The sequence below is a fragment of the Ipomoea nil genome, unplaced genomic scaffold, assembly GCF_001879475.1.
Source record: "Ipomoea nil cultivar Tokyo-kokei standard unplaced genomic scaffold, Asagao_1.1 scaffold1149, whole genome shotgun sequence".
Taxonomy (NCBI): Eukaryota; Viridiplantae; Streptophyta; class Magnoliopsida; order Solanales; family Convolvulaceae; genus Ipomoea; species Ipomoea nil.
This window is the reverse complement of record NW_017617577.1, coordinates 1,243,426-1,367,417: the sequence shown is the minus strand read 5'-3', so window position 1 is coordinate 1,367,417 and position 123,992 is coordinate 1,243,426. Positions and strand designations below refer to the sequence as shown.

The window sequence follows — 123,992 nt, the reverse complement described above, 5'->3', positions numbered from 1 at the left end:
TTTGCTCTTTTCAAAATCTGCCTTAAAAATATAAGTCCTTGGGGGAATCGATCTCGGGTGTATCGTTTAGAGTAAGGACCTCTACCATTTCGCCGTTAAGCTCATCCAGTCATTCCTTGCAACGCCATTGCTTTATGCTTCTTTCACGGATGAATACTCGTAGGACCAAAATTAATTTCTCAAATTAATTTTGTTCTTCCTATGGTAGATTCCTTCTGATTTCAATATTCTGATTTATGATGCTTGTACTAAAGACCTAAAGACCAAGGGGATCTAAAGATACATTTGGCTCATCAAAACTTACAAAAATATTCCTATCAATTTTCCCCCTTTTTGATGACACCAAAACCTATACTCAGTCATTTGGCTTGTCTTTTAAAAACAATTATTTTTCAAAAGATTTTTATTAACTTAGACATAGCCAAGATGAGTTTAACAAATGATTTTGACTCTAGGAAAGGTATTTTTAGCCACTATATTCCTATTTCGCATTTTTGGAATTTTAATGATAATGAATTTTTGCATTTTTCCAATTTATGCGATTTGATACATTCTAAGCTAAAAATATATCCTTTCAAGACAAATAAAAAATTAAGAAAACAACTTAATAGCATCATAAACAGATAATTCAAATCATTTCAAATTGTTCCAAAATATTCATGGGTTCATGTACCGTGGACCACAAAAAAAATTGTACCAATCATACAAATCATCTAATCACTTTGTTTCTCTTTTCCTTGAGCACATTGTTAATATGGTTCTGAACATCAACGAAATTTGTCACTAATGGCAAAGTTGTTGCATACCTGTCCAACTGAATAGTAGTTGAAAGCTTTAGTGATGTTGCTCCCGGGCAGTATACCTTCCTCATACCATATGATGCATGCTTCTAGACTTTTTCCATCTTGTAGCTCGGCATCATTGACTTTGATGTAGTCCCTTAGAACCATAATCATCAAGGCTCTAGCATAGCTTTGAATTCTTCTGAAATTTTCACTTGAAACCCACATGTTTTGATCACTAGGACCACTTTTCTTCATTCCTTTTGGTAGATCATTCAAAGTCACCAACTTTGGCATTTCAACTCTACCATCTCTCGGTGTGGATTCCAAATAAAGAGCTGCACGGTTGTACCAATTTATTTGCTCAATGTTTCCCCCTGCACACACAATATCACGAAAAGAACGGTTAGTGGTATTTGCACTGCTTGATCCTCCTGGACTGCCAGCTTCACCACCACCGAACCAATACTCCAATCCTCCTTTTCTTGGTGCATTTCTTCCAGCAGATCTGCCTCCTCCACCTCTACTACTGCTTGTGCCAACATTTCTGCTAGCCATGGCAGTCATCATCATCTCAATCATGCTCTCCAAATGACTGAATCTCTCTTCCCCCTTTTTGGCGTAATCAAGAAGTATGTGAACCGATTCACGAAGAGATGAAATGGATTCGGAAATATTCTCATATGATCCCCGAAGGCAGCCCACTTTGGTGTTAACTGAGATGAGATCCGTGTGGACATCACTAATCTGCTTTTCATGTTGATGAACAACATTAAGAATACCTTGGCTTTGGTTCACGGCAATTGCTTCATTTGCCTTTCCAGAATTCTTGAGGATTTGTGAAAGTTGAATATAGAACTCATTGAGTTGCCCTTTGACATTGTTATTCAAACTTCCAACTTGTCTTTCAAGTGCTTGGTGGGTATCAATCAAATGTTGTTGACTTCTCCGATTTTCATCAAAAGATGCTTCGAATTTTCCACCTTGAATATTGACAACTTGATCCACATGAGTGTAGATCCCTTGAAACATGTTCTCCATTCGGTCAACAAGGCTTAAGACAACTTTCTCCAGATTTTCTAACTTCTCATTTGTAGGTGTGCCATCAAGTTCTTGCTCTTCTCGGGATGAGGGAAAACACCTTGCTCCTTCTTGAGCAAAATCGGCTTCAAGCATGTGAGATTGAGCTTGATTTTCCACTATATTTCCTTCCCTTTCCGGAGTTTAGTAACACGTGAGTGTCACCATGGGCACTTTCTGCATTAATAGATTGAATTTCCTCCGTATGTTGACTAGCTTGCATGGCATTTTGGTCTTGACTTATTTCAGTGAGATTTAACACACTCACATCATATAAGCCAATATCCATCAAGTGTACACCATACGTGACATTTTCTTCAACATCCCTTGTCACAAATTCGGCCATATCAACTAAGAAATCTTCTTCAGTAGGCAAATCACCTTGAACAGTGCAGTCAACAGTACCTTCGGCCAATTTGGCTTTCAATTTGTTCAAAAATGCTCCATTTACCGTAGACAACAAGGTTGCATGGCAAACATCAAAATTGCCAATCCAATTTAGTGAAAACAATTCTTCTTCATGCATACTTGGTCCCTTATTCATCAACTCATCATAAGGACCAAGTCTCCATTTTCTCCAACTTAGGACTCTACGGTATTCATTCACTAATACACAGTCTAATCCTTCAACTTGATGAATCTCCTCATTCAACATTGTTTCCAATTCGGCAATTTGGGAAAAAGGATTTAAGAGACTTTGGCTTGCATTTGGGTTAAGACATGTGGTAGGATTTTGGCTTGTGGTAGGGTTAAGGCTTGAGGTAGGGTTATGGCTTGTGTTTGGATTTTGGCTTGATGTAGGGTTTTCATGGGATTGAGAGGGTAGACCAAGAATTTCTGCAACTGGTCTTTTTCTAGCTGGGATACCTCTCGGCTTCCTCTTTCTTTTGGAATTTAAATCACTCATCACTTCATGATCTTTAAACAAGATTCTATTACTCCCAAAAGGCTTCTTTGACCTCATAGTCAACCATTTTCCTTTGATAATCTCACCAATGAGCAAACCGAACCCTAATATACGGTTGAACTTCCCATTCCTTATTTTTGCACCTTTCACAAAGTGTGCAATTCGGCTCAAGACAAGCTTACTCCAATCACCCCTAACAACATTCATGATAGCATGTACATAACCAATTCTTACGGGTGAAATATCTTCCATGCTATTTAATTTGCACAATACACATTTGTAGAGAATTTTAACAAGCATTTCATACTCCAACTTCAACTCAGATTTTTGACCGGAAAGATTTGGTTCGAGAGAGGCATTCTCATTCTGAATTTCTGTCCAAATTTCCGTATGATCATATAGGTGAACATCTAAGTCCAACAGTGGTTGTTCTGGACTAGATATGGGCAGTCCAAAGGTTGTGTGTAACTCGTGTTCATCAATGGTGATGTGAGTTCCATTCACGGTGGACTCAATGGTCCATCCAACAACCTTGGCATTCATATAAAACTCTGCTACATCTTCATCATAAAATCCAGAATATGAGTAAGAACATAACCTCATTAGATTGCTTTGTTGAAGTGCATTGATGATTCTTTGTGCAAGAGGAGTGTTCTCGGCTTCTTTGAGGAATCCTTGAGGGTCAAAACTTCCTCCGGCCTTGATTCCCACTGCTAGCTTTGCAAGGTTGAGTTGTGTGGTGTGTTCTTCATTCGGTTGTGAGCTTGTATCTCCAATGGTGGCCATAATGCGATTGATATTTTTAGGAGATTTGAGGGATTGAGAATTTTTGGAAGAAGAGGTTTGTGTTTCGGCTATGGAAGATGAAAAGCTTTTGAAAATTTGAGTGTAATGGTGGCTTCTCCAACCGATTGGGTAGAAAGGAGGTGTCTTTACACAAATATCCTCACAATTAAATGTTGACTTTTAATAAGTGAGGGGTATTTTCGATATTCCAATAGCTTCCAACTTTGACCTAACTGATAGTTAGTTTAGGTTATATATTCTCCATCCAATTTGTCTGCTGATGTGGCGCCAAAAATTTAGATACTCGGACTGATTTTACCTGAAATAAAATTCAAAGAGCACTAAATCTGTTCGAAAATAATATATATGTATCTACACGTTTTTATGTAGATGGAAGAAAGAGAAATTCATTCTTTCTAGACTATTTATTATGCACAACTACCATAAAAAGGTGTTCTCATTTAAGACATTCTATCATCACACCATCTTATCACTCTTAAATGGTAAGATTTGGCATATCTAGATGATTTCTACTAGTACATATGTATGTAGATATACGGTTAGAAAGACATATAAGCATTATGTGCTTTAACACAATTTAATAGATATAGGTGGACATTAAAAAGATGTGACATTTTTGCATGTGTGACACATAGGCACGAAAATTTGAATCAGATAAAGTATCAAAATTTCAGATGAAAATTGAGCTTATAATTTAAATAGAGTTTAGAGGCTTAGCTCAATTCAATCATGCCCATCTCGTGTCTTAATTTCGAAAATCTTGATTCACACAGAGGCTTTGTGAGAATATCAGCTAATTGATTCTCGGTCGGGATATATTCGATTGATAATTCCTTCTTTTCAACATGATCCCGAATAAAATGATGTCGCACATCAATGTGTTTTGTTCTTGAATGCAACACGGGATTATGTGTTATGGCAATAGCACTTGTATTCTCACACAATATATTGACATTTTCACAATTCACGCCATAATCTTTCAGCTGTTGTTTCATCCAAAGAATTTGCGCACAACAACTTCCAGCAGCTATATATTCAGCTTCGGCTGTACTTGTAGCTATGGAGTTTTGCTTTTTGCTGAACCATGAAACCAACCTTCCCCCTAAGAACTGGCACGTTCCTGAGGTACTTTTGCGATCGATTTTACATCCTGCAAAATCTGCATCTGAGAAACCAGTTAGTGTAAAGTTACCTTCTTTTGGATACCATAATCCAACATTGACTGTTCCTTTTAAGTATCGGATGATTTTCTTGGTAGCAAGAAGATGACTCTCTTTTGGCTTTGATTGGAACCTGGCACATACTCCCATTGAGTAAGATATATCTGGTCGACTTGCAGTGAGGTATAGTAATGATCCAATCATTCCTCGATATTTTGTTTCGTCAACATCCTTGCCTTCATCATCTTTATCTAATCGTAAAGATGTGCTCATCGGGATCTTGATTGAGGACTTTCCATCTTGACCGAATTTCCTTATCAGATCTTTTGTGTACTTGGCCTGATTGATGAATATTCCTTCTCTGAGTTGCTTTACTTGTAGTCCAAGAAAGTAATTCAATTCTCCCATAATGCTCATCTCAAACTTATTCTGCATGAGCTTAGAAAATTTCTCACAAAGAATTTTATTAGTACTTCCAAAGATAATATCATCAACATAAATTTGTACTAATAAAATGTGATCATTTTCTTGAATTCTAAATAAGGTTTTATCAACAAGGCCTTTTGTGAAACCACAGTTAATTAGGAACGTTGATAGGGTGTCATACCAAGCTCTCGGTGCTTGTTTTAACCCATATAACGCCTTCTTTAATCTATAGACCTTATTAATATCACCTTTTACCTCGAAACCGGGAGGTTGCTCAACGTAGACTTCCTCTTCAAGTAATCCATTTAAAAATGCACTTTTCACGTCCATTTGATAGACAGTGAAATTCTTGTATGCGGCATAAGCTAGAAATATTCTGATGGCTTCTAGTCTTGCAACGGGTGCAAATGTTTCATCGAAATCTATGCCTTCTTCTTGTGAATATCCTTTTGCCACTAAACGTGCTTTGTTTCGAATGACGATTCCATCCTCATTAGCTTTATTCCGAAAGACCCATTTTGTTCCAATTACATTGTAATTTTCAGGTCTTGGAACTAATTCCCATACGTCATTTCTCTTAAACTGTTCAAGCTCTTCTTGCATTGCATTGATCCAATCTGGATCACTTAGTGCTTCTTCAATGTTTGTGGGCTCCACCTGAGAAAGAAAACAAGAGAATAAAGAATTTATACTTGAGGACCTTGTTTTTACTCCTTCTCGTGGATCTCCAATCACTAGCTCTGGAGGGTGATTTTTGAGCCATCTCAAGTCAGGTTGTAGATTGCATGGGCTTTCCACGTTTCCCTGTTCAGTAGGTAAATTGGAGGTAGACACATTTTGCTCATCAGATTGATCTCCAATTTGTGTATTGACTTGAGAGTTTTGATTTTCAACGTGTGCATCTTCATTGGCTTCCACGTGTTCTTCACTATTGCAATCAATGTCCAATTGCTCCATACCCTGTACAATTTGATCTTTAAAAGATATGTCAGCATCATTAAATGATTTTTCAACTTGACAAATCTCCTGATCATTTTTGTTGCTTTGGGTTTCCTTTATATGAGCTTCATCAAATGTGACATGAATTGATTCTTCTACCACCATTGATTTCTTGTTCAATACTCTGAATGCTTTACTGGTAGATGAATATCCCAAAAATATTCCTTCATCTGCACGCTCATCAAAAGTCTTTAGATATGTTTTTCCATTATTAAGAATAAAACATTTGATACCAAAAGTATGGAAATAGTTGAGTTTAGGTTTTCTCCCTTTCCATAATTCGTACGAAGTCTTATTGTAAGACTTATGTATCAAGCTCCGATTTTGTGTATAGCAAGCGGTGTTGATTGCTTCAGCCCAATATCTTTTAGGTAGCTCGGCTAACGTAATCATCACTCGTGCGGCTTCTTTTAGCGTTCTATTTCTTCTTTCGGCTACACCGTTTTGTTGAGGTGTACGTGCGGCAGATAGTTGATGTAGAATTCCTTGGGAATTGCAGTAGCTTTCAATCACTTGATTCACGAACTCAGTTCCACGATCCGTTCGGATTTTTGCAATTTTCAAGTCTTTCTCATTTTGTAGTAGCTTCAGTAGCTCTGGCAACTTTTGCTCCACTTCATTTTTCTTTTTGAGAAATATTGTCCATGTGTACCTGGAAAAGTCATCAACAACAACTAGTGTATATTTCTTACCACTTAGACTTGCTGGGTCTACTGGACCAAATAGATCCATGTGTAGTAGACTTAGCGGTCTTGTTGTAGATTCTTGAGCTTTGGATTTGAAAGATGTCTTGACTTGCTTTCCTCTTTGGCAGGCATCACATATTTGATCTTTCTTGTAGACAATGACGGGCAGACCTTCAACTAATTTGTTTCTTGCTAGCTTGTTGATGGTTTTGAAGTTTAGATGATTTAACTTCTTGTGCCATTCCCAACTTGTTGCGTGTGAGTTGTTTGCTAGTAGACACACTGATTCTTTTGTGTTCCAATCCACAACGTACATGTTTTTCTTTCTTATTCCTTCGAGAACAACTTCTCCTGTGGAATTATTTTTCACTTGGCACTTCTCTTTGAAGAACTTTACTAGATATCCTTTGTCACAAAATTGACTTGTACTTAACAAGTTGAATTTTAGACCTTCAACAAATGATACATCTTCGATTTTCAAACCATTTCGAAGCATTGTACCGATTCCTTTTGTTATGCCGTATCGTTCATTTCCACCGAATACGACTTTTGGTCCTTCGATATTTTTAAGATTCACAAGACTTGATTTATTTCCAGTCATGTGTCTAGAACATCCACTATCGAAGTACCAAACTTCCTGCAAATGAATTAAACATTTTTAGGTACGCAACTTGACTTGGGTCCTTGGGTGTTAGTCATTTTTGGTACCCAAATCCACCTTGTACTCACTGATCTAAGTTTAGGTGATTGGTAACCATTAAACACATTATAATCATATTTAATTTTTGAAAACATTTTTTGTGTCGGTTTTTGAAAATTGACTCGATTTCTTGACACGTGGGATATAGATTGTGTGGGCCTGTGATAAGCATTAAATCTGGACTTAGTCCATGGTTTAATATTTCCAAACCAATCTTGTTTAGAGGGATAGAATCTCCCTGCCCCAATCCTCGGATTTCCCATTTTCCTATGAGGACTTTGTGCACTAAACTCATTGGTGTATTTCCATTCAGGAACAAACTTTTGTCTTTTGATGTACTGTTTGGACGAAATATTGTTTCTTTGAGGCTTTAGTCCAAAAGTGCTAATTTTGACATCAGTTTGGTAACCAATTCCTTGTCTCACTGTGCTTTCTTGACCTTTTACAAATTTTACTACTTGAACTTTATTACTTAAAGTAGTAGTAGAATTGGTCAATTTCTCGGAGGCTTGAGAACACGATGGATCATAACCAAGTCCGGTTTTATCACTTGAGGGTTTTTGCATATTTACCATTTTGTCCATAATTTTGGATGAATGCGTAAATGTTGCTATAACCTCTCTGAGGTTGTGTTCTCTCACTTCCCTTGATTTACACTCTTCTTGAAGACAAATAATTTTATCTTTCAAGTCTTTCACTTTAAGTAGAGCATTTTGCAATTTTTCATTTAATTGATCCTTTTCAAGAATCAGATGATTATTGCGCTCTTTGAGTTGAGAGTGAGTGTCCATTACGGTTTGACATTCTTCCATTAAGTGAAAGAAGGACTCTCTAGAAAATGAAGAATTGACAGAGTCATAAGATTTAGATGTTACCTCATTTTCTTCATGTCCATTAGCCATAAGACACATGTCCTCGTGTGGTGCATTGTTGGAGATGCTCATGCAAAAACATTGCATTGTCATCCTTTGAGGTGTCACTTTCATCACTTGAAGATTCTTCTGACTCACTTATTTCAAGTGGGTCACTGATGAGTGCTTTTCTTCTTTCTTTTAATCTTTTATCTTTGGGCTTGAATTCTTCCTGTTGAGGGTTAGTAACATTTGTATACTGACTTTTACTTACCTTGGGATATGGACAACTTGCTGCAAAGTGTCCCGGTTTTCTACAGTTGTAACACAAATTTGAATCTTCCTCAATAATTTCTTTCTTCGAATTCTTCGTTGTATTCCATGATTTCCCTTGTGGATTTTTCTTGTAATTGCTTCTCTTCATGAATTTCCTGAATTTCTTGACAAAAAGAGGAAATTGATCATTAGGCAATAATTCAACATTTTGTACTGACCTTGAGGTTGATGGTTGCTCGGCTATAAGCGCGTTGTTCTTTTCTTCATTATCTTCCTCTATTATTGATTTCATCTCAAATTCATAAGCTTTTAGATAACTAAATAGCTTATCGGTTGATAGGGTTTTTAGATCCCTATGATCTCTCATGGCTGTGACCTTCATGTCCCATGTAGATGGTAGACCACGTAGAATTTTGAGTGAGATTTCTTTTTGATTAATATCTTTTCCAAGATCATTAATCTCTCCTAAGATTTTAGCAAATCTCGTTTCCATATCAGTAATATTCTCGCCGTTTAGCATTTTGAAATCCTCGAATTTCTTTAATGCTATAGTGAGTTTATTATCCTTTTCTTGTTCGTCTCCTTCACCAATTTGAATGAGCGTTTCCCAAACTTCCTTTGCGGATTGACACTTTCGAACTTTTGGAAATATCGTGTCATCGATAGATTTAAACAAAATATCCTTGGCAATATTGTCCAAGTTATTTCTTGTTCTATCTTCACGAGACCATTCCACTTTCGGTTTTGGAATGTATTGCGGAGTCTCACTTGTTTGTTCGGATGAAGTGTTGACTTGCAAAATCTCGATAGGACCATTCGTAACCACTTCCCACATTTCATCATGTAATGCGGATAAATGTACCTGCATGCGAATTTTCCAATCGTCAAATTTTTCTAGAGAAAATAATAAATTTTGGGCAAAAGCATTATCTCTTTTCATCATCTTGATTTTTTTTGAGATCTTGTCTAGCAGTCAAAATTGACTCAAATAGACAACCGCTCTGATACCAATTGTTGGTCCCGATAAGGTGGTGAAAGTCTAGAGGGGGGGGGGGGGGGGTGAATAGACTTTCAAGCTTTTTCAAATTAAATAACTCTTTGGTAACTTCAACTCTAAGTAACAAGTAAATAGAGCAAGTTTGTACTGCACAGCGGAATAATAGTAAAGAGTTATGCCCAACTAGTAAATTAAGTGTGCATGTATGAGATAAGTTAGGTACAAATGATATGTAAAGTGACAGAGATATCTTGAATATATAAAGGAGATGGTTCACTCAATATATAATAACAATATTCAAGATTGTAAATAAATATCGTATCACGTCGAACGTGTGACGAATGTTACATGCAACACGTCAAACTTGCTTAGAATAAATCACTATTTAAGCTCGAGAAGTTTGAGTCACATGCATACGTGAGAACACACTAAACCCGGATGATGAAGATTAATCGTGAATAGTAAACGGGTTAGTCGGATGAGATAGATAGATATAGCAAATAATGTAAGTGCGGTATGTAAATGAGAGAGGCAATTTATAGTGGTTCGGAAGTGGCGTAATCTTCCTAGTCCACTTTTCTCCTTTCGCGTCTAGGAGAAATTCACTATTTTCCACACACAGTTACAATAGCGAACAAGTGCTACACAGGCACTTCTTCCGGATGTCTTGCACACAGCTACACCCAACTCCGAGTGTCTCGCATACAGCTACACTCAACTCCGAGTATTTCGCACACAGCTATACTCAACGCCAACTAAGTGTCTTGCACACAGCTACACTTAGCAACTACGAGTGTTTTGCACACAGCTACACTCACTAGAGTATTTTGCACACAGCTATACTCTTTCTACAGTTTACAAATACAAGGATTTGTATTTCTCTCTCCAACTAGATTTTGAGACTATTCAGACTAAGTCTCTTTGAATATTTGAGCACTAGCACTTTTGAATTTTGCACTTGTATTCTATCTCGTTTTTCTCTGTTCTTCTCATGCTCTCTGCTCTTCCTTTGTCTTCAAGTCTTCATGACTTTTTATAGTCAATCAAATATATCCGTTGGAGTGGGATAATTTGATATTTGAATTTTGAATCTTCATAGCCTGATATCGTTGACAGTAGTAGATCTTCAATTTTGATTTGATTTGTCAACATGTCTGACAAAGTAATTATTTTTAGCACAACTTTGATTTTCTAGTTGTTTCTAAAAATATTACTTTAATTGTCAATTTGAATATCCAACGAATCTTTGAAATAAATTCATCTGATAGAATTTATTTCTAGGATAAGTTTTTATATTCAAGCCTTCATAAAAAATTTTCCGTTCTGATCAAAATGTCTTTCAGGCAATTTTGGAGTCTTGTGGCATGTGGGTGGACTTGGAGTAAATTCCTTCGAATTTATCCAATTTCTGATCATCTTGCTCTTTTGCCACATTGTGCTCCTTTGACTTGAACATCGTGCTCCTTGACTTTGAACATTGTGCTTCTTTCGATGCATTGTGCTCTTCTGACAACATTGTGCTTTTTAGACAGCATTGTGCTCCTTTCAGATTTGGTCACATTGTGCTCCTTTCAGATTTGGTCACATTGTGCTCTTTTAGCACACATTGTGCTCTTCTGAGCACATATCGAGCTCCTTCAAAAATCTGCCTTAAAAATATAGGTCCTTGGGGGGAATCGATCTCGAGTGTGATCGTTTAGCATAAGGACCTCTACCATTTCGCCGTTAGGCTCATCCAGTTATTCCTTGCAACGCCATTGCTTTATGCTTCTTTCACGGATGAATGCTCGTAGGACCAAAATTAATTTCTCAAATTAATTTTGTTCTTCCTATGGTAGATTCCTTCTGATTTCAATATTCTGATTTATGATGCTTGTACTAAAGACCTAAAGACCAAGGGGATCTAAAGATACATTTGGCTCATCAAAACTTACAAAAATATTCCTATCAAAGGAATTAAATTACAAATTGAAATAGGATTAATTATTTAATTAATCCCTTAATCGAGTTTGGATCTCGGGGTGTCACATTCTCCCCCCCCCCCCCCCCCCCCCCCCCCCCCCTTCAAAGAAGCTTCGTCCCCGAAGCTTGGGTACGATGAATTAGAACAAAAGATAAAATGAACAACAATGTGACAAGGAGTGTCAAGAACAATTCTTTTGGTCAGAACCCCAAAAGATTTCACAAGATATCAAGGCAAGAAAGAAATCAAAACAAAGATCAGCAAGAATTAAACAAATGGATATATTGAGCATAACGAACTCTTGTCCCAACACCAACACCAACATCTAGCTAACAACTAAGAACTAGACAACCAACTCAAACACCAACTACTAAACTAACTGGCCAACAAGACGACAAGCAAGAACAAGTATACAAAGCAAGCATCAAACGACTAACAAACGGTAGGACCAGGCACTTGACGAGAACAACTCTGGATAACGCTCCCTCATGGTCGATTCCAACTCCCACGTAGCTTCTTCAACCCCATGATGTGACCACCAAACCTTCACCATCTTCACCGACTTCCTTCGCGTATCCCGGGTCTTAAAGTCCAAGATTTTGAGCGGCCTTTCTTCATAAGACATATCATCATCCAAAGGGATCACTTCCGGTGGAAGAACATGTGCCGGGTCGTGGACGTACTGCTTAAGCTGAGATACGTGGAAGACATTATGGACTCGCTCTAACTCCACGGGTAGAGCCAAACGATAAGCTAGGTTCCCAACCCACTCAAAAATCTCATAAGGTCCTATGAAACGGGGGCTTAGCTTGCCCTTCCTTCCAAACCTCATCACTCCCCGGGTGGGCGATACTCTTAGCCAGACTTTATCCCCCACAACGAACTCTACTTGTCTTCTTGCTCGGTCGACGTAGGACTTTTGACGATCTTGTGCCTCTTTCATCCTACTCTAGATCTGTTTAACTTTTTCTGCGGTGTCAAACAAGAACTGCGGTCCCAAGACTACCGGATTGACTTTATCCTCCCAACACAACGGACTGCGACACCTTTGGCCGTAAAGAGCTTCATAAGGATCCATGCGAATACTCGAGTGATAACTGTTGTTGTAGGAGAACTCTATTAAGTCCAGGTGATCCTCCCATGATCTTTGAAAATCCAGCATACATGTCCTCAACATATCTTCGATAGTCTGTATAGTCCTCTCTGTTTGCCTGTCAGTAGCCGGATGGAAGGCGGTACTGAGATTTAGCTTGGTCCCTAAAGCTGCTTGCAAGGACTGCTAAAACTGTGACAAAAACCTTGGATCCCGATCAGAGACTATATCCTTTGACACCCCATGATACTTCACTACCTGGCTACCGTAGGCTTGGGCCAGCTGCGTCATTGTCTATGTTTCCTTCATTGAGATGAGGCGCGCGGTCTTGGTCAAGCGGTCAACTATTACCCAGATTTTATCCTTACCAGAACGGGTTTTCAGCAAGCCTCCCACGAAGTCCATAGATATGGAGTCCCATTTTCCTTGTGGAATCTCCAACGGCTGTGATAAGCCTTTGACCCTGCAACATTCCGCTTTCACCTTCTGACAAGTCAAACATCTGCTCACAAACTCCGCCACCTCCATTTTCATATTAGGCCACCAGAAAAGCTTCTTCACGTCCTTATACAATTTGTCGCCTCCAGGATGTACAGAATAGGGTGTAGTATGGCCTTCTTCCAAAATCTAACGCTTCAACCGATCACATGATGTAGGTACACATAGACGGCCCTCGTACCTCAACTCTCCGTCCGTGGACAACTCAAACGGTCCCCCTTTTCCTTTTCCTAGATCCTCTCTTGCCTTCAACAAGCTAGCATCCTTCCATTGTTCCGCTTTGATTTCCTCCAAAAGTGTAGGTATGACTCTTAGGTTGAAAAGACGGGTCTCCGACTCAACTTCACCTTACTCCACCACTTCTAGGTTCATCCTTTGAAATTCCTTGCAAAGCTCGTCAGCGACTACCCAAATGGAACTAACGGCATGCTTGGTCTTCCTGCTCAGAGCGTCCGCCACAACATTCGCCTTTACTTCGTGATATTGGATATCCAACTCATAGTCTTTAAGGAGTTCCAACCACCGTCTCTGACGCATATTGAGATCCTTCTGGGTAAAGATATACTTGAGACTCTTATGGTCCGTAAAGATCTTGCAACGCACGCCATACAGATAATGTCTCCAAATCTTTAGGGCGAACACTACGGCTGCCAGTTCCAAATCATGTGTGGGGTAATTCTCTTCATGTACTTTAAGCTGTCGCGATGCATATAAGCTATCACTCTCCCATTTTGCATCAACACACAACTTAGTCCTTTCTTAGATGCATCACTGTATACCTCAAACCCCTCTGTTCCAGATGGTAAGATTAGTACCGGTGCGATTGTGAGCCTCTCTTTCAACTCCCGGAACGCTAAATCGCAAGCTTGATTCCATTGAAAGGGCACATCCTTCTTCAACAGCTTTGTCAACGGTTGAGCCACCTTAGCAAAGTCCAACACAAACCTTCGATAGTAACCTGTTAAACCCAAGAAGCTTCTTACTTCTACCACGGTTGTCGGCACGGTCCATTCCTTCACCGCCCGAATCTTATCTGGATCCACAGATATCCCCCTGCTGTCTATCACATGGCCCAAGAATGCTATGCTATCTTTCCAAAACTCACACTTCGAAAGCTTGGCGTACAACTGCTTTTCTCTCAAAATCTGTAACACTGTCCGAAGATGACCCACATGCTCTTCTTTATCCCGAGAATACACCAGGATGTCGTCGATAAACACGATCACAAAGTCATCGAGGTGAGGCTTGAATACACGATTCATTAGATCCATGAACACCGCTGGCGCGTTGCTCAAACCGAACGGCATCACTGTGAACTCATAGTGGTCGTAGCGCGTTCAGAACACCGTCTTAGGTATATCCTGATCCGCCACTTTCAGCTGGTGATAACCTGATCTCAAATCAATCTTGGAGGACAACACGACACCTCGGAGTTGATCAAACAAATCGTCTATCCGCGGCAGGGGATAATTGTTTTTTATTGTGACTTGATTCAGCTCGCGGTAATCGATACACAATCTCATGCTTCCATCTTTCTTCTTCACAAACAACACGGGTGTTCCCCACGGTGATGTACTCGGCCGGATGTAGCCTTTGTCCAGTAGCTCTTGCAACTGAGTCTTCAGCTCCTGTATCTCCTTGGGCGCTAGACGATAGGGAGCTTTGGATATGGGCGCTGTACCCGGTATAAGGTCCACTGAGAATTCAACTTCTCTTGGAGGAGGCATTCCAGGTATCTCTTCGGGGAAGACATCAAGGAATTCACATACAACAGGTATGGTCTGAGCTACATCTCTTTTGGCCTCCAGGTTTTCAACGGAGCACAAGAAGATCTCGTGGACCTTCTCCACGTACTTTTTCATCTTCAACATGGACACTAACTTGATCCTTGGTTCTCCTGTTGTTCCTCGATACGACACCCTCTTTCCACCTGGTCCTCTCAAAACCACCTCTGTTCATCACACAAGATCTGGGCTCTGAACCGACCTAGCCAGTCCATACCCAGGACCACATCAACCCCGTCCAAACCAAACTGTATCAGATCACTAGAGAACTCTTCCCTGCCGATGTTTATCTTGACGTCTTTGAAGAGACGATCATAAGCCTTAACTTCTCCCGATGCCACCTTGACGTTTAGCTTCACTCCAACACCTTCGGTTAGGCCCAACTTCTCCACGAGTTCCGGGGATATGAACGAGTTGGACGCCCCGGAATCAAACAAGACTACTGCTGGAGCGGCATGCACCAAAAACGTCCCGATCACTACATCACTATCTCCTGCCCGAGCCTTGCTTAGGATGAGGGTCTTCTCTTGGGTTAACTCTTCTGACAAACTCTGTGACCTCAACTCCTCACTTCTTCTTAGATCACGGAACGATGGCGAGATAGCTGTGCTGGGGCTCACTCGAGTGGACTTACCACTGCGAACCCATTGCTCGACTACAGTAGGAGTGTTACGAACTCCTGATGTCCTAGGTCTCTTGGCGACATCACACACTTCTTTGAATGGAACGATGCGCCGACGAGGAGACATCACAACATCTACAACAACAACACGGTGACAAAAAAGACAATAAGCAAGCAAATAACTGAAAGCAACACTCAGCTCACCGCGCAACCTAGAGTCCTACGCCTAACACTTAGATTCTTAAGGCCACTTTAAGGTCTCAAACCACACTTAGCCACTTAGAAAGTCTAGACTTTACCCTCCTAGGCTCAAACCTAGGCTCTGATACCAACTGTAACACCCCCTAAAACCATGCTATTTAAAGCCTCAAAACATGCAGATATCTAAACTAAAACATCAAACACAACGGAAGACTGAAAGAGGAAATATATATGAACAAAAGAAACGGGGTGCTAGGCCACGCTCACCTAAGGGTGAACGCACAGGCTAAATTTGCATTTTTTAAAGTCTAAAACCATAAAAACAAAGTACTAGTCTAGATTGGTGCACAAGCCACAAAACATAAGAGGGAAGCTAAACTAGCTGGGACTAAACCGCGCACTCGTCTAAGCATCACCTGAAAGAAGCATATAAAACATTGGACGATGCCCGGTCAGCGAATAATGCTGGTAACCCACCAATACTTGTGAAGTATCATACATAGATAAGATATAAGTTTGTAAAGCCATTTTCGAAACGGAATACATATATATAAGTTAAAAACCAAGAGTAATAGTCAACACAAGACTCAACACTCTCAACAAGAACACGGGAACACATCCCAAGACTACAAAGAACAACAACGACTCACAAGAAGTCTCAAGGTATAATCTATCATCACACAATAGATTAATACCCGACATGCATAACTCAAAGGATAAAGACACAACAAACGGCAACACATGCCAAGGCAACACATGCCTTTGTGACTACACACGTCACAAGAATAGAACTCACAACAACGGCTACACAAGCCCTCGTGACATCACCCATCACGGGTTGATATGCCTTCCTTATGCCCGGTTCCAACCTTATGGCTACCCCCAACCTTATATCTTCTTCCAACCATTACCTCCAGGACCCCTGTACTTCTTAGTCCAACCTTTTCCCTCCTGGGACCGTCGTCCCCCACCAACAAACCACCAATAAGACCACCAATTTCATAGTACACGAGGGTACCGATCACACACACGGCAACACATGCCACCCAAGAAATACGTGAAGCTATCACTCAGGCCACAAACTCCATAATCACGTCATGGCCACCACGAGGACCATTGCAATACCTTGGTGACTAGTGTCCCATACCACTAATCGTGCAATCCAGGTAAAGCCACACACACGTCACACCACAACAGGAATCAATCAACGGATCTCAACGAAGATATGAAACCATACTCAATCAAGGAATGGATCACAGTCCACAACAACGATGAATAACACAAGTTATCATCCACCAATAAGAAGGTACAAACAACACACACGCTAGCATTCAAACACCGAACTAGCATGCTTATCAAACGGGTAAACCAAACGTAGTTCCGAAGAACACACCAGACTCATCACGGTTCAACGAAACACAATGCTGAACACTTAGCACGATTCAAGACACCAAAACCTACATAGATTCCTACCATATAGTTCTAGACATACGAAACATCAGGAAGACACTCAAATAGTTCCACAAAAGAACATCGGGGAGTCAAAAGACCAAATACCAAGTCAAAAGAATCACGGGGAACAAATCCCCAAACAACACCACTGTGTACCCCGCGGGTGGACCCATGGGTAGGCCGCTACCCGTGGTCCTGCCCGCGGGTACATACACCCACAAGCACCACGTTCCCGCGGGTGGGGCGGCGGGTAGGGCTCTGCCTGGCGTTCCGCCTGCGGGTACACTCCTGTGCCCAAAATAATCCCTTCAGGGATTTTCAACTCCAAGCTCAAATTCAAGTCCAAAACATACCAAAACTCACCAAATACAACAAAATGACTTGAATCAAAGGAATAGCCAATTCAAGCAATGGCATACAAGAACCCTAAACACAAGCTGTAGATATGCATTTTCACAAGACAATGCATAAACACTCACATTTCATAGCAAAACACATGTAGAATCCAAGAAATATTCATATAGGTAAGCAAAATAGATTTTGTAGAGCATGGGTTACCTCTTGTAGACAAAAAACCTTCACTTAACACCTCACCAAGCTCCTATCAAAGCTCACCTTCCAAACCCACTTCAAGAACATACCAAAAGATCATAAAGATTCTATCTTTAAGAAAAGACACCTAAGAAGACACTAAAAACACAAGATGAACATGGATCTTACCCTTCTAGATGCCCAAATGTATGAAAGGTAGAATCTTGGAGACAACTCTTGAAGATTTGACAAAGCTTTAACTTGGCTTGGAAAAAAAGCTATCTACCTTTTTAGAGAGAAGGTAGAGCTAGAATTTGGAAAGTGTAAGGAGAGAAATGAGGGTGTTCTTACTAGGTTAGCTACAATACTAACACAAGGTGAAAAGTCAAGAATACCCTTACTAACATGAAGAGGTGTAAGGGAACAAGGGAACTCCTTACAAAGCTCAAGGTACAACTTTGACTTTGGGGTTGACTAGTCAATTACTAGTCCCCAACTATAGAATTTCAGGAATTTAAGGAATTAAATTACAAATTGAAATAGGATTAATTACTTAATTAATCCCTTAATCAAGTTTTGATCATGGCGTATAAGTCCTCGTAAGTGGTTCCTTGAGGCCCACTCATATAACGTTGTGGTGTTCCCGATGGGGTAGCTGCAACTGGTGCTCCCTCATGATTCATCCCAATTCCTTGATCGGCTACACAGTCGAGGCAACTTGGGGTGCCAACTTCGTGAGGGAGCTGGGGCCTTTTTGCGTATTCTTTTGGTCTTGGCTGCGTGCCATGGAGAAGGCGGGTCTCATACCTGCGGGGACGGCCACCACTGCTAGCTTTGAGCGATCTCTCTCTATGTTTATCTTTCCTAAAATGCATTGGCTGACCACTTTCTAACTTTCTTGCACAGGCAACCACAATTCGGCCACCGACACTTCTTCTGCCAAGTTGGACCACATGGATAGTCGTGCTGGTAGGACCACATGGATAGTCGTGTTGCCAAGTTGCGTCGCCGAGCTGCAAACCGTGCCGCTGGCAGCTCTCGAGCTCCAGTCTCACTTCCTCCAGCTGCTCCGACCATTACTCCTTTTCTCCCATCCTCCTCCTGGTCGACCTCTCCAACTCTCCTGAGGCTTCTCCAACTCGCGCCACATCCCTCTCAGCGGCGAGCGCCAGCTCCAAGCGGCCTCAAGAGTTGCCCGAAGTACCTTCGCCCAAGAAGATCCGTCTGGGTCTTGACGTTGACCCCAAATCGTAGATATGGAAGGGGGCTTTCTCTGTCAAAGACTGGGCGAAAAAGGTGATCTTTCCAAAGGACACCGAGTCCGCGGTCAAGCTCAACGAGGAGTCGCTTCTGGAAGGCTCCATCCTCCACTATTACAGAGTAAGTTGACTTAGCGTACTTCCTTCTTTCACCCTTTCCTTTTTCTAACACCTTGTTTCTCTTTCCAAAACATCTCCTTCCAGATGGAGCTGAGGAACGGATCTAGACCCTGAAGGCTAGCGCTGTGACCCTCCATTCCAAGCTGATGCAAGAGCGTGAGGGCAAGGCCCAAGATCAAGAGGCTTTTTCTAAGGAAAGGGCAGCCCAGTTAGCCGAGATCTCCAAGCTGACCCGTCTTCTTGAGAAGGAGAAGGAGAAGGTCAAGGCCGCCGTGGCCGACTACAAGGGGTCGATGGCCTTCAAGGCGGATGCACTTGCTGAGGCGGACCCCCAGCGGCGACGAATACTTGGTCGACCTGGGTGAGCGCGACAACCTTCTTGGTTATCATGACGCCAAGCACAAGTTTTACGATGCTCTGTTGGCCCGCGATCCTGCCTTTGCCTCCGAGGATTGGGGTTTAGAGCCACGTGTAGCTTCTCCTCCAGGGTCTGCGGCTGCTGCCGCTGCCGCCCCTCAAGTCGCTCAAGTCCAAGCTGTTGCGGAGGTTGCCGACATGGTCTTGCCAGCGGATGAGCTTACTGGCCAAGAGGAGCAGTCGGCGAGCGAGGAGTTTCCTCAGCGAGAAGTTCCTTCACCTGCCCCTCCCGCTAGACCAACGGCAGGTGAGCAAAGTGAAGGCTGTGAGGAGGCTGCGGTGGGGTTGCCTTTAGCATAGTGGCTTGTATCTACTTCTCCTTTTTCCTTGTAATGGGGCCTATCCCCTTTTGAATTTTCTATATATATAAAAAATGCGTTTTGATTATCATCCCAACTTGCCTTTACTTTACATCCATGCCTTTACTATTTTGCTCAAAACTTCTAAGGGTTTGGACCCTGACTTCACTTCTTTACTTGCCGAGCCCCTTAGCCGAGGCGACCCCTAGCTGTGTGTAACAACCCAAAATTTCATTTTATAAATCCAGTATTAAGAAATCCCAAAATAGCTTTTTCATTCCATTAAAAATTTTTGCGATCAATCGGTGTTTGAATAAAATAGTTTTGTCGCATTTTTTAAATTAATTCGACACCGAAAAATGGATTTCTATTCAAAAATTTATAAGTTATCGGGTACTTCGCGTACCAAGATTTAAATTGAGAATTTTATCTGAGTGAGACCGGGAGTATTCAAAAGGGATTTTAAACAAGTGTTCATCCAAATAACTTTTGGGAAAATTCACTTTCAACCCCAAAGTAATTAAAGATAGTATTTCAAGCCTATGGGTTCTTGTTGCATGGTGGACCACAAGATATCCAAAAATCCCTTCTTGATTCATCTTTTAGCTTGTGGAATTACCCCTTTGCCCTTAACCAATCATTGTGAATCATCCTAGGGTTTTGAACCCTTATAAATAGAATGCCGTTGGCCTCATTTTCTCCTGATCTCTTCCTTGGCTGCCAACACCATAGTAGTAAGCTTCTTCTCCATTCATTTCCCCCTTCTCTAAGTTTCTCTGCATATCATCTCTTCTTAAGGTTTAAGATTTATGCCTTGTGTGGTTGTTTGAGATGTTTAGGTGGTGAAAGAAGTAGAGATCCTTGAGTGAAGTGGGGCTGAAATCCAAGCAAGAATATTAGACTACAAGAGGTATAACCCCATGGATTCCTTCTTGAAATTTGGCTCTGTGAAGCCTTATTATTGAGTAGAAATGAGTAGAAACTATGAGATTTTGTTGTGTTTATGCTTAGTAGTGATTTAGTATTTGTTTGTGAGTTGTTGAGATTGTTTTGGACTTGTTTGGATGAGTTTTTGCAGGAGAAACATCATCTGGTGCACAACACAGTGTGCACCAGATAAGAGGAACAGCCCTAGCCGCGGCCCATCAGGAGGGCCGCCGGCTAGAGCCGTGGTGGCACGGGACTAGGGCACGGCCCTAGAGGAGGGCCGTTGCCTAGTCCCGGTGCTTTAACGGGGCTCATGGGGCGGACCATGAGGAGTCCCACCCCAGGTCCCTGAGTTTGTTCTATGAAGGATTTTATGCAGTGGCTGGGCCCTTGTGGCTCAGCTACGTGTCGTTTCGGACCGAGTATTACGGGCCCTTTTAGCTCGGCTCTTCAGGATCGTCTTGACGCACGTTTTGGCTTTGATTTCGCTGAATTTGGATTAAAAACGAATATGTTAATGAAGGAAATTGTGAAGAATTGTTACACAGTGGATAATTGCTAGTTTACTGCGTATGAAGAATTATTTGATTATTGTGATCTGATGATATTTTATTGAGTAAAGAAGCATGATCATTTGAGAATATGATTTATTATGAAAGCATGACTAAATTGTGATATTTGATCAATGAGAAACGAAGCATATTTTGTTGAGTGAATTATATAGAAATTGCTATGTTGCAAACCGAGCATTATGATATATTCTTGAATACTTCATGTTAGTTTATACATGATATAGAAGCATGTTATAGAGCATTTTGACATTTCATATGTGTCATATTTCAAAAATGCATAAGGGGCCAACGTGAGCCCGAGAATACTTTCAAAAACCATAAGCATGTGGTATATCATTCTTTGATGCATTGAGAAATATTAGAATTGTTGCATGCATGAGTTTGATGCATGAGAGATATATGTATGTATCATCTATATCGGTGAGTTTTGGAGGATACCGTTTGGACTATGTCCACTCGGGAGATATTTATGGACATTGCGGTCCCAGTATAAGTAACGTGGCGTATTCCCACGTTACGAGGTTGGAAACTTCTCGCCAGGCTTGGAATCCTGGTTAGGGGGTGTGCACAATAATAGTTTGATACCTGATTCAACAGAGTTTGAACCACGAGATTGGTTCCGCAGACGGTAGGAGATATTGGGTCGGAATTATGCCGTTCCCGATGGGGTAATTCACACTTCTGTGAGTCAACAGAGAAAGAAAGAGAGTTTACAGAGACTCAAGAAAGAGAGTCAATTAAGACTCTAGAGAAAGAAAGAGAGTCAAGAGAGACTCGAGAAAGTAACAAAGAGACCTCCACAGAAAGTACTCTAATTTTATAAAAGAGTGTATGAGTATATTATTGCATTAGATTGCATATGAGTATGAGTATATTATTGCACTAGATTGCATATGAGTATGAGTACATTGTTGCACTAGATTGCATATGAGTATGAGTATATTATTGCACTAGATTGTATATGAGTATGAGTATATTGTTGCACTAGATTGCATAAGAGTATGATTATATTGTTGCACGAGATTGCATATGAGTATGAGTATACTGTTGCACTAGATTGCATAGAGTATGATTATATAATTGCACGAGATTGCATATGAGTATGAATATATTATTGCATTAGATTGCATAAGAAGTATGATCATAATGTTATACGTGATTGCATGTGAATAGAGCATCGTAAGAGATTGTATAACGAGAAGTTTGACTTAAGATATTCCTTTGAGCATGACTATTGTGTTGTATTAGAAGCTCTACTTATCAAGTTATGTGATAAGAATGTGAAAGTATGTAAACACCTATTATATGGTCTTTTAACATGATTCAATCTGTAAGCATGAATTGCTTGTTAAGTTATTTGAGAAGTTTATAAGCTGTTGAATCTATGTGAACAGTCTTGTACATACATGAGCATGCCAACTGATATTATAGGGTGCAAGCATCTAGAAAGAATGTGATAAATCTTAAGATGATTTGAGATTAGCTTATTGATATAAAGAAATCAAATGCTTTCAAAGTATATGCTAGAATGCTTTACAGGGTTGAGTGTGGTCATACTTAGCTTCGTGCTAACGGGTGTTTTTCCTATTTGTCTATGTGTTGCTTGCAAAACCCCTTTCAGGTGGGCCCAGCAGTGTGAAGAAGTCTAGCTAGATTAGTCTCGTAGATAGAGATATCCAAACTCTAGTACCATTGATGTTATGTATGGATTTTAGACCTTTGACTTTATGTTTCGAGGATTGATGTAGACATTTTGGGGTGACGTTTTTCCCCCTTACGTTTCCGGTATTTACATTTAGTTCCCGGACTTAATCTTATTTCTAGTTTTACCCCTTTTAGCCTGTGCAATCACCAAAGAGTGGTGGTTGTGGCGGTGACACTCCCACTATATATCTTTTAGTTTTTTCGCTGCTTAGTATTGTTAATGACTTATTAGAGTTATAATTAAGAGTTAGAAAAATGAGATGTTACACTGTGGCTCTTCTTTTCCTTCGACTCCCTCCAGTCGAGGAGACCGTCGGCTGTGACTTTTTTCTTTGAGAAACGTCTAAGGGTCAAAACCCCTGTTTCTTTTCTCTTTTTCCTCTAAGAAACGTTGGTCAGAACCCCTGTTTCTTTTATCTTTTTCCTCTAAGAAACGTCTATGGGTCGGAACCCTTGTTTCTTTTCTCTTCTTTCTCTAAGAAACGTCTAAAGGTCGGAACCCTTGTTTCTTTTCTCTTCTTTTCTCTAAGAAACATCTCGAGGTCGAAACCTAGTTTCTTACTTCACTCGCCGATTCCCTCAGTCGAGGCGACTGTCGGCTGTGACTTTTTTCTCTAAGAAACGTCTAAGGGTCGGAACGCTTATTTCTTTTCTCTTCTTTTTTCTAAGAAACATCTCGGGGTCGAAACCCTAGTTTCTTACTTCACTAGCCGAGGCGACTGTCGGCTGTGAATTTTTTCTCTAAGAAACGTCTAAGGGTCGGAACCCTTGTTTCTTTTCTCTTCTTTTCTCTAAGAAACATCTCGCAGTCAAAACCCTAGTTTCTTACTTTACTCGCTGAGTCCCTCAGTCGACTGTCGGCTGTGACTTTTTTCTCTAAGAAACGTCTAAGGGTCGGAACCCTTGTTTCATTTCTCTTCTTTTCTCTTAGAAACATCCCGGGGTCGAAACTAGGGGTGACCGCGGTTCCGATTCCGCAAATGGTCAAACCGGAACCAGCGGTTCAGGTTGGAATCGCCGGTTCTAACCAGATTTTTTTTTTTTTTTTAAAAAAGCTATAAATTTTTATTTTTTTCGGTTTGGAACCGGAACCGCCGGTTCCGGTTCCGGTTCCATTTCATCTCGAACCTTAACTGGAACCGTATTGGTTCTGGTTAGGAACGGGAACCGGAACCGCATGGACGGTTGGGTTCGGTTCCAGTTCTACAGTGCACGGTTCGGTTCGAACCGAACAGTGGTCATGCCTAGTCGAAACCCTATTTTCTTACTTCACTCGCCGAGTCCCTCAATCGAGGCGATTGTCGGCTGTGACGTTTTTCTCTAAGAAACGTCTAAGGGTCGGAACCCCGGTTTCTCACTGCACTCACCGAGTCCTTCAGTTGAGGCGATTGTCGGCTATGACTTTTTTTCTCTAAGAAACGTCTAAGGGTCGGAACCCTTGTTTCTTACTTCACTCGCCGAGTCCCTCAGTCGAGGTGACTATTTGGGCCGGGGTATCAGAATAAACACACGATACTTTTTATTAAAATTCTCAAAAAGGTACATTAGACACGAACCTATTTACTGATAGTATTTCTTCAGGTGAGTCACGTTCCACGTCTGATCGATGAGCTCCCCTTCCATTGTCTCCAACTTGTAAGTGCCCGCTTGGACAATTACCACGACATGGTATGGGCCTTCCCATTTGACTGCAAATTTGCCCCCCTCAATCAGTTGGCTAGCTTGTCGATCCCTTAAAACCAAGTCCCCTACTTGGAACTCTCTGACCCGGGTTCGTCTGTCGCGATATCGTTTGACGGATTGTTGGTACTCGACCATCCTTGCGTGGGCCGCTTCTCTTCGCTCCTCCAAAAAGTTTTTCTCAATCCGAAGACTTTCTTCGTTTCCTTCATCCGAGTAGTGGAGAACTCGATGAGTGGGCTCGACGAATTCTAAGGGGACCTTTGCCTCAAAGACATAGGCCAACGAGAAGGAGATCTCCCCTGTAGCCCGCCTTTGAGTGGTCCGGTAGGCTCATAGCACTCAGTCTAATTTGTCTGCCCAGTTTCCTCCGACATCTTCGAGTTTCTTTCGAATGCCATCCACGATGGTGCGATTTACGTTCTCTACTTGTCCATTAGCTTGGGGGTAGGCGACCGACACCTTGGTATGCCGAATCCTATGTCACTGGCAGAACTCGGCGAATGGCTGACAATCAAATTGCCGACTGTTGTCGCTGACCACATGCTCTGGCAGCCCGTAGCGGCAGATCACCTTCTTCCACAAGAATCACCGACACTGGTATTCAGTGATCGTAACCAATTGCTCAGCCTCGACCCACTTAGTAAAATAGTCGATGGCCACCACACAGAATTTGAATCGCCCTGGTGCTTGTGGTAAAGGACCCAGAAGATCAATCCCCCACTTAGCGAAGGGAATGACACTCGTTACTGGGGTGTAAAACGTGGCAGGCTGAGTGTCCTTCCGAGCAAAGGCCTGGCACACGGCACACTTTAATTGCTATCTAGTACACGCAATCTCTCATCATGTTTGGCCAGTAGTATCCTTGGACGACTAGCTTCCAAACGAGCGTATGCGCGCCTTGGTGGGCTGCGCATATTCCCCGTGCGCTTCTTCCATTATCCGTTCCGCCTCCGGTCACAATAGGCATCTCAGGAGGGGGCCTCCAAATGACCTCTAATACATCTGACCATCAATAATGTCAAAGGAGGGCGTTTTTCTTCGAACTCGAGTAGCAACGGCGGGATCCTCGGGTAGTTCACCCTTTTCTTTGTAGTTCTGGATATCCTCGATCTAAACCATATCTGCGTGATCTTGGCGATTCCAGGCCATAGTCGTCACCTGCTGGACCTCTTTGGTCGATTCCATGATACTCGGCTGAGATATTTCTTCCTTTTGCCATATTCTCACGAGATGGTCGGGTATCCCCCCTAGGCTATCTTTGACATGATGTCAGCCTTAGTGTTCTCCGCTCTTGGGATGTGCTCGATCTCGTGGGCGCCAAACCCTTGTAGGAGCTCTTCAGTGTTTTCTTTATACTGTAACAGCCGAACACTTTTTGCTTCGCAAGTTCCAGAGACTTGTCCTACCACGAGGCAGGAGTCGGTCTTAACACGTAGTCGGTCGGCTCCTAGAGCCTTGGCAAGTCGGATGCCTCCTAACACGGCTTCGTACTTGACCTTGTTGTTAGATGCTTTGAATTGGTATTCCAAGGCGTAGTACAACTGAGAGCCTTCTGGTGTGATTAGCATGACTCCACCTTCACAATGTTGGTTACTTGCTGCTCCGTCCGCATGCAGTTCCCACTGCACCATTCGCCAGTGTCGTCCACCGAGGTGGGTACCTTCTCAGCTTCCCCGGCAGTACACTCAACTATGAAGTCGGTTAATGCTTGTCCCTTGATGGACAGGCGAGGATGGTACTCGATCCCATACTGCGTCAACTCCACAGCCCATTTCACCAATCTGCCCGAAGACATGGGATGTGCTTGAAAGTAAGGCGTCAGCTTCCGTACAGTAATTATTAGGGCGTATACCACTTTTTCTAGGGGGTATACCGAATCTCCGTAGACTTTAGAGATCAACTGACATAATAGGCCGGATGCTGGACCCGCCCTTATTGTCCTTATTGTTTCAATTTTTAAAATATAGGGACTAAATTGAACAAAATTAAAGTAAAAGGACTAAATTGAACAAAACACTATACTATAAGGACCTCATAGGTACTTTGATCTAATTACTAATTAGTATGCTAGTTAGACCGTTAGCTAGTTAAATAGTAAATACATAATACATAATAATAATTTAATAGGCATAAAATTTGTTTCACTGTTTCTAATGTAATAATCCAATGTGACATTAGTCCTTTAGATTATATGTGCATATTATATATTTTAAACAATGTATTGGCTAACAGCTGCCGTTACATATTAACGGAACCCGTATTTTTTGTGTGTTAATTACAAAATGAAACTATAGTACAGTGTATCTAAAATGAAAATGTTTCGCATCATATTGTTTTTATATTAGCAAATGAAACTGTAATTGAATTGAAATGAAACTGTAGTTGTATTGAAATGAAACTGCAATGTATATAAAATGAAACTGAATAACAGTTCCACATATTTGAGTGTATATTGTCCAATGAAACTGTAGTTATAACGAAATGATATTATAGGTGTGTTGTAATGAAACTATAGTGTATATAAAATGAAACTGAATAACAGTTTCACATATTTGAGTGTATATTGTCCAATGAAAATGTAGTTATATCGAAATGATAATGTAGTTGTGTTGTAATGAAACTATAGTGTATATAAAATGAAACTCAATAACAGTTTCACATATTTGAGTGTATAATTCCGAATGAAACTGTAGTTATATCGAAATGAAACTGTAGTTGTGTTGAAATGAAACTGCAGTGAATATAAAATGAAACTGAATATGTTATTACAAACAGAGCTAATTTATGCGGAACAACACGAGATGGGTGTTTCTTTTCATTAAAAGAAATGTCACCATTTTAGACCATAGTCCACGGTATAATTTGCCATAGGCCAACAGGTCGGATCGGGCAAACTCAGACCAAAGGCATAAAACTAAAGTTCTGCCATCTCCATTGTATAAAACAGGGTAGTCCTAGTCTACCCATTGTAGCAAATGGATCGGGCTGAGCTAAACTGATCGAGTTTGGAGTAGATTTCGTGCTAGCCCGTCAGTTTGACACTTCTAAATAGGAGTAATGAGACTTGGTTTGATGATGTTTATTAACATGATTGAGTTCTGATTGGGAAGTGATTACCTGATCTAGACCCAAGAGGTTAATTAACCATACTCCACAGGTTTGATGTTTGATGAAATGCATGCATCTTAGACACTCACGAGTACGAGAATATCCTTAGCTTGTGTGTCCTAAGACTGTGGAATAATCTTGAGAAAGACTTCCTCCCGTTTAATGACATATGTTGTCAATTCAATTGACTTTCATTCTTGTTCTCGGTTTGGTCACGTTACCTTAGCCTAGCTAAATTCCTATTCTCCTCCGCCTGTCATTCGTCTTAATTTCTATTTGTTGATTGTTGCCTTCATTAGTTTAATTCTATCTTGCATGAAATGATCTTCTTTAGGGTGAGATTTCCATAAATTTTTGTACTTCTTATTTGAGAGAAACATAAGCTTATATCTGTCACCAATCCTCAAGAGAATTAAATCATATCCAATGAAGTTCACATAAATTCTCTTCATTATATGTGCACATAATATTTATTAATATGTATTTTAAAAAATTGTATAATATGATTCCCCTAAATTATAATTTTTTTCCTAGATTTATAATTAAGTTAATTAAATTTAGAAATCAAAAAAATTAGTATTTTGATTTTGTATAATTAATATATTGCATAAGTATATGCATGTAGTTATAAGTAGATTTCTAAATTTTTTTAATACACATTTAGCTAATTTTATAAGTTAATTTCCTTAATTATGATATAGGCATTTAGAAATTTAAATTAAGAATTTAACTTTAAATTTTTTAATTAAGAGTATGAGTTTACATAGATTTTAAAATGAAATTTTCTTAATGAGTAACTAGTATAACAATCAATGTGTATAATTATAGCATTAATCACAATTCTATATAAAAAAAAAAAAAAAAAAAGTACACATTTTCATAGCTTACAAAATATTATAAATATAATATATGTCCACATAAATAGATAGGAAGAGACATTGATAATACTTTTGTTATTATATATATAACAACAAAAATATTTGGAAGTATCATCAAAAACGAAAGACCTCCGCTATAATTAACTCATTGAGAAAATTAATAATTTTAAAAAATTAAAAAGACTAAAATACCATGACCTAAATTAGGATTTTACGATAGAATCATCAGAATGATCAACAGTATCCAAAATATGATAGTTTAAGGTGTTAAATGACAAAAACACAATAGTCGAACTAAATTTGAAATTTCCCCTAAATTAAAAACAATGGACATCAACGGAAATTAACTCTTTCATTTAATTCAAACTCGACACAAACTATGAAATTAGCTCAAATATAAGTGATGTAAGTGTAAATAGAATAAATAACTCTGCAAATGGATTGATAGGGTGATGGATAACTAGTAGGCCAATGCCAATAGCACATAATTCACATATTTTGCATTACACCAAAACAGTACGTAAAATATACTTCACACAAAAACACTGTAACTCTATTCATATTCACTTTCCGGGAACGAAGTTTGTGGCATAGGCCCAGGCGTTGTTGTTAACAGGGTCGGCAAGGTGGTCGGCGAGGTTCTCCAATGGGCCCTTTCCGGTAACAATGGCCTGAACGAAGAATCCGAACATGGAGAACATGGCAAGTCTGCCATTCTTGAGCTCCTTCACCTTGAGCTCGGCGAAAGCCTCTGGGTCGTCAGCGAGACCCAATGGGTCGAAGCTGCCACCGGGGTAGAGTGGGTCGGTGATCTCTCCGAGGGGTCCGCCGGCAATACGGTAACCCTCAACGGCTCCCATCAACACAACTTGGCATGCCCAGATGGCCAAGATGCTCTGTGCGTGGATCAAGCTTGGGTTGCCCAAGTAGTCAAGACCTCCCTCGCTGAAGATCTGAGCTCCGGCCTTGAACCACACTGCCTCGCCGAACTTCACGCCGTTGCGGGACAACAGCTCCGGGAAAACGCATCCAAGGGCTCCCAGCATCGCCCATCTGGAGTGGATCACCTCCAGCTCGCGGTTCTTGGCGAAGGTCTCTGGGTCAGCAGAGAGGCCAGCAGTGTCCCATCCGTAGTCGCCGGGGAACTCTCCGGTCAGGTAGCTTGGGGGCTCGCCGGAGAATGGACCCAAGTACTTAACACGGTCTGGGCCGTACCATGGGCTGCCGGATGAAACAGGTTTAGCAGCGCCCTTCCTCATGGTAAACTTGGCGTTTCCGGTGATTTCTGGTGTGGAAGGCGAGAGCTTCACTGCCTTTCCGGCGAAAGAAGGGGAAGAGAGAGCCATTGTAGCAGCTGCCATTGTACTTCTTTAGAAGTGAAATGCAAAGACTAGCTACTGAATTGAATAGCTCCGATCCTTTGTGGCTTGATGAGTTTCATGGTTCTTTCCACTACAGCCTATATATACGACATGGATGCCCAAATTGCTTAGCTTTTGGATCATAAACTTTAATTTTATTGGTTGATCAATCTTTGACAGATTGATAATGCAAGTCCATTGGCCATCTCTAGCACCACAAATATCCTTAGATTAAAAATGTCGATCTAGCAAAAAGAAGATACCAGTTGCTGCAGCCAATTGGGTGTTGCCATGTGTTCAATTGGATTTGTGCAATATCTTCCCAATAATCTGCACATAATACAAGAAAAATACCTATGAATTTATCTAAATTTACATATTTTATTTGCCAACTACCCTGTATTGATGGCATCTCAGGTTTGAATGGCGGTTGTGAGGGCAATATAGAGGAATGATACTTTTACCTTGTAAAGAATTATAAGTATTTAAAAAAAATAGATATTTTATTTTTTAGTTATGAAATATATTAGAAAATAAAATACGAAAGAATTTTATTTATTTATTTATGGGAAAATGACATTTTTCCCCCTAAGTTATATACTTATAGTACTTTTTCCTCCTCAATTATTTTAAAAGTGGTAGTGTTTCCCCCTAATATATTAAATTGACATTTCTACCTTTAAAGTAAATATTTTATTTATTTTACTTCTCCAACAAATTATTGCGTATATGTAGCGATGACCACGGTTCGGTTCGAACTGAACCGGACGCTATAACAATCAAATTAAAAATTTCCAGTTATGATTCAGATCTAGAACCCAATATTTGGATTTCAGTTTATTAAATTTATAAATAAAAAAAATTGGATCCTGAACCATGAACCTGTGGTTCCGGATCCGGTTCGCGATTTTGAACCGTCTTTATTTTAAAATATTCTAAATTCAACAATAAATGTATTTTATTTTTTCAATTCGAAACATGAACCGACCATTCCGGTCCGTGATTTTAATATACTCTAAATATCGCATTTTGATTCTAAATTGTAATTGGAATATTTTGGTTTGGTTGCTATAATATCTGTTTGGTTTGAACCAAAATATAGTAATAATTTGTTGGAGAAGAAAAATAAATGAAATATTTATTTTAAGGGTAAATATGTCCAATTAACATTTCAGGGGGGAAAAAGAGCCACTTAAATAATTCAGGGAAAAAAAGTGCTATAATTATATAACTCAGGGGGAAAAATTGTCATTTTCCCCTTTATTTATAATTTTTGTTAATAAATTCAATTATTTCGGTAAGAAATATAATATATATAGAACAACTTCTAAATTTAGCTATGTTTTGCTCGTCATTATTTACTGACCTTGCAAATTGCAGTGTTCTTTGATAGTAGATTATATTTAGAGCATTCCATTGGCTATTTCTCAATTCTCATGGATTGTTTTTAAGGGGGGTTGGCGTTAATGTTAATTAAGGAAATGTTTGGTTCACCCAAAAGAAATATACTTATGAATTTATCTACATTTAATTCACAAATTTTATTTGATTTAGTAATTAATCGAGAGATTTTTTTTTTTTTTTTTGAGATAATAATCGAGACATGTTATAAAACAATATTATTATGTAATGAATGTTAGTATTATGTACTCTGAACGCTATAACCCTAACAACAAGTTATAGGTTGAATATAATGTAAGCCAATTTGTAATAATCATATGTAATGAAACAATAAGAAATAAAATAGAAGAACTTCTAAATTTAGCTTTGTCATGCTTAGAATGATGTACCAATTTTGCATGTTCTTTGACAGTGGATTAAATTTAGAGCATCCCCATTAAATTTAGGGAGAGGTTAATGTTTTAAAAGAAAATACAAATTAGTTTGTTTCCCTTCCTTTCATATCATTACTCTAGCAGTCTAGCTTAGAGCATATTAGCATTAGATAAAGGATTAGTAACACTTACCAAGGCATCAACTTTGGAGTTCTTCATCTACTTTTTATATAATTTATCTTTAATTTCATTTTATTGCTCGTACCCTATGTTTATGCATTCTATTTATGTTTTCATTTTATGTATGCTAAATATATGTAGGTAGTTTCGTTTAATCTATCTAGATGCTTTATTTGTAGTTCTTGCATACAGGGGGAGGGGGCCAGGGGGTGGATCTAGTTAGGGGTCTTGATGTTTGTGAAGAAATTGTGCTTATGTCTTGTTGATGTATGGTGTGCAACACTCATTGGATAGCCCTTTGGAGAAAATTCAATCACGTACAATAAGAGTTGGATTGAATTTCCAAGCCAATCCTTGCACAAATTCTATTTCCCACCATGAGAATAAGGGATAGGGGAATTTTAATTGCTTTCTCATTCCCCCAATCCTATGGGTTCTTTTGCATCTAAAAGATTATACTCCCTAACCTGAGCTCTTACTTTTATTAATTGCTTTTTAATCTCATTTTATTATATTGCTCTTTGTTTATTTCCCCATTGATTATTACATGATCCTATCACCATTATATTCATTGTCCTTAGCTTCTCTACTTGCTTCCTAACTTGGTGACTAGTACTTAGATGTCGCATTTAACGTACCACAACATTTAATCCCTTGATAACGACTTTTTACTCGTTCATTATTTTATACATCAATAACTAGTCCGCAATAGATAACCACAATTTCATAAAGTCCAAATATAAAAATCTAACAACACAATTTCAATAGAACTTGTAGAATCAAAACCAACCAATAATACATTATAACAATGTCTAAAATAACTCCAAGTCACCAAAACCAATTAAGGCTTCAACATAATGTGTGCCTTCCTCTTTAGAATCACCCTACACAATAAAAGAATAAGTTGAAAATGAATAACTAGTCCATTACAAGTTAAAGTGCTCATATATAACTATTAACTAATAAGTGTAATATAAAATAAGAATCTTATCTTTTGTTTTTTCTTCATCACATATATATTTGTTACAAGGCCAATCCCCACAGCAAATAAGAGGTTCAATTTATTGTGCATGTAATCTAGCATGATATTCATCAATCACCCATCCCCTACCACTAAATTTGGTTCGGATGCCATGCTTGAAATAGGGATAGCTAATATATTAGTTGTAATCTTTGATAAAATTTTACATTTTTGTACAATTACCCTTCCACCTCTCTAAAGCACAAAAAGTTGAAGAATAAAGAAGAAAAGGATCACCCTGAAGATAAGTTTCCAATTTTGATTTAGTAGTAATAGGATAATAGATAATATTAGAGATAATAATGGACTCAAGTGTGAGAGTCCTAGTAGCCTTCTACTTCTAGCTTATATTATCGGTATCAGTTATTATTCCTGATTATTGAATACAAAATTACGTTACACTCATCTGGTATCAATCGCTTTGTTACGATTCTGATGGCTTCCGTTCGCCCCACACTATCCGATGAGTCTTCCGAACGTACGGTTTCTACCGGACCCTCTGCCTCTCCGGTGGTGGCGCCTCCCACTCTCTCGTCGGCGCACCACTTCGTCTCCATCAAACTATCCTCTAAAAATTACTTGTTTTGGCGTACTCAGATGGTGCCCTTTTTCTGCAGACAAGGGCTGCTCCGGTTTGTTGATGGCTCGCATGAGTGTCCAGCGGTGGTGACCTCCACCTCCGACGGAGTTATCTCGGTGGATAACTCGGCTGTTCTTGTTTGGGAGCAGCAGGATCAAGCCATTTTGTCGATGCTTGTTGCGTCATTGTCGGAGGAAGTGATGTACCTGATAGTGGGGTACTCTACTTCGCGTCAAGTCTGGCAGGCCATCGAAGGTTAGGCCTTCTCAGTCAGTTGCAGGGGTTACGCCAAGGAGATAGCACACTTGCGGATTTCCTAGGTCGTGCGAAGGTGACTGTGGAAGAGTTTGCCATGGCCGGCCCCCCGGTTTCACTCGATGAGCAGAATTTGTATGTTTTCCGAGGCTTGCGGCCGGAATTCCGGGCTATGGCATCTTCTCTCGTCACCTCGAGTAATTCGGTCACCATTTCTCAATTATCTGATTTTTTGTTGGCTCAACAATTCATCTACAGTGATGATTTCTCCTCGGCTATGGAGTCCCAACCGGCGACTATGGTGTTGCAGCGAGGTGGTGGCCGCCGATCCGGTTCTGGTGGTTCTGGACATGGTGGTCGTTGAGGTATCCGTGGTGGCGGTCGTGGTGGTCGTGGACCCCGGTGTCAGATCTATCGTAGCCACGGCCACACTATCGCGTTTTGCTTCCGGCAATACTCCGAGCAGCCGCCAGCTCCTTCGGAAGTTGGACTGACGGGGACGGAGCCCTACCATGGTTCGGATACGCTACGTGTCGATAGCAGTGAAGGTTTGTCTATTACTTGTATCAGTCATGCCTGTGTTTCGTCTCCTGTTTCTAATTCTCTTAAATTGTCTAATGTGCTTATTGTTCATGGTTTATCCAATCATTTAATTTCTGTTCAGAAGTTTTCTCGTGACAATCGTGATTACTTTGATTTTTTTCCATCTTATTTTGTGATTAAGGACATCGCTACCAACACCATTTTGCTTAGGGGGCCGAGTTCTGGGGGGTTGTACTCGTTGCGGCTTCCTATGTCGTCACCCACGACGTTTCTTTCTGCTCGGGCTCCATCTAGTGTGTGGCACAGTTGTTTGGGGCATCCCCATTTTCGTATGTTGAATAAAGTATTGCAGCATTGTCCTGTTAGTAAATTTGATGTTAGTTCGTCTACTATATGTTCATCGTGTCAGTTAGGGAAATCATCCCGTTTTCCCTTACCCCGTATTAATTCTTCTAGTCAGGCTGTATTGGACTTGATTTATACGGACATTTGGGGTCCTGCCCCAGTATTATCTGTTTCGAGTTATCGTTATTTCGTTTTGGTTGTTTCCTTTACGGCTTAAATCTGATCTGTATGCTGTTTTCAATACTTTTCACATGATGGTTGAGCGACTGTTTTCCCGCAAAATTAAGGGCGTTCAGTCTGACTTGGGGGGCGAGTATAGCAAATTGTCGTCTGTTTTCTCGTCCCTCGGTATAGTTCATCGCCAGTCATGTGCGTATACACACGAGCAGAATGGCCGTGTTGAGCGTCGTCATCGAATGTGGTTGAAACTGGTCTTGCCCTGTTGGCTCAGGGGTCAGTTCCTTTGAAATATTAGGACTTTTCCATTGAGTCGGCCGTGCTTTTGATTAATCGTCTGCCCTCGTCTGTTTTACAAATGCATAGTCCGTACTATACACTTTTTCAATCTGAGCCTTCTATGTCTTATCTTAAAGTGTTTGGGTGTTTATGTTACCCTTATCTTCGGCCATACAATAAGCACAAATTTGCTTTTCGGTCGTCTCCTTGTGTTTTCTTGGGATACCCGTCTTCGTTTCGTGGGTATCGGTGCATGGACCTTGATACGGGTAAAATGTTTACATGCCGACATGTCGGGTTTGATGAGGATATGTTTCCCTTTGCTAAATGCTTTGTGCAGGACCGTTCCTAGGATTGCTGTGTTGGTGACCCGTGGGGTGTTAGTCCGATTGTTGTGCCGTCACCTGTTGGGTTGCCTCAACCGCGTACGGGTGCTATACTACCGGCTGGTCACGGTGTTGTTACGAGTAGGCCCAAGCGCCGAGCCAGGGCGGTGCCGCCGCCCCACTCTCATTCTATGCATTTGCGGCACATGGAGCATACTGAGCCTCTTCAGGCTTTGGTGGCTAGCTTGGGTGATCCTTCATGTTATTCCCAGGCCGTCTTACATCCGGAGTGACGTGTTGTGATGGATGAGGAGTTCAATGCGCTCCTCCATAATCACACTTGGTGACTGGTTCCGGCTACGTCCGACATGAATGTCGTGGGGTTCAAATGGTTGTACCGGACCAAGCGTAAGGCTGACGGTTCAGTTGAGCGGTATAAGGCGCAGTTGGTTGCCAAATTAAAGGCTTTAATCAGGTTGCCGGGGAGGATTTCTTTGACACCTTCAGCCCAGTGGTCAAGCCTACTACCGTGGTTGGACTCTTCAGCAACTGGACGTGCATAACGCCTTCCTTAATGGGCGCTTGGCTGAATCTGTGTTTATGAAGCAGCCTCCAGGCTATGTTGATCCGGCTTTCCCGGAACATGTGTGTCATTTGTAGCGATCTCTTTATGGTCTGAAGCAGGCTCCGCGGGCTTGGTTTAGGCATCTGCATGATTATCTGCTCTCAGTCGGGTTTAAGTCGTCCAAGACCGACGTTTCTTTATTTTATTATAATTTTGCAGGGGCACAGGTTTTCTTGCTTGTATACGTCAACGACATCCTTTTGATGGGTATTGATTCGGCTTTGGCTGATTCGCTATTGAGGCAGCTTGCTACAGCCTTTAAGATTCGTGATCTGGGTTCCCCGAGCTTCTTTCTCGGGATATAGCTGGTTCCTATTGATGGTGGTTTTGTGTTGTCTCAGCACCGTTATATGTCTGATATTTTGACTCGGGCTAGTATGGTGGACTGTAAGCCACTTGCTACTCCTCTGTCGGTTGCCCGGTCGTTTGAGATTTCTACTGAGCCTTTTGCAAGTCCCACACAGTATCGGAGTCTGGCGGGTGCGTTGCATTACTTGACCGTCACTCGACCGGATTTGTCATATGCTGTCAATCAGCTCTATCAGCATATGCAGTCTCCCACAGTTTCTGACTGGGTTATGTTGAAGCGTGTTCTTCGCTATGCCAAGGGTACATTGGATTTTGGTTTGCGTCTTCGGCCTTCGTCTCACTCTACTTTGCATGCGTACTCAGACTCGGATTGGGCCGGGGATCCGGCAGACCGAAAGTCTACCAGCGGGTTTGTTGTTTATCTTGGTTGCAACTTAGTTTCTTGGGTATGTCGCAAGCAGCGCATGGTGACTCGGTTGTTGACTGGGGCTGAGTATAAGGGCTTAGCTGATGTGGCTGCAGAGGTTATGTAGATTGTGTCCTTGTTGACTGAGATTGGCTTACCGGTTTCTTCACCGCCGACCCTTTGGTGTGATAATCTCGGGGCTACGTACATGTGCGTCAATCCTGTTTTCCACGCCCGTACGAAGCATGTGGAGGTCGATTACCATTTCGTCCGTGACAAGGTCTGTTCTGGTGTCTTCAAGGTTCATTATGTTTCTACTCAGGAGCAAGTTGCTGACATTTTTACTAAACCGCTCGCTGCTAAATGATTCGGGGTTTTTCGTGACAAGCTTAATGTTATTTCTTTGACACCTTAAGCTTGAGGGGGTGTAATAGGATAATTGATAATATTAGAGATAATAATGAACTCAAGTGTGAGAGTCCTAGTAGCCTTCTACTTCTAGCTTATATTATCTGTTTCAGTTATTATTCATGATTATCGAATACAGAATTATGTTACATTCATCAGTAGGAGGAATTGATTGGATTTGATGAACCATATTCAACAATTTTTGCACCCCTTTATACTTTTGTGCAACATCACCCATATATAGTTGTATCATCAACATCCACTTCACCACTAGCTAGGTCCACTAGTAGAGGAAGAGTCTTCATTATACAAGTTTACGTACATAATCAAGATATAATTCTTTTAAAGCTTTTTTTTTTTTGCCTTTATTCACATTCCATTAAATTAACCTCCTTTTGTGTTTTATACAATAAGAAAAAACTTATCTTAAAGCATTTACTTTCATCTTTGGATCCAAAACACATACAATAGCCATTAAAAAATTAAATTGCAGTTCGCCTAATATTTATCAAAATTTTCGTTCATGGGTATTGACATCTCACTCAGGAACATGTCAAAAAAACTAAATCCTATCAATAATTTTTTTACCCCTGAACTCCAACAAGATATAAGTTAGAAGTAGGGTTACTATCTGAGATGTCATGAGTGGCATCATAAAAAACCTTCCAAGAGACAACAAACCTAGCTTCTCAATCTTTTCTCAATCCTCAAATGATAATGTGTTCTTATAATGTTGATATTTTTCATTGTAATCTGAAAAGGCATGATTTACTTTAATTGCAGTAACCAACATCAAGAACATGGACTTAAATACAAATGAATTTTATTGATTTTTTACAATTTTTTCGTTAATAAATTCAATTTTTCTTGGAAGAAATACAATATATTGAAGAAATTCTAAATATAATTTAGCTTTGTACTGACCTTACAATTTTTCTTGACATTATCTACTGACCTTGCAAATTGCAATGTTCTTTCACAGTAGATTACATTTAGAGTATTTCATTGGCTATTTTTCATGGTTTTTTTTAGGTGGAGGGGGTGCTAATTAATATTAACTTAGGGGGTGTTTGGATCACGGAATATTAGAAGGAAAATATCTATGAATTTATCTAAATTTTTTTACATATTTTATTTGATTTAGTTAATTGGGAGATTTTATAAAACAATAATATGTAATGTTAGTATTAATCCGAACGCTATAACTCTAACGTCAAGTTATAGGTTGAATGTAAGTCAATTTGTAAGAATTAAATGTAATGAAACAATAAGCAAGAGCTTATTAGGGAGGTCAATAGTAATTCTCCCCAACATATATGTAATGAATGGGATTGTGGTAAAGTTTGTTGGATGAGCGTATTAGCATTTTGTTGATCCAATTTTCAGATTAATCTTGAATGTTTTATTTGTTTGTTTTCAAGTACTCTACTTGAATTATTGGTATTGTAACCCATTTTTTATATCCGTCTCACATGACAGCTACTCCTTTTGAAATTATACTATTGAGTACAAATTACTTTTAAAACTTCTAGTATGCTAAATACAAGCAGCCGTTATATCGTGGACCGCGGTGCATAATCGATTATGTACCGCGCATCAAAACGGCGCCGTTTTTTTAAGTAAAGAAACGGCGCGCTGTTAGTGTTAACGGAGTGACACTACAGTGTATCTAAAGCGACACTGTATCACGTATTATTTTTACATTATCAAATGAAACTGCAGTTATATCAAAATGATATTGTAGTTGTGGTGAAATGAAACTCCAGTATATATAAAATGAAATTGAATAATACTTCACATATTTGAGTGTATATTGTACAATGAAGCTGTAATTATATCGAAATGATCATGTAGTTGTGTTTTAATGAAACTATAGTGTATATAAAATAAAATTAAATAACATTTTCACATATTTGAGTGTATAAATATTGAATGAAACTGTAGTTTTATCGAAATGAAATTGTAATTGTGTTGAACTGAAACTGCAGTGTATACAAAATGAAACTGAAGAACATAGTTATTTTTTGCCGAACGGCGCGAAACAGATTCCATTTCTTTTCAATAAATAAAACGACGTCGTTTTGATGCGCGGTGCATAATCGATTATGCACCGCGGTGCACGATATAATTTGCCAAATACAAGAGAGTAAATCAATTATTTTGTGATTTTCGATCTATTATATTATTTATATGAAAGATCACTTGATTTCAATATTTCATCATTGTGGGGACATTTAGACTATGTTTGGCAAACTTAACTGAAAAGGTAGCTGAAAGTTGAAAAGTAGTGGAAAGTTGAAAAGTTATAAGCTAAACGCTGAAAACTGAAGAGCAGTTAAGCTAGCTGATCTATACTATATATGAAAACAAAATCATCAACTTAACTTTCCGCCAAAATCCTCAAATTTTAATATATTGTTTTCTACTTTCCTATTCGTACTATAATACATTAAAATTTCATTCTAATATTGTAAAATAGTGTAATACAATTCCTAATAGAATATATTCTTTCCTACTTTTCTATTCGTACTATAATTCTACATTAAAATTTCTATTCTAATATTGTAAAATAGTTTAATACTTTTTTTTTTTGAAAATGTAAAATAGTTTAATACAATTCCTAATACAATATATTCTTTCCTATTTTTCTATTCGTACTATAATTCTATATTAAAATTCCTATTTGTAATACATTAGGACAATATTAAAATACTACTAAATAATCCGTGTGTGATAAATAAATTTGGCAGTACAAGCAACATATATTATAATTATTGTTAATTTTATTGTTTTTTTTTAAATCAATTAATTTTATCGTTACTGTAACATATATATAATATTGGAACATATGTCAGTCAGAAAGAGATGATTGAGTAGTAAAATAGTCAAACATAATATTAGCAATACAACAATATTAAAATTCATATTTCCATTCAACAATATTATATTATTCCTTTTCCCGTTAAAAATTATATTCTCTATTATTAGTTTTATAATTATCCGTTAATTCTCTGTTAAATTTACTAAATTTCAAACTCCCATTGAAACTCAACTGCATGGCTAAATTATTAAGATTTAAATAAAAAAATCTTTAAAAACATGCATGCTTAATTCCCAGTTAAAATCAAACTCAATCTCCCAACTCCATGTTGTACTCAATCACCTATAAATATAGCCCAAAACCCAGCACTCCATCACCAAGACTGAAACAGAAGATTGAGGAAGAACAATTTTTACCTTGGCTTTTCAATTTGGAGTATTCCATTCTATTAACTTTAGTTTCTATAGGTGAAATAAGGATTACAAGTTCTTTTTTTGGTAATTATGCAGTTTATGTTTTTTTAATGTTGCAGTATAAAATGCTATATTCATGTTTTAGTTTTCTTTTATATTTATTTATTAATTTTTTTCTATTATAGTTGTTTCTCTTGAATTTTAACAATTTCATTCTTTTTATTTTTAAATCTTATTTTAATTTGTAACTAATTTCAAGTTTTTCAAGCACCTATTCTTCCAAGTAGGTGATTGCATTAGAATCAAACTATTTGGATGGTTGAATTATTCTTTTGCAGGGAATTCAAATATCATAGGACATATATAGCTAATTTGGTGGTTAGAGTCCATGATGATGTTTTTCTACACAGCTCTTTAGTTTTTCATTATTTTTTGGATGTATATTATAGGTTTGAGTTCTATAATATTGTAAAGTATTGAGAATATGTACTTTTGATAATTCTTATGTTTTGTTAATAGACTATTATAGGTTTGAGTTGTATTGTAAAGTATTGAGAATATGTACTCTAAACTTTAAAAAGTATATTACTAATTATTTCTATACTTTGAACATACCTTGACAAACTATATATCCTCATTGTTTATTTGCAGCCTATGGTAAGTTTAAATATCTGCAAGTAATTAACAAGCTCAAATTTTATTAAACTTTCAATTTCATATTGATACTGCTAATTATACGTAAGCAATATGAAATAACTCGAGACCAATTAAAGCAAATAAATGTCTTTATTGATCACGGTAGAGGCCCTAAGTACAATCTACTTGGTTGCTCTGAGTGCCGACCGACTGCGGTCGGGATTCTCTAACAACCTATCGATCGTCCAAAAGTCCCCTACACCGTGGCTACTGTGGGTATTTATAGCCGCTATGCCGGAGACAAGAATCCGGTCGTTCGGCATGCTCTCCACGTAGCCTCCACGTGTCATCCTCCCGGGTGCCCTATCTGTCGTCGTAGAGAACCGCCACGTGTCCTTTATCAGCTCTCTCGCCGAAGGGCTACCGCTCGGTGGTTGACAATGCCGCTCGGGCAACTCCCGGTCGGACCCCGACCGGGTTCTTTATAAGGAGCCCGACCTGCTACCTGCAAAGACAAAGAGAAAAAGACGAAGGTACCTCGGTCGTGGTGAAGCCATGTCGGTCGGGATATTCCCTACCAAGAGCCCCCCAGCCCGGGCCTTTTTGACCGTCCGGGAAAAAACGGGACGGGATGAAGAAGCCCAACCGTCGGCCATCAAACCGACCCGCCAGCTGTCATTCCTCTCCTCGCCACGTGTCGGCCGCTGCCGGCCTCTGCGACTGCAACAGTCGCCTCGGAATCAGCGCGGGTCGCGTCAAGCAAGTGGGCTCGTTTCCCGCCTAAATGCTCTCCTATAAATAGGTCCTTGAGGCCCTCATTTGAACTTTCCTCACTCTTTTGCTTCAGTCGGAACCCTCAGAGAGCCCCGAGTAGAGCACCTTAGCAAGGCAATCGAGCTAAAAAACTTCAAGCTTTCATTCGCAAAGTTCCTCCATTCGGTAAGCTCTCAACCCCTCTTTTTACTTTACGTTTTCATTCATAAGTAGAACTGATAGGCCAACTAACTGTCCCGGACGTCTCAAGTCCCTTACTAACCCCGACCGACCTTTAGGTAGATCGAAATGACGGATTCTGACAGCCAAAACGCCTCGATTGCGGACTACGATGAAGAGGTCGAGTACCTCAGCGACGAGGAGGTGGACATCATGTCCTACTCTCCCGAGGTCATCCACCGACCGGCGCCAGCCCCCGAGCGGGCTTCCGAACAAAACAACGCGTCAAGCTCCTCCGGGTCATCGAGCTCCAGCTCAAGCGGATCGGGGAGTTCCGACGAAGAGGAAGAAGAAGGAGCCTCATCAGGCAGACAAGGCTCCCCGACCGAAGGCGTTAGGGAAACGCCTACCCGGGTGGTTGGGGACCACCCGGAAACTGCTCCTCGACGAGGCGACCGGGAAAATACCCCCGAGCCGGCCGAAGAAGATACAGCTGGGCCGACCGCACCAGCAGTCGTAGAGTTCGAATTCTTGAACAGCGAGAATGTCGAACAACAAATGAGCCGACTGACCAAAGGTGAAGCGGCCAGGATCGCCGAGAGGCTCAGGGGTCGGGTAGAATTCGACACGAACCGGAGGCTAGGGAATGTCATCGATCGGCACCGGGGCAAATGGATCGGGATGCATTATGATTCCCTGATGGCCCCTATCGCCATTCCCTCCCCCCCCCCCCCCCCCCCCCTTGACCGCCTTCTTGGCTTACTACCGGGTCGTCCCGGCCCAGATCTGCCCCAACTCACACCGGATCATCGCCTGCTTCCCCCAGATATGCGCTCGGCACGAGGCCGCTTGTACGATGGAGTTATTCAACTACATCTACCAAGTCAAAGTTCTCCCGGGCAGCTACGGGGGCGGGTTCCTAATGTTGCAGTATCGAGCGGACATGTGCACGATCAGAGGCCCGCCCGGGAACAACAAGGGGTAGAAGAATAGGATTTTCTCCATCAAATACGATCCTTGGATTCTCCCGGTCGACCGCGCTTGGAGCACCCACTTCCGGAAACAAGTGGTGTCGGACGAGACACAAGCGCTCAAGGAGGCGGTCGCTCGGATCTCGAGCGAACTGCACGATTACACAATCTTCCGAACGGCCGAGAGTCTCGAGGCAGCTAAACTCCCGCCCCCTATGTACAAGCTACATGAGAAATATCTACCCGTACCGATGGGCGTGACGGTCGCCAAGCCGTCGAGGCGGAAGAAGAAAGGTTTAACTCGAGCTACTCCTCCCGACTTAACTTTATTCACCAATCGATCTAACTTTGTTTCTTTATTTGCAGCCATGGCCGAATTCGGAGATGAAGATGCCCCGCTTCCCCCGCCCGCCAAGATCTCCCTTGGCGGCAAGAAGAAAACAAAGGCGAAGCCAACAGGGCAAAAAGAGATCCCCTCAGCCCGACCCCTAAACGCCTCGACCGTGACGACGGCAGAAGGCTTCGTCGTCGAGCCGACGGATGTCCTGGTTACGCGGGTGGAAGTCGCCCGGGGTAAAGAAAAGGTGCCCGAACAGGGCGTGACTGAGGTGGGCGGTATGAAGCGCCGCCGAGAACAGCGCAGCCCGAGCCCATCGACCGGGCGGAACAAGGACGACTCGTCCATACTGGCCCGTATCGGCAACGCCGGGCCAGCCAGAGAAGACTTGGGGAAGATGACCCCGACCCAAGTGGCCGAGAGGATCGGTTATGACCTGGCCGAGGTAAGCCTTCACCAATTAACCGTCTCCTATTGTGCAAATGTCCTCGACCGGGCTGCTCTTGAATATCTTTTTGCATTGTAGATTTCCCGAGCGGCTCAGCTTTTGCAGGGTCGAGCCATGCTGGCCGAGGAAGCCGACCACCATAAAAAGAAGGCCGCTCGTCGCTTGAAGGAAGTCAAGGACATCCAGGCCGAGCTGGAGAAAGTCCAGAAGGCCTTGAAGAAAAGTGAGGAGGACCGGGTCCTGGCGGAGAAGGTCGCCCAACGGGTGATCGGTGAAAACAATGAGTTGAAAACCCGCTTGGAGAGTCCGGACGAGCTGGCCCAATCAGCTTTCAAGGACGACAAGATAGGCTCGGCCTTCCTCACAGCGGCTCGGCGGACCAAGGTCGGGGAGGACCTAATTCTCTCCTTTGGTCGGTGGGCCTTCAAGGCTGGCCAAAGGAAGATGCTAGAGAAAGCCCAAAAACGGTTGGGGGAAGCTCTCGAAGGAGACGACCTCCAACTCGTATTGTCTGCCCTCCCTCCTGACCTAGCTGATCCCGGTCCTTCGCCTTTTGCCTCCAAGGAAGTCACCACCAACCCGACCACGTCAACGGGGGCCATCCCGAGCGAGGAGGGTACGTCTAAGAAGGAAGCAGCAAAGGAAACGAAGAAGTAGGATAGGTAGAATTCTGCTCTTTGCACAAGTGATGTTAATCGGGAGCCCGGTCCCGAGTTGTACCGGGCACGTCTTTTAATTAATAAAAAAAAAAATTTTGGTCCAACTTGTGCCGTTCGTCTTTATTTTATCTTTCTTTTCAATGTGCGTATGCCGATCGTAGGTGCTCGACCCTACAGCCTTTTACCCCGGTCGTGCTGTATTCCATTAATTCGATATCCGACCTTGTGGCCTTATGGCCCGGTTGCACATCCAAAATTTCGACATCTCATTGGCCTACCCGACCGAGTTTATCCGATCCTAAGGCCTTGCCGAAATTTTGAGATTACCCAAGCCTCTATGTTCGGGATATCTCCAAACAACGGACTTAAGTCAACGGCATATTGGCCAACCCGATCAGGTTTACCCGATCTTCAGGCCTTGACGAAATTTTGAAAATGAGTAAGCCCCCGACAGTCGAGTTTTCCCGAGCGATGGGCCTACGGACACTCCCTTATCCCAGCCCCCACACTATTGTGCTCTCAAGGCACGAGTGAGTGCGATAGTGGACAGGAGTTGATTAGATCGGGGAATTATGTTGTGTGCTCCTGGCTTCCCCGATCAGTGACGTGACTCGCATGTCCGCCGATGTGGAGCGCATATGACCGGTCGATAGATTCGCCCGGTCGATGTAATTTGAAGATGAATTGATCTGCGTGCACTAGGTAAAGAAAATAACCGACCGGGCCGCCGCATGCAAGCGGTCGAGCAATCACCGATCGTATATACATTAAAACCTTCCCGCTCGCAGGCGGTTAAGCAAATATTTACAATCATAAAACTTCATTACAAACGACGACCGGGACTAACTCGCAGGTCAAGTCCCCACTTCGTCCAAAGATTACAAAAAATAGGCTAATGCCTAAACATAACGAGGTGCTCGGAATTCCAAGTTCCCTCGATTACCCGACCGGTTGTCGTCTCCAGTCGGTATGTACCCGACCGTATGATCGCGCTGATGATGTACGGCCCTTCCCAGTTCTGAGCTAATTTTCCACCCTCTAAAGGTTGACTGGCCTCCCTTCGCCGCAGAACGTAATCTCCAACCTGAAAATAGCAAGGGTTGACCCGAACGTCTTTCGAACTCTTGACACGCTTCTGGTACTCGGCCATACGCCGAGCGGCTAGCTCTCTTCTTTCTTCGACCCCGTCGAGATCCACGACCATCGCATGTTCATTCTCCTCCGCATTGTAGGTTCTCTCTCGATCGGTCGGGATCCAAGCCTCGATCGGGAGTCGGGCTTTGGCTCCATAAACCAGGGCGAAAGGGGTCTCCAGAGTAGCTTCCCTTGGGGTCGTCCGATAAGTCCACAAGACATATGGCAACTCATCGGCCCAACTACGAGCAGCCGAGTGTAACTTCTTTTTTAGACCTTCCAAAATCGTCCGGTTAGCATTCTCTACTTGACCGTTTCCCTGCGGGTAAGCCACCGACGATCGGACGTGAGTCGTCCCGATCGTGGCTAAAAAGTTCTGGAAGTATTGGCTTACGAATTGGCGGCCATTGTCGCTGATGAGATGTACGGGCACGCCAAAGCGGGAAACCACATTTCGCCAAAGAAAACGAGCACATTGCTGAGAGGTGATCGTGGCTAAGGGCTCGGCTTCTATCCACTTGGAGAAATAATCAATGGCGACAATCAAGAACCTTCTCCGACCGGAGAGCTGAGGGAAGGGGCCCAAGATGTCCACCCCCCACCTAGCGAAAGGAATGGCGGTCGTGACTGGCTGGTAGAAGGTTGCCGGTCGTCCAGGCATCCGGGCGAACAGCTGGCACGTCTCACATTCCCGAGCTAACTTTTCACAGTCTAGCTGGAGGGACGGCCAGTAGTACCTGATCAGCATGATACGACGGGCCAGGGATCGGCCTCCTTGATGTGAGGAGCAAATTCCCGAGTGAAGTTCCTTCATGACTAAATCGGCTTCAAACGCGGTCAAGCATCGCATAAGAGGGCCTCCATACGATCGCCTATAGAGGCGGCCGTCCAAAACTAAGAACCTCGGGGCTCTCAGTTTGGCTTTTCGAGCACGCTGGGGGTCGTCTGGAAGTCGACCGTGCTCGAGGAATTCCTTCAGATCAGTGATCCAATTGTCTTCTACCGGTTGGATTGGATTGACCGGTAGACGATGAATGCTGTGTCTCGGGATCACCAAAATCCAAGCTATCTTTGACATGTGTTCCGGGGCGTCTTGAGCCAATTTAGATAAGATATCTGCGTCGGCATTATCTAATCGGGGTATGTGTCGGACGGTATACCCCCGGAACTGAGCAAGCTTCTCCATGGCAAGGTCTCGGTACAGTTGCAAACGCTCTCCATTGACTTCCTAATCCCCGAGGACTTGCCCGACCACAAGCGCGGAATCTGTTTGAGCTCGGATGTATTCAGCCCCCAAGTCCCGAGCACACTGTAAGCCATTAACAAATGCTTCGTATTCGGCTTCATTATTGGTTGGGTGGAACTGATACATGAGGGCGAAATAAACCTTGAATCCTTCCGAGCTCGTGACCACCACTCCTCCTCCTGCTCCTTTTTTGCTACTCGACCCGTCAGTAGCCAACGACCACCACTCAGCCTCGGGATCCGCAACCTCGGGAGGTCGGGTATCCCGGGCGGTGCACTCGACCAAGAAATCAGCAAGGGCTTGACCTTTGATAGCGGGTCTCGGTCGGTATTCGATCGCGTACTGGGTCAGCATTAACGCCCATTTGACTAGACGTCCGGATGATGAAGCAGTTCGGAGGACTGGCCCGATCGGCTGATCGGTCAACACGCGAATTGCTCGACCTTGGAAATAGGGAGCCAACTTCTTCGCGGCAATGTATAAGGCGTAGACGACCTTCTCTAGCCGGGAGTACCGGAGCTCGGGACCATGTAGCGCGTGGCTTACATAGTACACCGGTCGCTGGACCCCTTCCGGATCGGTTCGGCACAACACTGCGCTTACTGCACGATCGGAAACGGCGAGGTACACGTCTAGCTCTTCTCCGAGCTCGGGCTTTGAGAGCACGATCGGCGACATGAGATATTCCTTCAGCTCATCAAAAGCCGCTCGGCACTCTTCGTCCCAGACGAATCCATTAACCTTCCGCAATACCTTGAAAAAAGGTAGAGCGCGCTCGGCTAACTTAGAGAGGAACCGGCTGAGGGCTGCCAACCGACCGGTCAATTGCTGGACTTCCCGAACGGTGGAAGGTGGTTGCATGTCTAGAATCGCTTTTACTTTGGCCGGGTTGGGCTCAATTCCTCTCTTGGTCATCATATAGCCGAGGAACTTGCCGGTCTGAACCGCGAATGTGCATTTGGTCGGATTCAGCCGCAACTGGTACTTCCTCATGATTTGGAAGCACTCCCGGAGGTCCCGAGTGTGGTCGGATCGATCCCGACTCTTGACCAGCATGTCATCGATGTAAGCTTCCATCGTTCGGCCCAATAGATCGGCAAAGAGCATGTTAACCATCCTCTGGTAGGTCGCTCCTGCGTTCCGGAGGCCGAACGGCATCACTCGGTAGCAATACAGCCCATCCGGGGTCACGAAGGCTGTCTTGCTCTCGTCTTCATGGTGCATCATGATCTGATGGTACCCCTTGAAGGCATCCATGAAGCTCATTAACTCAGCCCCGGCCGTTTCGTCGACCATCTGGTGAATGCTCGGTAGAGGATACGGGTCGAGCGGACAGGCCTTGTTGAGGTCGGTGAAATCAATGCACATCCTCCAAGCCGGAGGCTTAGGAACAAGGACGATGTTCGCCACCCACTCGGGGTACTCCACCGGACGGATGTGCTCGATCGCCGCCATCTTTTTGACTTCTTCTCTCACAAACTCGCGGCGATCGGATGACAGGTGTCGTGTTTTCTGCACGACCGGCTTGGCTGCGGGGTCGACGGCCAATTTGTGGCAGATGACCGATCGATCGATCCCGGGCATATCTTCGGGCCCCCACGCAAAGATATCAGCGTACTCCCAGAGTATGGCCAAAACTTCCGCTCGAAGCTCGGGGGTGAGGGCTCGACCAATCTTGATCTTCCTATCCGGGCGGTCCTCGGATAAGGGAACTTCTTCTATTTCTTCGGAAGGCTCAGGTTGTTCCTTCCGATCCTTAGCCTCCTCTTTGGCTATGGTGTTCACCCGGGAAGATGGACCGGAGTCACGTCTATTAACCGCTCGGGTGTAACATTTCCGGGCGGATTGGACATCGCCACGGACCACACCGACCCCATTGGGGGTGGGGAATTTCATGCACAGGTGGGGCATAGAAATTATCCCACCGATCTTCATAATGGCGGGTTGGCCCAAGATAATGTTGTGGACGCAATGGAGGTTCACCACAACAAATTCCAGCTCCATTTTGATCGACTTTGGAGGTGCGCCGATCTCGACCGGGAGCGTTATTTTTCCCTCGGGGTAAATAAGAGCCCCGGTAAATCCTGACAGTGGTACACCGACCGGAGTCAGCTCCTTCCTGTTGAGGCCAAGCTTCTCAAAGACGTCCAAGTATAGGACGTTCACACTGCTGCCCGTATCAACCATAACCCTCTGGACGTCCGTCCCCTTAACGTCAATCGTGACCACGAGCGCCTCCATGCCGTGGTCACTGCTGGTAGGTTGGTCTTCGAGGGTGAAGGTTATGGGTTCCATCTTTTGCCTCTTCCCGGTCTCTCGGGAATCCACTATTGCGACCGGGCAGTTTGTCCTCGGTCGGGAAGCGTCTTCTAGTCCACCAAAAATGACATGTATGGTAGGCTTTCCGGACGGACGATTGCTAGACGGAGGGTCAGGGTCCCGTCGGTCATCATGACGATCGTCTCTTCGATCATCTCTTCGGTCCTGACCTGACCGATCGGAGCGGTGATGAGAGCGCCTGTAATCTCTCCGATCGGTATTCCTCTTGTTATCCTCTCTCTTCCCCACACACTTGTCCAATTTTCCCAAGTTAAGCAGATCTTCCAACAACTGGCGCAAGTGGGTACACTCCTCTGTATCATGCCCGGCGCATCGATGGTAAGCACAATGCTTACTCTTGTCAGGACCATCTCGATCAGGATGGGGGAGTTTGATGAGATTGCAGGACTGGGCGTACTGCATGGCCTCCGCTGCGGATCGGTTCAAGGCCGTAAACTCGCCAGGCCTGGTGCGGGATCGGGGATTGTCATCTCCCGACCGATGTTCCGCCCGGCCGGCCGGTTTACGAGACGAAGAGCCGACCTCCTGCAAGCGCTTTACGGCATTCGCCTCGCCGGCGTTGGCATAATCTGTGACCCTCCGAAGGGCCTCCTCATAAGTGGTCGGGGGGTGTAGGATGAAGTCTTGATACAAATGTCCCGCCCGGAGAGATATGTGAAGCATATGGGTGGCGGTCGCATCGTCCACAGGCTCGACCTCCCCGACCGCTGCCTTCCACTTGACGAGGAAATCGGTTAAGCTTTCCCCTTCGAGCTGCTTGGCTTTCTCCAAATACATATAGGGCTTCCTCACCACTTTGGAAGTGATGAACTTCCTCACGAACTTGATCGCCAAGGTGTCAAATTTGTCGATCGACCCCGGTTGCAAGGTTCGGAACCACTCTGCTGCTCGACCGGTGAGCGTAGAATAGAAAGCCTACACATTACGGCGTCTGACAAGCCCTTCAGCATCATGTTGCTGTAAAAATCATTCACGTGGGCTTCAGGGTCTACCCGTCCGTCATAACTCTTCTCTCCAGAAACCTTTAAGTCGAGCGGGTAAGGCTGGGCCATTACCGCTGCTGTGAAGGGCGTCTGGTGCAGGGTCGATTGGTTGACCGGGGGTGTTGCAGGGTATGCATTCCTGAGCTGCGCAACTTCCGCCTGGAGGTTATAGAGCAATCCTTGGGTTTCGTTGAGCTCGGCGGTTTGGACGACTCGCGCTGTTTTCCGAGCGCGTCGCCGTCGGTGTGATCTCGACCCGCTATGCCCGGATGAAGCCTCCTGACTAGCGTCCTGCATGTGCACGTCTTCCGGTTGGCGATTCGGATCTTGGGGTCCCAATCTTTGCCGCATTTTCGGTCGAAGACGGTCAAAAGCTACCGCTCGGGCAACTTCTTCAGGGTCCTCCGCTCGGGCGGGAACCTCTTCTTCCTGCTGGGCCTGCCGTGGTGCCTCCATCGCAACAGCAACCCCCGACCCCAACCGCGAACGAGCCGAGTGTCGAGCCCGGGAAGTGGGCTGATGCTGCGGCTCTACTTGAGCGGCCGGGTATACTGGAGGGGCGGCGGCTGGAGCCGTGTACGCAGGCGTGAACGGTGGGTAGCCAACCGGAGGAGTATAGTACATCGGTTGGCCTGGCCAATACCCATACGGTTGAGGTGGGACCGGGTACGGATACTGGCCGGGATACATCATCGGTTGCGGGTATTGCGGACCGGGCGTCTGGAATCCCGGTTGTATGTAGTTCACCGGCTGTTGGGCGGCCGGGTATGTGTTTGATGGGTGTGGTGGCGAGAGGTTGAGGTTTAGATCGACCGTCTGGCCTTGCTGTTGGGTAGCGTGATGGTCAGACGAGCTCGCCGCATCTGCTTGGTCGTCGGCGAAGTTGTTGTATGCCCACGGATACATTGTTGCAAAGAGACCGAGTGCTCGTCAAGACGTAGCTTTGTTGCACGGGTCCCCACAGACGGCGCCAAAATGATACTGCTAATTATACGTAAGCAATATGAAATAACTCGAGACCAATTAAAGTAAATAAATGTCTTTATTGATCACGGTAGAGGCCCTAAGTACAATCTACTTGGTTGCTCTGAGTGCCGACCGACTGCGGTCGGGATTCTCTAACAACAACCTATCGATCGTCCAAAAGTCCCCTACACTGTGGCTACTGTGGGTATTTATAGCCGCTATGCCGGAGACAAGAATCCGGTCGTTCGGCATGCTCTCCACGTAGCCTCCACGTGTCATCCTCCCGGGTGTCCTGTCTGTCGTCATAGAGAACCGCCACGTGTCCTTTATCAGCTCTCTCGCCGAAGGGCTACCGCTCGGTGGTTGACAATGCCGCTCGGGCAACTCCCGGTCGGACCCCGACCGAGTTCTTTATAAGGAGCCCGACCTGCTACCTGCAAAGACAAAGAGAAAAAGACGAAGGTACCTCGGTCGTGGTGAAGCCATGTCGGTCGGGATATTCCCTACCACATATAATTTATCAAAAAGTTTTAATATTTTTTTTCAATTTCATATAATTTGTATTGAAATTCATATATATATATATATATATATATATATATATATATATATATATATATATGAATAAAAAAAAGATAAAAAAAATGCAGGGATTTTCATTATTTATAGACAAACACTTATAATGTCTTCTACTAATACTTCAGAACTGTAAAATATTAATATGCAACACAATTAAATATGAATATGCAACACAATTAATAATCATAAAATAATATGTTGGGCTTTAAAATATAAGCTACCAGGTATTGAAAAAAAAAAATAGATACAAAATTACAGAAACTTAAAACCATAATCTACAGATTTTTTTCAACATTTAACACTGCAAAATATGAATAGGCAACACAATTAATAAGATAAATATAGATTATGGTTACAAGGTGCACAATGGATTGCTGAAATCTACCACCTGTGATGCTATTGAAAAATATAGATCACTCATTAGGACTGTGTAATGGTTACAAGGTTGGTTGATCATGTTTTTTGGAAGCTCAGATTGTGTGTGGAACGAATGCAGGAACAAAGGTTTTAATTCCTCGAATGTCATAAACACCTTCTGATTCAAGATTGCATTTCAAAGTGAGGGGGGCCGCCAATAGATTGTCTCTCTTAATGTATATTCTATACTTCTATGGACCTCTATATACACTAAACTAGATACTAAATTAGTCTAGGAAACTACTAATAAGAATAGGAAAGTAATACAACTTTCCTAATATTCAACACTTGTGATTTCTTTCCTAACATGTGATTTCTGTGATTTCTTTCCTTAACAGGCCCTTAGGGTTGGGGTTCAGCCGTTTGGAAGAAGATTGCATTTCAAGTTTCAAAAAAAAGCAGTGTGGGAGCAACCTCTCAAAGTGAGGGGGGCTTCTTGTGCGCAATGAGCACCGATCTAGCCTCTGTGGTTCATACTCAGTTGAGTTACCATGATTTACATCCTCCAAAATGCTCTGTCGGGCCGGGGTGTGGGGGGCCCTTAGGGTTGGGCTTCAGCCTTTTGGAAGAAGATTGCATTTCAAGTTTAAAAAAAAAAAAAACAGTTTCTTTTGATGCTATCATATGTCATGACAATAAATAAAAGTCAATGGCAAATTAAACAATATCACGCGTGGGATCATTTTTGAGAAGGTCGGTCTTTAATCATGGTCAAATATACGTAGCAGTCTCAATAGTAAGTAAATTGAGGAGATTAAAAATTTTTATATGTGGGGATATTGTATGTACCATATGTAAGTACGACTAAAAATGTCGTATACAAAGAAGTTTTCAATAATGGGTAATAGAATTGCAGTGTTAATCGTTTTTAAATAATTATTTCATATATTATTTTATTTTTATTAGAATATTGTTAATCTTTTGTCTATATCATATGTCCGTGCATCACATATATTTACCCCATGCGATGAATTAAACACGGGTCGTTGAATTTTTTTTATAATTAAAATTAATTGTTTGATTTTATATATATATATATATATATATATATATATATATATATATATATATATATATATATATTTATTTATTTATTTATTTATTTATTTATTTATATTTAGGTATAATAATATGGGAACAAAATAAATTATCATTCTCATTATTCTATGTAATTTATATGGTAATGTTATGCTAATCTCTCTATATATTTTTTATTTATAAGGTGTAATAGTACAATTACACAATATTAGTAAAATTAATTAATAATTATTATGGTAATTAAGTTAATAATTACTTAAATAATAGTATAATTATAATTAAATATGGGTCATTGGATTTTTTATAATTATTACAATTAATTTTATGATAATTTATATTTTTTTATGCTTAAGGTGTAATACTATGATAAGTAAAGAAATTATCATTTCTATTTTTTTCGTGTAATTACTATGGTAATTTTATGGTTATATATATATATATATATATATACATATATATATATATATATATATATATATATATATATATACATATATACATATATATACATACATATATATATACATATATATATATATATATATATATATATATATATATATATATATACATATATACATATATATATACATATATATATACATACATATATATATATATATATATATATATATATATATATATATATATATATATATATATATTATAGGGTTGAGTTCACATGATGACAACAATATATAGAGGACTGTGAGGATAAATATTGGGCACACAACAAATTAATACCAGGCACACAATTTAATATACAATGGCACACTAGTATACATGTAAACATCAGGTTTCAAACATAGGCTCTATAAATTAACAAACCTATGCACACGATATACAAACTGTGGCACACGACTACATTCGGCCATGCACACAACATACCGGCTAATGACACACACTAAATCTGTCCTCACAGCTAGAAGGCCAAGTAATCATCTCGCTGACTTTAGATGTCGTTGATCAAATTAATCAGTACATGTGCGATATGAATACTGCAGACGGACAAACATATTTAAGTTGTGACTCTTTGTGTAAGGTAGAATCAGACAATGAAAATCTATTAGAAGTACACACTCCTGAATTTTTAAATAGTTCGAGATTGTCGGGTCTTCCTAATCATTCATTGACATTAAAGGTCAGTGCACATGTTATGTTATTGCAGAACATGGTCCACCCCCTTGCTATTTGTAACGGAACGCGGCTCATCATCACAAGATTGGCAGATCACATTGTCGAAGCAGGAATAGTTAATGGGACACATGAAGGAACTAAAGATCTTATCTCCCAGTTGTCTCTCACTCCTTCTCATACGAGATTTCCCTTCAAGTTCCAACGTAAAAAATTACTGTTGATGCTTGCATATGCCATGACTATCAACAAAAGCCAAGACCAAAATACTAACTCACGCTGGGTTATTGCTAAAAAAAAACTGGTCTTTAATCACAGACAATTGTACGTGACTTTCTCCCGAGTCACCCATCCTGATGGCCTGAAGGTGTTAGCTAGCTCTAGACGAGGATGGAAAAGATTGTGTTGCGACTACCAATTTCATATACAAAGAGGTTTTCAATAATGTGTAAATACAATCGTTGATATTATATTTTTTTTTCAAAATCACAAAATTGTTATATATCTAGACAACAATATATCCTCTATACAAATGAATTAGGATAACAAATGATTACTATAACTAAGTTGCTAGAGAACGAGCACATTTGTCTAATTTATAAAATCTTTAAAGTTACAACACCGCATGCGTACATCTACACATTAACTATTAATTTAAGCAATTATTTGCTCTAATTCAAGCAACGATAGCATCAACAAACATAAACGATCCAGATTATATCTTCAAATGCACTATATAATATTTGATGTTATAATTTAAATAATTGTATAACGACCCAAATATTTTTAATATATTATAACAAATAAATTCCATGCATCACACGAGTGAAAATACTAGTTCGGTTTAAAAGCGTTTGGTAAATTAGTTTTTTTGATAAGTTGATAAAAGTAAAAAGACTAAAAAGAACATCTTCATAAAATTTAAATAGGCTTGTTTATGTATTAAAATTTAACATTTTGAAATTATGAATGGACGATTGGAGTAGCATATGATCTAGCATATCATAATGAAGTAGCAATGGACTTATGAATGGACGATTGGAGTTGGACCTTTAAGGAGTTGCTGGGCGATGAAGAGTTGCGGAAGAGGATGAATAAAAATACAGGAGAAGAGAAAATGTCAAAATGGTTTTAATTGGGATGGGTAAAAGATGTCATTTATTTAAAATAATAAGGATAAAAGATAGAAAAATGTGTTAGGAAGCTACTAGCTTATTTTTTAAATGCTACCTAAGGTAGCATTTCAAAATAAGCTCTTATTTTAAACTACTAATTTATTTTGGGAACATTACCAAATCGAGCTTATACCTTATTAGTAGCTTAAAATAAGCTATAAGCTCCTAAATAAGTGTCTTTAGAATAAGGGTTTCTCTAATTCTCTTTAGGGTTTCTCCAATTCTCTCTTCTCTTTGGTTTTCGACCACTCAAATTTTTACACGGTCGCCGCCTCCGTGAAGCAAGTGGATCGGAGGCGGCGTCCGATCGTCTTCCCCTACCACCATCTCCACTACAGACAACGTCCGCTTTCATTGTCTTCTCTGTCTTCACCGTCTTCTCTTTCATTCTCCACCTTCGCCACCGGGTATGCCTTGTCCCACCCTCCATCTCCACCGCTACCGGTCGTTTACTCCCTTATTTTCGCATTGTTGTTTTCGTTTGCTTTGCTTTACTGGTTAATTTTGTTTGAGAGTTTCTGTGTTTTTCCTCTCGTTTTTTTGACGAGTTTCTTCCTCTCGTTTACTTGGCGAGTTCTTTTTCATAAAGCGTGAAACGATAAAACTGGTCATGACGTATGTGAATTTCATCCTGGGTGACAAACATGACAATGAAAAAGAGATTCTTCTGAACTATGATATGCAGTTCAGCCCAATGGAAATATTGTCAATGGATATAGCAGAATGGAAATAGATACTCAGGTGGTGTGCAAGATTATTCAACCAGTGTCAGTCTTGGGTACATTTTATTAGGACTATGTTATCCATATTAGACTAGGACTATGTTATACATATTAGACTAGGACTATATTATTCAACTAGGATACTATCTAGTATCTATATATTCGCTCTCTGTACTCTCAGACATTATGATTGAATACAACACAATCTATATTCTCATCTGGTATCAGTTTCCAAGTTTTCTCTCATGGAGTTAGGGTTTAGCGCTTAAGAGTGTCACTAATTACAATTGTTGGTTGATGTGATTCCATAATTAAAATGAGCACTTGTTCGGCGGCGACAGAATCGTGTCAAATTTGTAAAGGTTTCGGTATGAGAATATATTTTCTGTATTCAATGATAATGTTTGAGAGTACATGGAGCGAATATATAGAGATGCTAGATAGAATCCTAGTCTAATACGAATAATATAGTCCTAGTCTAATATGGATATTAGAGTCCTAATACTCCCCCTCAAGCACAAGTTTGGTTAGCCAAAACATTGAGCTTGGAACGGAGTAAATTAAAACATACAAACGAAAGAAACTTAGTAAAAATATCTGTTATCTGATCATATCCTTAGTAGAAATAAAATTGACTTGTAATTCCTTCTTTGCTACTTTATCACGAACAAAGTGGTAGTCGATCTCGATGTGCATGGTGCGAGCATGAAACACCGAATTAGCACATAGATAAGTAGCTCCTAGATTATCACACTAGAGTTTGGGCGCAGAAGGTGGCGCAAACCCGAGTTCCTTCATCAGAGAGACAAGCCAAGTAACCTCTGAAGAAACATCAGCAAGTCCTTTGTATTCAGCCTCAATGGAGGAACAAGCCACAGTACGCTGCTTTCGACAAACCCATGAGACAAGATTGGTCCCCAAAAACACAGCAAAACCACTAGTAGATTTTCGATCATCAGGATTGCCAGACCAATCCGAATCAGAATATGCATGAATATACAGAGAGGAAGAAGGAGTAATTTTAAGACCGAGATGTAGTGTCCCATTTACATACCGTAACACCCTCTTGAGAGCCGCCCAATCCGCAGTAGAGGGAGAGTGCATGTGCTGACACAAACGATTGACTGCATAGGAAAGATCAGGACGATTTACCGTAAGATATTGCAGAGCACCTGCAAAGCTACGATACTGAGTGGGATCAGCATATGGCACCACGGCACCGGTCTCGGCCTTCGCGGTTGAAACCAGAGTGGCCACGAGTTTGCAATCAACCACACCTGCTCGTTTTAAAATATCCTTCATGTACCGTTATTGAGACAGAAGCATGCCACCAGACAACGGAACAGTCTTAATACCCAGAAAAAACGAAGGCACTCCCATATCACGAACTTTAAATTCAAGAGCCAGCTTGCCAATAAGATCAGTCATAAGAGCCGAATCAGAACCCATGACTAAAATATCATCCACATAAACCAGAAAATATAGACGAGTATTGTCACGTGAATATATAAATAAAGGTACATCAATTTTGGAAGGTGAGAAACCAACAGAAACCAAAAAATCATGCAAACGCGTGAACCAAGCGCGGGGAGCTTGCTTAAGCCCATACAAAGAACGTTGAAGGAGACAAACGTGCCCGGGCATTATTTTGTCTTCATAGCCAGGGGGCTGGCGCATATAAACCGTCTCAGCAAGATTGCCATTTAGGAAAGCATTGTGAATGTCTAACTGTCGAATAGTCCATCCACGAGAAATAGCTAACGATAAGAGAAGTCGTACCGTAGTCGGTTTAACCACGGGACTAAAAGTCTCAAAGAAACCCTCATCGGCAACCTGATTGAATCCCTTGGCAACTAATCGAGCCTTGTAACGCTCAACCGAACCATCAGTTTTTCTCTTGGTTCTAAACACCCACTTGCAACCAACCACATTCATACCTGATTTAAAAGGAACGAGCCGCCATGTATTGTTGTGCACCAAGGCATTAAATTCCAAATCCATTGCATCCCACCATTCGGCAAATTTGACCGCTTGAGTAAAACATGTAGGCTCAGTAGTGACATCAGTGGATAGAGCAACATGATCATGCGGCCCCGAGCTCCGTGTATTCATCCCATGAGACTGAACGGGTGAGATAACGGGACGAGATCGACCTCTCGGCCGAGCAGGTAGCTGGTCCGTGACTGTCCGCTCGGACTCGGTCACGGACGGCTCGGCAGAGGTGGGCTGATCGCGGTGCTGGTCGGACCTGGCTACGGGCACGGCAGGTTGATCAAAGACCGAGACAGTACTCGGCTTACCACGAGACACAACCGGCGCAACACCCTATGGCTCCGGACGTGGTGCGGGTACCTGGGAGTCAACAGAAGCAACAAAAGGAAAGACAGTCTCATCGAATCGCACATGGCGACAGATAAAAACCTTGTTAGTGTTAGTGTCTAAACAACGATAGCCACGAAAAGATGGGGATATCCTAAAAAGACACAAGGAGACGACCGAAACTGTAGTTTGTTGCGATTATAGGGACGCAGGTTAGGAAAACATAGGCACACGAAAACACGCAAGTATGAATAAGAGAGAGGAGACCGATGCAAGAAATAATGAGGAGATTTATTAGATAAGACACGAGTGAGCATTTTATTAATGAGATACACAGCAGTTTCGAAGGCACACGAGACGGAACAAAGGACTGGGCCATTAGCGCTAGTCCTGTTTAGACAACATGGCGATGCTTGCATTCTACTCTGCCATTTTGTTCCTGAGTATACGCACAAGACTGCCTGTGACGAATACCCAACGACGCGAGAGTCGAACCAAACTTTTTATATTCTCCCCCTAAATCAGACTGAAAAGATAGAATTTTACGAGAGAATGAACGTTCAACAAGTGACCGAAACTTATCAAATATCGCATACAAATCAGACTTAGCCCGCATAGGATAATACCACATGTAACGAGTGTAATCATCCACAAATAATACAAAATATTTAAAGTCATTTGAAGAAAGTATCGGCGCAGGGCCCCAAATATCCTAATATATTAAGTCTAAAGGATGCGAACTAGTAGATTCAACACGCGATAAAGGAAAACGAGACGACTTGCCCAATTGACAAGAGGAACAAATGTTAGGCAGATCACTGGATTAAAAGAACTAAGACTAGACGAGCCTAAAATTTGACGCAAGACCCGAGAGTGTGGATGCCCAAGCCACATATGCCAAACGAAAGATGATCGTGCAGCAACAAAAGCAGCGGGAGCCGGATGCGAGGCAGGCCAGGCATATAAACCCCCAGACGCATGCCCCTTAAACAGAGTGTTCCTGGTTGTAATGTCCTTCACAAAGAAACACGAAGGGTGAAACTAAAAAAATACATTATTTTCTTTAGCAAAATGCTGAACAGATAATAACGAAGAAGATAAACCAAGAACATGCAAGACATCAGACATACGAAACGACCTAGAATCAATGGCTAACGAAGTAGAACCAACAGTAACAATAGGCAAACCTGTACCTTTGCCGACCCGAAGTGTCTCCGGACCATCATACGTAGTAGAGGACGTCAATAAGGTGGGATCAGGAGTAGCATGATTTGTGGCCCCAGTGTCGGGAAACCACTGATGAGAGTCATCCAGAGAACCTTCAACACTAGAAACAGTGACATTCGCCTGAGGATCCGGATCTGGAGTGAAACGATGCCAACATGTCGTAGCTATATGCCCTTGCTTGTTGCAAAGTTGACACCGAGGGCCCGAGTTGGACCGCCCCCGGCCACGGCCACCGCGGCCGCCACCTCCTCGATTTTGCGGACTGCCACCGCGACCACCGTGTCCTCCACGGCTCACGGCCAAGGCTGTCGATGCGTCGAGAGCCGCGCCGTCATCCGAACAGATCCACTCCTGCGAAAAAAGAAAATTTGCAACTTCCGGCAGAGGAACGGGAGCACTGCGAGCTAGGATTGCCACCAATGGTCGGAACTCCGGGCGTAAACCGCGAAACATGTATAAGTTCTTATCATCCAACTCAACATGACGACCAGCGAGAGCCAATTCATCAATCAACATCTGGGCACGACCAAGGTAATCAGATATGGACGAATCACCTTGACGGAGCCCCTGAAGTTCGTCGAGAAGTCGGAGTGCACGAGAGCGGGTAGACGAACCTAGGGTTTGTTCGATTACCTGCCAAAGTTGCCGCGAGGTGCCCTTGCCGACGGCGAAGCGAAGAGTCTCCTCGGATAAAGAGGAGATGAGCATGGAGAGGATGGCTTTGTCTTGCCGACGCCACACGAGCTGCCGTGTCGAGAGATCGGAAACCACCGCCGGGGCGCTGTCCGGTGATGCCGTCAGAAAGGGTGTAGAACCATCAATAAACCCTAAAAGCCCTTGGCCTTCAAGAAACAGAAGCATCTGAGTCTGCCAGAATAGATAATTCTGGGAGGTCAACTTTAACGAAACAAAGTGATGAGCCGATGTGAGGCTACCACTCGCAGGCATCGTAGGAATCTCGGTAACAGTCCGTTCAGAGGAACCAAGAACAGAGCCGTCATTAACACCGATATTTTCCATGGAAAAACCTAGCTGATACCATATGAGAATATATTTTCTGTATTCAATGATAATGTCTAAGAGTACAGGGAGCGAATATATAGAGATGCTAGATAGAATCCTAGTCTAATATGAGTAATATAGTCCTAGTCCTAATATGGATAAGAAGCTTGGTTCCACCCTTTCTTCTCTAGGTATTCGTCACAGGGAATCTTGTGCCTATACTCATGAACAGAATGGACGGGTGGAGCGCAGGCATCGTCATGTTATTGAGACAGGACTGTCCTTAATGGCTCAAGCATTTGTTCCGTCTCGTTTCTGGGACTATGCTTTTGAGACTGCTGTCTATCTTATAAATAAAATACCCACTCGTGTTTTGTCTGATGAGTCACCACACTTTCGTTTGCATCGTTCTCCCCCATCCTACTCTTACTTGCGGGTATTTGGTTGTTTTTGTGCTTTCTTTCATCTTCGTGTGTCTTTCTGGGTTACCCCCCGTCTTATCGTGGCTATCGTTGTTTAGATACTAACACTAACAAAGTCTTTATCTGTCGCCACGTGCGGTTCGATGAGGTTGTGTTTCCTTTTGTTTCTCCTATTGCCTCGCAGGTTCCTAAGCCACGGTCCGAACCATGGGCCACCGCACCGGTTGTGACGAGCCGAGGGAATGATGTCTCGGCCACCTTTGTTGATGGCACTCGGCAGATTGATGAGCCCGTGTTGGCTTCTGGCCATGGTGACGGTGCTGGTCACGAGCAGTCCGCATCGAGTGAGCGGATTGTCTCGGACCAGCAGGTTGAGCAGCGCGGCAGATCGCGCGGGCGTCCTCGGCGATCCACTCCGCCTCCTCGATCGCATGGCATGAACACTCGTAGCTCGGGTCCGCATCAACATGTTGCCTTAACCAACCACTACATCCACCGTGGTGTTTGAGCCTACCTGTTACTCTTAGGCGGTCAAGTTTCCTGAGTGGCGTGATGCAATGGACGCAGAGTTCAATGCCTTGGTTCATAATCATACATGGCGTCTTGTTCCTTCTCAACCAGGTATGAATGTTGTTGGTTGCAAGTGGGTTTTCAGAACCAAACGAAAGGCCGATGGTTCAATAGAACGTCATAAAGCACGATTGGTGGCCAAGGGTTTTAATCAGGTTGCTGGAGAGGACTTTTTTGAGACATTTAGTCCTGTGGTTAAACCCACTACGGTACGTCTTCTCTTATCTTTAGCCGTATCGCGTGGGTGGTCTATTCGCCAGTTGGATATTCACAATGCTTTTTTGAATGGCGAGCTAGCTGAGACTGTTTACATGCGCCAGCCACCTGGTTATGAGGATCAGTCATTACCTGATCATGTGTGTTTGCTTAAAAAATCTCTCTATGGTCTCAAACAGGCTCCACGTGCATGGTTCACAAGGCTACATGATTTTCTAGTCTCTGTGGGCTTTGCGCCTTCAAAGACTAATGTGTCTCTTTTTATCTATTCTCGTGATAATGTTCGTCTTTATTTCTTGGTGTATGTTGATGACATTTTGATTATGGGGTCTGACTCAGACCGTGTTACTGCTCTTATTAATAAATTGGCACTTGAGTTTAAAGTTCGTGATATGGGTGTGCCTTCTTTCTTTTTGGGAATTGAAACTGTCCCGTTATCTGGTGGTATGCTTTTATCTCAACAACGGTACATGAAGGATATTCTCAAACGTGCAGGCATGGTGGACTGTAAGCCAGTGGTCACGCCTGTCTCTACCGTAAAAACCGTCGACGATGTTGCCACTCCCTATGCCGATCCAACACAATACAGAAGTCTTGCTGGTGCTCTCCAATATCTTACGGTAACTCGTCCTGATCTGTCTTATGCTATTAATCTCTTGTGTCACATATGCATGCCCCCACTACTACGGACTGGGCCTCTCTAAAAAGAGTCCTACGATATGTCAAAGGCACCCTGCATTTTGGTCTGCGTCGATGGATATTCACGCCTATTCTGACTCAGATTGGGCTGGCGATCCGAATGATCGCAAGTCTACTAGTGGTTTTGCTGTGTTCTTGGGGAGTAATCTTATATCTTCGGTTTGTCAGAAGCAACGGACAGTAGCACGTTCTTCAACTGAAGCAGAATACAAGGGTCTGGCTGATGTATCTGCTGAGGTGACATGGCTTGTTTCTCTGCTACACGAGATCGGCATCCCACCTGCGTCTCCTCCTTGACTCTGGTGTGATAATTTGGGAGCTACTTACTTATGTGCCAATCCAGTGTTTCATGCCCGCACAAAGCACATTGAGATTGATTATCATTTTGTTCGCGATAAAGTAGCCAAAAAGGAATTAGAGGTGCACTTTATTTCAACCAAGGATCAACTAGCAGATATCTTCACCAAGTCTCTTTCGTCTATTCGTTTTAATTCTCTCCGTGACAAGCTCAATGTTTTGGCTAGCCAACCTTGTGCTTGAGGGGGAGTATTAAGACTATGTTATCCATATTAGACTAGGACTATGTTATCCATATTAGACTAGGACTATGTTATCCATATTAGACTAGGACTATATTATTCGTGTTAGACTAGGATTCTATCTAATATCTATATATTCGCTCTCTGTACTCTCAGACATTATGATTGAATACAACACAATCTATATTCTCATCCATTTGACCAAATCATTAAAGAGTCTTTAGAATAAAATTAATTAAAAAGTAGATTCATGATTTTGTCTTATATTCTTTGTATTATATTTTTACCTATCATATTTACATTCAAATTAAATACGAATGAATTTTATTGATTTATTTATAATTTTTTCGTTAATAAATTTAATTTTACTTGTAAGAAATAAAATAGAAGAACTAACTTCTAAATTTAGTTTTGTCTTGCCTCAGAATCATCTACCAATTTTGCATGTTCTTTGACAGTAGATTTTAAATTTAAAGCATCCCCATTTGGATATTTATTTTGAGCTTTTTTTGGGGGAAGTTAATGGTAAAGGGGGCGGGGGAGATGCCGGTGACACCACCAACTACACCACAAGCTTCAAATTTCATCAACCGAGCCAACTAATTTAACCAATTAACTTAGTGATCCATTATTGTTGCTACTATTTTATTTATTATTGCTTGCTTCAAATTTCATCAACCGAGCCAACTAATTTAACCAATTAACTTAGTGATCCATTATTGTTGCTACTATTTTATTTATTATTGTTTTTTCCATCCCTTGTAATTAGCTAGTATTCTTAGTTTTTAGTTTCATCTCCACCCCCTCCCCCCACCTCGAAAGTATTTAACTAATCGTCTTCCGACATTTTAGAACCTAACCATCCTAATTTGAGCTCAGTTAGAGAGCATGAGTGATCAACCACCGCCTTTAACATAACCATCCTCCTTCATTCAACTACTCTGATCTAGTAAGGTGCTCGACACAAAGAAAAGGCAATTGAACTCCTTCTCAAATTATTCTAATCTTTGACTAAGTTCAATCACCAACACTAAGGGTTCCACGTCTTACGATCTCCGATCTTCTGAGTCTTGTGTTGGGTAATAAGGTTGAAAAATCCCAAAAATAATAATCCTACGAAAAGATTAATATTATATGGGAAAATAGAAAATCTGGGAAGGAAAAAGTGGAGTGTTTGGATATAGGTTTAGCACGAGTTTGAACACGAAGTTCTTTTCCTTAAAACCTTATTTGCTACCTCCCACAAGTGCTAGGAGCATTGTAGCCTAGGTTTCCCAGGATAAAACGTGCTACGATTCCTTGTTTAAATACCTAAACAAGGAACCCGGCAAACAAAGCAAAGCAGTGAACACAAGTTGGTAAAGAAGAGAGTAAGAGAGTAGAAGCAGAGTTTTGAGAGGCTGAAAGCTACTGGAATTCCTTTCGTTTTCTGTATTGTGTAAAATGCTTCTGCCCTACCTCTCTTTATATAGGGCTGTTGGAAGGGATAGCATTCAACATGGCCTTTAATTGGTATTAAACCAATTGTGTAACACCTGTAACGGTCACCCACTAAGTAGGATTAAACTCAGAATTTAAAATTGGAATTAAAACAGTATTAATTCCGTAACAGATGAGTTTAATCTGTACAACAGGCTGAACTTTCGGGTTTCAGACCGTTGGAGTGCAGGTTCACACGAGAGCACACGGACCAGGCAACACGAGAGTACATATCTCGTGCGTGCTGTGGTGCAACCCGAGTGCACTCTCGAGTTGCACCACAGCACGCACGAGAGTTGTGCTCTCGGTGGGTTTCAGACCATTGGAGTGCAGGTTCACACGATAGCACACGGACCAGGCAACACGAGAGTACATATCTCGTGCGTGCTGTGGTGCAACCCGAGTGCACTCTCGAGTTGCACCACAGCACGCACGAGAGTTGTGCTCTCGGTGGGTTTCAGACAGTTGGGGTGCAGGTTCACACGAGAGCACACGGACCAGGCAACACGAGAGTACATCTCTCGTGCACTCTCGGGTTGCACCACAGCACGCACGAGAGTACATCTCTCGTGCACTCTCGGGTTGCACCACAGCACGCACGAGAGTACATCTCTCGTGCACTCTCGGGTTGCACCACAGCACGCACGAGAGTAGGTGCTCTAGTTGGATTTTGATTTGCACCCCCCACCCCCCCCCCCCCCCCCTCGCGCGAGAGAGCCTCTATGCTATACAATTCTACAAGCTTCAAAAGAGCTCATGTATATAAGGGGGGCAAATCTTGTTTCCAAACCAATGTGGGACAAAGTCCTCTATTTTCCTTCATTTTCCAACTCAAATTGGTCTACTTTGAGAATCAATATCTCATTCACCCATTATCCGTTTTGAGCGTACAATATATCAATCTCTTCGTCTTATTACGAAGAATCCGAATCCACTTTGACCCGACCCAAATTGGAAGTGGACCCCACTGATAATTGTACCACAAAATAGCCACTTAATATGCCATTTTAAACTAATTTTTCCAACTTGTACAATTATTTCTTTTTCACCCTTTACCAATATTCGGCCTTTACTCCATAACATCAACTCTTGTGCATTTTTAGTCCCTCGACTATAAAATTTTAATAGTCAATGACTAAAATTGATACATGTATTATAGTCAAGGGACTAAAAATGATATTTTCTCGGGTTGAAATCCGCTTCAATCCAATATTACAAGCTAGAGATACGTACTTCCAATGCAAATCTATTCTAATATAAGCTAAAATTAAGTATATAAAGAAATCAATGAAAAATAGCCTCTGCTCGTATCTAGGTCTATCCACGGTCAAAAGACCCAAAAAATAGCTGAAAACCGCAACAGAGGGTCGGCACACGCCTATGTCTGAACAGAGGCGAACTCACGGCGTGTGAGTGCCCGTGTCCAGAGATAAGGGCGTGGAGCAGTATGAGTGATCAAGCAGTGGCGGACACATAATTGATGTGAGGATGTGCGATCAATAGAAGCAATTGTATGTGAATGATCGAGGATCAATCAAGGATCAATTGGACATAGAAGTTTCAAAATGGGTATTATTCGTTTTGATATCTCCCAATTTGTTTTCAACCAATTTTATCAACTGTACAGATACTTAGATCATAACAGTGATATTTTGATGAACCACAAATTTAAAGCAATAAGAAATGCAGCAGCAAAGAATTCACACATTATCTATTAGATCAAACCAGTTCAATACATCACACACTAACTCTCTACTCATATTCACTTTCCGGGAACAAAGTTTGTGGCATAGGCCCAGGCGTTGTTGTTAACTGGGTCGGCAAGGTGGTCGGCGAGGTTCTCCAATGGGCCCTTTCCGGTAACGATGGCCTGAACGAAGAATCCGAACATGGAGAACATGGCAAGTCTGCCATTCTTGAGCTCCTTCACCTTGAGCTCGGCGAAAGCCTCTGGGTCGTCAGCGAGACCCAATGGGTCGAAGCTGCCACCGGGGTAGAGTGGGTCGGTGATCTCTCCGAGGGGTCCGCCGGCAATACGGTAACCCTCAACGGCTCCCATCAACACAACTTGGCATGCCCAGATGGCCAAGATGCTCTGTGCGTGGATCAAGCTTGGGTTGCCCAAGTAGTCAAGACCTCCCTCGCTGAAGATCTGAGCTCCGGCCTTGAACCACACTGCCTCGCCGAACTTCACGCCGTTGCGGGACAACAGCTCCGGGAAAACGCATCCAAGGGCTCCCAGCATCGCCCATCTGGAGTGGATCACCTCCAGCTCGCGGTTCTTGGCGAAGGTCTCTGGGTCAGCAGAGAGGCCAGCAGTGTCCCATCCGTAGTCGCCGGGGAACTCTCCGGTCAGGTAGCTTGGGGGCTCGCCGGAGAATGGACCCAAGTACTTAACACGGTCTGGGCCGTACCATGGGCTGCCGGATGAAACAGGCTTCGGCTTACCAGCGGTCTTCCTCATGGTAAACTTGGCGTTTCCGGTGATTTCCGGTGTGGAGGGCGAGAGCTTCACTGCCTTTCCGGCGAAACTAGGGGAAGAGAGAGCCATTGTAGCTGCTGCCATTGTACTTCTTTATAAGTGAAATGCAAAGACAAATGAAGCTAAAGAAGGTGGTAACTACAAGAAGTGTGAATAGCTCCTTTAATTTGTGGCTTGATGCTTCTTTACAGTACAGCCTATATATACGACATATATGGATGCCCAATTAACTTTTGGATCATAATCTTTCATTTTATTGGTTCATCAATCTTTGACAGATTGATAATGCAAGTCCATTGGCCATATCTAACGCCACAAATATTCTTGGATTAAAAAGTCTAGCTAAGACCAGATACCAGTTGCTGCACCCAATTGGGTCTTGCCATGTGTTTAATTGGATTTGTGCAATATCTTCCTTACTGTAAGCAAATAATAGCTTGTTGTGTGCTTCCTAACTTGATGACTCTCCCTAACTTGATGACTAGTGCTTAGTTGTCGCATTTAATGTACCATAGCATGCACCCAATCTCTTGAGGACGATATTTTACATTGCATGTTCACTATTTTATACATCAATAACTAGTTCAATACTTCACATGAAAACTAATCGATAACCACAAGTTTATAAAGGCTTTGTTTGGCAAATCTAGCTAAAAAGCTATAAGCTAGGAGCTGAAAGCTGAAAAGCTATAAGCTCGGAGCTGAAACTGAAGAGCTTTTAAGCTAGCTGTTATGATGGAAAGTGTTTGATTTGGCTCTGTTTGGCAACGCTAAGCTAGGAGCTTATAGCTTATTTTAAGCTACTAATAAGCTATAAGCTCTGTTTGGTAATGTTCCCAAAACAAGCTCCTAGCTTAAAATAAGAGCTTATTTTGGAACGCTACTTTAGGTAGCGTTTCAAAATAAGCTCCTAGCTTCCTAACTTTTTTTCCATCTTTACCCTTATTATTTTAAAGTAATGACATGTTTTAACCTTATGAATTAAAACCCTTTCTCTTCCCCTATCTCAACTTTCACGTCAATCCCTTCCTTAGTCTTGTTTCCTGCTAAACAATTATGTTGAAACTTTAGCTTATTATTATTATTATTATTATTATTGTTGTTGTTATTGTTGTTGTTGTTGTTGTTGTTATTATTATTATTATTATTATTATTATTATTATTATTATTAATTATTAATGTTATTTTAAAATTAGCAATATGGCTTCAATCTCAAATTGAACAAGAGCCGTCAACGAAAATTTAAGTCACACCTCTAATATCTCAAATTCAAGTAGTAATACCTCCATCAAAGAAAATTTAAGTCACACCTCTATGGAGATGAAGGAGATTCGCAACAATATTGCTACTTCATTATGGAAGTAGTAAAAAGTGTTTACTTTTTTTGGAAGACGAAATGTTAAATTTTAATATGTAAACAAATTAATTTAAATTTTATAAAGATGTCCTTTTTAGTCTTTTTACATTTATCAGCTTATCAAAAAGCTAATTTTACCAAACACTTTCAATCATAACAGCTAGCTTAACAGCTCTTCAATTTTCAGCTCCGAGCTTATAGCTTTTCAACTTTCAGCTCCTTTTCAGCTATCAGCTCCTAACTTATAGCTTTTCAGCTAGGTTTGCCAAACAGAGCCAAAAATTAGCTTTTTGATAAGCTGATAAATGTAAAAAGACTAAAAAAGACATTTTCATAAAATTTATATTAGTTTGTTTACATATTAAAATTTAACATTTGAAATAAAACTATTAGCATAATCATGATCTAGCATCTCATAATGAAGTAGCAATATTGTTGCAAATCTAATAATAGTAATAATAATAATAATAATAATAATAATAATAATAATAATAATAATAATAATAATAATAATAATAATAATAATAATCTCTTCACAAAAAATAATACTGCTCTCTTCAAAAAAAAAAAATAATAATAATAATAATAATAATAATAATAATAATATTTGCGGTGAAAGTTGCGGATAAAGGAGAAGAGAAAAATTTTTTAATTCGAAAGGGTAAATTATGTCATTTCTTTAAAATAATAAGGATAAAGATGGAAAAAAAAAAAGTTAGGAAGCTAGGAGCTTATTTTGAAACGCTACCTAAGGTAGCGTTCTAAAATACGCTCTTATTTTAAGCTAGGAGCTTATTTTGGGAACATTACCAAACAGAGCTTATAGCTTATTAGTAGCTTAAAATAAGCTATAAGCTCCTAAATAAGCTCTGCCAAACAGAGCCAAAGTTTAAAATATAAAAATTCAACAACACAAGTTCAATAAAACATGTAGAATAACCAATACCTCATAATAATGTCTAAAATAACACCAAGTCACCAAGACCAATTAAGGCATCAACATAATGTCTTCCTGTTTAGAATCCTCCTACAAAATGAACGAATAAGTTGAAAATGAATAACTAGTCGATTACAAGTTCAAGTGCTCATAATTATTAACTAATAGTAATATAAACACAGAATTGTCAAATAGGTCCATCTACTATCAATGACTACTCAATTAACCATTTGGACTAAAATAATATCTAATTGGAAACGTTTTTGCTTTTAAAATTGTGTTCACTTGGCATTTTCTCCAAGTTTCCTCTAGTCCACTAGGTTTGAATGTGTAACGATTTTCTTTGGGTTTAAATGCGTTTAAAAGTCAACATTGAAACCAAGTAAACAATTATTTTTATTTAAATTACATATTAACCAAGTGAACATAGTTTTAAAAGTAAATGTGTCCAATTAGATCTTGTTTTAGTAAAGGGTTAATTGAGCAGTAGTTGATACTAGATGGGACTATTTGACCCTTATATCTAATATGAAATAAGATTCTTACCTTTTATTTTTTCGTTATCACATATTTGTTACAAAGCCAATCCCCACCATAAATAAGAGGTTCAATAGATTGTGCATTTAATCTAGTATGATATTCATCAATCACCCTTCCCTCATCACTAAATGTGGTTCAGATGCTATGCTTGAAATAGAGATAGCTAATATATTAGATGTCATCCATGATAAAAATTTAATCTTTTGTACAATTACCCTTCTACCTCTCTATGTTTGAGGATAGGTTAAGACTCAGAATTTTCTCTCTCTCACGTTTAGGGCTTCCCTGAGTATCTCCCTAAACTAGGGTTTCTTCGACTTCACGAAGCAGGGAACGACGACGCGAATTTCAGAACGTCGACAACTCACAGCAGGTGACGACGTGAGCGCAGATGATGGCAGCAAGCGGAAGTTCGATCGCAGGCATGTCGGATAGATGGGCGGACATGGTACTGGAGGATGAGGACACCGGTGGTCGACGGTGGAGCAGTAGCATTGGCAGACTCATGGACGTTAGTTGGTCGGTTCTTGACGCAGCGGTTGATTAAGGTTGAGTACATGCGGCAGGTCATGGCCTCGGCATGGAAGCCGGTTAAAGGAGTGCATATCACAGAGCTTCAACCGAATCTCTTCCAGTTCGTGTTCCATCACAAAACGGACGTCCAGAGAGTATTAGATGAGGGGCCGTGGTCCTTTGAGAATTGTACGCTGATCTGTAAGGAGGTGAAGGATGGTCAGTTGCCGGAAGATATAGTGCTTGATACTGTTGATCTATGGGTGCAGGTTTATAACCTGCCGGTTGGTTATAATACTGTATCGGTGCTTGAACAGACATGGAACTTTATGGGGAAGTTCCTAAAGGTTGATGAAAGACAGATGAAGGGCCTCTCAAAGCGTTCTACCGAATTAGGGTTTGTATGCCTGTGGATAGACCTCTAAAAAGGAGAATGATGAAAGACAGATGAAGGGCCTCTCAAAGCGTTCTACCGAATTAGGGTTTGTATGCCTGTGGATAGACCTCTAAAAAGGAGAATGAAGTTAATTCGGCGGGACAAGTCATGGGGATGGGTGAATTTCAAATATGAAAGGTTGCATACCTTCTGCTTTTTCTGTGGTCTGTTAGGGCATTCGGACAAATTTTGTTTGAAAGGTAGGGACTCGGTTTTGACGCCCGAGTAATATCCTTATGGTGTCTGGATGAGAGCTGGCCAGGTGAGAGGCCCACGGCCAATCGGGGAGCCCTGATTACTTACGTCTGACGACCCGCCGGTGCACCGTGCCGGGGCTACGGGTGGGGCGCCGGAACATCCGAGCATGAATGATCAGGTGCACCACCAAACCGAGGAGGAGGATGGAATAACGGCGTTGACTAAACGCCGCAGGCAGGATGGCGGGAATGAGAGTAGGGGGGAACCGTTGACTGGTACGGATGTTAACATGGCTGACAGTTCAAAAAACTTGCTACAGGCGGGCTATGGTTCCCAGACCCGCCCACAACAATGAGTATCCTGAGCTGGAACTGTCGTGGCTTGGGCAATCCACGGACAGTTCGTGTAGTTGTGGACATGGTGTCCAGGAAGAAGCCTGATTTTGTATTTCTGATGGAAACGAAGGTGGGGCGAATACATGCTGAACGTGTTCGTGTCAAGATTGGTTACGAAGGCCTTTTTTTATGTTGATAATACGGGCCGTAGTGGTGGTTTATCACTACTTTGGAGAAAGAATAATACTGCAAGATTATTGGGTTACTCAAAGACACATATTGGTGTGGAGGTGACTATAAGTGGTTTTCCCAATTGGAGGATGACTTGTTACTATGGCTATCCAGAGCGAACAAGGAGAACTGAATCATGGGACTTATTAAAATTGTTGGCGACACAATCTGAGCTACCCTGGATTGTGATTGGCGACTTTAATGATCTCTTGTATCAGTATGAGAAGAAAGGAGGTAATCCACACCCGAATAGTCTCTTACGCGGTTTTGGAGAGACTATTGATCAGTGTGGTTTGGCTCAGCTACCAATGAGTGGTTATCCGTTCACATGGCAAACAGGCAAAGGCACTCCTGGATTTCAGGAGAAACTGGATAAGGTACTTGTTACTAATCAATGGAGGGATATTGTTAATGGGGCCACATCTATCCAATTTGTTTCTAGTATCATTTTATGTTTTTGGTGTAAACTTTTGCAGGAGTATTCCATTATGCTGAACTTATGTATCCTGCTTTGCTTCTAAGCATTTGTTGCCTTGTCTCAAGCCTTACTACTTCCATCACTCATGATTTATTGGTCCAAATGTTGACCTCAATCTGCAGGAAGAGGTTTGCCCCTCATCAATTTTCCAGCAAAGTCCTTTTAACTTTTAAGATGTGTTAAGCATTTCAAGATATGCAATTTCTTTTAACCTAGGGATCTTGACTGTCTTTTTCAGGTTAGGTAGGGTGGCAGAAGCTTTCTCCATTTGTTTGGCCAGTGCTACTGGAATCATCAGCTTCTTTGTTCCAGTTATATTGCTTTATTTTTCAGGATTTAAGATGCCTGGTTTATCAGGGCTGCTGGGTTGGTTAACCAATAAGCCAGAAACTGTTGCTTAATTCTTGCAATATGCCAAAAACAGAAAGCTCTGGATTTTCATGGGGGTGTTTGGTAAGTAGTTGTTAGCTGGTTGGGTTAGTGGGTTTGAGTAGTTGATAGCGTTAGCTGATTTTTGAAAAAATGTTTGGTAAATTGGCTGATAGCAACCGATTACATGGAAAATGACTCATATTGTTTAGTAATGTTTGGTAAAATTGGCTGATAGCATTGAAACAACTTCAGTATGGTTTACCAATTCACCATATCCAGGGGCTTAAATGTAAACCAAAGAGATTTTCTCTCAATAATATAACAAAATACAGAATATAGATGCTATAAAAATATTACTAAAATGTTTCAAGACTCTCATATTGTCAATTTGTTGTACATCTAGATCCTAAGACATGGAAACTCAAAAAAGTATCGACGCCAAGAAAACTCTACATGACTGATACTGCAAACTTGGACAACTTAACGACGCTTGTATATGCAAGGCTTGAGCTCAGGCCAATCAATTTCCCTTCCCCGCAACTTTTGCTTATCCTGCAATCAAAAGGAACCAACCACAACTAAATACAGGCACTCACTTCACAAAGAAACAAATCAATAATTTACGAGTAAATCTTATCACCTTTTTCTTAAAGTAGAGGAGTACAAACATCTTATTGGAGAAATCCTGCACACCAAACATAGTACTCAGAAGTGATTTGTAGATTACCATTTATAATGAGAACAACAATCTGGAGAAAACATATATACCTTCAGTACAGACATATACCAAACACCATGTTTTGGATTTATTTACGGAGATTGGACATAAAAAGCAAACTTACCACACTAAACAACTGCGGATCTTGTTTGAAATAGTTCAGCGCCTCGTCTCCACTGAATTAAAGGGACACAAAACAAAATTTTCATAAGATAATTTCAGCACAAGGCTTAACTTTCATGCTAGGCTGTTACATAAACAAGAAGCTATTCGTTAAAATAGCCTAGAAACAGGAGATAAACCGTTACGTATTAGGTTCAGTCATCGCCTCATCAAAAGCAGGAAACTTACGAGCATGTGTAAAGCTTCTCATTAATCATACGGAAGTGTCCCCCTGACAATCTCGCCTTCATCTGCATAATCACGCCAATAATTACCAATTCCTCATATTATCGAAAGATAGATGGAGGGAGGAGGGAACCTTATCGATAAATGATGAAGTTTTGTTGGGTTTAGAGATGGTTTTGCTTTGCAAGGCAGAAACCGAGGATGAATCGCCGGATTTGTGCTTAGCAAAAGAAGCATTATCTCCGCTAGGAGGCGGAGAGGCGGTGGGTTTTTGGCGGCGCTTCCCTCTCTTCCTTTTACGATTCCGTGTGTCTTCCTTCATCATTGATTGTCTGCTCCTCTCCGATGGCCGGCGGCGTTCTAATAGCATAGCCGCATTTGGAAAATGCGGCTATCGTATGATATACGAAAGCCGCATTTCTCAAATGCGGCTATGTGTATACGACAGCCGCATTTGCGACAGCCGCATTTCCCAAATGCGGTTGTCCGTAGAGTATGACTGCGACCCAAACGAGTTTGGGAAATGCGGTTTTGACCACAACCGCATTTCCCAAACTCGTTTTTCCTATTCTTGTCAAAAAAAATTTGACCTCCCATTATTGTCCACAATCACTTCCCAATGCCCATTTCAGTCAATTTCCCAAATAACCACACTTCTCTGTACCGGATCGGATCTTTCATGCAATTAACAGGAAATTTCAGAACATGTCAATTGCAGCATACTTGAGTTGAAGGAAGAATTATTATTGCGTTGTTTAACTCTATTTTCGGCTATGTAGCAATCCAATGTTAAGTTGCAGATCAGAGATAAAATAAGGCAGATCGAATATATAAAATTGATAATGGTTAAGCCTTTGAGCACTATAAATAGCGTGTTATGGCGATGAGTGAAGGCATCGAAGAGTAGTTGTAGAACTTCAGCACTCCCCTTTAGAGGCAAAGGAAAGAAATGATAGCAATGAATCACAAATTTAAAACAAAAAGAAATGCAGCTGCAAAGAATTCACATATTATCCATTAGATCAAACCACTTCAGCACATCACACAAAAACACATGCACTAACTCTACTGTTCATATTCACTTTCCGGGAACGAAGTTTGTGGCATAGGCCCAGGCGTTGTTGTTAACTGGGTCGGCAAGGTGGTCGGCGAGGTTCTCCAATGGGCCCTTTCCGGTAACGATGGCCTGAACGAAGAATCCGAACATGGAGAACATGGCAAGTCTGCCATTCTTGAGCTCCTTCACCTTGAGCTCGGCGAAAGCCTCTGGGTCGTCAGCGAGACCCAATGGGTCGAAGCTGCCACCGGGGTAGAGTGGGTCGGTGATCTCTCCGAGGGGTCCGCCGGCAATACGGTAACCCTCAACGGCTCCCATCAACACAACTTGGCATGCCCAGATGGCCAAGATGCTCTGTGCGTGGATCAAGCTTGGGTTGCCCAAGTAGTCAAGACCTCCCTCGCTGAAGATCTGAGCTCCGGCCTTGAACCACACTGCCTCGCCGAACTTCACGCCGTTGCGGGACAACAGCTCCGGGAAAACGCATCCAAGGGCTCCCAGCATCGCCCATCTGGAGTGGATCACCTCCAGCTCGCGGTTCTTGGCGAAGGTCTCTGGGTCAGCAGAGAGGCCAGCAGTGTCCCATCCGTAGTCGCCGGGGAACTCTCCGGTCAGGTAGCTTGGGGGCTCGCCGGAGAATGGACCCAAGTACTTAACACGGTCTGGGCCGTACCATGGGCTGCCGGATGAAACAGGCTTCGGCTTACCAGCTGTCTTCCTCATGGTAAACTTGGCGTTTCCGGTGATTTCCGGGGTGGAAGGCGAGACCTTCACAGCCTTTCCGGCAAAAGAAGAGGAAGAAAGAGCCATTGTAGAAGCAGCCATGTTTGTAAGAAGAAGATGAAGAAGAAGAGAGTTTAATTTGTGGCTTGAGTTTCATTCTCCTCTCCATTACAGCCTATATAAATACGCCCAAGGTCCTTATCTTGAAGATCATAATCTATAATTTCATTGGTTGATGAGTATTTGATAGATTGAAAATGCAAGTCCAGTTGGCTATCTCTAACACCACAAATATCCTTGGATTCAAAAAATCTAGCAAAATGCAGATTCCAGTTGTGCAGCGAATTGGGTGTTGCCATGTGTTCAATTGGATTAGTGCAATATCAACTTCGGAGAATTGGCCAAGTAGCTAGGCAATTCATATTCACGTGGCACTGTAATAATGCACGTATTTGTGTGACATCTACTGTCGACTCTTCATAGCCATACGATTGTTTGAAATGGAAGTAAAAAAATCCATGAAAATATCTTGAGTTTTGATGAGAAAGATTGATATGAATAGATCAAAAATTTTCTTCCACAACACAAATATACCATTTTTCTTGTTAGTTATAATCAATTGTTAGTGATACGGATTATACGCACCTGACTAGGTTCACCGTATCAAACCCGGCCCAAGGCGGTCGACACCGACCAAATCTAGACCAGTTCCCGACTAGGTTACTCGATTTTGTCAAAAATATTTACTTTTTATTTCTTCATCAGGTCCCAACCAGATAAGACAGAAAAATTTATTACTGTGATCGGAGAGCAAGCCACTCGCCTTGGAATCCACTCAAGCACACTTCCTAGTCCGGAAGAACAGTCCAATCACGTCATTTCATATTTTCAGTCTTTTTATGACACTTGGCATAACCTATATATATATATATGACCGGCGAACGCCTTCCCTTCCCTGCACGTGTAAGCAAGGTGGATCCAGAAATTCTTTCCAGTGGGGGTGAAACATTAAAACAAAAGAGAAAGTTCGAAAAAAAAATGAAACAATTAAGAAGTATAACCATAAATATTGTTGGATATAGCAAAAAATAAAACATATCAAAATTTTATAAAAATATTCATAACAAAATATGAAACATAATTAATTTAATAAAATAATTCGAATATATATAAAACACATTATAAATTACACGTATCATTATTAATATAAAAGAAAGTTATATATATATATATATATATATATATATACACACACACACACAAGGGTTATATAGGGGTGAAGGGGCAGCTGGCTCCATTATAGCTCCGCCCCTGCGTGTAAGACATATAGAGACTTGACTATCCCGAACACACTCATTCCTAGCCACCAACCCTATATCCAATTTATAAAGGAATAGACTATCATATTCGTCCAGTTTGCACTGCCCAAGGGATTGAAAACTCTCAAACGTTCGGATACGGGAGTATTTGTTACCTCAATTAGAAAAACAAATAAAACAAAATGACACAATTTAATTATCTTTTTCATTGGAGACCAAATTTTATGATTTTATTTTTTTCATACTTGTTTCAAAGGTGGTAACAAGCTAGGTTGGTGACTTAGTGTCAATGTTGTAGACTTTTTTTTTTTAATAAAAATTATATATAGATATATATTATATGAGATTTTGAGTTAACTTTAATAATGTCATATTGAATGTTAGTGCTAATATTGTGCCTTTTTTTTTTTTTGGATAGATTTGTATTAAACATTTAAGATATTAGGTGAGTCCACGATATAAATTGTCATCAAATAGACCCTCCAACTATATACCAAAGTGTAATTAGGCTCTCGAACTAAAAACCTCTAATTAAACCTTTAAACTTGTTAAAATAGTTCAACTAAACCATTTGACCTATAATAACATGTTACCCCCAAGTCGCCTGCCACGTCGATTAATATTTTTAAAACTTAAGTATATTATAATCAAATAAATTTTATTTTTTTAAAAAAAAAAAAAACCAGAAGTTATAGCGTCTCCGTTGAGAAGCCAGCGGGCTTCTCCGTCTAAATCTGAATGGAGAATAGAAGCATGTGGCTTCTTCGTCCAATCTGACAAAGAATCTAGTGGTTTCTTCGTCGTAGACTCTTATTTCTTTTAGTTTTTTCTTTTAAAAAAAATAAATGAAATGCCATGTATGTTAAGAAAGTAAAATTAACCAATTACATTTTGGTAACCTATTAGATATGTTAATTGCACACATTTAATCAATTTAAGGGTTTAATTGAATTTTTTTAATTCGAGGGTCTAATTACACTTGGATATATAGATCAGAATTGAGGATAGACAGAAGAACTATTGGATCCAAATGCAAGCGACTAAGATCAACAGAGCTTTCGATCGTGCTAGGGGAACCGGTTCACAGTCAGCCAACAAGGATGGGAAGCTTATAAGATAGGCAAAACCCCCAGTAGGTTGGATTAAAGTAAACATAGATGGCAGCTATGATCCCACATCCAATAAGGCGAACTGTGGAGGCCTTGCTAGAAACGATCAGGGAGATTGGTTGAAGGGATTCTCCTACGCAATTGGAGCATGCCAAGCAGATATGGCGGAGGCATGGGCCCTTCTGAAGGGAATCCAGTTTGCAAAGGCTCAAGCAAGCAATTTTATTTGCTTCGAATGTGATTCCAAGACGATCACAGATGCAATTCACCTGGGAACAAGGCTTGAAAGTATTGCAGATAACATCCTAGACGCATGCAAACGTGAATTAAGTAACATTGTGTCCTGGCATCTCACCCTCGTCCCCAGAGAGATTAACTACGCAGCTGATCATCTTGCCAAAGATCGACATGGGCAGAGAGGCCTTGTGATCCTAGACCAACCTCCTGCTGAGTTAATGCAAATCCTAGAGGATGATAAATATGGCTTTCCTTTTTGGCGCCAAATGGACGCTATATTTATGCAATACCGGGTATTCCCCTCCCATTCTGAGCTAAAAAATATAGTTGGAGGCCGAATCTATTTGATTCTCCTTTTCCAAATGAAAAACTCTTATCAAATTTTCACTTTTCATTTTCCATTTTTCAAACTTAAACATATTTATTAAAAAAAAATGAAATTGAGCCTTATAAAAAAAACTCTACCAAGACCCTTTAAATGGACAAAAATATAATTAAATTCTAACCTTACGTATATATTAAGTAGGTTACTCTTGACTTGATAAATATGTAACGTCAATTATATGGATCCATTTTATCAAATTTTAATTTTAATTTTTTAATTCCTACCCCCTAACCTCGAACTATCTTTCCAATAGGCAGTAGTTGTCTCTGAAGTCAAACAATCATGTTTATCTATTGCTAGCAACGATTTGTTAGCGGTGAATAAGTCGATGCACAAAAATAGTATATATAAATGATATATATATATATATATATATATATATATAGTCGAGTTCAGGTGCGGCCGTGTCTTCCTGGGTGCAGTGCGGCCGCACCAATAGTTATACAAATATGCACCAACAATGTTAGGAAATGCATAACAAAAAACATGCACAAATTAGGTACGCATCACCAAAAAACACACCATTAGATATGAATAAAAGCATCACACAGTCTTTGGAAATAATACACCATTAGGGTGTGGGAGTTATGGTGTATTTTTTGGGGTGTGTTGTGTATTTTTTGGTGTATTTGTGCATTTTATTGTTGTGCATTTTCCTAGCACTATTGGTGTATTTTGTCAAGCGGTCGCACGACCGCACGGGAAGACGCGGCCGCATTTGAACGAAAATGATTTATTTTATAGAAAAATAATCCCAACAAAAATTGGTATGAAACCAAGAATTCAAATTTATTTATACAAACTAATTAAAAACGAAAATGAGAAGAGGGTTTTATAATTTGAGATTGTAAACCCAACAGGGAATTGAAGGAAATTCAAGTCATGTGTACTCACACTCTCCGTAAAATCGATTCGCTACCTTTCGAGGGTGTTAGGAGCGTTGTAGCGTCAATCTCTCTTGATAAAACGGATTAGGAAAAAGTGTCAAATATGCCACTGAACTTTTACAAATTGTGCAATTGAACTAAAAAAAAAAAAAAAAAAAAAAAAAAAAAAAAAAAAAAAGTGTGCAATTGAACCATTAAAAACTCAAAAATTGTGTAAATAGCATTTTTTACACGTTTCTTCCAAATTTCCCTTAAATATGATGTCATAATTTCAAATTATATAAAAAAAATATATTTGAATTATTATTTTAAAAAATTAAAAGAAAAAAATAGTTTTTTTAAATAAAAAATAAAATTAGAAGAAGGCGGAACCTTCTTCTACTGTGGATGACTGCAGTCATAGCTGCCTCCAGCTTCGTCCTGGACGAGGATGAAGGCAGTCATGGCTACCCCTCTCCCCTATCCCCATATCATCCACAGTAGAACAAGGTGGAGGCAGCCATCTTTTTCCAAAAGCTGTTTTTTTTTTCTTTTAATTTTAAAAAATAATAATTAAAATATTTTTTATATATAATTTGACATTATGACATCATATTTAAGGAAAACTTGGGAGTAACTTGAAAAAAAAAATGCTATTTGCACAATTTTTGAGTTTTTAATGGTCAAATTGCACACTTTTTTGTTTGATGTTTCAATTGCACAATGTGTAAAATTATAGTGTCATATTTGACACTTTTTTGAATGGATTACGACTTTAGTGTTTGAGCACCAAGGCTTTTTATAGGAGAAGAATGATTTAATAGCATTTAATAATGGCACTAATATCTGAAATAAATTCAAATACATAACCCCCATAACATCAACTTTAATCTGGAGTTTAACACAACTGTTACGACCGTTAATTCTTAAAATATAAATTAGGATTAATTCCTGCGAATTAGAATTAACGTTGTCTAGAACGGTAGTCCGAGCAATACTCATGAATATTTACCTGAAGGTTACATACGAGTTGGAAAATTTTTAAATTATACAAAATATTGGCATAAAAGCTAGCAAATTTTTGGTCAACATTTATATTCACATATACAATTCAACTTCTTTCTAAAAGACTCTTGTATATATAGTGGTGCAAACCCACTTCCCAAATCAATGTGGGACAAGTGTTTTTTCAAAGCCTTTCCACCTCCCTTTTCCAACTCAAATGAGTCTGCTTTGAAAATCAATTTATCATTCACTCACATTATCCATTTTGAGCGTACAATATATTAATTTCTTCTTCTCACTACGAAAAGTGTGAATCTACTTTGACCCGACCCAAATCGAAAGTGAACCCTACATATATTTGTACCACAACATAGTCACTTAACTGCCATTTTTTAAGCTAAAAATTCCAACACAATTGTCGAAAAATGCAATGAATTGAACCAGTATCTTTGTGACTGCTATGTATTTGTTAAAAGAAAGAAAGAAAAAAAGAGTTGAGTTTCATGTCTATTTCTTTGTCAATGTTAACAATCATGGATGCGCTATCTTTGAGATCGAATTGAAGGTGGTTGTAACCTCTCCAAGGTTTAAATATGAGCTTGGCTAAAGTGTTATCCCGCACCATGAACTATATCGGATTGTTCATGCCGCACCATAGTCTTTCATAACATCCATTTCGAGCCACTTACCATTAATTTTTGTTCGTCTAGCATTTTTTATAGGTTTCCTACAAGTTACCGGTAATAATATAGTGACATGGAATTTTTTATTTTTTTTTATTTTTCTTTTTCGTAAAATGCTGCTCATCATCCACTCTTTCGTTCCCTCTTCTTCCATGACAATCTTCAACACCATAAATCATACAGATTCGTATAAACACAAATTAAACAAATAGACCAATTCTTGATATTCTGCCCCAGCAAGAATAGATGCAACTAATCAAAACTTACAGAAATAATCAACTTTCACCAATAACAAAACATGCATTTGCAAAAGTAGAACAAAAAACAGTTAAGCAAATTAAATGGTTCAGCCCAGTTTTTCAATATACATGAACTTTGTAAGGACGTACAATTGAAGATGAGATTTTTTATATGAAACAGAAAATTGGAACAACTTTTTTTTTCCATTTCAATTTATTGGCACCACTGCAATACAACAAAAATCAAAGAATGAGGGATCAATAAATGTAAGTGTACACAATTAGTACACATTAAAACCATGTGTTGGCTAATTTATTTTATAATAATAAATAGATTTAAATTAGGCAAAGTTCTTGGACCATTTCCTATCTTATAATATTTATTTGAATGGCTCTAAATTATTGGTTAAATGTGAAAGCGAAGTCAGCAAAATTCTTTGGTGGATGCTTATTATGAGGATGTCAAAATTAAATGGGTGGGCGAGGTTCTTTGAATCAAATAGCAGGCTTTTAATGTGGATCAATCTGTTGGAATAAATGTTACTATAAAAGGAAGGCTTCCCATTCTGGAAACTGACGAATGGAGAGATGCTAATTTGAGAGAGAGGAAAATCCATACAGTGCTTTATTCTTAATATATTTTATTAATCTATTCTATGTGGGTTATTTACTGAGCTGGACTGTCTGTACCTGGGTCAGCTGAAGCTTCACTTGAAGATCGTCACGGCATGCACGTACAATCCTGAGTATATGTTAGGAAGGTGTTGTGGTAGTAACGGTTGGTAGCCTTTTTGTACTTACCTATTGTCTAACTCCTTGGTGAACATTTATAGTGGATTGGGCAGACGTAGGTTGCCCCGCAGACGTAGGAGAAGGAACTCCGAACTGCGTAAACAATTCTCTTGTGTACTTGATTTATTTTCTGCAGTCTTTTTACGTTATTTACTATTGTTAAATAAACTAATTAATGGATTTGATTGGTACTTAATATAAAATCAAGTAGAACATTAGTAACATCTTGCATTCAAGATTCACGGCACACTTTCAATTGGTATCAGAGCTCGGAGACTTAAATTATTAGTCTGTCGATCTGGTTATTCCGTGCTTCTTGAACTCAAGCTTTCAGCGTCTTTTATTGCTTTTATTCATTATATTACTTTGTTCAATCTCATGGTTTGTTGAGTGTTTCAGAATGGATCGTGTTAAGGTTCTTCCCCGGTTAACGGGCGACAACTATGCTTATTGGAGAGCACGCACACGAACGCATCTAAAAGATCAAGGAGACGCTGTTTGGCGTTCTGTTGTGACGGGTTGGGCTCATCCGACTAAAGTTATTACGAGTGCTGAAGGTCCACAAGTGGCAAAACCTGAAACTGAATGGACCCAAACTGAAATAACTAATGCTGAAAATAATGATAAAGCACTAGATACTATTTACCAACTAATACATGAAAGTCAATTTTCCATAGTTGCAGGTTATGGTTCAGCTAAAGGTGCGTGGGATGCTCTTGAGTCAACCTACGAGAGCACGAATTCAGTGAAACAATCGAAACTGCAACTGGTACAGTCTGACTTTGAAGAACTTCGAATGAGTGAAGAAGAGAACAACATTTGTTTCCATAGCCGAGTGCAAGAATTGGCGAATCGTGCAATGGTCCTTGGTGAACCTTTTTCCCAAGCAAAACTGGTAAAGAAAATTCTGAGATCTTTACCGCCCAGGTTCAGGATGAAGGTCACTGCCATTCAGGAACATGACAGTTGGGAAAATAAGACTGTTACTCATTTAATGGGAAACCTTCGAACATATGAAATGGAAATCCTTAACGATCACACCAAAAAACGAAAAAACTTAGCTTTTGCCGCTGAAGAAAACAATGTTGCCTCTGACTCAGATGAACCAGGTGACGATACTGTTGTGTTTTTAACTAAGCAATTTTCTAAAATCTTGAAACAAGTGTCAAAGAATTCCCGCAACAACAAACCACAAAAATGGTCAAAATATCAAATACATCAAAAGCTGGCCCTAGGACGGGCTCATCAAATTTCAAATCTTCTGTCTCACGTCCAGGGCAATCCAAAGAAAAATCTAGCAATAAAGGGATAAAATGCTATGAGTGTGAAGGCTTCGGTCACGTACAAGCGGAATGTCCCACCTAACTAAGACGTAAAAAATCTATGTCGGCCAATACCTGAAGTGACAACGAACCTGAGACTGACGCAACTGGATCTGATGCAGAAGAAATTTCCGATAACTTTATAGCATTCACTGCTCGTGTTTCAGCGTGTTTAGAATGTGGAGACATAGTTGATTCAGAAGAATGTGAATATGGCTTCGCGGAAGATTTAGATTTACCTGCTTTGTCTTATGAAGTAGAGTTTAATAAATTGTATCCCAAGTGGGAAGCCCTGCTAAAAGCTAATCGTCAATTGACTAGTGAGATAGGAATATTAGCCAATTCTAGTAAAGTGTACCAAAATCAAGTAGCTAATAAGGATTTACTGTTTAAAGAGGCGTTTGATCGAGAAGAGAGACTGAAACAGGAGGAACAGACCCTGAAGCAGGAGTTGAACACCTTCAAAAGACAAATCCAAATGATGGACACAACCTCAACACTTGACCAAATACTTGATTCAGGAAGAAAGTCTTCTGCAAAATTTGGTCTGGGTTTCACCGGGGGTACTTCAAAAGATAAAATTGTATTCATCAAAGCATCAGGACCAAATCCAGTAGACATACCTGAATCTAGCTCAGCGAGACAAAATAATGGTATAGTACGGTCAAATAACCAATTTTATAAACTCTATAACCCCGTTTGTCATTATTGCAGGTTGCGTGGTCATATCAGACCAGAATGCTACTACTTCTATAAAGATCATTGGCACGAGAAGTTCACTCACAAACATATTACACCGTTTGTAAAAAAAGTGTGGATTAAGTAAACCGATTTTGGCTCTCAGGCAATTTCTAAGGCATCTTAAAATGAAAATTGGCAAAGTTGCAATTGAGGGTTGCAGTTAAGAATTACAGGTAATTTTCTAATTTTAATTATATTAACCTTTTTTATATATATAGAAGAAGACTTTTGACGAAGAACAAACTCTCACTGCTTGAAGGCTTCAAAACACTCAGGAAAGTGGTACTCTTTAAATCTTCTCCTTTAGTTGGTATCACCTTAACACCTTGAGTCTAGGACTCCTTTTTTTTTTTTTTTTTTTTTCTTTTATCTCTTTTTTTGCTGCATTTTTTTGTACAGGTATGTTATTTGTGCTTTCGTTATTTACCCCTTTAAATGTGTCTAAGATGAACTTTTCTTGATATTATGTGGGTATATTGGTATTTAATCATGATTTTCAATTTCAACGGTTTTTTTTTTTTTTTTTTTGTTTTGGCAGTTTCAGTGTGTTCCCAAAATGTCTCCTCTACGTTGTTTTGGCTTCTTTTTGAACTGATATTCTTATTTTTTGCTTATACTGTCTTGTTGGTGTTTTATGTGTTAAACCTATGAATTCTCTATGGTTACTTGAATGATAATTTGATTCAATTTGTTTAATATTTGTATTCTCCTGTGTTACTATGCGTTTTATGTGAATGTGTTTTGGTTGGTCCGGTCATGACCGTATTTGTGTTTGCTTGTGTGCTTATTGTGCTAACTATTATGAATTCTTGCCTGAAGTTGCTTTACTTGAATGTGCTTACTGTCTTATTTACCAATATTTTTTTTGAGTGACCCAATTTAAAGTTTGTATTATTTGTGTGTGTTTTCCGTGCTCTCTGTTATGAATCTGTTTATATGAATTTGTGCTTGAATTTGCTTTACCTAAGTGTGAAATGTGTTTACTACTTGGATATGCTTTATTTGCTTTATCTGCTCCAACTTGATTTGTGTGTCTTTATGTGCTTATATGTTATCAAGTTCTGCATGTTTTTCGTTACTAATTTTCTTGTGTAGGTTCAATTCAATCGGGCACGCCGTCAGACTCAATCCACTATTGATGTTCACCTCTGTCAATTTATTGGCAAAAAAGGGGGAGTATATACTACGGGGGAGTATGGTTGGATTAAAGGGGAGTATGGATTAAGGGGGAGTTTTGGTAAAACTATTGGAATTTTGGATTTTTGGAAATTTGGTAACTTTGAAAATAAGAGGGTATTAAGAAAAGTTTGATGTACTGGGTTTATGACTGTTGCAAAGGTGTGTTTGGTATGATGTCTGGACTACTACAATTATGATTTTCTTTTGGTAATCTCTAATCAGTATATCTCTCTATTATTGAAGTTTATTATTTTGGAAGAATAGCTTTTATTTAGCTTTTCTATCTCTTTGTCTGTGTTCTTGAAGCATCTGAGTTCATTATTATATTTTGGATCATCTGAGTGGTTATCTACTGGTTATTGGCGTTCTGCTGGTTTGATTTTTGATTATTGGATAGAACATGGTCTAAAAGAGTTTTTTTTGTAAATATTTTTTTTTAGGTTATTGTCTAGCACATATACTAAGGGTTTTTAATAAAATTAATTAATTATTCTCTTGTTTTGCCCAAAGTATAAGATGCTATAGTTTTTGCCAAATAAATTGTCAAAGTGAGAGATTGTAAGTGTACACAATTAGTACACATTTAAAACCTTGTGTTGGCTAATTTATTTTATAATAATAAATAGATTTAAATTAGGCAAAGCTCTTGGACCATTTTCTATCTTATAATATTTATTTGAATGGCTCTAAATTATTGGTTACATGTGAAAGGGAATTCAATAGAACTCTTTGGTTGATGTTTATTATGAGGATGTCAAAATTAAATGGGTGGTTGTGGTTCTTTGAATCAATTGGCACGCTTTTAATGTGGATCAATCTGTTGGAATAAATGTTACTATAAAAGGAAGGCTTCCCATTCTGGAAACTGACGAATGGAGAGATGCTAATTTGATAGAAAGGAAAATCCATACAGTGCTTTATTCTTAATATATTTTATTAATCTATTCTATGTGGGCTATTTACTGAGCTGGACTGTCTGTATCTGGGTCAGCTGAAGCTTCGCTTGAAGATCGTCACGTCATGCACGTACAATCCTGAGTAGATGTTAGGAAGGTCTTGTGGTAGTAACAGTTGGTAGCCTTTTTGTACTTACATATTGTATAACTCCTTGGTGAACATCTATAGTGGATTGGGCAGACGTGGGTTGCCCCGCAGACGTAGGAAAAGGAACTTCGAACTGTCTAAACAATTATCTTGTGTACTTGATTTATTTTCTGCAGTCTTTTTCCCTTATTTATTATTGTTAAATAACCTAATTAATTGATTTGATTGGTACTTAATATAAAATCAAGTAGAACATTAGTAACATCTTGCATTCAAGATTCACGGCACACTTTCAAGAAAAACAAATGACCTTTGAATTGAAGTAGATTCTGCTATGTGCCAACCATCCCCGAGATGAGTAAGGAGGACAAAGAGAACTATTTGGACACCACGCTAACATCAAAGTAAATCAAACTGGAACTGGGCACATCGACCCAGAGTTCCATAACCGGGAACCACAGAAACAAATCCTGAGCCAAAATCTCGACAGCCCGCCGAGGGCAACCGCGCACCTCCGCTTCAACGTTGAGTTCTAGTTGTTCTTAATTGCGTCATCCGTTCGGCCGTTAAGAAGCCGGGATATGGTGGCCCACTTGTTCTCGAACTTATCCGTTCCTCTGCTGTAAACGCCCAGTGCTCCATCTGTGGCGAAAGCTGGTTGCACCACCACAGCAGCCGGCACGACTTCCCCGACCTCCCTGGAATCAATTTGCTGATCAAAGACCAGTTCAGCGGGCCATACTTCTCCGCCAACCTCTACAATAGCTCATCCTCTTCAGGTTGTTGACTGAGTAAGCCTATTTGATTGAGACTCACTTAAAAAGAAGGTCCACATCATCACATTACCGGTGTCATGTCATCCTGGAAACCTGTAAAAAATGTTAGAGGGAAAAAAGTTAATGATAAGTGGCTCAAAATGGATGTTATGAAAGACTATGATGCGGCATGAACAATCCCATATAGTTCATGGTGCGGGATGACACTTTAACCTATGAGCTTTGATAGCAATCGTTATGCCATGGAACCGTGTTCACCATCCATGGTGAATGGTGAACACGGTCCCAAACGGTAACGGTGCCCGTAAGTGGCACCGTTATCTTCCACCAATCTTTTTTTTTTTTTTTTAAATTAACAGCGCAACTTTTCTTCTTCACTTTCACATTTCGAAGTTTCACTTTCTCTTCGCGCAAGCTTCTTCAAAACTCATGGATTTATGAATGTGCAGACATGAATTTATGAATGTGCAGTTATGAAATTATGAATTTTCTTTTATGAGAATATGAATTTTCTGTTATGAGATTATGAATTTTCTGTTATGAGATTATGAATTTACAGAAAATTCATAATTACATAACTGTAAATTCATAATCTCATAACAGAAAATTCATAATTTAATAAATGCTTTTCTTTTATGATATTATGAATTTTCTGTTATGAGATTATGAATTTGTAGAAAATTCATAATTACATAACTGTAAATTCATAATCTCATAACAGAAAATTCATAAATTAATAAATGTTTTTCTTTTATGAGATTATGAATTTTCTATTATGAGATTATGAATTTACAGAAAATTCATAATTACATGACTGTAAATTCATAATCTCATAACAGAAAATTCATAATTTAATAAATGTAAATTCATAATCTGAACATAGAATGCAAAACGCCTGCTGACCCATTATATTTCAGCTCATGTTCCACCTTGACAATCATTATTGTGTGGATCATTGTCCATACAAGCTGTGTGGACCATATTTTGTATATTGTAAAATAATGTACATTCAGTATAAAAATAATATACATTTAGTACATTAAAAATGCATATTGTATTCAAAGAATGTACATTATTTGAGTACTGAAAGTATATTATTTTATATAATATATATTTTTTTAAAAAAATATATAATATATATTTAGTACATGAATAATGTACGTTTAGTATATTAAAAATATATTTTTTATTATCGTCCCACACAATAATTTGCCCCACCTTGACCTCACTTTCCTATCTTCAATTCAAATCCATCATATTACCATTCTTCCTATAGACTTTTTGAGTTTGAATGACGATCATCACTCTTAAAATATAATAATAATAATAATAATAATAATAATAATAATAATAATAATAATAATAATAATAATAATAATATTAACCATGAATTATTTTTTTACAATAGAAAGTCAGCTTTTATAGAAATTTTTAAATCAAATTTAAGGGTGTGTTTGGTTCGTACATGGAAATCAGAATCGGAATCAGAACGAGTATCAAATACTTGATAATGGTAATGAGTTTTAGTAAAAGTATTTTGCATGTTTGGTAGTAAGTTGGAAGGGGAATGATTATCAATAATGCTGTTTGGTTATGTATGATCCAATAATGAGAATAAAGATTTTAAAAATACAAGAATACAAAATCAAGACAATTAATTCTAATATAAAGACATCCAAAACACCAATATAAACGAAAAAAAAAAATGTAAAAGCACTAATAAAAGGGGATGAGAATTAATAAGGGAATGAAAATGAATGATACCGTACTCTTATTTTATTTGGGTATGAGTTTTTCAAGTAAGGGGGTATTTGAAACACATAGTAATGTTATAAAAATCTATCAACCAAACAATACTAATCACTTTGATACTCATTCCTTAGAGCTAAATATGTCAATCAAACTCACCCTAACTTTTATTTTTATTTATTATATTTGCAAGACCTGCATATGTTGCAAGCTTGGCAAGAGTTGATTTTGTAGAAAAATTAAACAAAAAGAAAATATATCGTGTGTGATTGAAATTAAAGTACATCACTTTTCATAATAAGGTTAATTTTAGCCGGCTAAATAAATATTATTGTCTTTGTTAATCTTTGAACTAATTATTTAGTTTAAAGTTTAAACAGAAATATTTAATCTAACACCATTGAGTTTAAAATACTTTATAACGAAACAAGAGGTATATGTAGTATATGATGAATCTTTTCTCGTAGTAAGCCTTGGAGCGCAAATGCACGTCCCCGAAATGCGAGTGCATACCCTATTTTCTTATCATAACGATATACAATTTTCACTCTTATCAGCACGGAAATTCGTTTCTATATTATTGTAAAAATAAGCTGATAAAGTGAAAAAGTTACAGGTATAGAAACTGTCAACTGTAGGTACATAATGTGTCAACAATAAATACAGAACCTAAAAGTTATTTTTGGACATGATCTACAATACAAAGTAGACCCAGTCCATAGTATAATTTGCTGAGGAAGACCGCTGAAATTAAAGTACATCAATTTTCATAATAAGGTTAATTTTAGCCGGCTAATTAAATAAATATTATTTTCTTTGATTTTTTTTTTTTAAATATTTTCTTTGTTAATCATTGAACAAATTATTAGTTTAAAGTTTAAACATAAAAATATTTAGGCCCTGTTTGGTAAAAAAATTGGCCTATAAGTCAATTATTTTGACTTATTTGACCACTATTAATTGTTTAATTTAGTTAAAATATCAATATAAATGTTTGGTTAATTAGCTTTTTGTAACTTCAAAAGGCTAAAATTCAAAATGCTACTCCAAGCAACTTTTTCAATTACTCCGTAGCTTTTTGAGAAAAGAAATTATACCAAACAACTATCAGCTAACAGCTAATTTACCAAACACTTTTATACAATCAGCTAATGTTATCAACTATTTATACCCTCTAATTAACACAATCAGCTAATAACTAACAGTTATCAGCTAACAGCTATTTTACCAAACAGGGTCTTAATCTAACACCATTGAGTTTAAAATACTTTATAACGAAACAAGAGGTATGTACTTTGTAGTATATGAATTTTTTTTCGTAGTATACATGAAAAACATTATCGAGTATGATTGCACTGATAAATGGTCGAATGGTGTCTTAATTGCATAAGTCAGATTTTTCCTGAACCGGATGCCGTTAAAAAACACAAAGAACCTTAGCTTGCTACATTTACAGTCAGATTTTTCATGTGTACTGTTAAGCTAATCTGAGGAAGATAGATTTCCCGATAACATATGGGGAAACCACATTGGTTGCGATTCAACGGTAAAATCTTGGTGGATTTGTGGATTAGAATGTGCCACGTTGATCAAACACAAATGCCAACACAATCTTGAAACCCAATGGGAGTAAAGATACAGATATGATGAGATTGATGTAAATATTGTTAACGATATTGAATAGAATCCACGAGAAACAGAATCTTGTAGTAGCGAAAGCAGAAGAGTGTTGATCTCCAAACATAGTTGATGGATCTTGTTGTGTTACCTATTGAACGGCAGACCTGCAGAGTGTTAGCCGTTTTGTCTCATACTTGACTTAGAATCCTAGATGCATGGTGTATTCGTATTGTTTTGAGTGGAATGAGTACCATAACTTTAGGTGTTATATAATGCATGTCATGTATCCCATCAATACGGGTTTTATATAGGCCGAATACAAACTAAATATAGATGTCTAATCCAACCAAACTACTTAATAGGCCTCGTCCACTTACACCACATAATTAAAGCTCAAATATATAATATGGCAAATTATATCATGGACCACGGTCCATAATGGATTATGGACCGAGCTTCTAAACGACGTCGTTTTGTTTAATGAAAAGAAACAGCACTCGTTTTGTACCGTTCCGCAAAAAGTAACTTTGTTATTCAGTTTCATTTTGTATACACCGCAGTTTCATTTCAACACAAATATAGTCTCATTTTGATATAACTACAGTTTCATTCGATATTTATACACTCAAATATGTGAAAATGTTATTTAATTTTATTTTATATACAATATAGTTTCATTAAAACACAACTACATTATCATTTCAACATTGCACAATATACACTCAAATATGTGAAATGTTATTCAGTTTCATTTTATATACACTACAGTTTCATTTCAACACAACTACAGTTTCATTTCAATTCAATTGTAGTTTCATTTGATAATATAAAAATAATATGTGAGACAGTGTCAGTTTAGATACACTGTAGTTTCAGTTGGTAATTAATATTATTTTATATTACATGCTTGTATTTGTGTGGTCTTAGAATAGCTGAATTAGTATAGACTATTACTCAGGGTTAGTTAGAGTTACGTTCTTGATATACTTTGTAATCCCTATTCTTTAGTTGAATTGAATGAATCAACATCTCTAATCTTGTATCAGTCAGGTTATCGATTCTCTCTCACCATCTCCTCTGCAAATTTACCCTCCCTTACCGTCATCTCTCCGGCCATGTCGTCTAATTCAACTGAACGCACCGTGTCTGCCGCCGGAACTCCACCGCCGGCCGGTGCCAATCCTCTAGCCAAGGCGCACCATTATGTATCGATGAAGCTTACGTCCAGGAACTTTTTGTTCTGGCGTACGCAGCTGGTTCCATTCCTAAAAGGCCAAGAACTACTGGGCTATGTCGATGGCAGCTTCCCGTGCCCTCCAGCCACCATCGATGCGCCATCCTCCTGCGAGTCCTCCTCCACTCCGGCAGCGGCTACGATCATCCCCAACCCGGCGTTCAAAGCATGGGAGAAGCAGGACCAGTCTATACTCTCGCTTCTCATCTCCTCCCTGTCGGATGAGGTGTTGCACCTAGCTGTCGGCTGGAACACCGTCGCGGATGTCTGGAAGTCGATCACTCAGGCTCTCGGTTCTTCTAGCCAAGCTTGTTACCTCAATCTCCTGGGGCGGTTCCAAATGCTCCGCCAGGGGCAACGCCACCACCGCGGAGTATTTAGGCCGAGCACAAATTCTCGTCGAGTCCCTCGCACAAGTTGGCCGGCCGTTGTCTCTCATGGAGCAGAACCTGTATGTCATCCACGGATTGCGTCCGGAACTCAAAGCTATGGCAGCATCGCTCACCGCGGGAACTCCGGTCTCGCTTGCACATTTATTCAATTTCCTGCATCTCACGAGTTTATACTCGTGGACGATTATCCATCGGCGACTGATTCCCTCGTCCCTCATGCCGCCATGTATGCAGCTCCGGGTCGCGAATCGAATGGAGGCAACAGCGGTCGACAGTCGCAGCATCAGCGAGGTCGTAGTGGTCAGGCTCATGGCGGTCGTGGTGGCCGTGGGAGTCCGAGATGTCAGATATGCAGGTCTCACGGACACACGGCCGCCTATTGCTTCAAAAGGTACAGTACACAGCCTCCCGCGCAAGCTCATGTGGCCGTATCCGGTGAAGCCCCGACGTCGTCAGCGGCAGTTCCGTCCGATGGGTGGTACCCGGATACCGGGGCAACGGCACACGCCACACCCGACGTTCACATGATGCAGCAATCGGATGAGTATGTAGGTCCTGATGTGCTTCGGGTTGGAAACGGCGCAGGTTTGGCAATTTCACGAATCGGTAATGCATCACTGCCTTTTGTGTCTAAAACGTTAAGATTATCTAATATTTTGCATGTACCGAGTCTGTCTATTCCACAATTATCTGTGCGTAAATTTACTGCCGAAAACAAAGTATTTTTTGAATTTCATAATGACTGTTTTCTTGCGAAGGACTCTACAACCAAAGCAGTTCTTCTTAAGGGTCCCGCATCAGGCGGTTTGTACAAGCTCCCCGTGTTTCGGTCACATCATGCGTTCGTTAGTTCTTGGGCCATGCCCACTATGTGGCATAGCAGACTTTGTCACCCCCATGCACGAGTCCTAAATAAAGTGTTACAGCACTGCCCGGTCACGTCAAATAAAACGGAGTGTTTGGAGTCGTGCACAGCCTGCCATCTCGGCAAATCATCTAGATTTAAGTTAGATAGGGTTCCAAATTCTAGTGAAAATGTACTAGATTTATTATATACCGATATATGGGGCCCTTCTCCTGCAATGTCTACAAATGGTTTTCGTTATTTTGTGCTGTTTGTAGACGATTATTCCAGATTTTACTGGTTTTATCCATTACGGGTAAAATTGGACATATATAAAGTTTTTGAGTCGTTTCGTGTGTTGGTAGAGCTTCAATTCTCACGCTCTATCAAATCTATTCAGTCAGATTTAGGGGGTGAGTACCGCAACTTACATGCCACGTTCCAAACACTTGGTATAAACCACCGCCAATCCTGTGCCTATACACATGAACAAAATGGGCGTGTAGAGCGCCGTAATAGACACATTGTCGAAACCGGTCTTGCTCTACTCGCCGAAGGCAAATTTCCACAACAATATTGGGACTACGCCTTCGAAACAACCACTTGTTTAATCAACTTCCTACCATCGTCAGCCATAAACTTTGAAAGCCCATACACTCGCCTGTTTAAAACGTCACCCCCGTACACTTTTCTTCGTGTCTTCGGGTGCCGGTGTTACCCTTATCTACGCCCTTATAACAGGTATAAGATTGAGTACCACTCGGCACCATGCCTCTTCCTAAGTTACCCACCCTCCTTTACGTGATACAGATGCATTGACTTGACAAGTGGGAGAACCTATATCTGTCGTCACGTCCGGTTTGACAAAACTGTCTTTCCCTTTAAAACAGGATGTTCAAGACAGGAAGCATCACCACCAGCTTTACCGTGGGCCGTTGCGCCCATTATAACTCAATCTGCCCGCGAGTCCATCCTGTCAATACCAACGCCATGTCATCCCGGGCCTGAGCCCATCCCGCTTGCTAGTGCCCCGCCACAACTGGTCATAGCTCACGCTGCCCCGGCCAGGGGCCGTACGGCCCGAGCTCAACCACAGAGTCGGGATCATGGCATGCGGCTTCAACATATGACTCGAGGCACAGATGAGCCTTTTTATGCGTTAAATGTCACTGCTGACCCATTTTGCTACTCCCAAGCTGTGGGGCACCCTCATTGGCGTGAAGCAATGGATCAGGAATTTAATGCTTTGTTACACAATCACACTTGGCGGTTGGTAGCCCCGGAACCACATATGAACATCATTGGGTGTAAATGGGTGTTTCGGACCAAACGCATGGCTGATGGCTCTGTAGAGCGCTACAAAACGCGTCTTGTTGCCAAAGGGTTCAACCAGGTAACAAGAGAAGATTTCTTTGACACCTTCAGTCCCGTGGTTAAACCGACCACAGTTCGTATGCTGTTTTCTCTTGTTGTGTCCAACAGGTGGACACTTTGCCAATTTGACGTTCATAATGCTTTTCTAAACGGCCATCTGGCGGAAACTGTGTACATGAAGCAACCTCCAAGGTATGAAGATTCGGCTACCCCTGGCCACGTCTGTCATTTACAGCGTTCCCTATATGGCTTGAAGCAGGCTCCGCGAGCCTGGTTCAAGAGACTTCATGAGTTTGCTGTTTACAAGGTTCAAGGCTTCCAAAATAGACGTCTCGCTTTTTTTCTACAGTGAAGGGACCTCACGTGTGTTCTTACTGGTTTACGCGGATGACATTATCATGATGGGTAATACTGCGTCACTAGTTGACTCACTCCTACAGCGTCTTGCCACGGCCTTTAAAATCCGTGATCTGGGCACACCGGGTTTCTTCTTGGGTATTGAAACAGTCACAATGGGTGATAGCCTCATTCTCTCACAGCGCCGATATATGTCTGACTTGCTTGGGCGTTCCGGTATGGTGGATTGCAAACCCCTCTCGACACCAGCGGCAGTCACTAAGGCCGTCACTCCCTCCGATCAGCTGTTTGAGAATCCAACACAATATCGTCGTGTGGTAAGGGCTCTGCAGTATCTAACTATTACGCGACCAGATTTGTCTTATGCGGTCAATCGCTTATGTCAGTTCATGCACTCACCGACTACTGACCACTGGGCCCTCGTCAAACGAGTTTTGCGCTACATCAAAGGGACGTTTAACTATGGCCTGCGTCTATCACCGTCCTCCTCTACCACCATCCATGCCTTCTCCGACTCCGATTGGGCCGGCTGTCCTATTGATAGGAAGAGTACAAGTGGGTTTGCTGTTTATCTAGGGTCAAATCTCATTTCCTGGCTCTCCAAGAAGCAACGTACCGTAGCACGCTCATCCACTGAGGCAGAGTACAAGGCCCTAGCTGATGTGTCCGCCGAGGTAACCTGGGTTGTCTCTTTACTACATGAGCTGGGGCTACACTCGGGTCATCCGGCAACGTTATGGTGTGATAATCTCGAGGTAACCTATCTCTGCGCCAATCCTGTGTTTCATGCTCGCACCAAACATGTGGAGATTGATTACCATTTCGTCCGTGATAAGGTGGCCTCCGGGGATTTCGTTGTCAACTATGTTTCCACTACAGATCAGCTGGCTGACATCTTCACCAAACCGTTGCCTGCTCCGCGTTTTGCCGCTCTACGGGACAAGCTCAATGTTGTGGCTCACCAACCTTGTGCTTGAGGGGGTGTGTTAGTATTATTATTATTATTATTATTATTGCCATATTATTTTATATTACATGCTTGTATTTGTGTGGTTTTAGAATAGCTGAATTAGTATAGAAACTATAGACTATTACTCAGGGTTAGTTAGAGTAATTTCAATTTTGGTCCACTGACTATTGGGGTTGTGTTAATTGCAACACTTGACTTTCAAAACTGTTCATTTAGTACCTTGACTATGCAATTTTTATCAATTTTGGTCACGTCGGCCAAATTACCGACGAATTGTGACCGGAAAATGTGAAGTCAACATTTGAACTAAATTAGAAGGGGAAAAATCGTCTTTTCATGTTCCTTCCAATTTGGAAAATTGACTTATTGACCAAATTAAAACCCCTTTCCTGTTCCAGACGGCCGGCGTTTTGTTCCTTCCAATGTCGAACCCCCATTTTCCGGTGCATTTTCCCAGCGTCTTCCATGAGGCAGAGCTTGTTGGACATCGACATTTGCTTGATCGTGAACTGGGTGAAGGCGGAGAGGGAATCCATGACGGATTTGAAGATGAACTCGTCGACATCGAAGAAGAAGAACTCGTCGACATCGAAGAACATCCATTTCGCCTGAAATTTGTATCTATGAAGGCAATCGTTTACGATTAGGAACTGGTTGTGGTAGTACCCGTTGAATTGCTCTTCCTCCTTGACATCTTGTAATGTGACATAGCCCTTCTCCATCCACGCCCGGAGAACCTCCATTACCGCGGGGTGTGCACTGCCGGCGTCGTAGATCACGAAAACTGACTTCTCGCTGAATAATCAGACATGGTGTGCTATCCATTCTCGTATCCTATGTGGACTCAAATTGTCGTAGATGGGCGATCCACAGTACAAGTAGTCGTATTTGGGCGGTGGACTCAAATTGCCGTATCCTCTGTGGACTCAAATTGCCGTAGATGAATACAGAGATTTGAAGTCGGTGTCGCCTCCTCCGTTGATGGCTTTGTGGAGTCGGCCTACATACATGGATGGTGCCTGCAGTTTGTACGTGTATAGTAGTCACCAACAGAGAAAGACACAAGCTAGCTAGCTAAGTGATGAGAGGGCGGGATGGAAAATGAAAATTAAAATTAAAGAAAAGAGAAGTTTGTGATCGAATTGAATGGATGGATGGATAGATAGAATTAAGAGACATTCAGTTTGGGACTAAAATCATGTTACTAGCTAGCTAGGGAGAGATTGAGTTGAGTGATGATGAAGAAAGGCGATGAGGAGCAGCAAGCTAAGCTAAGCAGCTTGAAAGTTCTCTATCAGTTTCTCTGCCGTCGCCGACGGGAACAGGGAAACAGTTTTAATTTTGGACCCATGCGAGGTGGCGCTGCCGGTGCGAATCCGCCGCAGATGTACCAGAGGTTCTCGCCGAGTGATTAGAGAAAGGAGGGGTTTAATTTTGGTCAACAATTGACTTTCTCAAATTGGAAGGAACAACAAAAGACAATTTTATCCCTTCTAATTAGGTTTAAATTTTGACTTTAGATTTTTCGGTCATAATTCGCCGGTAATTTGGCCGGCATGACCAAAATTGATAGAAATTGCATAGTCAAAGTACTAAATGAACATTTTTGAAAGTCAAGTGTTGCAATTAACACAACCCCAATAGTCAGTGGACCAAAATTGAAATTTTCTCTAATCCCTATTCTTTAGTTGAATTGAATGAATCGACATCTCTAATCACCCCTAAATTTTTAAACTTTTAAAGCTTATGGAATAAAGACAAATCTAATATTAATTCCCAAACAGAGTATAAACTAAACATAATAGTCGGGGTGCTATGCCACATCTGAGCTAGAGAACCCATATGCACATGCTAAACTAATTAACAAAGCGTAATTAATATCCAAATACAAATCAAGGCACACAACTCATCTCATCAAAGCTAGAACTATCTAAACTAAGTCCACGAATCCGACTAGCGCGCCCCGAAGCTACTCAACTGATCCTGAAAAACATCCGGTGTAACAACCGTCAGCGACTAATGCTGGTAACCCACTCCAACGTGTTAAGTACAATATAGGTAGATATATGAAAATCATTTTGAAACCAGAATACATATATAACCTACGAGACTCTAATTTAAATCCAAGATCAAGACTCAAGACACGATAATAGACTCGACAATATAATCATAAAGACTAATATGCGTCTTAAGAATACGATACAAGACATAATAGACGAATAAGCTCATAAATAGCAAATAGAAACAACAATGGCATTCAAAGACAATCAATTAACAAGTAATCATCAAGGCACACAAACCATCTTCCAACCTTATACCAAGTTCCAACTTTGTAGCTCACATCAGTTCCAACATAAACCTCCAGGTTACCCTTATATCGCCTCCCTTATTCCTCCAGGAAACTACATGCCCCCACCGACAAACCACCTATCAACCACCAACATATCAAGATAGAGCCGCAGTGCCATTCGCATGATCCGCACCTCTAGTGCCAATATCAAGGGGTCAGCGCATATAGCCCCGACATGACACCGCAACACTTATAACCTGACCCATGCTCAACGGCAAGCTAGTCGAAGGTGGGCTTGTGCCTTTAGCACAGTAACCGCTAGGCCTGTACCTTTAGTATAATGACCGGGCACTCGTTGTGCCAACCGCCAACAATTCATTTCCACCAATCACAATCTCAACATCATTATCATCTGTTATACCGGCCATTGCGCAATGACCACGATACTCATCATCATTCAACCAATCCACACATACACAATCAATAACAATCAAGACATAACAACGACGACACGTATTACACATAATTCCTAGAACGATATTCAAAACATCAAACGAGGCTCATACACGTCAAACGGGATACAACGGGACACGGGGAAACAAAAAATGGGGGAAAATACCATGCCCCGTACCCACTTTCCAGCGGGTAGGTGGCAGGTGGAGGACCACCCGCCAGCCACCCGCCTGTGGGCAGCCAAGATTCCAGCGGGTGGCCGGCGGGCAGGCCACTGCGCGCTGGAGTTGGGTACGCAGGCAACTTTCAGTCCTGGGATCTCTCGTGGAACCTGAAACTATGTCCGGACACATTCCAACACATAACGACAACACCACGGATTCAATTAACGGAATGAAATCAAGAATCGTTCCAAATACATTTTAACACGACTCCTAAACATGCCAAGACCCCACATTAATCATATAACGGTTCAGGAGCATCCAGAACATCAAGAAATCTAAATGCAAAGCCCTAAACATACATCCTAGGCTAGACTCAACACCCGATCATGCATAACTCCCACCCAAATATACCAAGAACATCACAACAACGAGATTCACGATATAAACCCTAGGGACAAGCTCTAGACATAAATAAAATACAAGATCACACATAATTAATCACAATATCAAGAATATCGAGATTATCAAATAAACACAATATAAATCCTAGGCAAGGCTCTATCAAGACTCAATCACAGAATTGTACATACGATTATCAAAGGAGCCAATAAATAAGATATATATATATAGCAAGGAAAGTAGGTTTTGTAAGACATGGGTTACCTCTTAGCCTTAATTAATCCTCCCTTGGCTATTAAGGTTGTTCTCTAAGATTTCCACCCAATTGATCTCCCTAGGCTTGGTGGTGGGGAATCTCTTGGGAATAATTTTGCGTAATATAACTATGGGTGGTAAGGGTTCTAATTGCCTTCTAATCCCCTATTTATAGAGTTAGGAATTCTAATCAGAGTCTGAATAGTATAGACCTACTTTCTATCCCTAACAAGTATATAGGTCTAGGATTCCTAATTAGAATCTGAGTAGTAAAGGCCCACTTTCTTTATTCCTAATAGACTTAAAGTCCTTATTATAAACAAGGGTCCACGGTCCTTCGTGGACCACATTAATTAATTAAGGGATCCTGGCCAGATTAAATCCTTCGTAACTATTCTTTAACGGAATTAATTAAATAATTAATCTGGGATTAAAGGGCGTAACACGGGGTGTTACAATTTTTGAACTCTATATTCAAAAAAAAAAAAAAAAAAAAGGCTAAGGAAACAGTGTCACTAATGGCACTGTTATTCTAGACGCGCGGCGTCGTTTTTTACCTAGGTCAACCTTACAAGGTGGACCCGGGTCCATGGCATAATTTGCCGCCAGCAATTGTTATACCATGGATCGAGGTTCATATTGCATTATGAACCCTGATACAAAAATTATGTACATTCCGTTAATACATTTTGTACCTACAGTAAACAGTTTCTATACACGTAAAAAAAATAATTTGATAATTGCTGACACATAATATGATAGCTACCGATACAAAAACTATCAACTGCAGGTACAGAATGTGCTAACTATAGATACATAATCTGACTTGATAATTGTTGACACATAATATGATAGTTGTTGTAAAAATAGGCTGATAAAGTGAAAAATAAATAACTGTTGTGTCGTGGTATAACCACTGTCATAGAAGCGAATTCGCCACTACCGGTGCAGGCTCACAACAACGGCGTCGTCCCCGAAGGTTAACACAACAATCCCTGTCTTCGTGCACCCGGAGCAGGGATTGGAACATAGACAACATTCTCAGAGTGAAAAGGGAACAATAGAGTTAGCAAGACAATGTTTGTCTGTGCCCTTGAACTCAGTAATGCCTTCACCTTAAATAGTAAAAGGCCAAATAATTTGGACCATATACTGCCTAATAAATCTTGGCCATTCACCACCTTGTGGTGAATAGTGGATCAAGACTAAATCATCAGTAAAATATTGGCCACGCACTTGCATTTTCCCAACAATTCCCCACAAATGCAAGGGAACGACAATGATTCTAAGACTCTGAGAAGTATAAAGGTTTGACACTTAAGTGAAAGTGAACGAATCTTGAACTAGCACGTAGTGACACAATGTATCCTCTAATCTAGTGAGTGAACGAATCTTGAACTCTTAGACTAGAGGTTTAAACCAAAGTGACACGCATCAGACCTTAGATCTTGTGTAAGTTTCGCAAAAAACTACATATATATTTAGCCCAAATTAACTTAGGGTTGCTCATGAGTTCTCTAGAAAGATAGTTCATTATCTTTCATAAAAGGCGGCTAACCTTTTTCACTCAAGTAGGTGATCTCATTAAGTCTATCTCAATCTAGACTACCCAATTAAATTAGGGTATAAATCATTAAGAGCATTTTATACTCACCCTCTCAATTATTAAGCGGTGAATTCATTAAGTCCGTCTCAATAGGACTACCCGTCTCATAGGGTTATAAATTTATTAAGAGTTGTAGCTCAACCTCACCGGTACACACAACATAGGATTGACCAATTAGTGTACTACTTTGTGATTCTTTTTATGGCTTCGTTTGACCACAAAAGTGGGATCCACCACGAATTTATCACCTCTTCGACTTTAAGTCATTCCATCAATAATTCAACGACTAACCTTATAATTAGTCTTCTCTATTAAAGTAAGTTGATACTCTCGATCAAACTTACGTACACTTTGACTAGTACTTTATTCACTCATTGATAGGGGAATATACCTTGGTAGATGCTTTTTGAATGGGACTTTTTGGATAACTTCTATATAGCTATATTATGCTCGGGAACCTCTTACCACACGCCATTAATCGAGTAACCCTTAAACCAACAAGCATGTTGTAGAAAGACCTAAACCTGGTCCGACCACGCATCTCGTACATATTTGTGGGAATCGAAGCATTTACCACATCACTCACAAATAATTCTCTTGAGATTTTCATGTTCAACATAAACATTCTCTTTTACCATTATTCTCGGTACCACATAGAGAGGAAAGAAATATAAGGAGTTAATTACCCCCATAATGCAACACTTACAAATACTTTTATCAAAAGTACTTGATCTCTTACCTAGATTGAGGTGAGGATCAAGTGGCACTTCAATTAACCTGCATGATCAACACCCTACTTCTTAAAACACTCCCAGGTCAAATGGTGAAACCGAGGTTTACTTAAAAATCATCTTCCTAGCCAGAGTCAAGAATGATGAATCTTCCATGTTACCAACAAATTGCAATTAAAGCATTTGATATATGCTTATTATCTTTATACAAATAATTTCAGTACAAAACTTAAGCAATATCTATGCCAAATTCATTTCAATCAATGTGATTTTAATTCATGCTTGCAATATATACAATATCTTCAAATAAATAACACATTGATGTTTTGAAAGAAATTAAAGATTATTACATATTTTGCTCATTCACTTTTATTGACTATCAATCATAAATAAATTTAATGTATGATTTAATAGACACAGCATAGCTGACTCTCACAATAAATTGACAATTATATCTCCATAGCTTATTGATTACCAACACTAGCCACATGACCCCCACAATTCTCGTAGTGATCAAGTTATTTTATATATATAGTTCACGTTTCTGCATGTATATTCTATCTTGCACCTCTTAAAAGGCTAATCACATATATAAACAATTTTTATTCTCAAATTGCGAAGAAAGCCACATTATTTTGTTTAAAGCTCTAAGCCTAAGAAATGCATGTGTACCGGTAAACACAATAACATGATATGTCTATAATTAAGATTAATCATTTATATCTTCAAAATTAATCATATTCCATTCTGCAAATTTATAGGAAAGGGTTTTTGCATAACCAATGCGCAACCAATAAAAATGAATAATCACACACATGCACATTAAAGCATTAATTTATAATACTTAGCTCTAGATTGTATGATCAATTCAAGCTCATAGAATTGTTTGGGGTGGTGGAGACCAACCGCCTTGACAGTCCGACGCCGACAACAATAGGCCTTGGAGCGCAAATGCACGTCTCCGAAATGCGAGTACATGCCCTATCTTCTTATCATGACGATATACGATTTTCACTCTTATCAGCACGGAAATTCGCTTCTATATTGTTGTAAAAAATAGACTGATAAAATGAAAAAGCTACATGTACAGAAACTATCAACTGTAGGTACATAATGTGTCAACTATAGATACAAAATCTGAATGTTATTTTTAAACATGGTCTATAATGCAAGGTAGATCCTGGTGCATAATATAATTTGCCGAGAAAGACGTTGAAATTAAAGTACATCACTTTTTATAATATAAGGTTAATTTTAGCCGGCTAATTAAATAAATACTCCGTATTATTTTCTTTGTTAATCATTGAACAAATTATTAGTTAAAAGTTTAAACATACAAATATTTAATCTAACATCGTTGAGTTTAAAATATTTTATAACGAAACAAGAGGTATGTACTATGTAGTATATGAATTTTTTCTCGTAGTATACATGAAAAACATTATCGAGTATGATTGCACTGATAAATGGTCGAATGGTGTCTTAATTGCATAAGTCAGATATTTACTGAACCGGCTGCGATTAAAAAGACACAAAGAACCTTAGCTTGCAACATTTACAGTCAGATTTTTCAATGTGTTAAAAGCTAATCAGAGGATGATAGATTTCCCGATAACATATGGGGAAACCACATTGGTTGCGATTCAACGGTAAAATCTTGGTGGATTTGTGGATTAGAATGTGCCACGTTGACAAAACACAAATGCCAACACAATCTTGAAACCCAATGGGAGTAAAGATAGAGATATGATGAGATAGCATTCGTATCTCTTTCTCCTCCTATATATCACTTCCAACTTCCATCATTTCCTTCATCCATATTTCAGCTCACTAAGCAACTCTCTTCTTCTTCTTCTTCTTCCTCTTACAAACATGGCTGCTTCTACAATGGCTCTTTCTTCCTCTTCTTTTGCCGGAAAGGCTGTGAAGGTCTCGCCTTCCACCCCGGAAATCACCGGAAACGCCAAGTTTACCATGAGGAAGACAGCTGGTAAGCCGAAGCCTGTTTCATCCGGCAGCCCATGGTACGGCCCAGACCGTGTTAAGTACTTGGGTCCATTCTCCGGCGAGCCCCCAAGCTACCTGACCGGAGAGTTCCCCGGCGACTACGGATGGGACACTGCTGGCCTCTCTGCTGACCCAGAGACCTTCGCCAAGAACCGCGAGCTGGAGGTGATCCACTCCAGATGGGCGATGCTGGGAGCCCTTGGATGCGTTTTCCCGGAGCTGTTGTCCCGCAACGGCGTGAAGTTCGGCGAGGCAGTGTGGTTCAAGGCCGGAGCTCAGATCTTCAGCGAGGGAGGTCTTGACTACTTGGGCAACCCAAGCTTGATCCACGCACAGAGCATCTTGGCCATCTGGGCATGCCAAGTTGTGTTGATGGGAGCCGTTGAGGGTTACCGTATTGCCGGCGGACCCCTCGGAGAGATCACCGACCCACTCTACCCCGGTGGCAGCTTCGACCCATTGGGTCTCGCTGACGACCCAGAGGCTTTCGCCGAGCTCAAGGTCAAGGAGCTCAAGAATGGCAGACTTGCCATGTTCTCCATGTTCGGATTCTTCGTTCAGGCCATCGTTACCGGAAAGGGCCCATTGGAGAACCTCGCCGACCACCTTGCCGACCCAGTTAACAACAACGCCTGGGCCTATGCCACAAACTTTGTTCCCGGAAAGTGAATGTAGCACGTAGAAATTCAGATGTTTGATGCTGTAACATCTCTGTGAATTACTGGGAAATATAATGTGATATTTGTTCCATTTTGAGTGAGCATCTATGAATCCTAAAAAGATTTCAAGAAAGTCTCCGTGATAATTCAAACCGACATGGTAAATAGAATTTTTACATCAAATTTGAGAAGCTTAGGAATTCTTAACTCTGAGACACATCTGATAAAGATGGAAAATAAGAAAAAATGTATTATTTTTAAATTAAAATGTGAAAGTATTATATTTCAATATTTAAATTAAACTCGACCCACCCGTGAAACAGTATTGCCTTGGAACATATATATGGTGATAAGATATGTTAGACTGAACATTTATGTAGACATAATCATTGTCGGTTCAAGCACACATCCAAGAAGAAGAAAAATAAAAAATAAAAAATTGATGAACTATGCACTGCACATCAACAGTACTCATGATCAATAAATAATGCACTTATTGTATTTCTAATTTTCTATGATTAGTGACACCACAATCTTGTACGGGAGTAGTTGGTGACTATATACATTATTACAAATCTACAAAAATGAAATTATTTACATGTAAATCAGGGCGTCATCCAAAATCATATGGTGAACTCGAGCATTATCTTTGTGTGTGTGTGTTTATCTGCTACTCTGCTAGTTGAATCAGGGCAGCACAAGCTTAGATCAATGAATAAAAGAATCACCATTATCAGAACAATCTCAAATACGGCTTGATGTGGCCCTTGCTCTAGCTGCTGCCATCTGATAGAGTTCTTCATATTGTGATGCTGATGAGTTCCAACTAAAATCTATGGTCATATCCTTCTGAATAAGCTCTTTCCAGCCTTCACTATTGTTCTTATAATGATTAAATGCGCGTTCCATTGCGTTGCTAAGACCCTGTGTATTTCCACAAGTACTCTTCAGTAATGGGCTAACTTTTGAGTTTCAGCTTAAAATTTTCTGCATGTTGATTATAGAACTGCAGTTTTAGTATAGAGGGTTGGGGGATGTTGTAAAGTTACCTGCTCATCAGCAGTCGTAAATGTGAAGCCATTCCGAAATTGGATTGGTATGGTGTTATCATCAACATCAAATACGCTGCAAGAAAATTCATAAAGCTAATGATAATATTTGAAGCAGTATATAGGCTGATGTATAAAGAAATTACTGTTTCTAGCCTACCTGTCGTTCAAGCCCCCGGTTTTCCTAGCTATAGGAATTGATCCATATCTCATTGCAATCATCTGCAGATTTATAAAATCAAATGGTTCTCATCAGAATGTGATGTCTAATTTTTTTATTCATGTTTTTGTCCTTTAATGTTGGTTCATTAAGAGTCTGAGCAACTGTATACAGCAGTACCTGTGTTAGGCCACACGGCTCAAAGATGGATGGAACGATAAACATGTCGGATGCTGCAAAAATTAAACGTGAAAGAGATTCATCATACTTCAATATCAACCGAGCATGTTCATGATTTTGGAAATGGTTGCTAATATCCTCAAACTCCCTCTGCAACAACAATAAGCATCAGTTGACACATTATTTACAGCAATGCTAAAGTAATGCACGAAAGAAATGTTTTGGGAACAAAGCCAATTAAAGACAACAGAGTTAATATTAAATCTATGGGAGCCACTTCCATACTGATTGTACAATATCAGATACTAAAAATCGTAAGGGATGAGGTACATTGTTACAAATTGGTATGGAAAAGTTTTCTTTAAATCTACTTTTAGATTTTGAAAAGTGGGGAGCCTAGAGAAGCAACTCCATAAATTTTCTTTCAGTTATGACTTATTATTGATTCAACTATACAGATAAAATATAAACCAATTATATATATAACTTTACTTTGAAAGGGGTCAAATAGATTCCTAAACATTATACAAAAGAACAATTAGGCCCCCGAACTTTAAAAAGGGGCAATTAAACCCTCTAACTTGTCATTTTGGTGCATTTGGGCCCAATAACCGGTTATCCACCTAGAATTTGGTCATTAGGTTCCAGGGACAAAGCCAGCGACCAGCGAACTTTTCAGTGAAGAAGGCAAACAGTGGTTCACCTTCTCCTTCAAGAAGGCGACCAGTTCGGTCACCTTCTTGACCCATCAGTCGTTTCCATGACCGGTAGTCGCCTTTTTTGTAAACGAAGGTGGTCAAGGGTGGCGTGCAGCGGTCAATGGCGGCCTGCATGCCACATCATCGAAATTTTACGGTAGCCTGTTGGTTACTGGTAAATAGGACTATTTGACTGATTTTAATAAGTTTAAGTGCTTAATTGCCACTTTTTAAAGTTCGGGGGTCTAGTTGCTCTTTCGTATAATGTTTAGGGGTCTATTTGACCCTTTTTCCCATTTTTAAATTATCATGTTTCAGCAGTTAGATGTATGAGGAAAGCAAATTAGTACCTGAATATGGGAGAGAGGGCTTGAACCAAGAAGAACAAACTGTCCTCCCAACTCCAAAGTTCTATATATAGCATGTCGAATAAGATGAACACCTTTTTGGGGCACCAATCTTGTTATGCAACCAACCTACCAAAAGTTGATCAAACTTGTGTCAAAGTTCACAAAACAAACCTCCTCAAAGTACAGCACAGTTAGCAAAATAATAATGTGACATAGAAATTAGGTTCCACCATTAATTAGAAAGGTCATGAACTTAATTCTTAACGAAATGACAGGCTATAGTTGCACTAAAGATTTCATTCCAAATTAATGGTCAGAAAGCCCCCTCTTTCTATTGAAAATTTAAAATGTTAACCTTTCATTGTCTTTATTTTTCAATTTTCTTCAGAGGTAAAAGGTACAATGTTGTGTCAGGGAAGGTTTGAATTTTAGATCTACAAGTTACATTCCAACCAAAATAATTCTCAATTTCATAATTAATGGCACATCAGAAAGTACACTTAAGAAAGAGGATTCTCTGGCAGTTCTCTTCCAGTCTACTCTAGGGATAAAGTTCACAGGGTGATGCAGTTCATCAACTCTATAGTGTTCTAAGTCATAGTATTGAAGAGAAAGGGTATCTATAACAAGAATGATGTTGGTCAAATAAAGGAAAAAGGAAATCAGAGTATCAGACTTTCTTTTCTCCTCCTATTTGAAGTTCTCAACTCCATAACTTCTAGAATGTCTACCACAGTACAGTTGCTTTTATGGGCATACCTATTATTTGAGGTATGCATTATGCAAGATAAAAATAAGAACATAATGATGGGTTTGATCAATGACCTCCACCAATGGCAATATAAGACAGTCCTAATTAATTGAACAGAGATCATAATAATTACCAATGGTCGCCTAACATCAGCAGACGACAGCCCTAGACGTCTCCTTAATGCTTCTTTATTTTCTGTTTTCCCCTCAATATCACTTGCACTGTATTGGGCCTTCAGAAAAGTATCAGATGCTGGATTCCAAGCATCAGAATCAATTCCATTTAAAATTCCAATAAATTTCTTGGCATGAGAGTTAATTGTTGCATGAAGGCCTTTTCCCCCCTGTATATCATGAATTAAACACATAAGTAACCCCTGGTTGAAGAGTTTGAAACATCAACTAAAGCCACATCATGCATCGGAAAAGGCTTGTGTAGAAAGTAGAAGCAACAATTGGCAGTCCCAAAAATGGCTATCTATCATCACTAGTTATGCCTTCATCAGCAATAACTAAATTATTTTTGAATCAATCTGGAGTATTGGGGCCCCAGAAGTTTGTTTAGTAATATTCTATCATAACTGTCAAAATCCAGGAGAAAGAAAAGAAAAGGGAGGAGAACACAGGGGTTAATGGGTTATAATTCTTACATTGTAAAGCATAGAATCAGATTCTATCTAAAATAAACTTACTCAAGAGATCAAAATGATTTCCTTAGATATTATATTGTCAACAATGAGAGAAATTAACTTTAGCTGTTTGGCACCTTCACATAAATATAAAGAATGATTATAAAGGAAATCACATTCATACCTCCGCACTCCGGACCTCTTGAGCATATGTTGGTGAAACTGTAGTTACAATGTTGGAGAACACAATTGCACCCTGTGAAATACAGGATTCATTAACATGTAAACAAAAACATAATGGAAAAAATATTCTAGATCAGTTATAGCGACTCGTAAATCAAAAGTGTTTAAATACCTTAACAGGGTTGATTCTATCATTTGATGAATTATCCTGCATCCTATCTGGCCTATTCAAATGGTAAGCATCAAGACCACAGGAAGCTAACTCTGATGCTGGTGCAGTCCCTTGATACTCAAAATTATGGCATGTAAAACAAATCCTTGCCGAGTCCAATCCTTTTGGTACATATAGATCCCAGTAAAGTGGTGCCTGCAGGAAATACTAATATATAAGAGATGAGGAAACCAAAAGAACAAGGTAAAAGAAATAGAAGATTCTTCATACAATAAAAGCTGTTTGCCAGTCATGACAATGAATGATGTCCGGTCTCTTGCCCGCTTGAAGAACTAGCTCAAGCGCAGCCCTGCTAAAGAATGAAAATCGTTTGAAATCATCATGCTCCCCATAAAATTGACCTCTCCAGAAGAAATTGCCTGGATGGTGAGGTTCAATGAAATATACAGGAAGGCCTGCAAGAAACCAACCAAAAGAGCAATCAAATGAAGCAATGTAAATACCAAGCAGAACTGAGCATTTTTACCTTCAACAGTCCCCATCCAAATTTTGTTTTCATATAACTGACCATCAAAGTATGATTCAACTACAACATCTAGGACCTGAAAATAGTAAATGAGGTAAATGCAATGGTATACTATATCTTAGCCTATTGTCTTGCAGATCAGATTATCGATGCAATGAGCATACCCTCAAGTTGGAAACTAGCTCATATTGCATACAGTCATATTTAGGAAGCACAATTTCCACAAGGTGTCCTTTCTTCTGCAGAGCCTTGCCAAGACCAGTTACCACATCACCTAGACCACCAACCTATAATGCAAACCAGTATACCCTTTAAATAAACCTCAAATTAAATAATAAAATGCTCCAGATATGTAAAGCCACAATGACTATGTCCAAGGTTTCCAGTATGATGCATGAAGGGGTTTCTATCAGATATTCTGTTTAAACTACTCCAGTTTCCCATACATGGAAGCATGGGTAATGAATATAGAAATAATTGAGAAAGGCAGAAGACTATATAGGACATCATTCATGACTCATCAATATGCATTTCAAGATTAAAACTAAATTGAAGATGTGGTTCAACATCCACAAGAGTTATGATTAGTTATCTCTAAAAAACAAACATTAACACAAAAAGTACATCATTCATGACAGATCAATATGACTACAAAAATAAACATAATGATAATACGTAATAAAAAAAAAATAAAAAAATAAATAAAAAAGAGCAACAATAGCTATCAAGATGATATGGTTTTACCTTTCTTGACAATGTATCTTTTCTGTGTCTAGGAGGTCTATTTGGGAATTGAACAATCTATTCATACCCAACAGATTCCACCAGGATCTGTTAATATTTATCTTAGGGATATTTGGAATGACAAGAGGTCTTGGGGGAACATGCTCCCAGGAAAAAGTGAAGTTAAATGAAGTAAGGGGAAAGGACATAAACATTTATTACATGTGTTTTGTTTAAAAATAAAAGAAAATTCCAAGTAAGAAAAAATTGGTAGTTAAATGGTGCTTATAATTTCCCTTCAAAATCCTGTTATTTATGTATACAATCTGAACTTCTGAAGAAATATGCACGAAAGTTGAAGTTAAAATGTAGATTGTTGCTTTCCCACAGAGAAAATGTCAGGAAAATGCATCGAAGAGCTATTATACCTTTGCTACTGGCGCCATCTCAGCTGCAATATGAATTATGTGAAGTCTTCCACTAAATATTGACAAAAAAACACACGTTAGCATCTAGAGGTATGGTATAAATTCCATTCAACCGTGACAGAATATGTATACCTTGCTGATGATGATAGTGATCTTAGAAGTGTGGAGATAATTTCATTCTCATTCTTCTCCTTGCATAACATGTATTCATCAAATAGGCGCCGATCTCTCTTCCAAACCAATTCTCTTAACAGCATTGCATCGTCCTTTGGGATTTTCTTTTCTAGAGACCAACCATCAATCATTAGCAGTAAGCGACTCCAGAATTCCATAGGCATATCATCTACAGGTTCATCTAAAGCATTTTTCTTGCTTTCTTCTTTCAGATTATCAAGTGTAACTTGAAATTCTTTTACAGAATCTTGGTATAACTGAATATATGATTGTATCTCTTCATCAGATCTTTGAAGGCACTCATCGAGAAGTTTTATCTTTTCTTGCATGAGTTCATTATGCTGGTGCAAGTTTTCTGATGATAGCTTGTAGACATTAGCCTCTTCAAGAGATTCTTCAAGCCTTTCAACTTTCTTCCGGAGCTCTTGGTTTTGTTGCAGTACCGATGTTGCTTGATCGGCCTGTTTAGTTGCTTTATGTAGCAATTCATGTAAATGGTCCACTTTATCATATAATCCCTTGCATTCAGATTTTAAGGCTGAGAGTTTTGACACATCTTCCTGAGATGCAGCAAGTTTAGACTCCAACTCTTTTAAAGAAGAATCCAAAAACGACCGTTCTTTCTCCAGCACTAGAATGCGTTCTCCAGTTTCCTTGACATTGCTGAGCTCTGTCTTAAGTGACTGCAGATCACCCTTTAGTGAAGCATTCTCTTTTCTCAATATATCAAGTTCCTCACTAATCGAATAAACAACCGTATCCTGTGAAATAGGAATTGAATTATGCACATCTCCTTCACTTATACCCCTACTAGATAGTTCATTTTTCAACTTCTCCAACTGCTCTTCTAGAAGCTCCATGTGTATCTTTTCTTGGGCAGCAACTCTGAGCCGAGCATCAGTTTCTGCTAGCTTCATCTCTAAGGCATTGATCTCACCCTGCAAAGCTTCTTTTTCACCAATAATTTTTCCAAGATCTTCAAGTGCATGGATACGAGCTTTATTAAGAATATAAATATCTAAATTATAAAATTGAAAAAAAAAAAAAAAAAAAAAAAAAAAAAAAAGATCAGATAGGCTGTCCAGGAAAGTCTACAAAATATAGCATTAAAAAACCAATTTAATGTTTCAGAAGAAAAGATGTCATACTCTTTTCAGCATTTCTTATCATGCCAACCAAATCCTGAAGTTGAATGCTTGCCTTTTCCCCATTTGCATCGACAGACTAACCAAATAGAGAGTAGAGGAAAAAAAATAAGAAGCTTTCCAATTGAAGCATTAAATAACTAAAGAGCAAGTTCCTATACTTGGGGCTTATCTAAGAGCTCAGGGGAAGTAAAAAATTAAAATAATCTGTTGTGAATTTAGCAAGATGGATACAAGAAGGATCCATTCTTATTCCCTTTGATTTACAACCTTCAGGTAGCCAAACATGAAGGTTGCTTCTTCATGCATGCTATTGAAAGATAAACATCTAGATCTCATCCCAAAATGCAGTTTCAAGAGTGTACCAAAGATTTAATCTCATCTAGAAGAACCATACTATTTGCTCTTTCCTCATCTGAACTCTCAGCTTCTGTCATGGTATCAATACTTCCTTCAGCTTTTGTTTCTTCATTTGAAATTGGTATGCTATTAACTTCTTTCTCATCAAAACTCTCGCCATCTGTCATGTTATCATTACTTCCCTCAGCTTTTGTTTCTTCATTTGAAATTGGTACGCTATTAGCTCCTTTCTCACCAAAACTCCCAGCTTCTGTCAGAATATCATTTCCTTCAGACGTTATTTCTTCTTTTGAAATTGGTAGACTATTTGCTTCTTTCACATCAGGACTCTCAGCTTCTGTCACAGCGACAATATTCCCTTCAGCTATTGTTTCTTCATTTGAAATTGGTAGACTATTTGCTTCTTTCAAATCTGGACTCTCAGCTTCTGTCACAGCGACAATATTCCCTTCAGCTATTGTTTCTTCATTTGAAACTGGTAAACTATCATCCAAGGCATTTTCTGGATCACCTTCAACACTGGTTGACCGAATATCTGTGTTTGTTGGACGTTCCAAACTGATCTTCTTGTGTCGTTGCCTCTTATTTTGCAAGCTGCAGAAATTTCAGTACCAGATTAACTATTATCAATGGAAAAGCAATAAAGCAAGCTATAACTGTGAATTTTTTTTTTTTATGAAAGATCACGGACCAGTATAAGAATTGATAATTTGCTATCGACATGATTCTCATCTCAGTTCAGAAAACTGGAGGCATTGAAAAGAAGAACAAAGAAAACCTAGTCGCTAATCATTGTAGTACTAAAACTACACAGCGAACCACCATCTATTTCTTCACTTATGAGCGGCAAATGAAAATGCTAATAAACAAGGGAAAATCAAATAAGTTTTTTATTGCAGAGATGTATGTATAGATCACAGAATCCGTATAATCACACTAGCAAGCAGTGAATCAGAATCGATACCTGAAATGGCGCTGGCGAGTCTTGCAGGAAACAGGGAGCGAGGGATGGGGACGGAGGGGGAAGAATAATCGCGTATTGAATTGCTTGCCAAAGAGGCGGCGTCCTCCTCCGGCTCCGGCCCCGGCTCCGGCAGCGGCCGTCCATCTATGGCCGAGAAAAGTTGTAGATAGCCTTGCCTCCATTGGAAGAGTAACGGAGGAATAAAACGGTTCCTTAGAACCAACGACTAAATTGGGTATGGGTAATGTACTAAAAATAAAAAGTGCATTATCAGTGGATGGCTCGTATCTTCGCTTAAGGAAGGGATATAGTACGTGACGGCCTAGGATTCACCCTACCTTCTAAACCACAATTACTTCTTACCCTTTACTTCTCCCCTATTATAATATGTTTGCTAATAATTTTGTTGGGCGTTGGCCAGGTTGGCTGAGTTCAACCATGGTTTGATTCGAAACATGACATTATTGTTTATCGTAGTTAAATGGTTAATCTCCATCTATTTACCACCAATTAATTTTAAGTAGAATATGACATGATAACAAATAACCAAAGAACTCTGTAGTTTGTTTAATTTACCCACTAAGAAATAAGCATAGTGCACAATCAAACTTGTGATCAAATTGATTAAAGATAAAGAAACTCGCAATCATTACTTGATATGCAATAGGCTTAACAAATAGAGTGTTTGCAAGAATCAAATTTGTGATCTTCTGATGCAAAAATCATGATCTACCACACATCCCTTTCAAGACTATAAAACATTTTTTGGATAACAAAGAAAATTCGCAATCATTACCTAAAAGTTTGTACTGAATAAATACCACATTATATAAAGTATTTTTTTTATTATTATTATTGTGAAGGAAATGGTTTAACACAACTTTGACTCTTTGAACGTTTTTTTTTCGAACCTGAGACCGATTTAAGGGTGCACAGCTATGTCGCTCGACCGCAAGAGTCTTTCAACGTTTTAAAACCTACTAGTATTTGTCCCGTGCGATGCACGAAAAATATGTTATAAAAATATACCCTATATGAGTTTATTCATATATAAAATTTTTGTTATTTAATAATTATTATGTGTGAATTCCTATGATAAAAGTATGAACATAAATATATTTACAATTAAAATAATATTTAAGGTGGGCGATTACTACAAATCTTAAACTATATTAAAATTTTAGTACATAGTATTTAATATTACAAATTTTTAAGAACTTAGTAAACTACAATAGTAATTGAATTACAATTTTAGAGTCATCACGGATCAAAATTTTTAGACCTTTGAGATTTCTAACTCTAGATGTAGCAACTTACAATTGACCTTTAAAGACCAAAATCACAATCTTAGTTCGAACATTGATTTTTTCTTCCAAATACTATCGAATTAAGTGTGTAATCAATAAAAGATGAGAACTAATAATTAGAGAATATAATCTTAATGTTACTAAGGCTACTTCATGTCAATTAAGTTGGAGAGTGTTGTTGGATAGTATCCGATGAATCCACGAATAACGCATCTTTGTCTCTGTAGTTCTCAATATGCACATCAACAATCTTAAATATTAGGCCGCCTAGCTATGCCATATATTAATTTCAAACTTATGAACTTTGGGGTTGCATGAAATAAAAAGTATATTTTAAATTACTAAGGGTACATTATATATGTATGTAAGGTACTTTCAATATAAAAATAATGTATTTTTAATATATTAAAAATATATTTGATATTCATGATCCCTACTGACAGGATAATAGGGCTGGCACCCGACCCGGATCACAAATGAGCATCTGACTCAGCATCACATGGGAACCCAACGGGCAGAACTCAAACGGTTAGAATTCCAACAGGTGTCACATTTATTGTCATTGAAGCCACCTTTGATGCCACCATTGATGAGAGAGAGTTAAAGCCTCAACGCCTCATTCATGACTCTTGATATTCTTGCCGTTAGCTCAGCTCCCCAAGGATGTCTCTTCATGTTGTTACCGTTAGGACCTAGCATAAATAGAACTTCCCTCAGCTGAGCAGGGGACGGTACTTTCTATACGGAGAAAAAAGGCAATACAACTATTGTTACTCTCTTATAGCATTATTATATTATTATTACCGGTAACGTTATTACCGTCATTGGTGCTTTCATTGAGAGCCTGAGTCCAATACTCAAGCAGGCTACGACACACACAACTCATTCCTCTTTCAACAGCAAGCTTGAAAGAATGGTGTCCCGCAGCTCCCACGGTTCCCGCAACGTGAACAATGGCAATGCCTTAGGTGACCTCCGGGACCAACTCACCAACAATCGCGGAGGGGACCTCCGAGAATAGCTCAACAATGAGAGGCCCGGGGACCTTCGAGACCAACTCAACAATGGAGGAAACCTTCGAGACCAACTCAACAATGGAGGGGACTTCCGAGACCAGCTCCACAATAGAGGGGCGAACCAAGTCGTGAACCTCCAGGCGACCATCCAGCAAGCGGTGGCGGCGGCACTAAACCAAGTGGCGGTGGGGCTACAAGGCCAAGTGCTCCCGCCGGCCACCCCCCAGGAAATAAGGGTGGAGACCCAAAGAAGTGGACCGGCCAGACGACAACCAGGCCCTTCCCAATCTGCACCAGAACGATTGGGACAAAGGGCGCCCGTGCGGCAAAGATTAGGATCACGGGCCGAGGGATCCTCTACCAGAGATCCCCGCTAACACGAAAACAGAGAAGCCGAGAGATCACCCACAGAGGAGGTGGGCGATTCTTGGGAGCCGACCGTTGATGAGTCGGCCTTACGTCGACACTTGGAGGAGCGACGCGTCGAAGAGCCGGCTCCGCGACGGCACTCGGCGGGGAAGCGACACGTTGATGAGCGGGTTCCACACCGACATTTGGAGGAGCGGCAGCCGGCCCCGCACCGGCACCCTGATGAGTCGGCCCTGGTCGAGAGGCTGCAGAGAAGAATCGAGGAGTTAGCAAGAAGGGTGGAGGCACGGGAGCAGTCGCCGGAACCCGAGGTACGGATGGCGACACCATTCTCCCCAAGCATCATGGACATACCTTTGCCGAGGGACTTTAGGTTGCCCGCCATCAGGGAGTACACGGGGGTCACTGACCCACGCGTCCACATGACGAGGTACAAGGCTGCTATGGTAATGATCGGGGCAGGGGACGCCATCATGTGCCGAGCGTTCTTATCCACCCTGGATGGAGCGGCCCAAGACTGGTTCAACACCATCCCTGATGGGTCAATCCAAAACTTTGGGGAGTTGTCCAAGAGCTTCCTGACATACTTCTCCGGTAGCATACATCGTAAGAAACCCTTCTCTCACCTCTGTGTAGTGAAGCAAGATAGAGGCGAGAGCCTCAAAGACTTCCTGATAAAATGGAAAAAGGAAGTCAATAATGTCTACGACTTCGACTCCAAGGCGGCGATCCCGATATTTATCCATGCCTTAAGATCAGGGTATTTCCACAAGCAGTTGAACGCCTACCGCCCCCACTCTTACGAAGATCTGATAAGGACGGCTAGCCGCTATGCCGAAGCAGAGGACGTCGACAGGAAGAAGAAGGACGAAGAGGATGGAAGGAAAGGTGGGAAGCCTGGGAAAGCGGGTCCGCCCAGCCAGGCACCACTCTCGAACCACCCGACCGCAGGGAAAGGCCGAGACCACGAACGACCTCGCTTGGTTCCCTTGCGTAATCTAACTCCTCTTACCCATCCCGTCAGTGTCATTCTAAAGCAAGCTGAGGAGATGGGAATGATAGAATTCCCCGAGGAGTGCATGAAGTTCTCCCCGAAGGCGGACCAAACAAAGTACTGCAGGTTCCATAGGCAAACCGGCCACGATACGGATGAGTGTCACGTTTTGAAGAGACAAATAGAAGAACTCATCCAGCAGGGCTACTTCCGACATTTCGTCAAGCGATCCAAGCAGCAGCAACAGCCGCAACACAATCCACCAAAAAATGTCTAGAGGAATGAGGATGGCACAGAGCCGTCCACCTCGAACGCCAAAAAAAGATAACACGACCAAATATTTGAGCAGAATGATAGCGAGAAAGAAACCGAGGTGGCGCCCAGATGACAAAAGAAGCACACCATACACTTTATCTATGGTGGACCCGCAGGGGGCGACACGCCCGCGGAAAGAAAGAAGTGGAGCCGGCAGCTATACGTGGGAGAAGTGGTGAGTCTTCCTAGAGAAAAGAAACAGAGACAGGAGGCCATCACCTTCTCTGATGATGACCTCCTAGAGGGCCCGTTACCCCATCGTGACGTCCTGGTAATTGAGATGGACGTCAACGATGTCATTGTCCGCCGCATCTTAGTCGACACGGGAAGCTCAGTCAATGTGATGTATTACGATGCCTTCACCAAGTTAGGGATACTTAGGAACCAGCTCAAAGAAGTACGTACCTCACTCTCTGGATTTACGGGTGATTCAGTGGAGACGGAGGGGTCAGTGGTCTTACCAGTGGAGATAGGCACGAGCCCTAACATTCGCAAACTTGACTTGGAATTCATCGTGGTAAGACTCACTTGTGCGCACAACATCATATTAGGGAGACCGGCACTGGAGAACCTCAAGGCCATAGTGTCGGTGGAACACTTGTGTATGAAGTTCCCCACTCTGAGCGGGATAGGGGTCGTCAAAGGAGACTAGCGAGCGGCCCGCAGTTGTTACGTTAAAGCATGTAAAAAGATTGGCAGAAATGATCCAAAAGTCCACACCATCTGTAAGGATAATCGATCGGGTATGGAGCTAGGAACATTTGATTAAGTATTTTCCTTAATATTCTAGTAGTCGTTTGGGACTAGTGTTTGGTAATCGCGGTCCGCCCGCTTTGCATTCTGAAATCTTTTGGAATAATACCTCGTGCTTGTGGTCCGCCCATGTTGTTTCAAAAAAAAACAAAAAAAAAAAAGGAACGAGTCGCACGCCCCGGCTACAGGTTGGCCGAGACGTGACTCGACTCGGATGGCCGAGGCGCCCGCCTCGGCCAAGGGTTGGCCGAGGCCGAGGCGCACGCCTCGGCCAACGCCGAAGTCCGTCTCGGCAAAAAAAAAAAATGATGAATAAAAAATAAAAAATATAATAAAAATAGGCCGGAGCCTGCCCCAGCCACGATTGGTCGAAGCTACTCCTCGGCCGCGATCAGCCGAAGCGCACGCCTCGGCCACGATCGGTCGAGGCGACGCCTCGGCCACGATCGGTCGAGGCGCCGCCTCGGCCACGATCAGTCGAGGCGCCGGTCTCGGCCATGGTCGGTCGAGGCGCACGCCTCGGCCGCGGTCGGTCGAGGCGACGCCCACGATCGGTCGAGGGGACGCCTCGGCCACGATCGGTCGAGGCGCCGTTTCGGCCACGATCGGTCGAGGCGCCGCCTCGGCCACGATTAGTCGAGGCGCCGGCCTCGGCCACGGTCGGTCGAGGCGACACCTCGGCCGCGGTCGGTCGAGGCGATGCCTCGGCCGCGGTCGGCCGAGGCGCACGCCTCGGCCACGATCAGTCGAGGCGACGCCTCGGCCGGAGGCACGCACCTCTGCCAACCTAGGCCAAAGCCTATCTCGCCTAGCATAAGAAATAAAATAAAATCATATGTGATTTAAAAAAATATATATAAAATCACATACACAGGATCAAATAAAATCACATATCCTAAATCAAGCAGGATTCTACAGAGGATCAAGATAGATTCAGCCTTACTCCCAAGTCAACTCAAACATATCCGTTGACTCAGGAGTAGGGGGGGGACTGGTTACAGGATAATAGAGCTGGCACCCGACCCGGATCACAAATGAGCATCTGACTCAGCATCACATGGGAACCCAACGGACAGAACTCAAACGGTTAGAATTCCAACAGGTGTTACCTTTATTGTCATTGAAGCCACCTTTGATGCCACCATTGATGAGAGAGAGTTAAAGCCTCAACGCCTCATTCATGACTCTTGATATTCTTGCCGTTAGCTCAGCTCCCCAAGGATGTCTCTTCATGTTGTTACCGTTAGGACCTAGCATAAATAGAACTTCCCTCAGCTGAGCAGGGGATGATACTTTCTATACGGAGAAAAAAGACAATACAACTATTGTTACTCTCTTATAGCATTATTATATTATTATTACCGGTAACGTTATTACCGTCACCTACAATTATGTGGACCATCGTTCACACAATAATTTACCAATAAAAATTGAAATATAAATAAATATAATAAATATATATATATATATATATATATATATATATATATATATATATATATATTAAACTGTCCGTAGAAATTATTATCATTATTATTATTGCAATTATTATTATTATTATTATTATTATTATTATTATTATTATTGTTATTGTTATTATAATTAACAATATTATTATTGTCTTGTGAAAATTAAATGTTGATGATCACTATTTAATTTTCACAAGACCATATGGCTTTATTATATATAGGATTTGTTACCATTAACAAAAAGTATGGAGTATAAGTTTAACGTTAAAAATAGAAAATTTTTCTTTAATTATTACAAAGTGCATAAAAGACACTTTTTTTTCAAGGAATTCTTGATCTTGTTGATCTTTCAAAATACTCTTTTTAGTATTTTTTTTTAATATTCATATATATAATTTTTAAATTTAGTTGTTGTTATTGGAGAATGGAAAAATATATTGTATATTGATTGTGATTTATGAATGAAGGAACTTAAGCATATATATACAATCTACTTAACGGTAACAAAGAAAATAAGGGTAAGGAAATCCTATGATTGACTAATCACATCACAAATAATTAGGAAAGAATATTTACATATGATAAAATAAATCTCTACAGTTGTGGTTAGTATAATATTGTAATTAAATAGTTTTACTCTTATTTTTCACATTTTTCACTTTAAATTTTGATTTCATGTGACAAAAAGTGGGATCGTTCACTCCAAGCGTCCCCGCATGATTGTGGAAGAATAAATCATGGTGACTCAACTGATCACTTAAGGTGAGGTTATTTCCACATTGCTATGGGTAAAACTCGATCATTGATCTCTTGTGACAAATTTCACTCATGTAACCAGTTGACTAGTAAAAAATTACTCTCTATTAATATGATATAAATGCTTGGTTGCCTTTACTTTAATTCTCTATTTTGTTCTTTTTTATTTTTCATTTTACATTCTTTCTATTCAGTTTTCTAAATGTATAAGTCAATATATTATTAATTTATTTTTTCTAGTTTCCAATTTTCTAAAAAAAAATATTTAAAAAAACATACCTACTCGATTATTTGCCTAGGAAAAGGTTTCCACAATATTTTTTTTTATTTTCTTTCCACTAATAAATAAATCTATCTATATATACATACAATTCAAATAAGAGCCAATAATGTTAGGTTCTTAACTGAAATAAGAAAAATGTCGATAGCATTGTTTCTTAAAATGAATGGTTCATATTCTTTTGATTTTAATATTTTTTAATAATTTTCCTTATTTACCCTCTATTATATTATTTTCTTCCCTTAAATAACCTAAATTCCGTTATAATAAACTTTAGTAACAGAATATTTTGTTAACTATTTATTATTTTTAACTTACTCATTAATTTCTATAAGAAAGGTTTAGGTTTGAACCCCATCCCAGTTAGAATTGCATAATTGTTAAACACTTAAACATATACTACGAATATGTTAAATATATTTTAAAAAATATATAATATAAAATTTAATACAAACTTTGTTCAAATAATTAGTCCGGCTATGCACAATGAATCCATCTATGCTACCACCAGTAACCCAATTGCACATGACACACTACCAAGGCCGGTTTTTAAATTCTTGTGGCCCTATTCTGGTAAATAAATGAGACCCTACAAAAATCACAATCTTTAAAATCAATAGAAGAAGAAGGAGGAGGAGGAGGAGGAGGAGACAAAAGACATGTTACTGTGCGCAAAGAAAAAGCCAAAAGACATATTATGTAATAAGTTACAATTATAACAACAACAACAACAACAACAACAACAACAACAACAACAACAATAATAATAATAATAATAATAATAATAATAATAATAATAATAGTGTGCGCAAACTCGCAATGCAAAAAGGATTTAAAAAATAGGGAAATATCCAAAGCTGGAGAAACACACAAGTCTCAAACCTTTGACATCCAAATTGAAATTGAAATACAATAAACACACATTCCTACCATTTCTAGAGCCTTTTAAGTTTAATTGAAAACTTTTAATTTTTATTTCTAAACTAGCTAGGTAAAATTAAATATTGGGCCTCTAAAGTTTGGGACCCACTCAGTGGTCGATTGGTCATCTCACCATGTGATGATCGACTGATATTCTCACCACTCGGTGGTCGACCAGTCTTCCCACCTTTGGGTGGTCGGCTGACCCCACCTCACATTGGAGACGTAAGGGAGGCAGCACCCGAAGGGTAGTGGCTGGCCAAAGGCACCCCTCCCCCGCAAGGCAGCTAACCTTACTAGGAGCATGGGAAGAAGATTCGCCATTTGCAGTCGAAGTGGGCCTATAGGGCTCTAGGCCCAAAATATGTATAAATGAGAGTATACGTGAAGAAGGGAGAGCAATTTTTACTACTCAACAAGCAATTCGAAGCAATACAACATATTTGTTCTCTCCATATATATTTTAATATTTTTTTTCATATATTCGTTATTTTAAAAGTTGTGTTGACTAGTCATTGATTGCCCAAAAGTCATAAAACCAACACACACACACACACAAACACACATTATAGGAGTATGCCGTATTAAGTGCGTTTGCACACATTTAATTCGCGTTGGCGCATACTTAACCTAATCTAGATAAGTAAAAAATATTAGATGGATGCACACGATTTGTTCCCACGTTCTCACCTAAACAAGTGTTCTCATTGGAACCCTACTATATATATATATATATATATATATATATATATATATATATATATATATATATATATATATATATATATATATATATATATTGTTGGAAAAATAGCATTAAAATGATATTTGGAGTGATTATTTTGTGGTACAAATATATGCGGGATCCACTTCAATTTGGGTCGGGTTAATGTGGATTCGGGTTCTTCGTAGTGAGACGAAGAATTTGATATAATGTACGCTCAAAATGAGTAATAGGTGAATGAGAAATTGATTCTCAAAGTGAACCTATTTGAGAGAAGTCAAAATTTAAGATTAATGCTAATCAAGAATTAGCATTAGATTCGTGCTACTTATGTTTCGTTGTAGCACTTTCGTGTTGTGCCAATCAGGCATGCTAGTATTTAAATTATTAAAACACTATGCATGTGCTGGCAGCACATCACGTGCAACTTAAATTTGATAAGCTTTGAAAGCTTAATTATGGAAATTGGGGTGATGCATTATGCATGAACGAAAGCTTGCATGGACGAAAGTTATGCAATTAAAACATTGAAAGCTTAATTAGTGAATTAAGCTTTTGAGCTCCTTTCGTGTGAGCTACTTTCGTGCTGCACCGTTTCGGTGCTTGCGGACCACTCGGGTGTGGTTTCCGGTCCCAATTTGTTAAACATTCGGGTTTGTACGGACTTCTCGGTCACTCAGATATTTTTTAAACTGGTCGTTATTGTCGGTACGAATTAATCGGATATTAAGTTCGTGACCGTTGATATTATTTCGATAATAAGTACGACCGTTTCAAACGTTATAATTCAATTTTTAAATTGAATTTATGTTGGTTAATGTGTCATAATAATGCTATTAAGTACCAACCTCCTATATAAGAGTGTAGTGGGAGTAGAGGCCTTTTTGAACTGCATAGTGAGAGGCAACAAGTGAGGGAAGAACACGAGAGTACACAACACACAAAAATAAGTATATTTTCTTCTCAAAAACTCTGCTCCTACTCCTTTCTTGCTACTGTGTTTTGCCCGTGCTCTAGTTCGCCGGGTTCGTTCGTTTGGGTGCTCAAACGTCGAACCGTTGTACGTTTTATCTTGGGAAACCTAGGCCACAACGCTCCTAGCACTTTTGGGAGGTGGCAAATAAGGTTTTAAGGAAAGACAGGCACTTTGCCTAACTCGTACATTTCTTTCTTTCTTCTTCTTTCTTGTTTTGGATTATGCTCTAAGCAAAAATCCGTTCTTTCTTGTTGTTTTGAAATTATAATCTAAGGATTATATTTTCTTTTTGGTTGATATATATTGGTATATCTTTTTCGTAGATATACATGTATATATAACCGTTGGGTCCGTTTTATATATATTTGTGTGTATATATATATTTCGGATATATATCCAATAATATTTTATATATATTTCGTGTGTATATATATAAATATTATTTTACGGATATTAAATCGATTTCGGTTCATTATCACCAACAATCTTAAAACCTTATTTATTTTGATAATGAACAAATCGGTGGATTCCAAAAGTGTTGGATCCGTGAATGTTGCTCGTGGTGCACATTCAAATGGTCAGAACGGCAACGATGTTGCACATTCCGTGATGCCAGTTGATGACAGCAACGTTGGAAATAATATTTCCATGGGAGTTGCAAAAACACACGATGGTGCTCCGGAGAACTTTGGTTCACGATCCGGTAGACCTGTGGCTAATGGCACACAATTGATACCTATTGTGTTGTCTAGTGGATCGGCTAAAAGCCACGAAGGATCCTATGATGGTGTAATAACTACATGGTCTGAGGACTATTGTAGTGTGACCAATGACTTCAACCGTAATCAAAGGAAACTTAAGCGGAAGCTTAGCTTTCAAGAAGATGACGAGAAGAAGGAAAAATGCCACTATGAAGCGAACCGTCATCCTGGTGAGAAGGTTCGCAATGTTTAAAACATGTGGATGGTTGGACGAGTGAGGTCACAACCATAGGTACCCCCGATGTGCGCTATGGACCACCCTTTGTGGAGTGGACGGTTGAGAATGGAACAAGGCACACGGGTTTGAAGGATCACTACGAGATAGGAATAAGGAAATATGTTTCCAATGTATTTTTCTATTTATTTATTTTGAATAAATGTTGTAGTATCCTTGGAATATTTTTATTTGAATAAATAAATAAATAAATAAATAAATATATATATATATATATATATATATATATATATATATATATATATATATATATATATATATATATATATATATATATATATATATATATATATATATAATTG

At 40.2% G+C, this 123,992-nt stretch overlaps 10 protein-coding genes and 1 long non-coding RNA gene across 13 annotated transcripts; 3 read left to right on the top strand and 8 right to left on the bottom strand.

The window, feature by feature from the left end:
* Positions 1-12,058: 12,058 nt before the first annotated feature.
* LOC109183639 lies at positions 12,059-12,577 on the bottom strand. The gene has a single exon (XM_019333705.1). The coding sequence runs from the start codon at positions 12,575-12,577 to the stop codon at positions 12,059-12,061; it is 519 nt and encodes a 172-aa protein (XP_019189250.1).
* A 16,642-nt stretch (positions 12,578-29,219) lies between these two features.
* LOC109183708 (chlorophyll a-b binding protein of LHCII type 1) lies at positions 29,220-42,529 on the bottom strand. 2 transcript variants are annotated; one of them, XM_019333769.1, is made up of 3 exons: positions 42,515-42,529; positions 38,613-38,622; positions 29,220-30,144 (listed from the first exon to the last, which is right to left on the bottom strand). In XM_019333769.1, the coding sequence occupies exon 3, from the start codon at positions 30,141-30,143 to the stop codon at positions 29,346-29,348; it is 798 nt and encodes a 265-aa protein (XP_019189314.1). In that variant the 5' UTR covers position 30,144; positions 38,613-38,622; positions 42,515-42,529; the 3' UTR covers positions 29,220-29,345. The 2 variants fall into 2 exon arrangements, with proteins under 2 accessions (XP_019189314.1, XP_019189315.1); XM_019333770.1 differs by lacking the exon at positions 38,613-38,622 and adding an exon at positions 40,848-40,854 and having other exon boundaries at positions 42,515-42,524.
* On the top strand, positions 33,555-34,318 carry LOC109183638. The gene is made up of 2 exons (XM_019333704.1): positions 33,555-33,954; positions 34,020-34,318. Exons 1-2 carry the CDS (start codon positions 33,555-33,557, stop codon positions 34,316-34,318), a joined length of 699 nt encoding a protein of 232 aa, XP_019189249.1.
* On the top strand, positions 35,993-37,091 carry LOC109183637 (uncharacterized mitochondrial protein AtMg00810-like). The gene is made up of 3 exons (XM_019333703.1): positions 35,993-36,073; positions 36,171-36,269; positions 36,591-37,091. Exons 1-3 carry the CDS (start codon positions 35,993-35,995, stop codon positions 37,089-37,091), a joined length of 681 nt encoding a protein of 226 aa, XP_019189248.1.
* Positions 42,530-57,632: 15,103 nt separating the features above from the next.
* Positions 57,633-60,890, bottom strand: LOC109183636. Its single transcript, XM_019333702.1, has 2 exons — positions 59,774-60,890; positions 57,633-57,775 (listed from the first exon to the last, which is right to left on the bottom strand). The coding sequence occupies exons 1-2, from the start codon at positions 60,888-60,890 to the stop codon at positions 57,633-57,635; spliced, it is 1,260 nt and encodes a 419-aa protein (XP_019189247.1).
* Positions 60,891-66,451: 5,561 nt separating this feature from the next.
* Positions 66,452-67,453, bottom strand: LOC109183687 (chlorophyll a-b binding protein of LHCII type 1-like). Its single transcript, XM_019333744.1, has one exon. It carries the CDS (start codon positions 67,361-67,363, stop codon positions 66,560-66,562), a length of 804 nt encoding a protein of 267 aa, XP_019189289.1. The 5' UTR covers positions 67,364-67,453; the 3' UTR covers positions 66,452-66,559.
* On the bottom strand, positions 66,452-74,127 carry LOC109183689 (ribosomal RNA-processing protein 8-like). The gene is made up of 4 exons (XM_019333746.1): positions 73,876-74,127; positions 73,746-73,807; positions 73,519-73,570; positions 66,452-66,545 (listed from the first exon to the last, which is right to left on the bottom strand). Exons 1-4 carry the CDS (start codon positions 74,110-74,112, stop codon positions 66,498-66,500), a joined length of 399 nt encoding a protein of 132 aa, XP_019189291.1. The 5' UTR covers positions 74,113-74,127; the 3' UTR covers positions 66,452-66,497.
* Positions 73,015-73,472, bottom strand: LOC109183690. The gene is made up of 3 exons (XR_002054597.1): positions 73,445-73,472; positions 73,317-73,361; positions 73,015-73,228 (listed from the first exon to the last, which is right to left on the bottom strand). It is a non-coding gene; the product is annotated as an uncharacterized LOC109183690 (long non-coding RNA).
* A 602-nt stretch (positions 74,128-74,729) lies between the features above and the next one.
* Positions 74,730-75,689, bottom strand: LOC109183688 (chlorophyll a-b binding protein of LHCII type 1-like). The gene has a single exon (XM_019333745.1). It carries the CDS (start codon positions 75,622-75,624, stop codon positions 74,821-74,823), a length of 804 nt encoding a protein of 267 aa, XP_019189290.1. The 5' UTR covers positions 75,625-75,689; the 3' UTR covers positions 74,730-74,820.
* Positions 75,690-103,442: 27,753 nt separating this feature from the next.
* On the top strand, positions 103,443-104,425 carry LOC109183685 (chlorophyll a-b binding protein of LHCII type 1-like). Its single transcript, XM_019333743.1, has one exon. It carries the CDS (start codon positions 103,530-103,532, stop codon positions 104,331-104,333), a length of 804 nt encoding a protein of 267 aa, XP_019189288.1. The 5' UTR covers positions 103,443-103,529; the 3' UTR covers positions 104,334-104,425.
* A 369-nt stretch (positions 104,426-104,794) lies between these two features.
* LOC109183684 (probable starch synthase 4, chloroplastic/amyloplastic) lies at positions 104,795-113,116 on the bottom strand. 2 transcript variants are annotated; one of them, XM_019333742.1, is made up of 17 exons: positions 112,815-113,115; positions 112,320-112,444; positions 111,856-112,229; positions 111,494-111,569; positions 110,304-111,363; positions 110,172-110,223; positions 109,185-109,307; positions 109,021-109,096; positions 108,765-108,949; positions 108,495-108,689; positions 108,324-108,395; positions 107,645-107,854; positions 106,761-106,886; positions 105,713-105,862; positions 105,533-105,594; positions 105,373-105,448; positions 104,795-105,247 (listed from the first exon to the last, which is right to left on the bottom strand). In XM_019333742.1, exons 1-17 carry the CDS (start codon positions 112,994-112,996, stop codon positions 105,068-105,070), a joined length of 3,324 nt encoding a protein of 1,107 aa, XP_019189287.1. In that variant the 5' UTR covers positions 112,997-113,115; the 3' UTR covers positions 104,795-105,067. The 2 variants fall into 2 exon arrangements, with proteins under 2 accessions (XP_019189287.1, XP_019189286.1); XM_019333741.1 differs by having other exon boundaries at positions 110,304-111,342; positions 111,856-112,444; positions 112,815-113,116.
* Positions 113,117-123,992: the final 10,876 nt, after the last annotated feature.

Excerpts from the sequence above, each read along its gene's own strand:
- LOC109183639 (XM_019333705.1), bottom strand. The coding sequence starts at position 12,577 with ATGAAAGAGGCACAAGATCGTCAAAAGTCCTACGTCGACCGAGCAAGA.
- LOC109183708 (XM_019333769.1), bottom strand. The coding sequence starts at position 30,143 with ATGGCAGCTGCTACAATGGCTCTCTCTTCCCCTTCTTTCGCCGGAAAG.
- LOC109183638 (XM_019333704.1), top strand. The coding sequence starts at position 33,555 with ATGGCTTCCGTTCGCCCCACACTATCCGATGAGTCTTCCGAACGTACG. Across the intron at positions 33,955-34,019 it reads AGTCTGGCAGGCCATCGAAG|GTCGTGCGAAGGTGACTGTG; the intron begins GTTAGGCCTTCT and ends CGGATTTCCTAG.
- LOC109183637 (XM_019333703.1), top strand. The coding sequence starts at position 35,993 with ATGAATGTCGTGGGGTTCAAATGGTTGTACCGGACCAAGCGTAAGGCT. Across the intron at positions 36,074-36,170 it reads AGCGGTATAAGGCGCAGTTG|CAACTGGACGTGCATAACGC; the intron begins GTTGCCAAATTA and ends TGGACTCTTCAG. Across the intron at positions 36,270-36,590 it reads ATCCGGCTTTCCCGGAACAT|CACCGTTATATGTCTGATAT; the intron begins GTGTGTCATTTG and ends GTGTTGTCTCAG.
- LOC109183636 (XM_019333702.1), bottom strand. The coding sequence starts at position 60,890 with ATGGAAAATATCGGTGTTAATGACGGCTCTGTTCTTGGTTCCTCTGAA. Across the intron at positions 57,776-59,773 it reads CATTGATTCTAGGTCGTTTC|TCATGGGTTCTGATTCGGCT; the intron begins GTATGTCTGATG and ends ATGATATTTTAG.
- LOC109183687 (XM_019333744.1), bottom strand. The coding sequence starts at position 67,363 with ATGGCAGCAGCTACAATGGCTCTCTCTTCCCCTAGTTTCGCCGGAAAG.
- LOC109183689 (XM_019333746.1), bottom strand. The coding sequence starts at position 74,112 with ATGCTATTAGAACGCCGCCGGCCATCGGAGAGGAGCAGACAATCAATG. Across the intron at positions 73,808-73,875 it reads CTTCATCATTTATCGATAAG|ATGAAGGCGAGATTGTCAGG; the intron begins GTTCCCTCCTCC and ends GTGATTATGCAG. Across the intron at positions 66,546-73,518 it reads ATCCGCAGTTGTTTAGTGTG|TTAGTGTGTGATGTATTGAA; the intron begins GTAAGTTTGCTT and ends ATGAGTAGAGAG.
- LOC109183688 (XM_019333745.1), bottom strand. The coding sequence starts at position 75,624 with ATGGCTGCTTCTACAATGGCTCTTTCTTCCTCTTCTTTTGCCGGAAAG.
- LOC109183685 (XM_019333743.1), top strand. The coding sequence starts at position 103,530 with ATGGCTGCTTCTACAATGGCTCTTTCTTCCTCTTCTTTTGCCGGAAAG.
- LOC109183684 (XM_019333741.1), bottom strand. The coding sequence starts at position 112,996 with ATGGAGGCAAGGCTATCTACAACTTTTCTCGGCCATAGATGGACGGCC. Across the intron at positions 105,863-106,760 it reads GCCCTCTCTCCCATATTCAG|AGGGAGTTTGAGGATATTAG; the intron begins GTACTAATTTGC and ends TTGTTGTTGCAG. Across the intron at positions 105,248-105,372 it reads TTACGACTGCTGATGAGCAG|GGTCTTAGCAACGCAATGGA; the intron begins GTAACTTTACAA and ends GGAAATACACAG.